The following is a 144,179-nucleotide window of genomic DNA, read 5'->3' as shown; positions in this document are numbered from 1 at the left end:
GTAGATGCCTTTAGTCCCCCTCTTGACAGCTTTAGGTAATATAACTCCTTTAATCCTAGACAATTCCAAAGGAAAGATTGATACCAACCTACTGCCACTTAAATTCACATGCATTCCTTTGTTCACATCATCCAGTATGGTAGCCCTGAGCATGGCACCTGCAACATATCCCTTTAAGGTTAATTTCCCAAGGTTCAACGGTAAGCACTATGAGGATTCTAATACTCTTATTGCTACATCCCAAACCATGTATGGAGTCAATTACTAGATGGTGGTTGACTATGTGAAGTTCAACCGATTCCTTCCCACCCTCTAGGATGTAGCCATGGATTGGTATGCTCAATATGGAGCTACTCATTTTGCCACTTTTAATGCTCTTAAGCCTCATTTATGGAATGGTTTTGAACATATAAAAATTAGATGCACATCCACTACGATCAAGTGAGTAGAAAAGAACAGAGACCATTGAGAAATATGTTGCCAAATTAGTGACAACTAACAATATGATGGATGGGGGAATTATATTTTGGAGGAGTGGTTTGTCCTCAAAATATTTTACACGCGGCTATAAGTTTTTGGTGTTATTACTACAAACGACCGCTTCACCAAATTTTAAAGACAAATTGTGTGCTCTGGCGGCGGCAGTAGCAGAAGTACCGAATGTAATCCCTCTAACAAAGGGGCTAAAATTTTCCTAGACTCCTACTGCTGTCAATTGAGCCGATTTCATCAAGATATTGAAATCTATATTTACATGCCTAGATTCTTGCCTGTGTAGATGTACTTTCCTTTTGTTGGTAGCATCAAATTGACATAAGGCTAGGGCGGAGTATAATCCCATACAGCGTGAGTGGGCACAGCGTGAGTGGGCAACCGTTTGTTTAAAAAACCCCAATTTTACTTTTTAAACCCAACTATTGTTTTGTAATTAAATACTAAAATAAAAATGCCTTTCCAACTATTAGTTCAGTCCCATTTTCATGTTTAGTTATGTAAGTCCCCTACTAATTACAAAATCTCCCTTCATACACTTAGGTGCTATATCGCATATATATCAAGTGACCACCTAAGAAAATTAAATGATTTTGGTGTTGGTTGAGAAAATACTCTTTTTTTTAATACGTAGACCATTTAATGCTCTCTTCTTTTCTATTGTATGAGGATGATTGATCCTTTATAGTCTGAAAAAAATGCAATTCATTTTTATATCTTTTTCAAGATTTCTTTAATTACTTGTGAATAGTTAGCCAAGGGAGGGTTTTAAAAGAGTTTGAATTCCATGAGCATAAATTGCTAATCACTTCTAATCAATGGATGCATGTTAAATCAGGGTCAAGACTAGGCTTTCTTGATAATGGGATGCATGTGACTTGATAGTCCAATTAGTCTTGTTTTACATTCATCATCCATTATCCAAGGTGGCCACATAGCTTCTCTTCTAATTGCTAATGAGTTGCTAATGCGAACCATAGGCACTTCAAGATTTATTGTGATGATTCTTGCCATTCTATAGCTAATGATATCGTAACACAAGTCCTCAATATTATAAGAAATCAATCCCCCCCCGATGAAGGATACGCCATAGAAAGAGGCCGAGAGGAGGTTGAAGCTTCTAAACCTCTTCCCCAAGAGGCCAATAAACATTATATCCAATGAAATATAAGAATCTTGCTTGAAAATAGGTAAATGCAAGGTTTTGTAGTAATAAAGGAAAGAAAAGACATGTTGCATGGTAAATCATAGCTTAAAAAGACATGAAGGATGACATTAATGGGATTTCGCCATGGGATAGAAGCCCCTGCATAGTCGTGGAATATTCCTAGCACCTCACAAGAACCTCTCCCTTCGGCTTCCTTTATTTTTAGAAGGTGAATTGACCAATACGTAGCTTGTATGAGGTTACATGATGTAAAAGAACAACTACTTTAGTTGTGTGAAGATCTTAAAAGATCCTCACACAACTACTACATGATGCAAAAGACAGAACAAATATTACTTTATGCAAAAAAATAACTACTACAGTCGTCTGGGGATCTTTCTTTGTGAAAGCTTTTGTATGGTAAGTTGAAGCAACTTGGATCTATTATTGCTTAGTTTTGACAATGCATGTGCCTTCTAACTGCTGCTGCAGGTTATGTCACATGTGCTCTAGTGCCTTTGACAATGCATGTGCCTTCTAACTGTAGGTTATGTCACATGTGCTCTAGTGCCTTAGAAAAGGTGAGTTGCCTTAGTCCTACAACAAATTCAATCTTGGAAAAATGTGCTTCAAGTTGAAGGGAGAAAATACTTATCACTTGATAATTACATGAAGTAAATGCTTGTTCAAAATCACCATTTTCTCCTCAATCCATGTGCTAAGTTGGATTCACATAAGGTTCACTCAAAAAAAGCTATGATTGGATAACTATAGGATGTAAATGCTTGCTCAATAGTACCATTGGCCCTTCTGCCCATGGTGACTCATTGAGAAGGTTCGCTGAAAGAAGTTTCTATATCTTGAACCTATACTGCTCTAGTGACATAAATGTTGGACAAATTGAGCTCCAAACTCTAAAGTGTAGACCCTCTAGAACTCCAATCTCCTACCCATGGTGCTCTCCGGCAATTTTCGGAGAAAACATTCTTCTCAACAAATCACAAAACTTAACTCTGGCCTCAAATTTAGAAGTTTTTTGTTGAGAGTTTGAAGTTTTTGGATCTAAAACAAAACTAAAATGTCTTCTTTTTTTTTAGATCGTAAAAATTTGAGAGAATAAAATTTACAAGAAAAAACAAGGATGTCGCAAATCTACTTTACACGTTTTCTATGAACAACACCGCTATTGTGATACAATGTAGACCTCATACAAATGCATGTACATAGGGAGTTATAATTTTTTTCATGCAGGGACAATGAGGATGACAGATGGAAAAACACAAATGACATGCTATGCAGCTCGATATTCATCCCCGGATTTTTGATCGGGGGCGAGGTTAGGTGACAACTTGGGTTAACGTGTGTTTGACGCCGGTGAAGCGTCAAGTCAGGTCACTCACGAGACACGAGTCACCACCCGTCGTGGAAGTTGAGTCTACGAAGGAATCGTGGCGACATGTTGGCAACCGGCAGAGTCTGTCACATGCGTTGACTGCTGCCGAATCTTTCTCACACAGTCTCTCACTCGCCTCGCCTGAAAGCCTGCACAGTCTAAGCTTCATCAGTCTCTCCCACTCAGCTCAAGGTCGTCTCTCTAATATAAACGTAGCTCTGCTCTAGCTTCCCACACGTCTCTCTCTCTCTCTCTCCTTCCCTCCCCCCCTCTCTGCCAGCACCCCAACCTATGGGCCGAGCCCCCTGCTGTGAAAAAAATGGCCTCAAGAGAGGCTCCTGGACCCCTGAAGAGGATGAAAAGCTCACCTCCTACATCAGTGAAAACGGCCATGGCAGCTGGCGTGCCCTTCCTAAGAAAGCTGGTATGCTAGTATTGTATACGTATTATGCTATCTTAATTGCAATTTTGTTAAATGGAACTAATCAACTTCATGTGTATGTGGCAGGCCTTCTTCGTTGTGGCAAAAGCTGTCGATTAAGGTGGACTAATTACCTTAGGCCGGATATTAAACGAGGAGAATTCTCTTCTACTGAAGAGAAAACTATCATTCAACTTCATGCCTTGCTTGGGAACAGGTGACCGACTGTCCTACGACTACATCACTAAGCTAGACAATCAATGGTGTGTATGATATGGAACAATATGCTGTGCTTACCATAATTGTGGTGTTGAGCCATATGTATGCTATTAATCATTTAGCTAATGTTTGACTTAATACCTTGCTAATCAAAGGTAATTAATTGCTTTTTGTAGATGGTCTGCTATCGCCACACACTTGCCCAAGAGGACAGATAATGAGATAAAGAACTACTGGAATACTCACTTGAAGAAGAGATTGCTCAAGATGGGCTTTGTTGACCGTGCCACACCACACAAGCCTAAGACAAACTGCACGAGCTACAACAGCAACCTTTTAAAGTTTCCAAACAACATCAATAGTATCTCTGTGGTCAGCCACATGGTCCAATGGGAGAGTGTGCGGGTTCAAGCTGAAGCCCGCCTAATAAGAGAATCAAAGATGAGAGCGGAAGGCTATGGCAACCTTCATCTTCATCTAGACTTTGGAGCTCACAGCAGCAAGCTTCCTGTCATGCACGTTCTAAGCAAGACTATGGTGATCTTATGTCTTCTAATCAAGATTATGCTTGCCTAACGACATTCCCCAAGGAACATAGTGGTGCAAGTCTCTTGGCTCCTTCTAAGAATGATAATGGCTCTTGTAATGCCATAGAGGAGATCATGTGCACACTCAAAAATTGGGAGAAAAGTTTGCAAGGTCAAGCTAGACGAATGTGGCCTAATTCATGGAGAATATTCTCTAATCTTAGTAGTAATGGGGAAGGTAAAGAGTCAAGTTGTTGCAACTCACCATCATTATGTAAACTAAATCATGGCTCACCTATTTCTAGTACTCTATGCTCTCTTGATGAACACTCATCAAACCAGGAATTGGCCTTCCATTATTCTCTATCAACCCAAGCTACAAAGCGATTTTGGCATGATAATTTATTATCTAATGCCCATAATCTTGTTGATTCCTCCAATGATGCTTTTGACCCTCTTCCCTCTACAAAGTCGTCTCCACTTAGTGCTGCTCTCCAACCTGTTTGTGACAGACTCTGCCGGTTGCCAACATGTCGCCACGATTCCTTCGTAGACTCAACTTCCACGACGGGTGGTGACTCGTGTCTCGTGAGTGACCTGACTTGACGCTTCACCGGCGTCAAACACACGTTAACCCAAGTTGTCACCTAACCTCGCCCCCGATCAAAATCCGGGGATGAATATCGAGCTGCATAGCATGTCATTTGTGTTTTTCCATCTGTCATCCTCATTGTCCCTGCATGAAAAAAATTATAACTCCCTATGTACATGCATTTGTATGAGGTCTACATTGTATCACAATAGCGGTGTTGTTCATAGAAAACGTGTAAAGTAGATTTGCGACATCCTTGTTTTTTCTTGTAAATTTTATTCTCTCAAATTTTTACGATCTAAAAAAAAAGAAGACATTTTAGTTTTGTTTTAGATCCAAAAACTTCAAACTCTCAACAAAAAACTTCTAAATTTGAGGCCAGAGTTAAGTTTTGTGATTTGTTGAGAAGAATGTTTTCTCCGAAAATTGCCGGAGAGCACCATGGGTAGGAGATTGGAGTTCTAGAGGGTCTACACTTTAGAGTTTGGAGCTCAATTTGTCCAACATTTATGTCACTAGAGCAGTATAGGTTCAAGATATAGAAACTTCTTTCAGCGAACCTTCTCAATGAGTCACCATGGGCAGAAGGGCCAATGGTACTATTGAGCAAGCATTTACATCCTATAGTTATCCAATCATAGCTTTTTTTGAGTGAACCTTATGTGAATCCAACTTAGCACATGGATTGAGGAGAAAATGGTGATTTTGAACAAGCATTTACTTCATGTAATTATCAAGTGATAAGTATTTTCTCCCATCAACTTGAAGGACATTTTTTCAAGATTTAATTTGTTGTAGGACTTAGGCAACTCACCTTTTCTAAGGCACTAGAGCACATGTGACATAACCTGCAGTTAGAAGGCACATGCATTGTCAAAGGCACTAGAGCACATGTGACATAACCTGCAGTTAGAAGGCACATGCATTGTCAAAACTAAGGAATAATACATCCAAGTTGCTTCAACTTACCATACAAGAGCTTTCACAAAGAAAGATCCCCAGACGACTGTAGTAGTTATTTTTTTGCATAAAGTAATATTTGTTCTGTCTTTCGCATCATGTAGTAGTTGTGAGGATCTTTTAAGATCTTCACACAACTGAAGTAGTTGTTCTTTTACATCATGTAACCTCATACAAGCTACGTACTGGTTAATTTACCTTCTTAAAATAAAGGAAGCCGAAGGGAGAGGTTCTAGTGAGGTGCTAGGAATATTCCACAACTATGCAAGGGCTTCTATCCCATGACGAAATCCCATTAATGTCATCCTTCATGTCTTTTTAAGCTTAAATTTACCATGCAACATGTCTTTTCTTTCATTTATTACTACAAAACCTTGCATTTACCTATTTTCAAGCAAGATTCTTATATTTCATTGGATATAATGTTTATTGGCCTCTTGGGGGGAAGAGGTTTGGAACCTTCAACCTCCTCTCAGCCTCTTTCTATGGCATATCCTTCATCGGGGGGAGGGGGGGACTGATTTCCTATAATATTGAGGACTTGTGTTACGATATCATTAGCTATAGAATGGCAAGAATCATCACAATAAATCTTGAAGTGCCTATGGTTCGCATTAGCAACTCATTAGCAATTATTAGAAGAGAAGCTATGTGGCCACCTTGGATAATGGATGATGAATGTAAAACAAGACTAATTGGACTATCAAGTCACATGCATCCCATTATCAAGAAAGCCTAGTCTTGACCCTGATTGAGCATGTATCCACTGATTAGAAGTGATTATCTAGCAATTTATGCTCATGAAATTCAGACTCTTTTAAAACCCTCCCTTGGCTAACTATTCACAAGTAATTAAAGAAATCTTGAAAAAGATATAAAAATGAATTACATTTTTTTCAGACTATAATGGATCAAGCATCCTCATACATTAGAAAAGAAGAGAGCATTAAATGGTCTACGTATTAAAAAAAAAGAATTTTCTCAACCAATACCAAAGTCATATAATTTTCTTAGGTGGTCACTTGATATATATGTGATATAGCACCTAAGTGTATGAAGGGAGATTTTGTAATTAGTAGGGGACTTACATAACTATACATGAAAATGGGACTAAACCAATAGTTGGAAAGGCATTTTTATTTAGTATTTACTTACAAAACAATAGTTGGGTTAAAAAAGTAAAATTGAGGTTTTTTAAACAAATTGTTGCCCACTCATGTTGTATGGGACAGCAGCAGTAGGAGACTAGGAAAATTTTAGCCCCTTTGTTAGAGGGATTACATTTGGTACTTTTGCTACTGCTGCCGCTAGAGCACACAATGTGTCTCAAATGACCTATTCCATAAATTTTGAGTACTAACATGACCTTGTTTTAAACGTTGTAAATTTCTCTATAGTCGCACCAAAACAAGATTGTGTTGGTACTCAAAATTTGTGAAATAGGTCATCTCAGCATACTATCATGGATGAAATTGCAAAATGAGGCCGTTTGTAAAAATCGACCTCCGATCTTTCAACTTTTTTCTCTAGATCATCTAAAACTTGATGCAAAACATCAAATTTTATAGTTAAGTTCATGTTTTGCATCAACTTTGATGTAAAACATAAAGTTTTATGAAAAAGTTGATGTTTTGCATCAGGTTGATGTGAAACATCAACTTTTACCCTAAAAGTTGACGTTTTTATCAAGTTGATGTTAATGCAAAACATCAAGTTTTGTGGAAAAGTTCATGTTTTGCATCAAGTTGATGTAAAACATTAAGTTTTGTTAAGAAGTTGATGTTTTGCATAGAAATTTGATGTTTTGCATCAAGTTGATGCAAAACATTAAGTTTTGTTAAGAAATTGATGTTTTGCATCAAGTTGATGCAAAACATCAACTTCTTAACAAAACTTAATGTTTTGCATCAAGTTCATGAAAAACATCAACTTTTAGCTACTGAAAAGTTGTTGCTCTATGTTAAGTTAGCCACAAATATTCTAGCTAAAAGATTCTTACCATGTGTAGTAACCAATAGGATTCAAACCCGAGCCATCGCCTGATATTTTACAAAAAGTATTTTGAAAAGTATAAACCTTTTTTTCTTAAAGGGAGCTTTTTCATGCTTTGTAAACTCGTTTAATAACTAAAATATCCTTTTTTAACCCCTTTTCTCACATCAAGGACACATTTTCTTTAAAAATGAGTGTGTAATTTTTTTCAAAATTAGATAACTTTTAAATCTAATCTTATTCATGATATTTTAAAATTTATTTATACATAACAAACTCTCCCAAAAAAGTATATATTATCAATTTATAAATTGTGATACTCAAGAGTTTCAAGATGGATTTTAATACTACTCTCATCAAGAGCCAAAATAGGGTTTTATAATTTAGAAAATAATTATATCAAGATAACACTTTTGTAATTATATATTCATATAAGCTGATGGTTTTTTATAGTTGCACTCTATAGCACATCCTCAATCGTGCTAACATGGTAGCACAGATCCAAGGAGTCTAAGCTTTAAGTGTACACATAGAAGAAGAAAAAATCTTTATTCTCGTATAGAAAATCCTCAAACACTTCATTGGGAAGAAAGGCATGCAAGCCTAAAATTTCATCTTAATGGATTAATTCATTGTCTTCATCTACTTTTGGTGAGTCATCCTTAAGTCGAGCTAGTTTGGCTAGGAATTTGAGTCACTTATTTAACTATAACAAATTTTCCATTTTCATCTATTGCCGTCCAAAGGTTCTCATCCTTGGCACTCATCCAAAGTTAATGTTCTTCCCCATTATTACTATCTTGTTATATAATTTCATGTCCTTTACTTAGCAAAGCTTCAAATTCTCTAGGAAGATAAATGGCTTAACTCTTTGATGCAATATTCTTGATGAGTCGATGGGATATAACCATCCATGTCCATTTTGTATGTTGCATTGTTTCCTTATGTCTAGAACACTTTAACTTTTAGTAAAACTTTCTTAAACAAATCATAGCCGACCTCAATGCAGAGGGGTGTATTTTTAGGAAGACCTACATAGCCGACCTCGATGCTTCGGGATGTACTTTTATATTGTGGAAATGAGGCAACAATGCCAAAAATCCATGGTGAACGTGTCGCAAATTGACTCTCATGATGATCCAAAGATGTCCACCATAAGCCCACAGATCATTATGAAATCATGCATGTCTAAACAAGTAGTACAAAGATAGTGCTTGAATTTAGGCATTTCATGTGAAGAAAACTTGTCTATCTAAGTATATAAATTATAGATATGTGTATCTTACATGAAAATCATGCTACCTGCAAAGTAATCTCAACTTCATCATAAGACACCATCGTTGTGCCTCGCCTAAAACACTATCCAAAGTCTCTCGAACCCAATCTAGTATGCTAGGCATGCTTGTAGATGAGTGGCGATGTAATCTCTTAGAAGGAGTCTTGTGCTCTTTTCCCTACTTGTACAAGTCAATCTATTGGCTACTTGCAACACTTGAAAGTGACATTTCATCTATGAGGTGGATTTGTATGTTAAAGAAGCCTCTAGGTAATTTCATTTCCATAAGGCATAAGATCATTATGGAATTTTCTTTATCTTTGACAAATCAACACGATCAATCTCTTTTTCTCAGGGGGTCACTCATAAATATATAAGCGTAGCACGTGGGTTGAACATAAGGGATTTTTACAATCCCATTTTTTCACCTTTTTTACATACAGAAGGCTACCATTTAAAGGGGGTATCCACAAGTTAAATAGAAAAAGGTTATGTTTTATCCATGAAAAAATCACAGATAAGGGATTTTTTAAAGAGTCCTTGAACACACGTGATACACAGAGGGTTTACTCCATAGTGAACCCCCAAGCTCTTTTTCTTGGCAAAAAATATATGTTATAAGAAAACAAATTTGTTAGAAAAAACATGATATAAGAAGGAGTATTTCTAACCACAAGCAAGTGAAGAAGGAGCATTTCTCTAATTGAGCAACTACACCTAATCAATAAATGATATTTTGTATCCCACGAATTAAGCAATAAAAAGAGGTAAGCAATGGTAGACCTGGTAGAAAATGCAGCACCAAAACAAGTGAGTGATAATTGGACTAGTAAACATAAGAACAATAAGGAATGGAGTGTTTCTCTAATCAAACAAGTGCACCTAATCAATAAATGATATTTTGTATCCGAGAAATTCAAGCAACAAGAGGTAACCAATGGTAGAAACTACTAGAAAATGCAACACCAAAACAAGTGAGTGATAAATAGACTATTAAATACAAAAATAAGGAATATAAGTGGAGTGCTTCATTGTGCTTAACCTACATAAAGTTACTCCAATCATGGAACTTTAATCTGAGACTATAAGGAATGTAAGTGGAGTTCTTCATTATGCTCAACTTGCAAGAAGTTATGCTAATGATGGGACTTTATCTTGATAATTTGTCATCCTTTGAGTTGAAAAGTTATGCAGTTGTGTTTGAAATTGCTTGACTCATCCCAAGATAACTCTATGGTCTCCATTCAAACAAATCCTTAGAGCATCCACAGTACCATCTTAGTCTTGTTGAGGTCATAGTAGCCACGCTTTAGTTTTTGGAACTTGATAAGATTTTCCATATCTATTATAGAGGGATTTTGTATTATTTTTAAAAATGTGCATATGTGAAGAATTTGCAAATCTTTTTAGTACTCTAGTCTGTAAAAGATAGACTTATGAGCTTCATTCTAATGGGTTCTTATCTTGGATTTTCTTGTCTACAAATTTTGAATGTCGTCCAAGCTACATCCCAAATGTGCAGAGTCATCATGGGAGGTGGTGATCAATTCTCCATTTTTTGATTGAAACTTTCACGAGAGTTCTAAATAGGCTGTAGTTCATATAGGTAAGACATTACATATAAATGTGGTGCAAACACTTGTTCAAGCTCACACTCCATCTCAATCTAATTGTGGTCCATAAATAGAACATGTGTGATTACCTTTTATAGCAAGACATGCCATCCGTGTTTTACTTGATTATTGAGAAGTGAAAAAAGGGACAATGATTTGAATATGTCATTTATACACTTTATACCTGAAACATAGTGAAAATCCAAGGTAGTCATAAATGGTCCATGAGTATGCCTTATAGAAAGAAGTTTCCTTTTTCCTATGAGGTACATCTAAGTTATACGTTTTGTGGTTATGAAATATATTTCACACTATATATATTGCCACATCATCCCAAGTATCATCACATTCTGTCCCATATTTTATATTTTCATGAATGGCAGATCCCTATTTCTTATGAGATTTGCAAATTGAGTAAGGATATCTAGAGATTTGCAAATTGAGTTAGGATATCTAGAGACTACCTCATGAGATTTGCAAATTGAGTCGGGATATCTAGAGACTACCTCATTTATATCATTTGGTTCCTTAAAATAAATTTAAATAAAAGGAATGAAATTCTCTCTCTCTCTCTCTCTCTCTCTCTCTCTCTCTCTCTCTCTCTCTCTCTCTCTCTCTCTCTCCCAAATGTAAATTCACCAAATACATTGATACATGCCTGAATCATAAGGTGGGTGTGAGTTACAGTACTACCATGGACACGAATGTGTGTTTGATGATGTGGAGATAAATGTTGTATGATGTTTTGGATTTTAAACCACACACACACACATCTCAACATGCACATTGTTTTAACACACACAATCATGTAAAAACAAACATACCTAAAACAATCATAATAGCATGGATGTTTTGTACACAAAAAAGCAAAAGGTTGAGAGCTAAGGTTTTATAAAACAAGGAACATACCATACAAAAGTTATAACTTAACAAGAAAAACTAAAATTAAAACAAACTACTTAGTAAAGTTTATTAGTAATGCAGTCTCCACAACAGAAATACATGATGCTATGGACAGTAATGGAGTAAGTCGAAGAGGTTACAATGCTATTAAGAAGTCACTATCTTCAGGTCTTGATGCCAAGGGAATCAAAGGGAAACTACTTCCAACTCCTATAGATGTCTAGAGATTTTGGGACAAGCTGAATGCAGAGGTATTGCAATACATCGGTAAACCCTACCACATTGAAGAGGAGTTCGATGGAGAAAGTGGCAGCATTCAATACAATCAATTGAACAACATATTCCTAGATATGGAGCTTTTGCAAAAGATAATGGTAGAGCTCTATGACATCACTTATGAGGAGACAGGGGGTGTGCTTCAATTTGTCATCAAGCTTGATGAATGTGAGATTATCAAAATGAAAAAGGTAGAAAGAGTGACAATAACACTAATGAATAGAGCACTCAATAAATTCATGAAGGATGATAATCCGTATATTTCAGCATGCAATCTGAAATAAATATATGGTGGCTAGGATCATTTGAGGTAAATCATATTGCATTTACAGACTTGTTTTTCTCTTGTTTGGGAATAAAGTTGACATTATCTATTTATTTGTACAGGTCAAGAAAGAAGATTATGAAACATTGTTTTGGGTGTTTCATCATACACCCATTCCTAAATTGATTAGCAAACAGATGAAGGGAAACAGAATTATTAGCACTCACAATAAGGGAGACTTCCAAGTTCAGTGGCATCTTGCAAGTGACCTCAAGACACTCAAGTGCTTATTCAATTGCAGCTAGGGACCTAATGCAGGGTCACCCTATTTTTATTGCATGGATTCCGCAAAAGAGCTAGACTCTAAGTGGTGGAGAAGACCACCAGACTGAAATTTGATTGATGAGAACTTTTGCCCTGTATTTGAGATTCCTCTCATCAATGTACATATTTGTACCCTTCATGCGTTGTGCTGTATCATTGAGAAATTGGTGTTTCTCTACATTGGATTTGCTTGGAAGATAAAAAAGGTGCCAGAGAGAAAAGAAGCCCTTTGCTCATTGGAAAAGGTGTTGTCTGAGATTGGGGACTACATGGAGGGAACGTTCGTATTCTAAAAGACACTAAGAAGTAAACGAATGAGAAGGATGCACCAATGAAACCATCAATTGGAGGTGTTAAAGCAAGAAGATTTCTATCAAAACCCCTCCACAGCCAGAAACACAAAAGCACCAAGATAGGAAAAGTATATAAATCAAACTACATTAGAAGAATCAAGTACGAACAATGGAAAAGTCTCCATAATGCAATGAAAGATCAAGAGAGTGAATCAAGGCATGCAAAGGCAGAGGTTTGGAGATCAATTGATGTTCTTTTCACAATATGTGACAAAGTTAACTGGACACACCAAGATAAAACGAGCTTTCAAGACAACCTGCAAACTTTCAAAAGAGTCATGAAGATAGCTTGGACAGATTCCAACATAACACACTACATGGTAAGGTTCATGATTATGTTCTTTTAGTTGACATGCAACATATTCTCTACAACCATATGCCATTTTTTATCCAAAAATATGGAAACCCTAGTACTTGGAACCTCCTTAAAGTTGTCTAAGATGCTTCAGACACTTAGAGATATAGAAAAGATAAAACAGAAAAGATCTGAAGCTTTTAAAAACTCAAGTGCTATCCAAGCACAAAACAAATGGAGAGAAACAAAGATTTATGTAAATCACCGCTTGATTAATAGAATGTAATGATACAAGAAATTTTTTAATACAATCTCAGGATTCTCTGTCCCTGAGTAATTTATTGCTAACACGGTGTGCTAGTTGCTTGAATCTAAGTAGAAAATGTTTTCCATACTCATCTAACTCCTCAGGATTCTCTATACCTAAGGATAAAGCATTGGTAGCGTATGTAAGAAAGTAAGCTCCCTAGAAGCTCTTAAGCCAAGGTAGTATCCAAAAATATCAACTGTTGGCTCATACAATTATGGTAGATCAAAATCTTTGCAGTTGAAAATCTCTTCAGGTAGAAAGATAATGCAGCATCTCTACCACGGTAGCTCCAATTATGCCTCTGTAAAAACTCATCTGGCTCCTCCATAAAGGTCTGCAAGAAATTTGAATACCACAGAAATATGAGAGAGAGAGAGAGAGAGAGAGAGAGAGAGAGAGAGATTCCAGTACCTGAGTGTGTTCATCTGCTACAAATGTGTTGTTGATCCAGAGATCAATTGAGCTCTCTTTTGCCAGCATGTGATTGTCCACCCAGCCTCGTGTAGAGTCCTCCAGCTTATCAAAACCATGATCCTCCTTGAAATGTTTTGAAAGACTGATCGTCCGGGACTAATCCATCATCCCTATACTGCCTTGCCTTATTGAAACACTTCCTTAGACAATCTTTGCCATCAAAATTCAACTCGAGGGCCTCTTCGTTTACTAGAGTCCTCTGAAACAAATCCCTCCTCTCCATCATAAAAATTGGCTATGGCAGATAGAGCGTAGTCTTCATGTATCCTAAATGTATTCTGTATTTCACTCAAAAGGAGATACACCTTCCCACCAATTTCAAACTCTGGGAGTATAGGCAGGATCAGCTGGCTATCTTCAACATTGAACTCGTGTAGATCATCTGGCATGTTCAAACCTTGACTCTTGAGAAGAACGAGGTCTAGGGTCTTCGCTTCTTCTGCCTCCCGTTCAAGTTGGACCTCATTAACAACTTCTATGTCTTTGTCATTAGGCTGGCTGGTCTCATCTGTAGGTACATCCTCATCAACAGTCTCCTCATAGAACACCTCTTCCCCTAATGAAGGGAGAATATTGTATAGACAATGAAGGAAACATAGGAATCCGATCGATTCCTCTAGCAGCCTATAGTGCCTGGGGTGTATGGAGAATGTCGCTTAGAAGGAAAATGTAGATACCTTTTTTTGGAGAAGATTCAAGTACTTGGAACTTGGAGAGCAATCCATTAAATGTACATAAGCTCTCCCACATTCTTGAGAGAAGCTTCAAAATCAGACCTCTCCTTTGATAGAAAATCTGCATGCTGCTCCAAAATCAATGAAATGTCAAGTGGCCTATTAAAAATATCAGCCAATATATGATACTGCTCACACTAGCCCTAGAAGCATAGACGAAATCAAACAATTTTTCATCAAATGATAGTGGACTGATCTTTCAAAATCCCTGTTACAACCTCCTGTTCCTTTACGAGTTCCTATAGAGAAATCAACATCCTTTTTTACTGACTTCCTTGCCATGATAGGAATCAAGGACAAGTTTGGCATATCCTTAATAGCTTCTACCACAGAATCTAAGCTGTCGGCACTACTGTCATAATCCCTGTTGGCCTTAATTTGTTCCTCGAAATCGGGATCCTCTAATTTAAAGGCACTAATCTTTGGAACAACACTAGAAGACTGTTCCACGGAACACTCACGGGAACACGGATTATGGAAGGAGGCCGGAAGCAATTAATGCGAGAGAGCGGGATTGTAGCCATGGGAACATGAAGACGCACATAATTTTTCCATATTTTTGTGCCAAAGTGCAATGTAAATCGTTTTAGGCCAATCTGGGTTCTAAATAAGAGTTTTAAGTGTATTAAGCAAGGCTCACTTATTATCGGGTTGTCCGCCCATGTGTGAAAGAGGCCTAGGGTTAGGGTTAGTGGCATCTCTACAAAAGAGATGTTAGCTAAAGGAAGTGGACGTTTTTACCATTCTCATAAGCTATTGAGTGAAGCTCTTGAGCTCTCAAGCTATGGCAACTCTCTAACTCTCTCTCTATTGTACTCTAATGAGCATTAAGCTCCAATGAATATAGCTCCACTTCATTCTCTTAATCTGTTTAGCATCATTGAAGTAGATTAATCTATGATTAGTTGAATGCTTCTTTCTTTCTCTTGTGTATGCTGCATGCTTGTAGTGTGTGTGTGTCTAGTCTCCATTGATGCAAGCTCTTGCCCACTTCATTGGCAATGAGTTATTCATGGATAGACTCTCTCTATGAGCTTGTGGGTTTGTGAATGTTACATTCTATGCTTTCTTAAGCTTGTGGGTTAGTAGATGCACGCTTATGGGTTTGCAGGCATTAGGGGAAGCTAAGATTTAATCAATGTTTGAATGGGATTAAGAGATTGCTATGCTTTGCTGGTTCTCTTGATTAGTGTAGTGGATTTAAGGGATTGAGAGATTGATTGAGGTGTTGAATGGTTGAATCATCAAGTGGTGGTTCGTGTATGTGAGCTCTCCCTCATGGGATAAGCCTTCATGCACTAATCGGGTCGAGTCCTCGGATTGACATTGTGTTTCTTAACACATTTGTTGATCGGTAGTACTCTATGAGTACTATATTGCACGGTAGAGAGAACCGCTCTACAATGGCGCCGCTGTCGGGGAACGAGTGCCTACATTAGTTGAGCCCCATACACACACTACCACTCCTTGTTAAGCTCCAATCGGTTGCAAAACTGTTGGATAGGAGAGCAGGATTTGGGACTAATTTTGGTACTTATTTAAGACTAATTTGTTGTTAAATTCTCTTTAATTGTCTTGCAATTCGAGTGCGATTGGCTAGCTACGCTTCTCCCTTGAGGTCAGGACAAGGATTCAACACACGGGAAGGATTGGAGGTAGGCGCTAAACCTGCAAATTTCAATTTGTGTGCGAAAGAGTGAGGCCTGTTTTTGCATTTCTGTCATTCTGTTTGAGGATAATTTTTACAGTTTCAATTTTCTGCATGTTCGTTTTATTTTCTATTCTTAGCTTAGTTTAGTTTTCTGCATCTTTAATTTTGTGCATTTTAGTTCTCTGTTAAACCTGCACCTATAGAGAAACTGAAATCTTTACACACACATGAAGACTGAACATTTCAAATTTGCTGCAAATCTCACAGCTGCACACGCATTTAGTTCACTGCACACACACTTAAAAAAAGAAAAAAAAGAGAAAAATAATAATAATAGAAGAAGGCGGTTGTGCGTGAACAGCACACCGCGCGGAGAGACCCACACACCGCACCATAAAGACCGGCACCGCACCGGATAAGGGGTGGCCAAAAAAAAAAGTCAGAAAAATTTTTCATTTTCTGTCGCAAAAATTTGGGAGGTTATTTAACTTTTCGAGAGGAGTTAGAAAACACCCTTCGTCGAAATTTCGGTCCTACAACCATTTTCCCATAGTGAGTCAATATGGGAAACTGGTAAATTTTAGGCGATTTTCAATCCAAAAAAATATGCTATTTTTTTGGCCTAATGTGTTCGAGGGAGTTCAAAATGGGTTCTGGCAAAGTTTGAGCCAACTTGAAAATTTTTGGATTTTTTTTTTAAAAAAAAACCTTAAAATTTGACCTTATGCACTTGCAGTCAGGACGTCATATAGACACTGCCATAGGGCCTAGGGCACCTTCTAGAGTACCTACGCAGGAAAGTGGGACCCAATCGGTAGGAAATTTGGCAGATATTGCTGAAACCTTTTCCGAATCCCAATCTGATACCTTGTCCAGGACAACTACCTCATTGTCTATGGATAATCTAGGGCCGTCAAATAGTCATCCCTTAGTCCCAAGTAGAACACCCACAAGATCTTTTAATCCATTTGAAGCCGACATCATGGGGTTACCACTCAATGTGAGACTTCAATATGTCTAACACGAATGCTCAAGGAGCTGAGATCTTTAGGGATCCACAACAACGGTATCTCGTTAAGATCGCAGACTTTTTATCAGAGCTTGATAGAGCACCTCTAGTCAATGACCAAGGTAACATGTACATGGGTGGAGATGGTGTTAGCTACGAAGTCACCTATCATCCAGAGAATGTAGACAAATTAGGGGAGCTCTCTAAAAGTGAGTTCTTAGACTTATCAAAGCCTTCCAGAGCAAGGGAGTCTAGAGATGTGATTGGCTCATTGAGCCGGACATGCCTGGACCATCCAATGCCCAGTCCTTAAAGCCATCCATGCATGATTTACTTTTTGTAGATCTAAATTTGGAAAGGGACAGGAAAGGCAAGAGCAAAATGGATCAGGGGGCTGAGAACCAATGGGAGTTTGTACGACAAATTCCAGTGACAAAGGTCTTTCAGGATGACCCACTTCAAGAGGTCTATAAGGACTCTTTAGAAGGATATTATGTCACAACTGGATTGCAATAGCTAGATCTTCTGCTAGCACTTGTGGTGGTAGTCGAGAAGCTTGTAGGATACAAGAACCGAATCGTTAATAAATGGACCAATGAATACCGAACCTTAGATTGGAAGGAAATTCGTGAGCTCACGTGGAAAGGACAACCATTATTCATGGAAATGTTCTCAACAACAAATACAACTAAACCAGGAGAGACATCCTTTCTTGGAGAAACTGTTGCTCCCCCCCTACGAGAGTTCACTAGAGAGGGACCCTCGACATCAAAGTGGACAACTGCAAGTAGCCCAACTCTAGCACCAAGATATTATCCTACACCAAAAGTGCGACCACAGATCACACCACAACAACGTTTCTCTCACTATGACAATCGGAGGGTAGGGGAGCCAACTCGGCCTCCCATAAATGCACCTCCTGAAATGCGGGTATCAAGATCTTTGGAGGGGGTTGGTGAGGCAGGTAATAGGGGACCCACACCAATTTGGGATGCATGTGGACCATCTTACCAAAGAGAGGAATAGTTCCCACTGAGAGTGAGAGGCCATAGGCCCTATGATGAGTATTCAAGACAAGTAAGGCCATCAACTCTTCAGAAACTGGTAAAGAAGTACGAAGGGTCGGGAGATCCATATGACCATGTAGCAGCATTTAGGCAAGCAGTTCGAGCTGAGCAAGTGACTGACAAGCATACGCAAATTGAAGGATTTGTGCTCACTCTTGAGGGAAAGGCCCTTGCTTGGTTTCAGGCACTAGAGGCTTCAGACAAATCTTCGTTATGAGTTTTTGAAGAGAGATTCATTGCTGCTTTTTCCTTGATGGGGATTCAGCATGATACAGTAGCAAACATCTACTCTTTCAAGCAAGGCGAGACTGAGAGTGTTAGAGACTGTGTAAATAGGATGAAGCAGTACATTAATCGTTGCCCAGAAGATGAGAAGCCCACCCAGAGTCGATTAATTTCTCTCTTCTTAAAAGGACTCAAAAATTCAACACTGCACACACATCTCTATGCAAAGAAGCATACAAATTTCAATGAGTGTTGCCATGATGCTATGGATTTCATAGATAACTTCAAATTCCAAGATGGTACTGGCCCTGAGATGCAACCTAGAGATCAGTGGGGTGATGACCAAAGTTCAGGGTCTAGCGCACTAGTAAATCCAGACCATATAGCTAACCTAGTACTAAGGAGATTGGGACAAACCTATCGACCCATGCAGCCACAACAACAGCAGCAGGAAAATGAGGAGTGTACTACCTACAGGTCCTCATCTTTGTGGAGCATGTGGCGGTAACCATAAAACCGAAGAATGTAATACCTTTTCTCCTCTAGTCAAAAACCAACCCACAAAGAAGTGGTGCCAGGCCTGTGCTTGGAATTATACCCACACTACACAGGAATGTACTCGCATTACAAGAATGAGATAGGAGCGTGAGCAGCAAAGGGGTGCAGTGGCTCCACAAATGCATCAACAGTATACTAATTTTGAACGTAAGCCACCGATGGCACAAGAGCAAGCACGACCTGTACTTGGAGCTCAACCTCCTGCTCCTGGGACTGCTTCTGTGAGGTTTGTTGACTACGACAATTCAAATATGTGTAGAGACTTGGTAAACCCAAGCTATGTGGAGGAGGAATATGCATCATATTCATCCAAGCAAAATCTCTTTGAAAGTCCCGCATATCCAAGCCAAGCATTGGAGGCTCTACCGGGGGAACAAAATTCTTTGATGTTGCTAGTAAGCGGCTACCAACCTAGGACTCCAGGCCCCTCAGGTCAATGGCAGCAAAGGAAAGTAGAAGCCAAACTAATGGGCCCCTGTGATGAGTGCGGAGAACCCCATTGGGCTCGTGATTGTCCACATCGCCCAAGGCAAGCAGCTCGATCCAATACAACAGTACCACAGTTTCCACCAATTGAAAGATATTGTCTAGGGTGTTGTGTAGAACACTTTCCAAAGGATTTTTTTGCTGAAACCACATAAGGAAGGCACCTCTCAAACAACCAAAGGTCTCACTCAACTTTGTAGAGGTAGTTCCATCACCACCTTCATCAGAGAATGAGGATGTCGTGCCACTTAGAGTCATGACTAGATCACAGACACGAAATGCCGAAATGCAGACTGATGAGACACCTCGAACTAGGGATGCAAAGGCAAATCTACTGGACAAGACCCCACATTCCAATAGAAAAAGGACCACTAGGAGGAAAAAGAACCGCAACAAGCAAACTAAGAGTGCATCCACTAGTTCTCAAGAAGTCTCTAAACAAAACATGAAGGATCAAGCTTTTACATCCCAAGAAGTGCATGAGGAGCATCAACCTCAACCTGGGCCTAGTGCTAAACAAGATGAGGCTAGTACAACCGAGGATAGTTCTGGGGGTTCTGTTTTTGTGGATAAGGTGAACGAGACTCTAGATGCCATCATTGATGCTCATAGAAGTCGCATTGCAACTTTATCTGAGCTACCCAAGAAGCTTCAAGAATACCCAAACCCTCGTGAGTGAGGAGAAGATCAATCTAGCTGTAAATCAGCAACTCATTAGGGAAGCTCAATCAATACTTAAGGGCTCACCTCCACCTATCCCTCGGGTCCCAACCTCTCTTAAGCCAACATTAGAAACCATACCAGAAGTGTCATCAAGATGGGAAATGAAAAGTGAGCTGATCTCACAAGCTCATAGCAAGAAGTCTGCACCAATTGACACCCCATTGAAAGAAGGCATTCTGCCACCACCTAGTCTTGCCTTCCCATGCAATGATCTGAAGTTATTGATGCTAACGCGGACATGGCAAATGAGATGTGGGCAGCAGTCCATGAGAAAGTTAATGAGAATATGTCCTCTATTATTTCACCTCCATTCTCTGAGGTGGATTTTACCAGGGGAACAGAAAACAACTTTAGATGCCCAAGCATCTAGGAGAAAGTTCAAACAATTGTTTCTCCTAGAAGTAAGCATACAATGAAAACCTTACCATCTTATTTGGGAGAATATGAGAACTGTTCTCAAACCTTGAGGATACCCTCCATGCATAGAACGTTAACAAAGGAGATGGATATGGGTATCGTGCAAGCTATTTTGTCAGCACCAGTGGCTTGTACCTTACCTTTGCTTGATTTGATAAAGCTTCGACCAGACTTGTGGAATGATATTGCCACATGTTTGTCAGAGCAGGTATTGCTACAAAAGGGTCACCATCAATGTACTATACACCCTGAGACAAAGCATGTTATGCCAGTTCCTATCAACAAAGTAAGAAAATTTTGTGAGGACGATCAGGGAAATGCTACCCTCCCATTAGAAGTGCGAAAAGTAGCTTCAACTACAATACTTGATAGTGGTGCAGGAGTGGGCATTGTGACAAGGTCCATTTGGGAAAAGTGGGGCAAACTAGCTATTAGAAGTACAAGGATGTGCTTGCAGCTAGCTGATTAAAGCTTAGAACATCCCATTGGGCTACTAGAGAACATATTGGTCACCACATGTGGGATTGAATATGAGCACACATTTGCAGTAGTGGATTTTTGAAAGCATCCAAACTATGAAGTGATATTGGGTAGAAAATTCATGCGACAATTTCAAATGATTCAAGATTGGGGATACAATTATTTGTACCTCCGACATGATTCTGTCATCACAAGGGTCAACCTAAAGAATCACTCATATCGTGATGTAACGCGGTCTCCAATAGATGAGTTTGATTCTGCTTCATCTTCGGGCTCAAGAGTTACATTGTCAGATGGGCGAGAAGATCTGTGGATGTGTGGAGCCTCATGTAAGGATTTCAACACTGAGAGACTTAAGGGTAATCGAAGTGTATTAGATGACGCATACATTCCACAACCCTTCCCTGAGCACTTAATTGATCCCCTAGAATGGAGTCATGTCCTTGCAACATTATCAACATGTGCTTTACCTAAGCCAATTCAATTTTGTGACTCAGATGGATATGACATTATTCCTATACAAATGGTACAACCACGTGACCTTCTAGATGATTTGTATATGGGGGATGCATCCACAACAGCACTGCATGTAGAGGAAGTCTCAGTGGAGGATTTAACACTCGAATCTGCTAATGATGCTGATAAGGAAGACGGATGGGACTTTGATTTTGATGATGATGTGATAATCCCCGAGGAAGAGTTAGGAAAGGCACGCCTAACTCTTGAGAGGAAGGGAGGTTCAAGTAGAGATCCCTCGAAGCCGACCTAAACGTAAATGATGTAAGAGCCATAAGAGAATCCGTAAACAAGATGAGAGGGAACGATGTTTGAGAATACAAAAAGAAGACGAGGAGTTTAAGAATGAACACTCTCGACCACCACCTCACTTCTCAGGAAAGAATGGATATCTATACTATGTCCAAGCACAAGATAGTATCAAAGACCAAGTAAAACGATCAGATGGATACCAACCAGGAGAAAAGCTAAAAACTGTTAGCAAAAATCGCAAAAAAACGAAGAAACCAAAACAAAAACTCAAGTCTCAAACCGAATCAAAAGAGAGTGTCGGAAGTGCAAAGATAATGGTTGAACAAAAAACTCTGATGCAAGATTGCAAAAGAGAGCTCAAAACCACATGGTCTTCAGTTAGTGATGACTCAAGTGGACAAGAACAAGGTCTCAATGTTCCCCCCAACTTCACACAGTACACTCTTCAAGATCGGAAGATTGTTCTTCAACAGCCCATGCGACAAAAGCCAAGCATGACTCAAGTGGACAAGAACAAGGTCTCAATGTTCCCCCCAACTTCACACAGTACACTCTTCAAGATCGGAAGATTGTTCTTCAACAGCCCATGCGACAAAAGCCAAGCATGCCAGGGGTTTCATATGATGGTCCAAAAGATGCAAAGAAAATTGATATCGCGGAGCCGGGAAAAGAGCCTCGCTATGTGTGGATTGCCACAGACTTGTCCTTAGATGAGGAGAAGTTATTAATTCAAACAATAAAGGAGTATCGCGATGTTTTTGCTTGGAGTTATAAAGACCTCAAAGGAGTTGATCCAAGCATATGTCAGCATACAATTCCATTGCGAGAGGATGCAAAGCCTTCCAAGCAACGTCCTTATACTTATAATGAGAATTTTGCACGAAAGATAAAAGAAGAAATAGACAAGCTCTTAGAGGAAGAATTTATCTATGAGATTGAACACACTGAATGGGTCTCCCCTATTGTAGTGGTGCCCAAGAAAAATGAAAAACTTCGAGTATGTGTAAACCTCAAGAAGGTAAATGCAACTACTGTACGTGATCATTACCCACTTCCAATCACGGATCATGTTTTGGAACGTGTTGCAGGGAAAAAGGCATATAGTTTCTTGGATGGATTCTCCGGTTACAATCAAGTGTCAATTGATCCAAAGGATCAACACAAGACAGCCTTTGCTACTGAAGATGGCATCTTTGCCTATCGTGTTATGCCATTTGGTCTTACAAATGCACCTGCAACCTTTCAGCGGTTAATGAGTCATGTATTCAAGGAGTACCTTAGGCTTTTTCTTGAGATCTTCATGGATGATTTATGTGTTCACTCACAAGAACGTGATGATCATATAGAACACCTCAGACTTGTGTTTCAAAAGTGTCAAGTTTATCGTATATGCTTAAATTCTCACAAGTGCAAATTTATGGTAAGACAAGGGAAGATTTTGGGCCATATTGTTTCTCGCAATGGTATTTCAACAGATATGGATAAAATTGATGTCATTGTCTCATTACCTCGGCCTATCAACCCTAAAGAGGTACAACTATTCATGGGACATTGTGGCTATTATCGTCGATTCATCTACATGTACACTGTCCTAGCCAGACCATTATATGCTCTTCTTGTAAAGTTTAATTGGACTGACGAGTGTGAGGAATCCTTTGAAAAGTTGAAGCAAGCATTAGTGTCTGCACCCATCTTACGGGCACCAGATTGGAACCAAATCTTTCATGTCCATATTGATGCTTCAAACTTTGCAATTGGATGTATTTTGGCTCAATCGGGATGCAATTGGATGCAATTGGATGTATTTTGGCTCAATCGGGAGAACATAATAAGGATTTCCCAATCTCATATGCTAGTCGACAGTTGAACAATGCTGAGAAGAATTATACCACAACAGAAAGAGAAGGTTTGTCCATGATATATGCAGTGAAAAAGTTTTGCCATTACCTTTTGGAAAATAAATTTATATTTTTTGTGGACCATCAAGCACTGCTATATTTGGTGAATAAGCCTTGTGCAACTGGAAGGATTGTGAGGTGGTTTTTCATCCTTCTTGAGTTTGATTTTGAAGTGGCAGTCCGAAAAGGAACAACTCATCTTAGGGCAGATCATTTGTCTCGAATCACCTCTGGAGAAGCTCCTGTAGGTGTGGATGATGATATGTTAGATTCAACACTTTTCCTTGTAGAGACAGCTCCTAAATGGTCTGAACCCATCTTAGAAATTTTGACAAGTGGGCAGATACAACTAGCAGGTCCTAATGTGGACCTATGGAGACCATTCAAGTTAATCTCAGGGAGACTATATCGTTAGGGTAATGATGGAGTGTTGCGGCTTATACCTTACTCTGACCAATATGAGGAGATCTTGGAATGGGCACATGAGGGTATTGGTGGAATCCATGCATCAACTACTACTTGTGTGCGACGTATAAGTCAGGATGGGCAATGGTGGCCTACCATGCATGCGGATGCTGAAAAATTTGTTCGTAACTATGCTTCATGTCAAATTCAACAACCAATTCATAATGTCACATTATTCCAAATTTCAACTACACCAAGTTGGAGTAAGTATATTGTGGACTATCTTCAGCATGGTCATACTGATCGAACAATTCCTAAACATCTAAAGCGTGCTATTGAAGTTGAAGCAGCCAAATATATGCTGATAGAGGGCCAACTCTACAAGAAGGGCAAGGATGGCAACTTGCGCATGTGTGTCTGTGAAGCTGACTACTTGAAAATCTTGACTGCACATGCAGGTGTTGGGGGTGGACACTTTTCGGGCAATACCACAGCTAAGTCGATTAGGTGGTCTGCGCTTTGGTGGCCAATCTTACAAATTGATGCCGAAGAATATGTGAAACGTTATGAGGATTGTCAAAGGACCAAACCTCCCATCACAAAGGACAATATGCCATTGCGGCCTATGTTAAGCACACGTGTGTTTGCCAAATGGGGTATTGATTTTGTCGGTCCCATTAAACCTCCAACTCATCACACGCATGTCAAATATATTATAGTCACAACGCAACTGACTATTTGACCAAATTGGTAGAGGCAAAAGCTACAGTCAAAAATGATGCCAGAACCACAGCCAAGTTCTTGTATGAGTACGTGTTTACACGCTATGGCTTACCTATTGAAATCATTAGTGATCAAGGTGTGCACTTTGTGAATGAGGTCATAGAGTTTTTACTTCAAGAATTTATGGTAATTCACAAGCGTTCTGCACCCTATCATCCCCAGACCAATGGTCAAGCTGAGAGTACTAAAACAAGATTCTCTGCACAGCACTCACAAAGATTGTTGAGGGACATAGGACTGATTAGGAGCAAAAGTTGCACTCAGTTCTTTGGGCATATAGAACAGCCTATAAAACATCTGTGGGCACAACCCCATTTGAGCTTGCTTTTGGGCTAGATGCAATTCTTCCCATTGAATTTCTTGTACCTACTCTACAAGTTGCTAAACAATTGGACTGGACTGGTCATGAGCTTTCTCAAAAGTTGCACTCAGTTCTTTGGGCATATAGAACAGCCTATAAAACATCTGTGGGCACAACCCCATTTGAGCTTGCTTTTGGGCTAGATGCAATTCTTTCCATTGAATTTCTTGTACTGGTCATGAGCATTCTCAATGCGTTGATGAATTGGAAAATCTTGATGAGACCCGCTTATTGGCGGTAATGGGGATGTATACCGAGAAGAGGAGACAAAAGCAATGGTATGATCGAAATGTAACAACTGGCCGATTCAAAAAAGGGGACCTTGTGCTCTTGTACACACTCAAGAAGCATAGGAAAACTACAGGTTTCTAATTTTCTTCTTTTTTGAATTAAAAGCTTCAAATTGGTTCTTTTTCTCTCTCTCCAATTCGAGCTGCTACGACGACTGAGGCAACCTATTTTCTTTTCCATTCCAATCGGCCTAGAAGAGTTGCTAAACCTCCTAAAAAGAATGAATCTCGTCTTCTTCTAGATTATCTCTAGTGTCTGTTTCTCGTTCAAGATGTATTTGTGCAAGGAGTACACCTTCATCCGATCCTAATCCAATGTGAGCCTCACCTACTTCCTCAACTATTGTGTCATCTTCTTGTTCTTCTTGTTGTTCAATAGGTGCTAGTGGTGTATGCTCAACCATCACATGATCTGGGGGGAGTTCCTTAGCATCTGGTAATTCATCAATTGCTATTTTCACCTCTTCAAATATTTGCTTACCACACGTGGATTTATTTGGATCACAAACAACCATTTATGATCTGTCAGGTCTTCCATAAAGTAATTGACTTGCTCACAGTGCTCTCGTAGCACAAATGTGTCCCTTTGGTCAGCCCATATCTTTGTGCGGTCTACTTGAAGAAATCCACACTTGTCTTTGTGTACAATTACTTGTGCCCCTTGAGTTACTAACTTGAACCATTTCACATAAAAAATGAACATAACAGACTTTATGAATCCAACCTTGATAATATCTTGGATTGTTCCACAATAATCCAACATGCCTATTTCAGTATTACCATCACTTGCACTTGAATGACTTTCTTGCATGAAATTAGCCTTCACACCACGATCAAATGTTGTTCTCTTTTTATCTATTCCTTCTACTCGAAAGTGACGTCCACGTCGTGACCAAATTGCCCCAAACTTACGATACTGCAAGCACAATAAATAAGTACTTTTATTGTATAAATTCATGAAAGCACAACATAAAAGACAATGCGTAGATATCTCAAACTCACATACATGGAAATCACAACCATATGCAAGCTCCTCCTCCTCATCACTTATTGATTCACCATTGTGTTTAGCTTGCAGTATGGTTTGCTCGAGCCATTTATTAGAAGGAAAGTCTGGAAGAAGTGCAAATTCTTTTGGGTACAGTAGTATGCGGGTTCTTCGACGACTTCTAAAACTCAAACGAGCTTGTTCCCTTTTAGCCATCACCAAGTTATATCTCTTGATCCATTTCTCCATAGCATGTGAGTTTAAGATGCAAAATTTATTGATCTTCTCATACAATGCTACATCCATTAATCTCACAAGGCCTTTCCCTTGTGGCTCTTCCCAAACTAGTCAATCATCTTCTTCTTGTGTCCATAATCTTGGCATATCGGGATCAGACGTACTGAGAAATTTAGTTATATATACAAGTGATTCTTCAACAAGTCATCCCATTGCCATACTACCTTCAGGACCAGCTCTTTGACGAACAAATCCTTTAAGTGTCTTCATAAATCTCTCCAAGAAAAACATCCTGAGCCACAGCAACTTCATCAACCACATGAACTAGCAAGTGAAATTGAATGGTTAAAATACTTGTTGGAAAGTATTTCTCAGCCATTGTAACAGCCTTGATGGAGTTTAACCGCGTTGCTTCCAATGTGTCTCTACTAATCTCTTTCCTTGATATCCAACGTGTAAGATTGCTCCATCTAGCTTTTGAGGTGTAAAGGTGTAAGAACCTCCCCTTCTATTCTTGTAATTATTTCCCTCTCTGAAATAGAAGAAAGATCTTATTGTACCCTGTTTTGGCCTAGAGAGATATTATTAAAAAAAATGAGATATTTTGGAATAATGATGCATTTTTGACACCTTGGTAGAGGGGGACTCTTGAGGTAGGCACCTAATTCACACATGTGGATGAGTTTTTAATTCAAAAAAATTGTGATATTTTGATGTAAATGGATGTGGATGTGATGAGATGTGGATGGGATGTGATGTGATATGAATGGATGTGGATGTGATATGAATGGATGTGGATGTGGATGTGGATGGGATGTGATTTGATGTAAATGGATGTGGATGTGGATGTGATTTGATGTAAATGGATGTGGATGTGAATGGATGTGATTTGATGTAAATGGATGTGGATGTGAATGTGATGAGATGAGATTGAGATGTGATGATATGTGAAAGGAAGTGATGTGATGTAAATGGATGATAATGAGATATGGACATGATGTAATGTGGATGAGATGTATGTGATGTGATGTGGATGTAATGAATGAGATGGATGTGAATGGATGCGATGAGATGTGAATGGATAACATGTGATGTGATGTAAATAGATGTGAATGGATGTGAATGTGATGTGATGTAAATACATGTGAATGTATGTCATGTGATGTGAAACGGATGTGATGTGAATCAGGATAGATGTGAATGGATGAGATGCAATGTGAATGGATGTGATATGGATATGGATAGATGTGAATGGATGAGATGTGATGTGAATGGATGTGATTTGATGTGATATGGATATGGATAGATGTGAATGGATGAGATGTGATGTGAATGGATGTTATGTGATGTGAAATGGATGTTATGTGATGTGAAATGGATGTGAATGAATGAGATGTGATGTGATGTTAATTGAGATAGATGTGAATAGATGAGATGTGATGTGAAATGGATGTGATGTGATGTGATGTGAATAGGGATAGATGTGAATGGATGAGATGTAATGTGAATGGATGTGATGTGATGTGATATGGATATGGGTAGATGTGAATGGATGAGATGTGATGAGAATAGATGTGATGAGATGTAATATGATGTGACTAGATGAGAATGGATGAAGGACGATGGGAATACATATGATTGGATGTGGATTAAGCAATGTGAATTGATGTAGAAGAATGTGGAATAACGAGAAATGATGTGGAACAATGTGGAGAGATAAGAGTTCGTTAGAAACTGTATTTATAACCTGTTTTTAAATAACTATTTTATGTCAAGAATGCTGGGGAAGCATTTTGACCATCTTGTGAATGAGGTCATGTGGAGACCTAAGTGATAAAGTTGCAACAGCTGACGGAGAGTCAACGGAGGACTTTCGCATAGCAAGGCCAACCGAGGTCTTGACCAGCCTCGGTTCGATTTAAAATGGTGAGCTTCCGGTACGGTGGATGAGGGACCAAGGAAGCGCCCTATGAGTGAAGCGCTAAGTGACCTGCGAAGGAGCCTAGAGGGTGCTGACCATACAATGTTTAAAATCTTACGAAGATCATACCTAGAGGGTGCTGGCCATCAATTACTATGAGCTAAAAGATTTGGTATGTCGAAACTCAAACAAGAAAATCTCGCTAGTACATAGTTTCCATACTTTAGCATGATTCTCACACTTGCAATCCATTGGGCATGCTATCACATATAAGAGCAAACTAGAACTAGAAAAGCAACTCAGAGAGAGAGACAGAGAGATAATAAATTAACACTTGGAACCTGTTAAGAGTAGAGAACCCGAGAATTTAATGGCAAGTGAATAATTTAATTAATTTTTAAGCTAGGATGATACCCTGTAGATTGACTCAATTATGACAAGACTACTAAGACATTTAAAAAAATGAAAAGTAAATAGACCGTCATATAGAGTTAATAAAACCGTGATATAAAGGATTAATTTACTCTACGAAATCGAGGACACTTTCAAAACAACAGTACGTTGTCATCACCCTAGAGGCCTTTTTCAAATTGTTCTTCTATTGTTGCTGATCATATGGTTTGCATCTAACAAAAAAATATCCAAATATGCAAAATAAAGACGCTTGCAAAATAAAGACGCTTGCATGCGTAATATGGTCTACCAGCCCCTACCCTGATTTGATAATCGGGACATGTGCATGATGGATTATTTCCCATATTCACCCTATATTTTTCACTACTACGAAGTAGTGATTCCTTGGTCTCAATCACAAACACTTCCATCTTCTCAAGCTTAATGATCAAATGATCAAATACCGTAGCTATATTTGAAATTGCCGAATCTATTCTCTTAGTTTCCATATCTGATATGCCAAATCTATACTTTGTTGATCGATGGGCTACTTCATATGCTTCTTAGTTTAGTCCCTTTTGCAATACAAATCCGCCAGCTATACTGCTAATGCTTGGATCTCATCTGGAGTAACGTTTGTACCTCATCCAGCCAGCCATACAACTAGGAGCCTAGCAAGTGATTGATAGATAGTATTACATACTCTCCATGTAACCACATGAACTGACAATGCTGGATCCCTGACCACTCTCTTATACCATAGAAAGATGGAGTTAGAACACCTTGTCCATAGTTCTTGATGCTCTTCTTACACTTTCCATCCTGGACATCTAACCATCCTTAATAGGTGATCTTTCTGTGTAGAGGTGTTTGGCGTTGCAAGGAGAATCTCAAGCCCATCCTAAACATGATGTATAGATATAGGAAATGTGTATATGATGGTGTGTGATCAATCCTAGGTAGCAAAGGCAGCACATGACCAAGATGATATGTGTAGGTGCACAAATGAAAAAGGAAATCACATGGGAGAACGAGTAAGCCAGGGATCACAATGTTCTAGAAGAAAACAAGGCATCGACGGACTTATGAAGGGAATTCGGGAAAGTTCTCGATAGACCCTTGACAAGAGCGTGGTGGGTGTGTCCCACCAAGAGATACTCTCTCAATGTGCAGTGTGTGACCACAAGAGGATCCAGGAGTCCTAGACTGCAGTGGTGTGTGTCTCCTACAAGTCTATTTTCATCCTGAAGCATGCAACCTAGAGTTCTTGAAGTTTTTTCCAATTTGCAGTAGTGAAGACCAATGCAATGTGAGAGGAGTTGTTTAGCTCATAGCACAAGAAGAGATAAATACCAGAGAGCCAAGAGGTGTGTCCCCTAGGGTCTCTGTGCAACACCTTTGTTAGATACTTGATTTAGACCATTTGTTCCTCAACAATAGCTGCTTTCAGTTAGCTAAGTGTTGTTTTTGTGTGAGAGACTAATCGTTCATGGGAGTGGATTCAAAGTTTGAAGTTGTGTTGCTGGGGTCTACTGGTGGTGGATCCTTGAGCTTTGTGGTTTTTTTCTTCTTATGTTTGTGCCCAGATTCTAGGGCTATTGAGACACCGTTGTGTTGTATCTATATGAAGAAATCATAGAGTTTGGTTTGTGTTTGTTATGAGTGGATTCAAAGACTTTTGTTTTGATTTTTTAGTGTGGTGAATGAGTGGATTTGACTGAGGTCATGTTATTGAACCCCTCTGGGTGTCACTCTGATGAATGGGGAGATGGTACTGCGTCAGGTGCTACTGCTAACTCACTCGGCAGTAGATGAGAGAGTACAGAGTGAGATCAGGTCAGTTGATCATTAGATATCATCAATTGAGTGTGTAGAGAACTAAATATGGCTTTTTTGGATTAGAGGAAATTGTTTTTGTATCAAATCTGACAATCTGAGTAGTCAACTATCAATAGTCAGCAAATAATCTGACAATCTGAGTAGTCAACTATCAATAGTCAGCAATAATCAGTCTTAATAGTGATCTAATGAGTGATCCAAAGTCATCTATGTGTTAATTTTTGTTAGTTGAATGGTTAAAAGGTTGGATATTGCCTAGGTTTGAGTGGTTTGAGGGTTTAGAAGTGTCTGAGGACACAAAGGAGAGGAAATCTAAGGCAGCTGGGTCAGGCGAGTCTATTTTTGACACTTGAGTAAGTTTCTAATTCAGGTCTCACAGTTGTCAGTAGTAGGTAGTCAACTGAGGGTCACCAGTGTGTTCAGTGAGGTCGTGGGGTTGTAGCCTTAAGATTAGCTAACGTCAAAGTACAATAGAGGAACCTGGAGAACTCGTTTTGGATTATAAACACTATAATTTTACACATGATTAAAGGTGTTTTTATCTTATAAACTACTATTTCTCACAATTAGTGTGCTCAACTTCATTATAAATACATCAGAAATGATCCTGAGTGGCTGGGGGAGCAGTGCCAGAACAGTGCAAATTTTGAGCCTGCACCGCCTGCGTTGTGCAGAGCCTTAATTGGCACTGTTCTGGCATAGCTTTCCCAGTCCTCTAGGAGCAATTCTGATGCATTGGATAATAAACACTATATTCTTACACATGATTAAAGGTGTTTTTATCTTATAAACTATTGTTTCTCCTAATTAGTGTGCTCAACTTCATTATAAATGCATCAAAAATGATCCTGAGTGGCTAGGGGAGAAGTGCTAGAACATTGCAAATTTTGAGCCTACATCGCCTTTGCAGAGGCCAAATTTGCACTGTTCTGGCGCGACATAGCTTCCTTAGTCCTCGAGGAGCATTTCTGATGCCTTGGGTGACAAACTGGCACATGATAGACACTCCATGTTAAACAAACATGATGACACCGAGACATTGTAAGAGAAATTTAAAATTTTAATTATCCAAAACGTTACAAATGAAAGCCAGATAGCCTTGTTACAAAGGGGGCTTTGAAACAAAAGAGTTGCTTCAAAAAAAAGGTTAACATCTAAGATCTCTAGATTGTGTCTCGATTACTTGGAATGCGCCGAGCTAGTTGCATGTCCTTGGCAGATATGGTAATCCTCTTTGCATGTATTGCAAGGAGGTTGGTGTCTTCAAAAATCCCAACAAGGTAAGCCGCGGAGGCTTCTTACAATGCTTCAAGGGACGGAACTCTGTTCTATATCGTTGGAGAATCTCCTTCATTGTGCGAGCGAAAGGGGCTCTTCTTATCAGCACCTCAGTGTTCCTCTGATAAAACTTGATTTCTTGGAGAGCCCTATGCCCTTGGCGCATCCTTCTCCTTGGAGCTCTCTGTGTTGTGTTAAAGTGTGTTGGCAAGGTTGGGACTTCCTTGGCTTGAAGAGCTTGACCTTTCTACGCTTGCGCGCACTTGCAAGAACCTCCTCTTGGTCTCTCTCATAGTCTAAATCCTCCTCCTGTTGTTGCTGTGGTACCTGTGTTGTATCAAGTTCCTCTCGGGTAGGTAGGGGACCCTATCCTAATAGTAGGGTCTTGCCACCTATGGTGCTGCGCAATGTAGGAATGTTTTAACCAACCCAGTCAAACTGCTCATCATCGGCCTCTCTGTCTTGATCTTTGGGGTGGCTACATTCTGGGGTCTTCTTCACATGCTTGCTCCCACTAGAAGGACCTGCATGTGTGTGCACTGGTGTTGCTGTGGGAGGAGGGTTGGGAGGACTCTGGTGATCCCATTGGGCGTGTGCTAGAATCCAAGGGGTCACTCTCTTCCGTGGTGTCACCAAGTATGTGGTCGTTTTGGGTGCCTTGCACTGTGTTTTGTGAAGGCATGGTAACACGTGCGGTGTTCTTGGTGCATGCCATATCCATGTACGACTATGCTAAGGTGGTGATGTGCTGGTGTCCTTACGTGGGTGTCTACGTAGATCTTGAGCTCAAGCTCTCTAAAAAAGTGAAATGAAAATGAAGTGAGAGAAGGAACTATTAATAGTTTTTTTTAAGGAAAAAAAAACCTAACTAAACTCATAACTGTTAACTAATATTGAGGGCTTACAAGACTACACTTCAACACACATCACTCAAATAATGAGTCGGCACACACACTCTATCCTCTACAGTAGTTGGTCACCCTTTTAAATTGTGCCTTTTTGATCTTGGAAATGGATCTATGGTGGTTACATTCCGTCGCCTTCAAACATGTGATACCGAGGTGGTGCTCACATCGTGCGTTATGGGTTCACCACTCCGCCTGCTACCATTGATCCTTTTGCTACCACTACACTGCTAAGGCGCAACACCCCTAGTTGCGATCCCTTTACTTTACCTTCTTGTTTGTCTATCGGTGGTATCGTAGTAAGAGGCCACCACACAACGTATAGCCCACATTGGGTCGTGTCTGTCATTCTCCACAATTTCCTACACCTCAGCTTCAATTACAAATCCCTCTACATTATGTTGACCACCTTGTGCAGCTATAGGAATAGCGGGTGGAAAGTTTAACCTCCTACCATGTTTCTTGCATGGCTAGTTTTCTGTGACATATTCTGGATGATGTGATGAGTTCTCACCCTCAAGGTTTATAATTGTGGGTGTTCTATGCCGAATAACTATAATGTTATCACCAATAGAGTTTATTTGTATATGCATTGGTATCCAATCACGGCTTTCCCCACCAATCAGCCTAGTAGCTGATGGGCTCAGAGATTTTTTCCATCTAGCCTTCTCCTATGAACTTTGTTGTTGTAGGGCCTACTCCATGATATTTACCTTACATGAATGCATGCTTCTTTATGGATTGCAAGAGGGCATTAGCGAGATCTGAAACAACATCATCATATAAACTGATGGTTTCTCTTAAACCCTCCTTCCACAACCAACTTTCATGTTTTGTTTTAGCTAGATTGGTGGTTGGCATGTGTGACAAAGTGGCATCGTCCATATCCCATAATAAGAGATTAGGTTAACTTATGAGAATCTAAGTTGTAAGCTCCAACCACAACCCATAACAAAATATAAACTTAACAATTGAGAATCCAAAGTACAAGCTATGTGTTTGAAAAACTGAGAAAGTAATACTTACCCTTACAAGGGGATCTTTTTTTGTGAGCTTCGACTTTTTGGAGTACCTCGAATTTCCCAAAGCTGTCTCTCTCTTTGTTTCTTTATACTACACGTTGGTGTAGGCTTTTTGGAACTTCGACTTGTTAGCTTTTTTAAAAAAATGTGAGATTTTTTTAGTACCTCCTAAACAGGGATTTCTTTGACGTGAACGAAAACACGTGAACATGTTATTAACATAAAAATTCTTGTGATCACAATGTATATTCACGGGCATTTTTTATGACCTGCAAAAACCTTCTCTGCCAGTAATCCCGCCGAGAAAATGTTCATTTCTCGGCGGGCCCGCCGGGATAACCCATTTTCCTGGTGGGAAAAATAAAAAAATAAAAAAAATAAAAAATAAAAAAAATAAAAAAATAAAAAAATAAAAAAATCATGTTCACAGTCATTCTTACCATTTTTGGGCCTTCTGGACTCATTTATGATGTCAAAAGTTCAAAATTATTGGCACAAAAAAAGTCTTGTATAATTTGCTGGCTTGCTGGCCTTAAGTTCAATTGACACACCAATTAAATCTAACTATACTTACATCAATTGACTCAATTGTCCATGACATCATTGCACTCAATTAAGCCCAATTAGACTCAATTACACTTGATTTACACTCAATTGATATTAATTGGGTGTCAATTGATGTCAATTGTGCCTAATTCGACGCAATTGAGCCCACAATTTACACCCAATTTGCATAAATTGGGTGTAAACTAAGTATCAATTGAGTCGAATTGGACTCAATTGACAATAATTGGATGTTAATTGATATTAATTAAGCCCAATTGAATTCAATTAGGTGTTAATTTATTACAATTAATGTCAATTAAGCTCAATTGAGCTCAGTTGACATCAATTGGGTGTCAATTGATATCAATTGAGCTCAATTGGGCTCAATTGCACTCAATTGACACTCAATTGGATGTTAATTGCATCCTATTGTGCTTAATTAAGCCCAATAGGATGCAATTAACATCAATCGGGTGTCAATTGATCACAATTGATATCAATTGGACTCAATTGGGCTCAATTGCACTCAATTGCGTGATCGATTGTGTGTCAATTGAGCCTAATATGATACAATTGAGCTCAATTCACACCCAATTGGGCCGAGTGTCAATTGAGCCGAATTAGACTCAATTGACAGCAATTGGGTGTTAATTGATATCAATTAATATCCAATTAACACAATTGAAGTCAATTAAGTCTAATTGACTTCAATTGGATAATTTGGGTGTCAATTAACATCAATTGAACCTTATTGACATCAATTGGGTGCCAATTAACATCAATTGGACTCGATTGACATCAGTTGGGTTTCAATTGAGCCAAATTGGATGCAACTGACATCAATTGGGTGTCAATTGATTACAATTGAGCTGAATTGGGCTCAATTGCACTCAATTGATATTAATTGGGTGTCAATTAAACCTAATTCCATGCAATTGACATCAATTCACATCAATTGCACTCAATTGATGTCAATTGCACTCAATTGACATCAATTCACATCAATTGCACTCAATTGATATTAATTGGGTGTCAATTGATGTCAATTGAGCCTTATTCGATGCAATTGAGCTCAATTCACATCAGTTCACATCAATTGGGTATCAATTGATGTCAATTGAGTAAAATTGAGTCTAATTGGGTGTCAATTGATATCAATTGAGCCAAATTGAGTCTAATTGAGTCTAATTAGACTTAATTAAGCTAAATTGAGTCTAATTGGGTGTCAATTGATGTCAATTGAGCCAAATTGAGTCTAATTGGGTGTCAATGGAGCCTAATTGACATCAATTGGGTGTCAATTGATGTCAATTGAGCCCAATTGAAGCTAATTGTGTATCAATTGACACACAATTGATGTCAATTGGGCTCAATTGACATCAATTGGACTCAATTGACACACAATTGATGTCACATGGGCTCAATTGACATCAATTAACACCTAATTGATGTCAATTGATATCAATTGGGTGTCAATTGATTATAATTGATGCTAAATTGAATGTACCCAATTGATATCAATTGAGTCCAATTGACATCAATTAAGTCTAATTGGGTATTAATTGATCAATTGGGCTCAATTGATATCAATTGACACCCAATTGGACTCAATTGACATCAATTGGACTCAATACGGTGTTAACTGATGTTAATTTAGCCCAATTGACATCAATTGGGTGTTGATTGAGCTCAATTGGACACAATTAACAATAATTGGGTATGAATTGAACTCAATTGACATCAATTAGGTGTCAATTGAGCCTAATTGCATCCAATTGAACTTAATTGACATCAATTGAGCAAATTGCATCCAATTCGTACATTGACAATATGGTTGACATCATGGACACAAAAAGCCATAAACATCCGTGAAAGGAACAAAACCATATTAAATGTTATAAATAGGGCAAACATCCATGAAATGTCATGAAGAGATTGGTCCTTCGTAGATGACCTAAAACCAGAATGCTACATCATTGTTGACATGTAGAGAGAGAGACAATATTTGCTCCCAACAATAGATAGATTATCATTAAACATAGGTATATATAAGTGAGCCTCAATATGATGATGTAAGCCATATATATAGTGCTAACATCGACCACTCACACTAGGGTCTCTAGCTTCAGGGGAAAAAACTCTTGGGGAGTACAAGGGAAAAACCTGAGTCCCTATACATACCCATAAAGTTTGACTACTTGTGCTATGCACTATCGTTGTCTATGCTATATGATATATACAATGATAGCCATATATCATGTGCATGTCAAACATGCGGTTGTGTGTCAGGTTCACAGTGAAGGTCTCGCAAAAGTGCATTATAGACATTTACATTGTGCTCAATGCATAGATAATGCCTCTACATTGACTTTGACATTCTACCCATCCCACCACAACCTGAAAATAAATCAATGATGCTATGACCAGGCTTTGTGATTGTAGTGATAAGCCACCTCCAAAAACAAAGTTTTTTCTTATCAAATGTCGTAAAATTGAGAGCAAGCATGCATGGGCAGATAAAGCATGAGAACAAGCATTCATGGTGGATAAAGCATAAGTCTCACTGGATAGAATAGATATATTCTCTCAGCCCCCCCACGTATATTTGCTCATGCCACCTTGGTCCTTGGAAATTAAGACGCCTACTTTTCATGAGCACAATACGAATTAGACAATCATAAAGATAGAATAATTCATAATAATACAAGTGACAACAAAGCACAATACGAATTAGACAATCATAAAGATAGAATAATTCATAATAATACAAGTGACAACAAAGCACGAGTAAACACATTTACAGAGTCTCATCAAATTAAATTTTGACATCATGTACACATTCTATTTCATATATACTCAAATTAATAGGACCATTAGCACCACAAGATATAATAAGTGAAAAATATAAATATACTAGTAGAATTTTATGGATTGAAGCCCGTTACAAAAGACATGTGCACTAAAAACGCTATAAATACATATATTCTCTATGTGGAGTTGGGGGTCACCTACGCCAACCATAAATCACTAAGCAAGTCCTCACCATCATGCAACGATCTAATAGCATTGACTACAATGTATCTAGGTACATCTCTACTCATATGCACTGGCTCATGAGACCAATGTCACACTGCATAAAGTGTAATTAGTTCTTTCATTCCTCTCTCTGCTACTGTTAATTAGCCTTGATATATTTCCTTGAGTATAAGGTCTACCATCAATATACAATCTCTACAATTTTTTATGGGCAACATTAGCACAGAGCCCATATGTGGTCATATAGAGAGCAAGTTGATGTCGTGGACCGCATGAATAGATAGATCCACAAAATGTCATAAGAGTGACCTCAATGTGAACTAGGACATGTAAATCATGTGTAATAAAAAGACCTTGAATCCCACCAAAAAAATCCAGGATGGCGCAATTACATAGAGAGCACTCCAGAAGCTGAAAACCTCTCCATCAACCGGAAGTGATGCACCCAACCAGCTGCCATAATGTTTGCAATTATATGTCTTTATGAGAGGTAGTAGGCGACTAGGTAAGGAATGATTGACAGACATCTTGGACTGAGAACTAGGAGGTAATTGGTGCGCACATGCCTCCATTTGTAACTAAAGAACAACTTGACTATGGCACGTGCAAGGAAGCATAGATCGATCAAGCTAGTAAAAGCCATCGCCATTATAAAAAAGATGTACAACTAGATTTTGCCATGATTATTATAGCTAGATGCATGTTATACATCACTTTCTCTATCAAGATCATATAGAATTTGAATGAGTCAATATAGAGTGCTTAGAAAAAGAAATATCACTTACCATAGGCTAATCTTGTCTCTCTGGTACCGGTGCATCATGAAATCTTCCAAAATCTAGCTTGTGGATATGGCATTACCATCATGTCCGTCGATGAGTACCTCAACAATTCACACACCAACATGGAACTTTCTGTTGTATGTATGTGCCTCGTTAGTTTCATGCTGCATAGATCTAGAGGACGTTGATGACACGGAAGCGGTAAAGCTATTTATGCCTTTATAAAGTGTCACACTTCCACACACGTATACAAACACACCCAGAACACCAGACCCAAGAGCATGAACAAGACTTATATTTCTGAACAGATCTTCATCTCTACAAGGTTGGATATCCAAGATATCCTCAGAACCATCCTCTTCTAGCACCCACTCACAATCAGCCCACTCCAGCTCCTGGTTGTTCCCAATCCCTTCACTCTTCTGCTTCTCTGCAGCCGCGACCCCTTCATTCTCCGCACTGTACCTCAGTTGAAGACCACTCTCTCCTACGCCACCAGCTCACTGCGAGTTCTCAAAGCAAAAACCCACTCACCCTTCTATCATTGTCACCAACCCAACAACCAGCCCAAGCCACAGCACCAAGGCGGCTCCTTCTAGCCGGAACCATCAGTCACCACAGCAGCCTCCAACTTTCTCTTTCTTTGTCTCGCCAGCAGCTGCCTTCGCCGGCACCAAGGCACTTTGCCCTCCACTCTCTTTGCTACCAGCTTCTCCCGGCTACAAGCAAAACCAAGCCATACGTTTCTGTCTTCGCCAGCCACCAGTCGGCTTCCTCTACTGCAGCTACTGCTGCATACCAGACGAGACACGCCCCCATTGCTGCCACCCCTTCAGGCTTCCTCGCACAGTCGGCCTCCTTCTTTTCTTTTACCCCCAGCCGGCTCTCCAACCAATCAACGCTCTCTCCTCTTCGTTGCCTTCTGAGGTCTTCGACACCAGCATCCCCTAGCCAATCAGCAACAGCACCAAGCGGCTCCCCTAGCTCGTCGCTAGTCACCAGCCTGTCAATGTCTCTCTATCACCGCCAGCAGCCTCTGCCAGTTCACAAGAAACCCTTCCCCAAAACTAAGGCAACACCTGTAGAGCCTCCCACGTCTCTCTCCTCAGGCGATGACCTCCCCTGAAGGTAATCGTCTCTTGCGCTTTTAGCAACTACACCTTGGACGTCTTCTAGAAGAACTCGCCAACTTGGACGAATTCATCTTCTTTCCTTCCATTAAAAATTCTTGTGCCACCTTTCCCTGCCATGTCATCACCTTCCATATTGCTTCCCCTTCCAGAACCATTTCATGCACACCTTTGAATACAACTTATGAGTGCCCACTCCATTTTGACGCGTACACATACAAAGCGACCAAAAGGCTGATACCACCTCCAGCAGACCACGCTCCAGACAAATCTTTGCTTCCAAGATCTGATCATTTTTCCTGCACATACAGTTCCATCAATGCCCTAAGTCTGATTGCCGCATCCACGATGCCCACCCTGAGTCAATGGGTGCTCCCATGACTTTACCACAACACGAACATCACTCATGTACACATGTACAAGTTGAGTTTGAGGTTCTCACAAAACTTCACACATATTTAGCAACCCCCTTTTTCTGCTGAGACATTTATGTCCAGCCAGCTGTACAAACAGAGACCACTTATCCTCCTGATCAAACAAAAACCTCGGTGCATATACTTTCCAATCCTTCAAGCATTTTCCTCTGTCAAATAACCATTGATATATCCTGTCATGGTCTTCCACTTTCAGCAACCCCTCGGGTCCTTCATATATGGCCTCATCAATAAATTCTACTGCATTTCCTTCTCCATACCAGCTCACATAGTCTTGTGATGGAAACAACCATTCCTCACCTCTACTCCCCTCTGACACATCTGAATCCCACTCATAATCATATACTGATTTAACAAACATCTGATCTTCAACTCCCACCTCGTGGTCATCCAATTTGCAACCTACATCATTGGCTTTCAACTCTCCCCCTGGACAAACTGCCAGACTCAGACTATAACCAAACCACTCATCCATATGTTGAGCATCAACATGAGGTGTGTCCATCATAAACCCATTTCCCTTCAACCCACCAACATCAAACATAGCAACTTCATGCACTGTAGACTCATCATTGCCACTTTCCTGTAGTTTCTCCAACTTCAAGACCATTGGTGATCCTTCAAGATTCTCCACATCTTGCACAGGCATCCCTACCAAGTCTAAGCTCCCTAAACTCCCAGGCAAAGCATCTTGGTCCCCCTGACCAACAAAAATAGCCTCACATGCATTCCCACTACTCACAACCGACTCATTCTCTTGGGCATGACAAGGAACACACACCTTATGATGATCAGCAACCGCACATGTAGAATCTATCACGTCATCATCCCGAATAGCATCTAACTCATCATCAGTCACACCATCACTCCTTTCCTGCACAACTAGTATGCAAGTGTCTGTTGTCTTCTTCAAGGATACCAACTCCAACAGATCATCCAATGCATTATCAAGAATACAATCCAGCTCACCATCCACACTCTCAAAGGCTGCAATATCCAACTCATCACCCAGATCATCAATATGTACTTCATCCACAGTATCTTCATTAGTAACATTTTGATCATCACACTCCACCTTGACTGGCTGAAGTACTAGCACATGCAAGTCATTACATTTCTGAATCAAAGAGATCATCCAAGTCATATCCATACTCAAACACATCAGGCTCCTCAGCATTAGCATCACTTTCACAATCCACAGCATCATCAATACTTCCATCCTCCTCCTCCTCATCTTCTGGAAACTCTTCAGGACTGATTCCAAAAACCTCACCCTTCTCCATTTCCAACAGGTTAATCTGTCCCATATCCTGCTCTGCAAATGTGACCTTACAGACTTCATGAACATTGGGGTGAATTGCATCCTTCATCTGCATACTAGGGTCCATCACCCTATCATTCATTCCCATTGACAATTGATATATACCACCATTAGCTTTGGCTGGTCTCTCACTTTGCAAACTGATATGACCCCACTCACCACAATTCCAGTATTGCCCATCACTCGGATACCCTCTCCCTCTTCCAATATCTGTTGAATTTCCTTCAGAACCAGATAATGCATCAGTCTTCCTTCCCATAACACCTATGCCTCTTCCTCTTCCTGCAGACTCTATCCAATTCAAGCTTAAAGATTTCATGAGCTCCACTGCTTCATGAACCTCTTTCTTCAATGAATCCTCCTGTTTAGGAACAACAACAGCTTCTCTTCCAAGATGCATACTCTCAATCTCTGGCATCTTCACAAACCTCTTCGGCTCTTCCTACATTCCCAACTGCCTCAGATGCTTCACCTTCCACTCTTTCTCTCACGAGCAACTCTGACAGCCTCCTCAAAGCTATCCAGGTTCTTCAGCTCCACCTTCAGACGGAGGGTTGGCTCCAGACCAGCCACAAACCGGTCTCTCTTTATCATCTGCGGGGGTACTTCAGGAATCAAAGCCTCACACCATAGACTCCACAGTCTACCAAACTCAATCAAATATTGATCCACATCCTGACTATCCTTCTGCTGAATGTTACACAACTCCTTCCACACTTCATTCGGACTCTTCACATGGACAAACTGTGCCAAAAATGCAGCTCTGACTACACGGTACTCAGGATCCTGTTGATGAACATTCCTGTGTGTAGTCACAAACATCTGTAGCCATACTTTTGCATCACCCTGCAAACAATAAGTCAAAATCTGAGAAAGGATCTCCGGGGTTGCCCTGTCTTTCATCAAGGTTGTAAACTCCATCTTCTCCAGAAACCTGATTGCACTCTCCTGTGGCAATCCCCAATACTCCGAAAAATCTGAGCCATTTCCCAAATCTTGCTTCACACAAACCTCTATTCTCTTTCACAAACTGAAGGAAATTTTCTTCCTCTGTGTGGAGGCACCAAAAAGTGATGACACGGAAGCGGTAAAGCTGTTTACGCCTTTATAGAGTGTCACACTTCCACACATGTATACAAACACACCTAGAACACCAGACCCAAGAGCATGAACAAGACTTATATTTCTGAACAGATCTTCATCTCTACAAGGTTGGATATCCAAGATATCCTCAGAACCGTCCTCTTCTAGCACAATCAGCCCACTCCAGCTCCTGGTCGTTCCTAATCCCTTCACTCTTCTGTTTCTCTGCAGCCGCGACCCCTTCGTTCTCCGCACTGTACCTCAGCTGAAGACCACTCTCTCTGAAGACCACTCTCTCAAAGCAAAAACCCAGTCACCCTTCTATCATTGTCACCAACCCAACAACCAGCCCAAGCCACAGCACCAAGGCGGCTCCTTCCAGCCAGAACCATCAGTCACCACAGTAGCCTCCAACTTTCTCTTTCTCTATCTCGCCACCCAGCAGCTACCTTTGCTGGCGCCAAGGCACTTTGCCCTCCACTCTCTTTGCTACCAGCTTCTCCCGGCTACAAGCAAAACCAAGCCATACGTTTTTGTCATCGCCAGCCACCAGCTGGCTACCTCTGCAGCTACTGCTGCGTACCAGACGACACACGCCCCCACTACTGCTGCCACCCCTTCAGGCTTCCTCACACAGTCGGCCTCCTTCTTTTCTTTTACCCCCAGGCGGCTCTCCAACTAGTCGATGCTCTCTCCTCTTCGTTGCCTTCTGAGGTCTTCGACACCAGCATCCCCTAGCCAATCAGCAAAACAGCACCAAGCAGCTCCCCCCTCAGCTCGTCGCTAGTCACTCACTAGCCTATCAACATCTCTCTATCGGTGCCAACAGCCTCTGCCAGTTCACAAGCAACCCTTCCCCAAAACTAAGGCAACACCTGTATCCATAGCCAGTCCACCACACACGTTCTCAATCTTTCCCTCCATAGGCGGCAACCCAGTCCCTGCAGGCGGTGGGATCCCCCCATGACCACTGCTCCACGGGCCTCTCCCTTCTCGACTCCTCCCTGCACAGCCGCCCACGTCTCTCTCCTTAGAGCGATGACCTCCCCTGAAGGTAATCGTCTCTTGCGCTTTTAGCAACTACGTCTTCTGGAAGAACCCGCCAACTTGGACGAATTCAGCTTCTTTCTTTTCGTTAAAAATTCTTGTGCCACCTTTCCCTGCCATGTCATCACCTTCCATATTGCTTCCCCTTCGAGAACCATTTCATGCACACCTTTGAATACAACTTACGAGTGCCCACTCCATTTTGACGTGTACACATACAAAGCGACCAAAAGGCTGATACCACCTCCAGCAGACCACGCTCTGGACAAATCTGTGCTTCCAAGATCTGATCATTTTTCCTATACATACAGTTCCATCAAAGCCCTAAGTCTGATTGCCGCATCCACGACGCCCACCCTGAGTCAATGGGTGCTCCCATGACTTTACCACAACAGGAACATCACTCATGTACACATGTACAAGTTGAGTTTGAGGTTCTCACAAAACTTCACACAACGTCAAAAGATGTCGATGGAGACGAGGACACATCTCCTTGCCCTATCATAGGATCTCATATCCATGCTAGAGGAGGCGGTGAACTAGAGGATGAGTCAGAACCTATTTGCCATTATAGCAAAATAAAAATTGCAGCAACGATTTGTTAAAGTCAATTATTATGACTTTGCAGTAAAAGTATTCATATCATGTTCAATTGTTTTGCATCATATGAATGAGTATTATGTGTAGACTCATTATGAACCTAGTGAGTATTATGTGTACTTGTAATCTATATGTAGACTCATTATGAACCTAGTGAGTATTATGTGTAGACTCATTATGAACCTAGTGAGTATTATGTGTACTTGTAATCTATATGTAGACTCATTGTTTGTTGCAACCTATGTCTACCTAATATGAAACTCGGTGATAGCTTGATGGCGTGTTTCACAGCTCACAATCGTTGATACATGAATTTATTTTTTATTCTAACTTCTTGTGCAGTGGTGGAGAATACCCGCCCCACTAGTATGCATCGTGAGTCGTGTAGGGCTTTCGGCAGGAGATGCAACTCAACACACATTGGGATCAACAAAGAAGGTATGTTAAATTTACTCTCTAGCTATGTACTAATTTATGTCTTAAATCTTAGGTCTATATACACACGCTTTTTGATTCCAGACATATGTCTATAGGATGCAGTACAAGCTAGGTTACATCACGTATTGGCAGGATTAGCAAGAAAGGCTTCACTGTCACTTTTGTGTATGTTCACATTTTGTCTTAGACGTGCATGTAGGTGTGTATCTTATGTTCTTTATATCAACCGATTTCTCATATGGTTGTGTATGTTCACATTTTGTCTTAGACGTGCATGTAGGTGTGTATGTTCACATTTTGTCTTAGACGTGCATGTAGGTGTGTATCTTATGTTCTTTATATCAACCGATTCCAAACATATGTCTATAGGACGAAGTACGAGCTAGGCATACATCACATCTTGGCAGGATCGGCAAGAAAGGCTTCATTGTCACTTTTGTATGTTCACATTTTGTCTTAGACGTGCATGTAGGTTTGTATCTTATGTTCTTTATATCCTGCGATTTCTCATATGGTTTTTGAATAATAAGTGAAGGACTATGATCCGCGAGCCCACTCCTCAAGAGATAGATGGCCACCTATCAAGGTTATAGGATTCTGAAGTCCAAGCTACCTCCACCAGCTACTTTTATAAGTAATCTAGATTATATGTCATTCGACTTCTAATTAAAGTATTTAAACATCGACTAACTACATTTTCTAAACTATAGGAGTTGTACGACTATGAGGACATTTTTTCCTTGCATGTGAAGAAGGAAACGGAAGAGGAGAAGATCTTTGTAATAAAGAAGCAAGTGCGATTTTTGGCGACAAGCAATAGCATAGCTTCGCACTCACACCCTCACATAGTCACGTGTTAGAAACCCTCGTAAGTTGTTTGTATTCAAAAATTGAAAGCATTGTAAAATTCAATCCTTGATGGTGGCCGTGAGGGCATTGTTTCTCGTGGAAGGCATTATCAGCAAGCGTGCAAAAACTTCATCAACATCAAACAAAAAGTGGCTAGATAAGATTTCTTCTCTCTCTTTTTCTCATCATAAAGAGCTACATAATTCGTCTTGGAAATCAAGCACCGTGCACGTGAAATTCAATAAATAAAGTACATTTCATGCTACATTTTGCTTCGCTTGGTTGTGTCGTGGAGTCATCTCACTCTTTTGTCATTTAGCACAAAGCTTGTTTAACATTTGTGTGCGTATACATCATCACCACTCCATCATTACAGCGTCGCATTTGTCAGAAAGATCCATAGCACACATTCCTATCTACTAGTGCCTTCTCCTTTGAGGTGTTGGGAGAGTGTAGCTCCATTCTTTGTTGGATATCTGGGGGGGTTGTCGGGTTTCTTCCTCTTTGCCTTGCTCGTCCAGATATTTCCCAGACAGTGGCACGCCCAGTGGGACATTTACTTGGTCTTGGTTCCGCGACACGAACCTACTTGGAAAGGAGACTTATGCAAAGTGCCAAAGACTGGCAAGATAGCTTGAGAGAGAGTGACCAAGCTAAGAGATACCATAAAAGGGAGAAAGTTAAGCAACACCTACTTCAATCTAGCCCCACTAGCACTTTTCCATTACAAAGTTCACCTCCTTTGCCATTATCGAGGGGGGGTTCACCTGGAATCATAATTTCTATACCAACTCCAATTATGGCTCAACCACCACTTCCTCCTCCATTCGCCATTTAATCACCTTTGGTTTTGCCACCAAATTTGGCATGCACCCCTCATCCCATTCCCCACATTTTATGGGACGCTGTTGGAGGATTCCATCGCTCATCTAAACAATTTCAAAATTGCTTGTTTGACCTCACACATCGTCGAGGAAGGGCATAAGGTGAGGCCTCAAATTGGTTTGCCAAGCAACAACCAAACTCCATCCCAAACTTTGCCGATTTTTAGCAAAAATGCTGAATTTCGCAAACCTCCAAACTTCTTCGTATTTTTTAAGCAATTACGCTCATTCAAGCAAAATCACCCGCATGAGACCCTGGAACAAGCGGCCACGAGGTACTCCTGTTTTTTACATCGACCCACTCACCCATCATGGACTCGTTTCTACGAGGCATATACCCTAGCATCCAAATTTTGGTTAGAGCTCAAGCCCCCAATGACTTAAATACGGCCATCACTTTTGCCATTAATGTGGAGAGATCTTATCGATGTGTTTACGAGCCACAACAGGCCACGGCTCCATCTCCCTCGTATTATCCATGGCTAGCACCACATACTCCCGTTTTGCCCTCCCCGCAACAACAACCTTGGCCAACCTCATCGTATGTGCCTCAACTTCAACCAACTCAACCATTCCAATTCCCACCCGTTGTAACACCTCACCTTCAAGTGACCTCACCACCTCTTTTGCCTTCTTCTAGCGTCATGGATCCCCAAGCCTCTTCACAAAATCATGTTCCTGCCCCTCATGCTCCATCACCGTATGTGACTTACCCTAATTCTACTTCTACCACTCCATTACCATCACATCACAAGGGGGGATGGGTATGAAAGCACCGCGTCTAGTATTGGGGATTTGAAAAACATGATGACAAATTACATGAACCAACTCAATGAAAATGTGAAGGCTGTTATTCTTGATGTGATTTTTCTAAAGCGCCAACAAAACTTCTTGTCTGCACGTCGCCCTGAGCCTAATCCCACCAACATGGTGTGTCGAGCTTGTCATGTATCCGGCCATCTTTCCAAAGATTGCCCCAGTGTTGTTTGCACTTATGAGAAATGTTTGGGTAGGGGGCACACAGAGGATATGTGTTACATTAAGATGCACCATTTTATGAATAGGAACACCACTTTGCCACCCCCTGGCCCCATTAATCATCGTATTGGTGCCGAGAAACCCCCGGGCCCCAGTTGGGCACTATTCTAGGAACTATCATCCTAGATTAATTAAAAGAATTTTATTATGCATGGAGATGTGGATGTTTGCATGTAGATGTAGATGTATGGATGTGAGTGTGAATGTGGAGGTGGATGTATGCATGCAGATGTGGATGTATGCATGTAGAAGTAGATGTATAGATGAGGATGTAAATGGAGATGGGGATGGATGCATGTAGATGTAGATGTATAGATGTAGATGTGAATGGAGATGTGGATGTATGCATGTAGATGTAGATGTGGATGTGGAGGTGGATGGATGCATGTAGATGTAGATGTATAGATGTAGATGTGAATGGAGATGTGGATGTATGCATGTAGATGTAGATGTATAGATGTAGATGTGGATGTGGAGGTGGATGTATGCATGTAGATGTAGATGTGGATGTAGATGTGGAGGTGGATGTATGCATGTAGATGTAGATGTATAGATGTGGATGTGAATGTGGAGGTGGATGTATGCATGTAGATGTAGATGTATGGAGGTGAATGTGAATGTGGATGTGGATGTATGCATAGAGATGTAGATGTATGCATGTAGATGTGAATGTACGCATATAGATGTGGATGTATGGATGTGAATGTGCATGTAGATGCGGATGTATGGATGTGGATGCATGAATGTGCATGTAGATGTGGATGTGAAAATAGATGTATGGATGTAGATGTGGATGTATGGATGTGAATATATGATATGTGATGTGAAGGAATCTAAAGTGATGAGATAGAAAATGATGTGATGGGATGAGTATACATATAAATGGAATATGGAATAAGTAATGTAGATTGATGAGGGATAATGTGGAAAAATGAAAGTTAAAATAGAAATTGTATTGTAAACTGTTTGTAAATGCTGTTTGTAAATGACTGTTTTATGTCAAGAATGCTGGGGGAGCATTTTGACCGTCTTGTGATTAAGGTCGTGGAGACCTAACTGAAAAAGTTACAACTGCTGACGGAGAGTCAATGAAGGACGTCTCGTGTAGCAAGGTCGACCGAGGTCTTGACCAGCCTCGGTGCGATTAAAATGGTGAGCTTCCGGTACAGTGGATGAGGGGCCAAGGAAGCGGCCTATGAGTGAAGCGCTAGGTCACCTGCGAAGGATCCTAGAGGGTGCTGACCATACGGTGCTCGGGCTCTGGGTCACCTAGGATACCCACGCGTGCGTCGAGGAAGATATTGGAACAAGAGTAGGAGTTGTTTTCTGAAATCGGGCATGGATCTAGTTGATTGACCTTGCTGGTCTTCAATGGATGAGTCCATGGCTCTTTATATGGATCTGTTGGTTGATCTTGCTGATCTTCAACGAGAGTCCATCTTGATAAGAGATTATATTGCCGAGTATTATGGGCTAGGGATTAGGAAACGGCCCCTGTGTGTGGACAGGTGGTGAGCATCCTAGTTGCCAATGATGCCATAGATACTCTGATGAAGGAATGATGGAAAAATTTAAGAATCAACCGGATAAATTGGAAGATTGTGATCAGTGATACTATGGTTTTATTAAAGGATTATTTTAAACTGGTTGAATCTGTGAAAAGGCAATTTCATATTGGGTGTGTGAGTGGTATGACGAGTTTTATTTTTGCATGAACATCCGGCTACTAGGGGGCCTTGGAACTCTTTTCCTTGGTACCCGGGACAAAACCTCACCAAATTCTTAATTGGATCCCATCAGTACAGTGGTTGGCTAACCCATGGGATTGGATGGGGTTAGGCTAGACTGATGGATCCGTAAATCGAGACTCAAACTTTTATTTTTACGATAGATAAAATAAATCCCGGATAGTAACTGTTCTATGGATAGGAATCAACGGCTGTGCCTCTTGAATGGGGAAAAAAGCGTTGATCCCAATGATCCAAGTGCAAGTTTCTCCCTTGATCTGACCAAGTAACTTATAGATGTAATTAGATCAGCTCGATCAGAAATGATCTTGACTACGTTAGAGTAAAAAGTTATCCTGGTGGAATCGCCCGTGCTTTCCGGTACAGGAAGTTTTTCCGGGTTCGGTTTTGGAACAACCGACGGATTAGTCTCTTATCCGGATATCCGTGGGTGAGGCCCCGAATGTGGGACCCCTGTCTCGCGCGAGAAGTGCTACTTTCGCTGCTAGTATCCCGAATCTGTTGCTCGGTGGGAACAGGGATCTTACAGTTAGTATCAGAGCATTTGGTTAATAAAGATCAACTGAGAAGACAAATATATAAAAAATTTATCAAGAAACACAAAAAGGTTATAATTGTGTGAGATAATTCATACAATTTGATATTCAAACTGAAATTCGTAATTTGGTAATTGGGTCTTCAGATGGAAGTGCCGCAATTATATAGAATCCCTGACTTACTTGAGGCCTAGACATGATAGTATTTACCTTATAATTCCAAGGGCCGTGACTACTCGTATATACCGAGAGTATACTGCAGCTCTTTATTACTGACAGTATATACGAGTAAATCTAAGACTTGAAATTATAAGAACTAATGCTATCCAGATGATGATTTTGAATGAAATTGATATGATTTTTAATTCTGTTTGAGAATTGATGAATTGATTTGCATTCTGATTGAAAATGCTGATTGAAAAATGTTGATTTTTAAAAATTAGTTGATATATAATGAAACCACAATGAGGGGGAATGGGACGAGTCCTTGTGATGATATTCATAACTAGAATGATGATAACGAATTCAGCAAATCACTATGAGATTAGTGGGTTGTGCTGTCAGATTGCTACTGTTAATACTTAACCGGTAGATCAAGTTAAGGGATGTCAAATTGAGAACTTGCTTGACTGAAATTTCCGTGGAGGAATGTTCCGAAGGAAACTTTTCGGTCTAATGGACCATTATCATGTTAAAGATATGAATGATATGATCTGAATGAATTGTTATTTAATGATGAGTTCTATATAAGAGATATTTATCCCAGTGTTCTGTTGGGTTGACCAGAATATAAGGAACCCCAGAATAAAATTGGATCTTAAGAAAAAGAGCTGTCCTATACCTTGCAAGATGAGGACATCTCGCACTTTTTAAGTGGGGTAGAATGTAAGATTCCTCCCCAACCTTTGAGGTATACTGGAGTAAGAATCTTCCTTTCTGATCTTATAATTATTCCCTCTCTAAAATAAAAGAAAGTTTCTGTTTAAAAAAGGAAGACCCTTTCCCTAGAATACTTCTCAGGAGTCCCACACCTGTTTTAAAGATTTAGAACAATGAGTTCAGAAGTGAGAATCGGTGTTTTGGATACCAAGGTTTTGGTTTTCATTCGAGTACGGCCCAAAAGAAGTTCTTTATCTCTTGGGGAGTATAAGAAGTTATCCCCCAGATATTGTGACCCTTATATCTGAATTCAATGAAAGTAGGTGACTTAGCCTACAAGCTTCTTTTATCTCCTCATCTCAAAATTCTTAATACCTTCTATAGAAAAATGTGTCAAACACAAATCATGGAAAGACGGTAAAACTTCAGTGGGTGGCAAGTTACCGTTGGCTTCTAGGTTACGCTAGCTCCTTCCTTTATATAAGTCGTAACTTTTACTTGTCGCTCACAGTAATCTTACTCCCATCAATCTCCTTTCTTTCTTAATCTCCTTCATGGCTTGGCAACAGGAATTAGTTTTATCCCTGATGATTTCTCACCTTCAAGACGCAAGAGAGTCTGTGAAGAAAGACTTTATAGAACAGTATGAGCGCTCACTTTTTCCTCACCTAGGAACTTCTGTAGCTCAGACCAAATGGCGGACCTATCAAAACATAACTAGGGTAACACCCTGGGGTCAGCAGCACTTTTGTAACAATGTCCGCTTGGCCATGGTTATTGAAGCTTTGGGTTTGGGTCCCCGATACTACTGCGTCATGAGATCAAGGCATCTTGAGTTTTCTGAGCGGGTCTTCTTACTGGCGTGTTTTCTTCCTCATGAGAAGATATGCCTTTATCCCGTTTTTGGCTTGCCTCTCAGAGGTCCTTTTGTTAGATCACCTCATACCACTGAGATAGGTGCGGCAATAACCAGCAGAATCATTCCCATAGATGAGTTACCCTATACTTGTGCAGCTTGTGCGTGCTGCTTTTGTGACCATATGATGGACGGGCTTATGGAAGTGTAAAGAGTTCTTCTATCTTTACTTCCGAGAATGAATAAAGTTTAAATCTTGTTCTTATCTTGCTTTCTTTAAGACTTTTCTTGGTGGTTAATCTTGATTAAAATTTTTCTCTAAGTCTCATATTTGTGCATCTTGCGAAATTATCCCAGTTTGTGAGATGAGGACATCTCTCGTTTTTTAAGTGGGGTAGAATGTAAGATTCCTCCCCCAACCCCTTTTTGATGTTTGGTATCTTCCCCTGTAATCAATCCCTCTTCAGAAATATAAAGACCTTGTTTCTAACTGTTTTAGTCTAGAGAGAGAAAATTATTCTAGAGAGAGAATATTCAGATTATGAATATTTTTGGATAGAAAAATAACTCATCTTAATAAAATAAGTTCCCCTGAATCAAAAATTCAAAAAGAATTTTCCAATGTGCAATTGGAATTAATTGGAAATAGGTATAAAGAACCTTAGTCTAACGGTCTAGATTTTCAGAAATTTTTTTGGATTATGGTCCAATTAAGGTTCCTATGGGCCAATAGCATCAATCCATGTGTAGGGAGGAGATAAATCCAAATTGTAAAAGAAGATACCCAAAAATGAGTAAATGCTCACATAAGATGAAGAGTTGAAAATGTACAAGGTTTATTAGTAAAAAACTATGAACAATAAAATTTTGACACATATGTAAGGAAGGAGAGTTCTTTAAAGAAGGTGCATATTTCACATAAGATGAAGAGTTGAAAATGTACAAGGTTTATTAGTAAAAAACTATGAGCAATAAAATTTTGACACATATGTAAGGAAGGGGAGTTCTTTAAAGAAGGTGCATATTTCACATAAGATGAAGAGTTGAAAATGTACAAGGTTTATTAGTAAAAAACTATGAACAATAAAATTTTGACACATATGTAAGGAAGGAGAGTTCTTTAAAGAAGGTGCATATTTCACATAAGATGAAGAGTTGAAAATGTACAAGGTTTATTAGTAAAAAAACTATGAGCAATAAAATTTTGACACATATGTAAGGAAGGGGAGTTCTTTAAAGAAGGTGCATATTTCACATAAGACGAAGAGTTGAAAATGTACAAGGTTTATTAGTAAAAAAAACTATGAGCAATAGAATTTTGACACATATGTAAGGAAGGGAAGTTCTTTAAAGGAGGTGCATATTTCACATGCTTGAATGAGTTTTAAACTCAAAAATAATGTGATATTTTTATCTCTCATATCTCTTGAACCAAACCAAATCAAAACGGAACCAAATCGAATCAAAAAGTAACCAAACTAGGTCCAAATCTAGTCCAAATTCAACCAAACTGACTTGGAAAATTCTAGAATCAGTTTGTTTGGTTAGGAGCTCAATTTTTCCTATAAATAGAAGCCTTCCCTTGTTGAAAAGGATATAGTGTCTTATGCATTGTTACTCTACTCTTCCTAAGCCAAGAACTGTGAATTCTTTAATAATTCACTAGTTTTTGATACTTCTCTTTCTTCAATCCCCATTGGTGGCTCCATCAACATACTAAACCAATTGATTGGTTGGGGGCCTCTACCGTGATCAAAGAATCAAGCAAATTATAAGGTAAGTATAGTGAATTTTGATCTTTTCTATAATTTCTCAATGATTCTCTCTTCTCAACCCCTCTCAAGCTTGAGAAGCTTAATTGGTATGGTTTTTGAAATGCTATTGAAGTTAATTAATTAATGATAGTAAAGAATTACATAAATTTTCATTTATGTTTAATTCTAATGGTTTTTTCTCTCTCTCACTTAAGAAATGGTCATACTCATGACCCATTCTCAATCCAAACGAAGCTTTTCATAAAGCTTTTCCTTAATCCAGGATTAAGCTATGCTTGAGGCCAAATTAATGGCTTTTTTCTATGCTTTTAGTTTATGTATATCGATGATTCAATCCATTATAGATTGATGATCCAATTAGAGACCATTCTAATTATTTCCTTAATGATAAGCCTTATCCCTTAGAAAAAATTGAGATTTATCAGTCATAGTAGTGGAGCTATGGCAAAATTTTTATAGAAATTACGCATAAAATAATTTCATTCAAAGCATAAAAAGAGGCCTTCCTACCATATTCTAGGAACTATCATCCTAGATTAATTAAAAGAATTTTATTATGCATGGAGATGTGGATGTTTGCATGTAGATGTAGATGTATGGATGTGAGTGTGAATGTGGAGGTGGATGTATGCATGTAGATGTGGATGTATGCATATAGAAGTAGATGTATAGATGAGGATGTAAATGGAGATGGGGATGGATGCATGTAGATGTAGATGTATAGATGTAGATGTGAATGGAGATGTGGATGTATGCATGTAGATGTAGATGTATAGATGTAGATGTGGATGTGGAGGTGGATGGATGCATGTAGATGTAGATGTATAGATGTAGATGTGAATGAAGATGTGGATGTATGCATGTAGATGTAGATGTATAGATGTAGATGTGGATGTGGAGGTGGATGTATGCATGTAGATGTAGATGTGGATGTAGATGTGGAGGTGGATGTATACATGTAGATGTAGATGTATAGATGTGGATGTGAATGTGGAGGTGGATGTATGCATGTAGATGTAGATGTATGGAGGTGAATGTGAATGTGGATGTGGATGTATGCATAGAGATGTAGATGTATGCATGTAGATGTGAATGTACGCATATAGATGTGGATGTATGGATGTGAATGTGCATGTAGATGCGGATGTATGGATGTGGATGCATGATCGTGCATGTAGATGTGGATGTGAAAATAGATGTATGGATGTAGATGTGGATGTATGGATGTGAATATATGATATGTGATGTGAAGGAATCTGAAGTGATGAGATGGAAAATGATGTGATGGGATGAGTATACATATAAATGGAATATGGAATAAGTAATGTAGATTGATGAGGGATAATGTGGAAAAATGACAGTTAAAATAGAAATTGTATTGTAAACTGTTTGTAAATGCTGTTTGTAAATGACTGTTTTATGTCAAGAATGCTGGGGGAGCATTTTGACCGTCTTGTGATTAAGGTCGTGGAGACCTAACTGAAAAAGTTGCAACTGCTGAGACGGAGAGTCAATGAAGGACGTCTCGCGTAGCAAGGTCGGCCGAGGTCTTGACCAGTCTCGGTGCGATTAAAATGGTGAGCTTTCGGTATGGTGGATGAGGGGCCAAGGAAGCGGCCTATGAGTGAAGCGCTAGGTCACCTGCGAAGGATCCTAGAGGGTGTTGACCATACGATGCTCGGGCTCTGGGTCACCTAGGATACCCACGCGTGCGTCGAGGAAGATATTGGAACAAGAGTAGGAGTTGTTTTCTGAAATCGGGCATGGATCTGGTTGATTGACCTTGCTGGTCTTCAATGGATGAGTCCATGGCTCTTTATATGGATCTGTTGGTTGATCTTGCTGATCTTCAACGAGAGTCCATCTTGATAAGAGATTATATTGCCGAGTATTATGGGCTAGGGATTAGGAAACGGCCCCTGTGTGTGGACAGGTAGTGAGCGTCCTAGTTGCCAATGATGCCATAGATACTCTGATGAAGGAATGATGGGAAAATTTAAGAATCAACTGGATAAATTGGAAGATTGTGATCAGTGATACTATGGTTTTATTAAAGGATTGTTTTAAATTGGTTGAATCTGTGAAAAGGCAATTTCATATTGGGTGTGTGAGTGGTGTGACTAGTTTTATTTTTGCATGAACATCCGGCTAGGGGACCTTGGAACTCTTATCTTTGGTACCCTGGACGAAACCTCACCAAATTCTTAATTGGATCCCATCACTACAGTGGTTGGGCGGTTGGCTAACCCATGGGATTGGATGGGGTTAGGCTGGACTGATGGATCCGTAAATCGAGACTCAAACTTTTATTTTTACGATAGATAAAATAAATCCCGGATAGTAACTGTTCTATGGATAGGAATCAACGGCTGTGCCTCTTGAATGGGGAAAAAAGCGTTGATCCCAATGATCCAAGTGCAAGTTTCTTCCTTGATCTGACCAAGTAACTTATAGATGTAATTGGATCAGCTCGATCAGAAATGATCTTGACTACGTTAGAGTAAAAAGTTATCCTGGTGGAATCGCTCGCGCTTTCTGGTAGAGAAAGTTTTTCCGGGTTCGGTTTTAGAACAACCAACGGATTAGTCTCTTATCCAGATATCCGTGGGTGAGGCCCCGAATGTGGGACCCCTGTCCCGTGCGAGAAGTGCTATTTCCGCTGCTAGTATCCCGAATCTGTTGCTCGGTGGGAACAGGGATCTTACAGATAAAGTAAATTCCGGATAGTAATTGTTCTATGGATAGGAATCAACGGCTGTACCTCTTGAATGGGAAAAAAAACGTTGATCCCAATGATCCAAGTGCAAGTTTCTTCCTTGATCTGACCGAGTATCTTTATAGATGCAGTCGGATCAGCTTGATCAGTAATGGTCTTGACTACGTTAGAGTAAAAAGTTATCCTGGTGGAATCGCCCGTGCTTTCTGGGTAAAGGAAGTTTTTTTCGAGTTCGGTTTTGGAACAACCGACAGATTAGTCTCTTGTCCGGATATCCATGGGCGAGGCCCCGAGTGTGGGACCCTGTCCCACGCAAGATGTGCTACTTCCGCTGATAGTACCCCGAATCCGTTGTGCGGTGGGAACAGGGATCTCACAGTTGGTATCAGAGCCAGGTTGGCTAATAAAGATTAACTGAGAAGCCAGATATGTCAAAAATTTATCAAGAAGCACAAAAAGATTGTAATTGTGTGATATAATTCATACAATTTGATATTCAAACTGAAATTCGTAATTAGGTAATTGGGTCTTCAGATGGAAGTACCACAATTATATAGAATCCTTGACTTGCTTGAGGCCTAGACATGATGGTATTTACCTTATAGTTCCAAGTATTATGACGACCCGTATATACCGAGGGTATAACTGCAGCTCTTTACCGACAGTATATACGAGTAAATCTAAGACTTGAAATTATAAGCGTTAATATTATCTAGATGATGATTTTGAATGTGGTTGATATGATTTTAATTTTGTTTGAGAACTGATGAGAATTGATTTGGATTCTGATTGAAAAATGATGATTTCTAAAATTTAGTTGAAATATAATAACCCGAGCAAAACCACAATGAGGATGAATGGGACGAGTCCCTGTGATGATAAATGATGATAATGATTTCAGCAAATCACTATGAGATTAGTGGATTGTGCTGTCAAATTGCTACTGTTAATACTTGACACGGATGATCAAATTAAGGGATGTCAAATTGAGAACTTAACTGAAATTCCCGTGGAGGAATGTTCAGAAGGAATTTTTTCGGTCTAATGGACCATTATCGTGTTAAAGATATGAATGATATGATCTGAATGAATTGTTATCTAATGATGAGTTCTATATAAGGGATATTTATCCCCGTATTCTGTTGGGTTGACCTGAATATAAGAAACCCCAGAATAAATTGGATCTTAAGAAAATGAGTTGTCCTCTACTTGCGAGATGAGGACATCTCGCACTTTTTAAGTGGGGTAGAATGTAAGATTCCTCCTCCCAGCCTTCAAGGTATGCAGGAGTAAGAATCTCCCTTTCTAATCTTATAATTATTCCCTCTCTAAAATAAAAGAAAGATTCTGTTTAAAAAAGGAAGACCCTTTCCCTAGAATACTTCTCAGGAGTCCCACCTGTTTTAAGGATTCAGAACAATGAGTTCAGAAGTGAAAATGGGTGTTTTGGATATCAAGGTTTTGGTCTTCATTCGAGTACGGCCCAAAAGAAGTTCTTTATCTCTTAGGAAGTATAAGAAATTATCCCCCAGATATTGTGGGCCTTATCTGAATTCAAAGAAAGTAGGTCACTTAGCCTACGAGCTTCTTTTATCTCCTCATCTCAAAGTTCATAATGTATCTTATGTAAGCCTTCTATAGAAATATGTGCCAAAACCAAATCATGGTGGTAAGACAGTAAAACTTCAGTGGCAAGATACCCCGTTGGCTTCTAGGTTACGCTAGTTCCTTCTTTATATAAGTCGTAACTCTTACTTGTCGCTCGCAGTAATCTTACTTCCATCGATCTCCTTTCTTTCTTAGTCTCCTTTATGGCTTGGTAGTAGGAATTGGTTTTATCCATGATGATTTCTCACCTTCAAGACGCAAGTGAGTCTGTGAAGAAGGATTTTATAGAACTGTATGAGCGCTCACTTTTCCCTCACTTGGGAACTTCTGTAGCTCAGACCAAATGGCGGACCTGTCGAGATATAACTAGGGTAACACCGTGGGGGCGACAACACTTTCGTAACAATATCTGCTTGGCTATGGTTATTGAAGCCTTGGGTTTGGGTCCCCGATACTACTGCGTGATGAGATCAAGGCATGGTGGATTTTCTGAGCGGGTCTTCTTACTAGCGTGCTTTCTTCCTCACCAGAAGATATGCCTTTATCCCGTTTTCGGCTTGCCTCTTAGAGGTCCTTTTCTTAGATCACCTCATACCACTGAGGTAGGTGCTACAATAAACGGCCAAATTATTTCCATAGATGAGTTACCTTATACGTGTGCAGCTTGTGAGTGCTGCTTTTGTGACCATATGATGGACGGGCTTATGGAAGTGTAAAAAGTTCTTCTATCTTGCTATATATGTTCCAAGAGTGAATAAAGTTGAAATCTTGTTCTTGTCTTGAGTCTTGCTCTCTTTGAGACTTTTCTTGGTGATTAATTTTAATTAAATTTTCTCTCGGCCTCATATTCGTGCATCTTGCAAAAATACCCCCACTTTGCGAGATGAGGACATCTCGCGTTTTTCAAGTGGAAGAGAATGTAAGATTCCTCCCTAGCCTCTCAAGATATCCAGTATCTTCCCCTGTAATCAATCCCCTCTTCAGAAATATGAAAGATCTTATTTTTAACTTAGAGAGAGAATATATTCTAGAGAGAGAATATTCAGATTTTGAATATTTTTAGATAGAAAAATTCCTCATATTATTAAAATGAATTTCCCTGAAACAGAAATTCAAAAAGAACTTTCCAATGTGCAATTGGAATTAATTGGAAATGGGTATAAACGACCTTAGCCTAAGAGTCTAGATTTTCAGAAATTTTTGGATTATGGTCCAATTAAGATTCCTGTGGGCCAATAGCATCAATCCATGTGTAGGGAGGAGATAAATCCAATTTGTAAAAGAAGATACCCAAAAATGAGTAAATGCTCACATAAGATAAAGAGTTGAAAATGTACAAGGTTTATTAGTAAAAAACTATGAGTAATATAAAAAATATGAGATATTTTGGGTATCCAAAAATGAGTAAATGCTCACATAAGATGAAGAGTTGAAAATGTACAAGTTTATTAGTAAAAAACTATGAGCAATATTAAAAATATGAGATATTTTGGGTATCCAAAAATGAGTAAATGCTCACATAAGATGAAGAGTTGAAAATGTACAAGGTTTATTAATAGAAAACTATGAGCAATATTAAAAATATGAGATATTTTGGGTATAATCATTCCATTTTGACACATATGTAAGGAAGACGAGTCCATTAAAGGAGGTGCATATTTCACATGCTTGAATGAGTTTTAAACTCAAAGATAATGTGATATTTTTATCTCTCCTCTCTCTTGAACCAAACCAAATCAAAAAGGAACCAAATCGAATTAAAAAAGTAACCAAACTAGGTCTAAATCTAGTCCAAATTCAACCAAACTGAATTTGGAAAATTCTAGAAATCAGTTAGCCTTGGTTAGAGCCTCCCTCTCCTATAAATAGAACATGAGTCCTTTGAAAAAAAGGAGGAGAATTTTACTATTCTAGAACTATGCTGAAATAATGCTAATATTTACTATTCTCTGAAATTCTTTCCAATTTGTAAGAAATTGGAGCTTCCCTCTTTCTACAATCTCCATTGGTGGCTCCATCAACATACTAAACCAATTGATTGGTTGGGGGCCTCTACCGTGAACAAAGAATCAAGCAATTTGTAAGGTAAATGGTGAATTTTGATCTTTTCTATAATTTCTCAATGTTTCTCTCTTCTCAACCCCTCTCAAGCTTGAGAAGCTTAATTGGAATGGTTTTTGAATGCTATTGAAGTTGGTAGTGAAGAGTTACATAATTTGATGAATGCTATTGAAGTTAATTGATTAATGATAGTTAAGAATTACATAAATTTTTATTTATGCTTAATTCGAATGGTTTTTATGTAATTTCTCTCTCTCACTCAAGAAATGGTCATACTCATGATCCATTCTCAATCCAAATGAAGCTTTTCATAAAGCTTTTTCTTAATCCAAGATTAATCTATGCTTGAGGCCAAATTAATGGCTTTTTTCTATGCTTTTAGTTTATGTATTTCATGAATAGTGATGATTCAATCCATTATGGATTAATGATCCAATTAGAGATCATTCTATTTATCTCCTTAATGATAAGCTTTATCCCTTAGAAAATTTAAGATTTATCAGTCATAGTAGCGGATTAATGATCCAATTAGGGATCGTTCTATTTATCTCCTTAATGATAAGCTTTATCTCTTAGAAAATTTGAGATTTATCAGTCATAACAGCAGAGCTATGGCAAATATTTTATAAAAATTACGCATAAAATAATTTCATTCAAAGCATGAAAAGAGGACTTCTTACCATATTCTAGGAATTATCATCCTAGATTAATTGAAAGATATTCATTGTAATCATAGAGAAATTGATTTTTATATTATGCATAATTGATCTTCATGCATAGAGGTATGCATAAAAGATTATTATTTTAACATAAAAGTGTTACTTTTATCATATTTGGATTTCATGCATAGAGGTATACATAAAAGATTATTACTTTAATGTAAAAGTGTTACTTTTATCATAATTAGATTTCATGCATAGAGGTATGCATAAAAGATTATTATTTTAATGTAAAAGTGTTACTTTTATCATAATTGGATTTCATGCATAGAGGTATGCATAAAAGATTATTATTTTAATGTAAAAGCATTACTTTTATCATAAATGGATTTCATGCATAGAGGTATGCATAAAAGATTATTATTTTATTATAAAAGTGTTACTTTTATCATATTTGAATTTCATGCATAGAGGTATGCATAAAAGTTGATTATTTTATTATAAAAGTGTTACTTTTGTCACAATTGAATTTCATGCATAGAAGTATGCATAAGAGTTGATTATTTTATTATAAAAGTGTTACTTTTATCATATTTGGATTTCATGCATAGAAGTATGCATAAAAGATATTCTTTTTATACTAAAAGTGTGATTTTCATCATAAATGGATTTTATGCATAACTTAGATGCACAAGAGAAATTCTTTTATTCTAAAAGTGTAATTCCTACTAAATTGAATTTATGCATAGGAAGATGCATAAAAGATTGATTCAAAAGTGTCATTCTCATCTAAATTGAATTTATGCATAGGAAGATGCATAAAAGATTGAATTTTAATTCAAAAGTGTCATTTTTATTTAAAATAAATTTATGCATAGGAAGATGCATAAAAGATTGATTTTTACTTTGAAAGTATTAATCTCCTTAAATGGAATTTATGCATAAATAAATGTGTAAAAAAATCTTATATCAAATATAAGAATTCTCTTGTATTCTATAAATAGATATGAGATGTGATAGGATGTGATAAGAGGTGTATAAGATGTGATAAGAGGTGATAAGATGCTTATGAAATAAGTTAGCAGGTGATAAGATGAATTAAGATGTGATAAGATGTGTATGAGATGAGGTAAGAAGTGTATGTGATAGGATAAGATGTATATGGGTCGTGATAGGGCAAGAATGGATGTGATGTAAAAGATTGGATGTGAAGGCATATGGGGATATATGAATGGAAATGTGAAAATGGATGTATGTATGTGGATGTGTGAATGTGGAGATGGGAGTGTGGATGTATGAATGTGAAAATGGATGTATGCATGAAGATGTATATGCGTAGATATGAATGTGGATGTAGATGTGGATGTATGTATGTGTGTGGATGTATAGATGTGAATGGGAATGCGGATGTGGATGTATGTATGTATGTGGATGTAGATGTGAATGGGAATGTGGATGTGGATGTATGTATGTATGTGGATGTGGATATATGAATGAGGACGTGATAATGGATGTATGCATGTAGATGTGGATATATAGATGTGAATGTGAATGTGGATGTGGATGTTGATGTGGATGCATGGATGTAGATACGGATGTGGATGTATGTATGCATGTGGATGTAGATGTGGATTTATAGATGTGAATGGGAATGTGGATGTGGATGTATGAATGTGAATGTGGATGTGGATGTGGATGTATGGATGTGGATATGGATGTGTATGTATGAATGTGGATATGGGATGTGGATGTATAAATGAGAATGTGAAAATGGATGTATGCATGTAGATGTGGATGTATGGATGTGAATGTGAATGTGTATATGAATTAATGTGTCGTCGATATGAGGAAATGGATGAGAATGAGTACACATTGAATGGAATGTGGAATAAGTAATGTGGACTAAGGAGGGATAATGTGGAAAGACGAGAGTTCGACTTAGAAACTGTATTTTGTGACTGTTTGTAAATGACTGTTTTATGTCAAGAATGCTGGGGAAGCATTTTGATCGTCTTGTGGATTAAGGTCATGAAGACCTAACTGTTAAAGTTGCAACTACTGATGGAGGACGTCTCACGTAGCAAGGTCGACCAAGGTCTTGACCAGCCTCGGTTCGATTTAAATGGTGGGCTTCCGGTACGGTGGATTAGAGACCAAGGAAGCGGCCTATGAGTGAAGCGCTAGGTCACCTGCGAAGGATCCTAGAGGGTGCTGACCATACGGTGCTCGGGCTCTGGGTCGCCGAAGATACCCACACGTGCGTCGTGGAAGATATTGGAACAAGGACTAAGAGTTGTTTTGTGAAATCGGGCATGGATCTGGTTGATTGACCTTGCTGGTCTTCAATGGATGAGTTCATGGCTCTTTATATGGATCTGTTGGTTGATCTTGCTAATCTTCAACGAGAGTCCATCTTGATTTTTATAAGTGATTATATTGCCGAGTATTATGGGCTAGGAACTATTGAAAGGACCCCTGAGTGGACAGGTGGTGAGCGTTCTGGTTGCCAATGATGCCATAGATACTCTGATGAAGGAATGATGGGAAATTAAGAATCAACCGGATAATTTGGAAGATGGTGATCATTGATACTATGGTTTTATTAAAGGATTGTTTTAAAACTGGTTGAATCTGTGAAAAAGCAATTTCATATTGGGTGTGTAAGTGGTGTGACTAGTTTTATTTTGCATGAACTTCCGGCTAGGGGGCCTTGGAACTCTTTTCCTTGGTACCCGGGACAAAACCTAACCAAATTCTTAATTGGATCCCATCACTACAGTGGTTGGGCGGTTGGCTAACCCATGGGACTGGATGGGGTTAGGCTGGACTCATGGATCCGTAAATCGAGACTCAATTTCTGTTATTATGATAGATAAAGTAAATCCCGGATAGTAATTGTTCTATGGATAGGAATCAACGGCTGTGCCTCTTGAATGGGGAAAAAAGTGTTGATCCCAATGATCCAAGTGCAAGTTTCTTCCTTGATCTGACCGAGTATCTTTATAGATGCAGTCAGATCAGCTTGATCAGTAATGGTCTTGACTACGTTAGAGTAAAAAGTTATCCTGGTGGAATCGCCCGTGCTTTCCGGGTAAAGGAAGTTTTTTTCGAGTTCGGTTTTGGAACAACCGACGGATTAGTCTCTTGTCCGGATATCCGTGGGCGAGGCCTCGAGTGTGGGACCCTGCCCTGCGCAAGATGTGCTACTTCCGCTGCTAGTACCCCGAATCCGTTGTGCGGTGGGAACAGGGATCTCACACGAAGGGAATTCTATTCTTTTGGGAGATCATTTGAGCAACAACATTGCTGAATATCAAGCACTTTTGATTGGTTTGAGAGCACTACTTCTTTTGGGAGCATCTCATGTTCATATCTATGGAGATTCACAACTCGTGGTCCACTAGTTTCATGGCCAAGCCCGCACCCTCCACCCTTTGATGCACTACTATAGTCTTTTAACTCGTGACCTCTTCACCCATTTCACCTCTTCTTCCTTGACCTTTGTAAGATTTCTCCCCCAACCCCTTTTCCCCTGTAATCAATTTCCTTTTCTGAAATATAAGAGATCTTGTTTCTGCCTGTTTTATTCTAGAGAGAGAAAATATTCTAGAGAGAGAATATTCAAATTTTGAATATTTTTGGAAAGAAAAATATCTCTTATAATTAAGATGAATTCCCTCTGAAACAGAAATTCAAAAAGAATTTTCCAATGTGCAATTGGAATTAATTGGAAATAGATATAAAGAACCTTAGTCTAAGAGTGTAGATTTTCAGAAATCTTTGGACTATGGTCCAATTAAGGTTCCTAGGGACCAATAGGATCAATCCATGTGTAGGGAGGAGATAATTCCAATTTTGTAAAAGAAGATACCTAAAAATGAGTAAATGCTCACATAAGGTGAAGAGTTGAAAATGTACAAGGTTTATTAGTAAAAAACTATGAGCAATATTAGAAATATGAGATATTTTGGGTATAATGATTTCATTTGACACATATGTAAGGAAGGGGATTTCTTTAAAAGAGGTGCATATTTCACATGCTTGAATGAGTTTTAAACTCATAAAAATTGAGATATTTCATCTCTCCTCTCTCCTCATTCAAGTCTAGTTCGAAAAAGTTAGCTTAATTGACCTAAAAATGGTCAAAAAGTGACCAAACTGACTTGGAAAATTCTAGAAAAAGTTTGTTTGGTTAGGAGCTCAATTTTTTCTATAAATAGAAGCCTCCCCTTGTTGAAAATATATAGTGTCTTATGCATTGTTACTCTACTCCACCTAAGCCAAGAACTGTGAATTCTTTAATAATTCACTAGTTTTTGACACTTTCCTCTTTCTTTAATCCCCATTGGTGGCTCCATCAACATACTAAACCAATTGATTGGTTGGGGGCCTCTACCGTGAACAAAGAATCAATCAAATTGTAAGGTAAGTATGGTGAATTTTGATCTTTTCTATAATTTCTCAATGTTTCTCTCTTCTCAACCCCTCTCAAGCTTGAGAAGCTTAATTGGTATGGTTTTTGAATGCTATTGAAGTTAATTGATTAATGATAGTAAAGAATTTCATAAATTTTCATTTATGTTTAATTCTAATGGTTTTTTCTCTCTCTCACTTAAGAAATGGTCATACTCATGACCCATTCTCAATCCAAATGAAGCTTTTCATAAAGCTTTTCCTTAATCTAAGATTAATCTATGCTTAAGAATAAATTAATGGTTTTTTTAATCTATGCTTTTAGTTTATGTATTTCATGATTATTTTTTATTCAATCCATTAAGGGTTAATGATCTAATTAGGGATCATTCTAATCATTCCCTTAAAGATAAGCCTTATCTTTTTAAATAATTGAGATTTATCAGTTATAGTAGCGGAGCTATGGCAAAATTTTATAAAAATTTACACATAAAATAATTTCATTCAAAGCATGAAAAGAGGATTTCCTACTATATTATAGGAATTATCATCCTAGATTAATTGAAAGAAATTAATTAGAATCATGAGGAAATTAAATTTTTATATTATGCATAAAGGATAAATTTTTATATCAAAAGTATTATTTTTATCACTTTTATTTTATGCATAGAAGTATGCATAATGGATAAAATTTTATATCAAAAGTGTTACTTTTAGCATAATTAAATTTCATGCATAGAGGTATGTATAAAAGATAAATATTTTATTATAAAAGTGTTACTTTTAACATAATTGAATTTCATGCATAGAGGTATGCATAAAAGATAAATATTTTATTATAAAAGTGTTACTTTTAACATAATTGAATTTCATGCATAGAGGTATGCATAAAAGATAAATATTTTATTATAAAAGTGTTACTTTTAACATAATTGAATTTCATGCATAGAGGTATGCATAAAAGATAAATATTTTATTATAAAAGTGTTACTTTTAACATAATTGAATTTTATACATAGAGGTATGCATAAAAGATGAATATTTTATTATTTTATTATAAAATTGTAAAAAAAAATGATTATTTTATTATAAAAAGTTATTTTTATCATATTGAATTTCGTGTATAGAAATGGAAAAAAAATAAATTAGTATTTTATTATAAAAATATTACAGAAAAAAATGATGATTTTATTATAAAAGTGTTACTTTTATCACAATTGAAATTCTTACATAGAGGTATGCATAAAGGATGAGTTAGGATGTGATAAGATGAGTTAAGATGTGATAAGAGGTGTATGAGATGTGATAAGATGAGATAAGATTCATATGAGATGAGTTAGGATGTGATAAGAGGAGTTAGGATGTGATAAGAGGTGTATGAGATGTGATAAGATGAGATAAGATGCACATGAGATGAGTTAGGATGTGATAAGATGAGTTAAGATTTGATAAGAAGTATATGAGATGTGATAAGATGAGATAAGATACATATGAGATGAGTTAGGATGTGATAAGAGGAGTTAGGATGTGATAAGAGGTGTTAGGATGTGATAAGAGGTGTATGAGATGTGATAAGATGAGATAAGATGCACATGAGATGAGTTAGGATGTGATAAGATGAGTTAAGATGTGATAAGAAGTATATGAGATGTGATAAGATGAGATAAGATGCATATGAGATGAGTTAGGATGTGATAAGAGGAGTTAGGATGTGATAAGAGGTGTATGAGATGTAATAAGATGAGATAAGATGCACATGAGATGAGTTAGGATGTGATAAGATGAGTTAAGATGTGATAAGAAGTGTATGAGATGTGATAAGATGAGATAAGATGTATATGAGATGAGTTAGGATGTGATAAGATGAGTTAAGATGTGATAAGATATGTATGGAATGAGATAAGAAGTGAGATAAGATGTATATGGGTTGTCATAAGGTGAAAATGGATGTGATGTAAAAGAATAGATGTGAAGGCGTATGGGGCTATATGAATGGGAAGGAAAAAATAGATGTATGTACGGATGTGAATGTGCATGTAAATGAGGATGTATGGATGAAGATGCATGAATGTGCATGTAGATGTAGATGTACGAATGAAGATGTGGATGTATACATATGGATGTGTATGTATGGATGTATGCATGCAGATGTGGATGTATGCATGTGGATGTGTATGTATGGATGTATGTATGTGGATGTGGATGTATGAGTAAGGATGTGAAAATGGATGTATGCATGGATGTGTATGAAGAATAATGAAGATAAATGTGTACGGGAAATAATGTGTTGTTGATATGAATGAATGGATGAGAATGAGTACATATGAAGGGAATGTGGAATAAGTAATGTAGATTGAGGAGGGATAATGTGGAAAAATGAGAGTTAATATAGAAACTATATTGTAAACTGTTTGTAAATGCTGTTTGTAAATGACTGTTTTATGTCAAGAATGCTGGGAAAGCATTTTGACCATCTTGTGATTAAGGTCGTGGAGACCTAACTGATAAAGTTACAACTGCTGACGGAGAGTCAATGGAGGACGTCTCGCGTAGCAAGGTCGGCCGAGGTCTTGACCAGCCTCGGTGCGATTAAAATGGTGAGCTTCCGGTACGGTGGATGAGGGGCCGAGGAAGCGGCCTATGAGTGAAGCGCTAGGTCACCTGCGAGAAGGATCCTAGAGGGTGCTGACCATACGGTGCTCGAGCTCTGGGTCGCCCAGGATACCCACGTGTGCATCGAGGAAGATATTGGAACAAGGAGTAAGAGTTGTTTTCTGAAACCGGGCATGGATCTGGTTGATTGACCTTGCTGGTCTTCGATGGATGAGTCCATGGCTCTTTATATGGATCTATTGGTTGATCTTGCTGATCTTCAACGAGAGTCTATCTTGATAAGTGATTATATTGCCGAGTATTATGGGCTAGGAACTATTGAAACGGCCCCTGAGTGGACAGGTGGTGAGCGTTCTAGTTGCCAATGATGCCATAGATACTCTGATGAAGGAATGATGGGAAATTATGAATCAACCGGATAAATTGGAAGATTGTGATCAGTGGTACTATGGTTTCATTAAAGGATTGTTTTAAAGTTAGTTGATGCTAAGAAAAAGACAATTTCATATTGGGTGTGTAAGTGGTGTGGCTAGTTTTATATTTGCATGAACTTCCGGCTAGGGGGCCTTGGAACTCTTTTCCTTGGTACCCGGGACAAAACCGAACCAAATTCCAAATTGGATCCTATCACTACAGTGGTTGGGCGGTTGGCTACTAACCCATGGGATCGGATGGAGTTAGGCTGGACTGATGGATCCGTAAATCCAGACTCAACTTTTGTTATTACGATAGATAATGTGAATCCCGGACAGTAATTGTTCTATGGATAGGAATGGCTGTGCCTCTTGAATGGGAAAAAAAGCGTTGATCCCAATGATCCAAGTGCAAGTTTCTTCCTTGATCTGATCAAGTATCTTGTAGATGCAATTGGATTAGCTTAATCAAAAATGATCTTGACTACGTTAGAGTAAAAAGTTATCCTGGTGGAATCACCCGTGCTTTCCGGTAAAGGAAGTTTTTCCGGGTTCGGTTTTGGAACAACCGATTAGTCTATTATCCAGTTATCCGTGGGTGAGGCCCCGAATGTGGGACCCCTGTTCCACGCGAGAAGTGCTACTTCCGCTGCCAGTATCCTGAATCCGTTGCTCGGTGGGAACAGGGATCTCACAGTTGGTATCAGAGCAAATTGACTAATAAAGATCAACTGAGAAGTCAAAGATGTCAAAAATTTATCAAGAAGCACAAAAAGGTTGTAATTGTGTGATATAATTCATACAATTTGATATTCAAACTGAAAATTCGTAAATTAGCAATTGGGTCTTCAATTGGAAGTACCACAATTGTATGGAATCCCGGACTTGCTTGAGGCCTAAACATGATAGTATTTACCTTATAGTTCCAAGTACCATGACTACCCGTATATACCGAGAGTATAACTGCAGCTCTTTACTGACAGTATATACGAGTAAATCTAAGACTTAAAATTATAAGCGTTAATGCTATCCAGATGATGATTTCGAACGTGGTTGATATGATTTTTAATTCTGTTTAAGAATTGATGAATTGATTTGGATGCTGATTGAAAAATGATGATTTCTGAAATTTAGTTGAAATATAATAACCTGAACGAAACCACAATGAGGATGAATGGGACGAGTTCTTGTGATGATATTCATAACAGGAATGATGATAATGATTTCAGCAAATCACTATGAGATTAGTGGATTGTGTTGTCAGATTGCTATGGTTAACACTTGATTCGGGAGATCAAGTTAAGGGATGACAAATTGAGAACTTGCTTAACTGAAATTTTCGTGGAGGAATGTTCAGAAGGGAATTTTTCGGTCTAATGGACCATTATCATGTTGAAGATATGAATGATATGATTTGAATGAATTATGAGTTCCATTTAAGGGATAATTATCCCCGTATTCTGTTGGGTTGACCAAAATATAAGGAACCCCAGAATAAATTGGATCTTAAGAAAAAGAGTTATCCTCTACTTGGCGAGATGAGGACATCTCGCACTTTTCAAGTGGGGTAGAATGTAAGATTCTTCCCCCAGCCTTCGAGGTATACAGGAGTAAGAACCTCCCTTTCTGATCTTATAATTATTTCCTCTCTAAAATAAAAGAAAGATTCTGTTTAAAAAAGGAAGAACCTTTCCCCAGAATACTTCTCAGGAGTCCCACCTGTTTTAAGGATTCAGAACAATGAGTTCAGAAGTGAGAATCGATGTTTTGGATATCAAGGTTTTGGTCTTCATTCGAGTACGGCCCAAAAGAAGTTCTTTATCTCTTGGGAAGTATAAGAAGTTATCCCTCAGATATTGTAGACCAAAGAAAGTAGGTAACTTAGCCTACGAACTTCTTTTATCTCCTCATCTCAAAGTTCTTAATGCCTTTTATAGAAAAATGTGCCAAACCCAAATCATGGAAAGACGGTAAAACTTTAGTGGCACTACAAGGGATTGGGCTCATACCCGCGCTCCTAGCCGCTAAAAATGACTTGTGAAAAAAAGTAGCGGGCCCGTGTATCAGCGCGTGTATCATCGCGGCCACAGACATGCGTGTAAAAGCGCGTGTATAGCACCTTTCAGACGCGCTTTTACACGGGTGTGTAGCCGCGTTCTTTTTACAGACGCGTTGATACATGCGGCTATACACGCTTTTTCTTATTTTAGACGCGCTTATACACGGGTGTATAGCCGCGTTCTGTTAAGTTCAGATGTCTCAGACGCGTTTATACCAGCATCTATACACGCGTTTCTTTAATTTAGATGCGCTTATACACGCGTAATTACCAGTTTTGATGCATTAATACACACGTATTTTACAGGGTATCCGCGTAGATACACGCGAGTTTTAGCAGTTTTGACGCGTTTATACACGCGAACAGAGAGCAAAAAAAAAATCCAGAGAGTGCTATTTGGTGCTTGAATACTGTTCCAGCATTCCAGCACCCAATAGCACTCTCTGGAATTTTTTTTTTGTGCATTAGACCATCCCATTAGACCATCCACGAAGAACATATGCACGAGGGAGATTAAGACAAGAACGACATGAATGCATACATTGTCAATACACGATTCAAGACAGACATGAATGTAATACTCTCGATCAATCAATTCAATATTACGATCAAAATTTCATACATGTATACAAGGGAGTCCATATCTCGAAGTAGCCCATGGCTTGAGTTTACAAAAAAAATATACAATCACATCCTCAATATGGAATGTGATACTATAAGTCTGAGTACTACTCAGACCCAGATGATGACTCGGTGCTCCCTCCATGCTCAGATGAGCTCACATCGGTCGGAATGTCCGATGAGTAGTGCTCACGTCCACCCTCTGCAGCGGCGGCCGGTGGATCATCAACAGCTTGTGCCTGTTCAAGTAATATATAGTATATAAGTATATATATATGTAATTCAATAAACCAAAACCATTCGTTTAGAATTTTCAAGTACCTATCGACCGTATGGTCTCATGGCCATCTCAAACTGCGCGTCCGTAATACGTCCCTCGGCTCTGAAGATGGCCCACGTGTCACGTCTGCTATGCCAGCGAGCATACGCAGTATCGTGGGTTGTGGGCTTCCTCCCCGTAACTCGTCGCTGTATCATAATCAACACAATTTGTAAGATTAAAACAATCATAGAATCAATGAATTAAGTAAACAATCAAATAAAGTGGCAAGATACTTACGAACTCTGCCTCCCATGACTCGACGCCGCCAGATCCGAAATGCGAAGATCCAATGGTCTCCATCTGGATCCGTCGTGCCTCCACATGCTGCCTGCTCTTCTCGTTTCTTTGCCTCCTTCCACTCGCGTTTGTGCGTAGTGACAGGTTTCTCGGCAGGATAGCCACCCGCAGCTACATTTAGCCGGTCATCGTACGCGAGTTTTTTAAGGTGAGATCTTTTATTACTTAAGATCTCCCTTATTCGCGTCCTTCCCCATACATCCGAGAATGTAGCATGTGGGGGATTGGGGTATCGACTATGTACAGCCTCTATCACCTCCCCAACTAATCGGCTATTTTGATCTTTAAATTTAATAAAACAATTTCTATATGAGTTTGATACTACCCCACGCATGTACTCCATTACCTCCCTCCCCCTCGCATCCATCACTATCCCGCCCCTATCCGTCACATCATAGCAGACCACTCTCTCCATCTCTCTCATCTCCTCCTCTTCCGAACTGTCTCCTCTAACTCTTCTCCCTCTATCTCCTCTCTCACCGCGTGCCCTACTACCTCCCCCACCTCCCCCACCTCCCCCACCAGAGCACCCGCCGCATCCTCCACTCCCACTCTTCCTACTGCTGCGGGTGGAGTCACGACTGGGGGATTGTCTACGTGACGGTGGCTGTGAGCCCTGACGTGACGGTGGCTCTGAGGGAGCACGTGATGGTGGCTGTGAGGGTGCACGTGAGTGTGTCTGGGACGAGGTATGTCTCCTCGGTGGACGTGGAAGAGGAGAAGATGCATGCCGTCTCGTCGGACTCGGAGGAATAGACGGCACTGGAGTGCCGTGGATACTCGCGGCGGCAGGGGTATAGACACCAGGCAGGGAAGGAGGGGGATGGGGATACATATACTCTGTAAGCTCAACCGGACCAGGTTGGCGCCCAAAATGATTCAGCATCTCCATTAGCCAATTGCTGTACGCAAATGGATCGGATGAAGAACCTGGAATATCCATAAAGAACCTGCAACAAACATCTTCATGTACATCATGGGCTGTCTCTTGACTCACACAAATATCATCATTCAAGTCAGTTGTGTTGCCTGCAAATCATGAATTCTGAAACGCAGTCTCTGCAGAAACGCGTGTATACACCCGTCAAAAAACGCGTGTATACACCCGTCCAGAAACACGTGTATATCCGCGTGAACAGACTCTGCAGACAGATTACACGTGCTTTTACACGCGTTTCTACACGCGACCTGCAAAATTTTTTTTCCAAAAAGACCGACCCCCTGACAAAGACAGAGTGTCCTTATAAAAGGACTATTGTCGCCCCTGTCAGGATCATTCACCCAATCGTGTGCAAATAGCATAAACAAAAGGACGGAGACAAACCTAAAGAGCAAAGAGCAAATAGCATAAACAAATCTGAGGAAAGAGACAAGGCACAGGACAAAGTGACTCACCTCTGAAAAAGTGAGTCTTCTCTGCTCCTTCTCTGCTCCCTCCTTCTCCCGTGGGTGTGCTCCTTTCTCTGCTCCCTCCTTGCTGTTGGAAGAGGCGAAAACAGGCAAAAACGCAAGCAGTGTTGATTTGTTTGTTCAAAATCTATATTTGGGGAAGGCGGACTATTTTTAGTTTAAACATACCGCCGCGTTTATATTCGCGTTTATAAACGCGTGTATATTCGCGTGTATGGATTTTGGCTGCGTTTATACACGCGTTTTGCAGAAATTACCCGCGTTAATACACGCAATTTTTAGGAAGTAGCCGCGTTAATACACGCGATTTTTAGGAAATAGCCGCGTCAATACACGCGATTTTTGTGCTTTCATTAGAAACATATTATGATTTTGTGTTTTCTAATTTGTACACAGGATGTCATCAACCTCTTCAAGTAGTTCTGGGGAAGATGAGACAATGCGTCATCGTAATCGCGATGTGTGGTTGGGACAACGGATCAAATGTATGTGTAATCGATGTCAAGGATGCATTGTACGAGCACGTCGAATTACCTTGAATCACATCTCCATGTATGGAGAATGGAATCAAACAGGTTTAGAGGTGAGTAGATGTAAATTGATGGTATTCAAATGACTCATGGTATCCAAATTAAATTAATAGAGTTGTAATATATAAACTCTAATTGAAGCAGGATGCAGTACCACACCCTAACATGGTACCCTACGCGCGACGAGAGCACGTAAAGCGTCGACGAGATGATGCTGGAGCTTCGGGATCTATTGTCACAGATGAGTGGGAAAGGGATGACAATAGCCCTGCACCCCACGAAGTTGTGGAAGAGGAGGTGCTTGATGATATGGTGCAGAATCTTTTTAAGGATGATCCCAAAGGTATGGACGACGATGATATGGAACAAGAACATCTTTATAAGGCTTTATCGACACCGGTGTTTGAAGGGTGCACATTCTCAGTTTTACGTGCTTCACTTGAACTACTTAATATACAAACAGTTTATGGATGGAGCAATGCAAGTCTTGACGCATTGTTGAAGTAAGCATTCTAACTTACAAATTTGAATTAGTGGTTTAAGGTTTAGGATTTAAGACTATTTATAATTGATGATATTGGATGCAGGCTATTATCAAACATGCTTCCAAAGGAAAATAGGCTACCCACCTCAAGAGACATAGCGAGGCGCTATGTGACATCTCTTGGAGGACTGGATTATGATAAAATACATGCATGCGTCAATGATTGCATTCTCTTTCGTGGGATGCATAAGGAGGCTCTACATTGTCCCACTTGTGGTGAAGCAAGGTACAGAACAGATATGAAGAGTTTTGATGTACCTCGTAAAGTCTTGCAACACTTTCCTATAATTCCTCGCATCAAACACATGTTCAAGTGCAAATCCATAGCAGAGCTCATGTCATGGCATTCCTCACATCGATCGGATGATGGCATGTGGAGAATTCCCGCAGACACTCCTGCTTGGAAGCATATCAAAGATGAGTGGCCCAACTTTAAAAAAGAGCCCAGAAACTTGAGACTTGGCCTGGGTATGGATGGAGTGAATCCATTTGGTTTCAAAAGCACCGCATACAGCGTGTGGCCAGTTGTGTTGGTGAATTACAACCTTCCACCATCAATGGCGAGCAAGAAGGGACATCTTATGTTATCCCTTCTAATTCCAGGGAAACATAAAGTCAAGCATATGGATGTTTATCTTGAACCACTGATTGATGAGTTGGAGGAACTATGGAGAGGTGTTGCGGTGGTGGACATTAGTAGGCCTCCCTCCTCTCGACACTTCGACTTAAAAGCAGTGTTGATGTGGACAATGCATGACTTTCCAGGATACAACGATTGTTCTGGTAAGAATTCTAATTACCTCCCTACTCTATTACTATTGGCTATATATATTAATTAGACGGTTTGACTTTATTATTCTAAATTTTATTTATATTTTAACAGGTTTGAAAACATCGGGTAAACATGCATGTCCTGTTTGTGGCCCTTCGTTAGTATATGAGTATGCTGACGGTTTGTGTAAGACTATATTCGATAATCATCATCGATTTCTCCTCTCAGATCATCCTAAATATGTTGCTAGTAAGAGTAACATTCCTCCACAAACACTTCGTGCAAAAGATTGGAAGCGTATTTGGGAGTCTACAACTATTCTTCCTCCATATGGCATGAACAGGTATAGTGATGTTTTTTCAATCTTGTTTTGTGTAGTCTCTAATTGGATTAAAGGTCACATAGAGCAATCCCTTGTGTAGGTACTCCATTTTTTTTCGGCTGCCATATTGGACCCATCTTAAGATCAACCATCTTCTTGATCCCATGCACATCTTCAAGAATGTGGGATCTGGTATTTGGGAACATATTATTGGTAAACGAGACAATGTTAGCGTATGTGAGGACCTGCGGGTCGCAGGACGTATGCGTCAAGCTTGGCCACGAGAGGTGGGTGGGCACGTTCGTCTTCCGCCTGCACCATGGATTATATCAAAGAAAGAGGAGAAGCAAGTAAAGCAGGCCATCACCACTTTGCGTACTCCCACTGGATGCATGAGATCATTGAAGGGAGCCTTTACAACCACTAAGAAAAGAGGCGTTGAGCAACTATATGGGTTGAAGTCCCACGATTGGCACAAGATGCTTCAAGTAAGTGTTCTCCAAGTCTTGTACGTACGTTGAAATTAAATTTTGTAATGCCATAAACCATAAATGTGCTCTTATGTGCGCACTTCATACTACCTACTAGCATCGACCATTGTGCAAATAAGAGTTTGAAAAAATGTATTTATAAGATGGGCGAGCTTGTGAGGTATGTAAAACCCATGCTCAGATCACCCTTCATCATACCTTGCAAAATGAACGTGCATGAGGTATAACGTACTATTTATTTATTTTTCAGATATGTTAGTTCCAAAGCAATTGATCCAGCCACATTGGATGATGCGTGTGTTATGGCAGTGGAGGTGGTTTGTTTGGTAGAGGAGACTTTTCCGCGAACCATTCTCACAAGTCAACTACATCTCATTGTGCATTTAGTGGACGAAATTGCTTTATGTGGTACTGTGCATGCACGCTGGATGTCCTTCCTAGAGCGCTTCATGAAGACCTTAAAAGACTTTGTGAGGCAAAGTGCAAGGCCTGAAGGAAGCATGGCCGAGGGTTGGTTGATACAAGAGTCTCTTGTATATATTTCAGAATTTCTTGGTCAGGTGGACAGCTCTTTGCCACGACTATGGAGCAATGAAGAGGACTTGAGGATGACCTCTATTGTGCCTCAAGGAAAAGGACAGAGTAAAGTAATTGACAGAACATTGATTGATGATCTCAATTTCACTTGTATTCTTAATAGTGATGTGATGAGCAGATGGGTTACAAGATATGAGGATGCAAAGACAAAAAGGCAAGCAGAAAGAGCTCTCTTTCGGAGGCAACATGGCTCTTGGAAGGCGTACCCTAAGCATCTAGCAACACTTCCGAGTGATATCCATGTTGATTGGTTACATGAGGAAATGGAGAGAGCAGAGAGTGACGAGGGGCTGCATATCACGGCGGAAGAATGGGAGTATGCACGAGGATGCATGTCAAAGGTACATAGAACTAATGTTTTGCATTAGTTGTAAGTGATTTGCTTTTAATATTTATTCACATTGCTTACACAAATATTGCTTCTATTTTTGTCCAGTGCACTATGTTCAATGCTATATGGTGTGAAGGCAAGCATTTTCGAACACAAAGAATTGATGAAAAGAGAAATACACAAGATTGCGGTGTCATTAGTAGCTTTGAGGGAGCTAATGGAAAAATGGATGATTATTGTGGCATAATCCAAGACATATTTAGGCTTGACTTTCGTCGCTTCTTTGTGTATGTTTTGGATGTCAAATGGCAAATGAACGTGGTGGAAAAAGGGCCTGATGCAACGATAAAACGCCATGCAAGTGGATGTGTAACTATTGACTCTACAAAGTTCTGGCAAACAAAGAAAGATAGGCTCGTATTGCCACAACAATGTGAGCAGGTATGCATTTTTTTACTAATGTGTTTCATGTACATATATATCTAAGCTCGCGTACCCCTTGACTTTTGATATGCTAATTAATTACTGTACTGTGTGTATTTGAGTAGGTTATCTATCTACCAATGGTGCATGACATCAAATGGTGGTACGTCATCCCTATTGCACCACGTTCCAAAGTGATGTATAATACATTCACTGATATGGAGCATATGGAGGATGTAACAAGCCGCAATGAAGATGATGTCGAACATGCCATTGAAGATGTTGTGATCGATGATCAAGAAATAAGAGATGATCATGATAATGAGGATGAGCATGCCATTTCTCATGATCATGAGAATGACTCTACCATTGAGGATGATGGTGATGTTGATGAGGATGATCAGGACATCGATACCATTATCAATGGAGTACAGAATATCGATAGTGGAATAAATTTAATCGTAGCCTTACCAATTGATCAAATGGATATTGATGTTGATCATTTGGCAAGGATGGATCTTATTGAAGATGAGATCGAACCCTAACCAATCCGTCACTGTATGTTCTAAATTGATGACATTTCTATCATCTCATATGCATGATTTATTTTTGAATATATTTCATTGTTGTAAATGCATGTAGTGGGATTGTGTAATGATGTATACTGTAATGTACTATGAGATGGTTTAAGGAAAATAGTTTTTAATTTTGTAAAGGAATTCAGTTTTTCTTCAGTTTTTCTCTGCCATGCGTGTATTAATCCGTGTATAGTAGCGTGTATTTATCCGTGTATAATAGCGAGTATTAATCCGTGAATATTACCGTGTATAGATACGTGTATTACTGCGTGTATATAAACGCGTTTATACACGCGTTGATAAATGCAAACATACACGCGAACTTAAATGCTAAAATACACGCGCCCGATTCTATTCAAATACAGGCGCGACCATACACGCGTTCTTAATTTATCGCGTGTATGAAACGCGTGTATGGCAGCATTGTGTTGTAGTGTGGCAAGTTACCGTTGGCTTCTAAGTTACGCTAGCTCCTTCTTTTATATAAGTAATTACTTTTACTTGTCACTCACAGTAATCTTACTCCCATCCATCTCCTTTCTTTCTTAATCTCCTTCATGGCTTGGCAACAAGAATTAGTTTTATCCATGATGATTTCTCACCTTCAAGACGCAACTGAGTCTGTGAAGAAGGATTTTCTAGAACAGTATGAGCGCTCACTTTTCCCTCACTTGGGAACTTCTGTAGCTCAGACCAAATGGCGAACCTATCAAGACATAACTAGGGTAACACCCTGGGGTCAGCAGCACTTTCGTAACAATGTTCGCTTGGCCATGGTTATTGAAGCCTTAGGTTTGGGTCCCCGATACTACTGCGTCATGAGATCAAGGCATCTTGGGTTTTCTGAGCGGGTCTTCTTACTGGCATGTTTTCTTCCTCATCAAAAGATATGCCTTTATCTCGTTTTTGGCTTGCCTCTCAGAGGTCCTTTTGTTAGATCACCTCATACCACTGAGATAGGTGCGGCAATAACCAGCAGAATTATTCCCATAGATGAGTTACCCTATACTTGTGCAGCTTGTGAGTGCTGCTTTTGTGACCATATGATGGACGGGCTTATGGAAGTGTAAAGAGTTCTTCTATCTTTACTGTATGAGTTTCGAGAATAAATAAAGTTTAAATCTTGTTCTTATTTTGAATCTTGCTCTCTTTAAGACTTTTCTTGGTGGTTAATCTTGATTTAAATTTTTCTCTAAGTCTCATATTCGTGCATCTTGCGAAATTATCCCAGTTTGCGAGATGAGGACATCTCGCGTTTTTTTAAGTGGGGTAGAATGTAAGATTCCTCCCCCAACCCCTTTTCCCCTGTAATCAATTTCCTTTTTTGAAATATAAGAGATCTTGTTTCTGCCTGTTTTAACCTAGAGAGAGAAAATATTCTAGAGAGAGAAAATATTCTAGAGAGAGAATATTCAGATTTTGAATATTTTTGGATAGAAAAATATCTCTTATAATTAAGATGAATTCCCTTGAAACAGAAATTCAAAAAGAATTTTCCAATGTACAATGGGAATTAATTGAAAATAGATATAAAGAACCTTAGTCTAAGGGTCTAGATTTTCAGAAATCTTTGGACTATGGTCCAATTAAGGTTCCTAGGGACCAATAGGATCAATCCATGTGTAGGGAGGAGATAAATCCAATTTTGTAAAAGAAGATACCTAAAAATGAGTAAATGCTCACATAAGGTGAAGAGTTGAAAATGTACAAGGTTTATTAGTAAAAAACTATGAGCAATATTAAAAATATGAGATATTTTGGGTATAATGATTCCATTTTGACACATATGTAAGGAAGGGGATTTCTTTAAAGGAGGTGCATATTTCACATGCTTGAATGAGTTTTAAACTCATAAAAATTGAGATATTTCATCTCTCCTCTCTCCTCATTCAAGTCTAGTTCCAAAAAGTTAGCTTAACTGACCTAAAAATGGTCAAAAAGTGACCAAACTAACTTGGAAAATTCAGAAGGGAGGGAGATTAAGATGCAGGAGAAAGTTTAGGGTTTTGGGCTTTGATCGTTTCATTAGGGTTGGGCAAATGAGATAGAGATGGAAGAGAAAGGGAGGAAGAGTTTAATTTCGACGTTCAAGAGGGAAAGCGGACTTGAAAATGAAATTTTAGATTACAATGAAATTTGATATCGGTTTCTGGGGGGAAATGAGAGTTTTGGGGGGATCTAAAAAATTTTAAAATTTTAAGGATTTTTTGAGCACCGAGAATGGTGGGACCATACCTACCCTAAACCCTTTACGTTTTTAAAGGAACAAGTGTAATTATTAGTACTGAAAGCCTAGTCCCCCTTCCTATAGCCTAGTCTCCCTCCCTGTATTCAAAGGAGACCAAATGGGCACAATCCTCTATTCCTATTGGTCCATTGCTAATTACTTTCATTAGTAAAAGGCCCAAAATATGTCCAAATGTCCCCTAATGCTTTTGCATCCTTATTTTGATCCCTTTGTCTTTATCAGGATTGTAGCTCTCTTGTATTGGTAGCTTCTTTGGAGATGTAGTCTTGTTTGCTAGAGCTGAATCCACTATTGTAAGGCGTATGGAATACCTTGTTGTTCACAAAAACCTTGGTTTGGCAAAAAATCCCTATTAACTAGTAGAGATTTACTAGTTTTTACAATGGATTTGCAGTAGATGAAGGGAGTGTCCTTTTGCATACTTAAGGATTTTGTTTCTTTTTGGTGTGCTATTTCATATGGTGTTTCATACTTATTGGTATTGCATCTCACTTAGCAATAGTTACAGCCTTTTACAATATATATAGCCTTAAGTCCTTGTCTACTTAACAAGTATTCATAACAGTTATCATTAAAGTAGGTTTAATTTTAATTTATCTTAAACCTTGGTTTAAAAAATTTGAATATGCCAAGACTCTATTATGATCTTGATAATTTTTTTGACTGCCACTCGAAGTGATCACTAGTGGCTTAATTTAACACTAGTTTGGTAATAGGGAAAAAAATTGGGACATATTTATGTCATGTTTACTGACCAACTTTATGGAAATATTTAGAACACATGGATAATGAAAATCAAAGGTTTCACGACTTTTTTTCATATGATCAGGTACATAGCAAAGGAAAATTGGGATTTTTTTGGATCACATTGATTTCCTCAAGGCTTGTCAATTTCATAAGAATTCAAAGGCCAAATTACAATCGTAATATAGAGTTGTTTGTACTATATTTGGATAAAAGAATTTATTTAGCTAATTTCTCATTATTTTTTAAAGTATTTGGATATGCATTGCTTCACAAACATATATATAGTGTAATACAATCCATTTAGGCTTAAAAATCAATTAGAACTCCAAAATTTGGGTCTTAATAGAAAATTTAAGGTATTTAGTTATCTAAAAAAATTTAATTTAAGGATTTTTATAGCTAATCAAATAATCATAGGCTAGGAACAAATCTTGCACACATGTTCTATACAATTTTACGCTTTTTTGGTGCGTTTTGTGAGAGCCAATTACATATACACCTATCCTTTTAGACAAAAGTTTATGAAATTTGAACCATATTTATTATTATAGAATAAGAGACTAATTCTCAAATTTTTAAACATCTTATAAGGCTTTAAGTGGAATATCAAGTCATTTTATATAATAATAAACACTATGTTGATAAGTTTCTCACTAGATGATCCAATTATAAAAACAGCGATTCATATACGCTGTTTTAATTTATTATCAATGTAGTTTGAGAAGTTGAGACCATTACCTTATCTTTCAACTAAATTATATATGTATTCTTAACCAATTAATTTGGTGGAGACATTGATTTATTAGTATAACTAAAGTAAATCACCATATAAGCTCAGACTATTATCGTATTATGGGTGTCAAAGACTCAAAAAATAAAAAAGAGATTTTAAGAAACAAAATTAATTGAATTAATTATTATCATTACAATAAACTTTTTTATGAAAATTTTATCTCTCATCTCTTAAATACTATGTAAGGTTTAGGAGAAATTTATAATGATTTGAGATCATTTTTTTCTTGTATGTAGGAATCTACTTTGTGAATTTGTTAACCTGTTTGGATTATAGTGCTAGATATTCCTTTACTTATGGTAATTTATCAATTATACTTACGATTATTTTTATCATTTTAATAAATTTCTAAGGTTTTTCATATTCATGAAGACTTGTCTTAGAAGAGAAATGCTAAAATACCACTTCAATTCACAAGATATGAATTTTTTACCAAAACACATTAAAAAATTGTTGGGTTTGGAGCTATACAATTTTATAAAGCTTGGTTAAGGACAAAAGTTGTTTGATGATCCTTGTTGTATCCTATTTTAGGATAGGCAATCGGTAACAAATAAGGTCATATATGACATAAGCATATATAGGAGGTTGCCTAAGATACATGTTTGATGATCATTCCTAACTTAGTACTTCATAAGAGGATAGCGGGTATATGGTATACCATTGTGAGGCCGTGTGCTTCTCTTTTAAATATTAAACACATTGGTTAGGTGACAACTATAACACATGGTTGGGTCCACTGACACCTGCAATGCATTATGGCTAACAAGTTGTTTGTATGTTTGCATGGATGTAGGTAACAAGACGTACCTTCTCAAAGTATGTTGGTTATTTCCAAAGCCAATGGATTTATTTGGTTCATTATAGACATTTTGAGATGCTACCATTTCATTACGTTTATAGGTCTTTTTCTTGTGGGGTGCACTACTAGAAAACTCTAGGTATCACATACATTCAAGAGGTATTTAAAAAACCCCTTAACTAAAATTCCCCCCCCCCAAAAAAACCCCTCTTTACTTAAAAACTAATGGATTTTTTTCTAAAGTTGAAATAAAAAACCCCTCCTGTTAATGTAATCCTGTTAATTTCTCTCAGTGTATCTAATTAAAAAACCCCTCCTGTTGAACTCACATGGTACACTTACATTTTTTGAGGTGAACCCCCCCGGGGTTTTTTTGTGCCCAAAGAAAATTCCCAATAGATATGTTCACCCTACCCCAAGAAAATGAAATAAATCATTGATGTATGGTTAGAAACCTTAGGAAAAGATGACTGTTACGTGGCCACTTTCCAAAAATGAAATTAGCTGTTGTCGCCGTAGTAGCCAAAAGAAGAAAAGAACACTTGTATATGTAGTAGAGGAGGGGAGATTGTTAAGAGAAGGAAAATAGTTGTGGGAAACAATGGAGAGACTCTTGGAATTGGAGATGGTTGGAAAAAGAAGTTTGTACAAAGAGAAGATTAGATTGTGTGTAAGTTGGACATCCAGAAGATAGTAGAGAAGGGAATTGAGAAGAAGGTCGAAAGGGGGCAGAGAAGAAAGTGTGTGGAGTGCGAGTAAAAAGAGGCGAAAAGAGAAGATTGGGAAAAGCAGTTCAGTGAAAGTTCATTTTGTGACTATTCTGTCTGGGAAGAAGACGATGCACGTTTTGTTTGAGTTGACTTGAGTTTTGCCTAGAGAAGAAGTTGCATCGGTGATAGAGGGTCTTGTAGTAGGAGATGGGTTCCCTGAGACCTTTGAGGCTGCAATTCTGTTGGAACTTGGACCAGCTCAAAGTCTTATTTAACAAATCTCTACAATGTTTGTTGTTGGTGGTTGTTGTCTCGCAGAGTGTAGCTATAGCTATGATGGTTGTTCTTGGATCTTTGTGAAGTTTACAATACAAGGTTTTGTTAGGATAATTGTGTGGAAGTCATTTGGTTTTGTAGGAAGTCAGTCTAATAGGTTGGGCATTGTTAATGATCTAGTTATCAATTGAAGACTGTCTGGTTAGAAGGGAATCGGCTAGGAACTGCTAGGGCCCAGTAGGGTTTAGTCGCGTGGGTCCTCAGGAGTGGTTTTGGTCTTTTTGTATTTAAGAGAAAATTTTTAAGTCAATTCTGACAGCTAGTTGTCAATAGTCTGGAAGAATTGAAGGACAAGGTATTCCTTAGTCAGAAGGCTATCAGCACAACTGTCAGCTATGAGTGTAGGGAGTTAAGTCTTGGTGGATTTTGAAGTGTTTAAGGAATTGGAAAGGTCAAAGGACACGTAAGGGAAGATTTATGCTTTAGTTGAGACAATTGAGTCGGTTGGGAGGACTGTTTTAGATAATTGGGACTATCTCAACCAAATTGAGTCAGAAAAGGGAGGCAACTGTGTGCCAACAAGGAATCCAAGAAGGTCCTAGTAGGGACATGGATATAAGGTTAGCTGATGTTGGAGGATTGTAGAGAATCATGGAGGACACATTTTAAAAGGAAGTAAGCATCAACATTCGAAAGCAGGTATATAATCAACTTTTGATCTTTCTACGTCGGGTTGAGAGTATGTCTGTTAAGTCAGCTGAGGTCGACGGGAGGGTTATAAGGTAAGATCAGGGCCATTGGAGATCTCAACTGACTTGGGAGGATGTCTGAAAGAAGTAGCTATACATTTTGAGAAGTTTGGAGTGTGCTCAAGTGTCCACTTTTGTCAGTTGGAGAGCAGGGGATGTGAGTTGAATGTAATGGTGCCTTCTTTTGGTGTTTGTGGGGGGTCGTGGTGCTAGGTGTGGTAGTTCTGTCCTCATCACGGTGGTGTATTTTGAATGATCTATAGAGACAGGTCTCCTAGACACATCATTGTTTTGGTGCCCCCACTAAGGAGGGCTTTGAATCACCTTTTAGTTAGTCTACAGGTCTGAAAGTTCCTAATAGAGTAGATGGAAGCCCCATGATGATGTACCCAGTGTTCCATGGACATGCTCGAGATGATCTAAAGGAGTTTTTGGTGGGGATGGATTGTTGAAGGCATATTTCTCTTAGGTTGAATGTTGCTAAGTCGGATATGTAGTAAGTCGGATATGTGCTAAGTCGGTTATGTGCTAAGTCGGATATGTGCTTAGTCGGATATGTGCTAAGTCAGAATTATAAGGTGGTAGGAATGTATGATGAATTTCTTGGGATCTTGGAAGTTACGATATATAACGGTTATTCAAGAATAACATTTTGAGAAAAGAATAACGTTTTTTGAGCAAGGTAGAAAAGAAGGAGAAGCAATGTAATGTGGAGAAGAGGAGAATGAAGCATATTTTTAGGGTTTTATCTCTTGTGTGACCTTGCTCTGTCAAAGTTCTGTCTGTGCATTACATTTCTGCTGCGTCTAAATTTTTTTTTTCACCTAATCAACATGTTTCTTATGGAGAAATTGTATCTGCTTAGCTGTGTAAACCATTAAACACTGGCGATTCACGGTGGTTTCAACCACAATGGTTGATTAGGATGGAGCCTACAATAGGAGCATGCAAAGTAAGTGCTGCAGATTCAGGCACTACTACAGATTCAGGAGGCAAAATCAAATTTGGAAGGTGAAATCAGATTTAGAACGCGAAATCAGATTCAGGAGGCGAAATCAGATTCAGTTTAAGCCATTCCAGAAATCAGAGTTCCACCTTTGAACCTGCTGTGCAGACTGCTCCTGTTATGCAGACTGCTCTGATCTTGCAGCAGACTACTCAGAATCTGCAGATGCAGGAGCAGAATCAGAATATGCAAGTACAAGAGAATCAAAATCTGTAGGTGCAGCAAAATCAGAATCTGCATATCCTTGGATGGGATGGTGGAATTCCTCATTCAAAGTGCTACTTCACATTGGAGGTTGATGTGTTCCAAGTAAGCCATCATTCAAATTTTGCATAATAAACACCTAAAATTTTGATTTTAGAAAAATTTTAGCAATGTTTGAAAATCTATTTGTTATGAGTGGGATGGATCTCGGTATAGCATCGTCGCTCTCCATTCCATGTATACATGTGGGCTTTATTTTGTGTGGTGCATCAAATATGAGAGCTCACATAGCTATCTAATTTCTAACTTCAAATATGGGTAAAAAGAAGAAAAAGAAGTGTTTGATTTGCATGAGTCATAACCATGCAACAAATGAATGCTCATACATGTGTGAGCCATGTTCAAAAGGAGATCAATGCATGAAATTTTGCATGGTTGGTTTGAGCACCAAACTTCGCAAAATCATTTCAAAGTTCAAATATGCATCCAAAAATGGGTCTTGTGAGAAGATGGAGAGAGCTAGAGAGAAGCTAGAAGCCTTTGAAGAGGTTCTTGTTGATGTATATGTATATTGTGAAAAGCATGAGGGTAGGAAGAAGAAAACTTGTTCAAGCCTTAAGGGGGTAGCTAGATTGCAAAAAGCATGTGAAGCATTGCATGAGAGTTATGAAGATGAGTTTGAGAGTGAATCAAGTGATGACGATGATGAGTGGGGATACCCAATGGGAGTGTCGATGATTGAGGGAAAGGGAGTACAAGTGGGAGTGAGCCAAAGATGCCACCAAGAACCCATAGATACCCCCAAGCCAACATCAGGCATTCAACCAAATGGGAAAATTCTTCACCACATGCATCCCAACCAAGATGATGATGAAATCATGTGCATGAGCAATGTTTTTGCATCACAAAACTCCAACTCTGAATTTTCAAAAATGGAATCAAATCAGATTTCAATTCAAAACTCTCAAAGAGAATACTTTGAATTTGAGAAGTCCATGTTTTTTGCAGGTTTCCTTTACCTAGTGCTACAAGGTGAAGGGCAGGTCTCAAATGATGCCCAAGATCATGAAGATGGGGCTGAAATGCATCAAATTTCAAATCAGAGAAGTAACTCTGAATGTCCCAAAAAGGCAAGATGTTAGGAGAGCAGAGAAGATGCCCAACCAGCCTATACCACAAGTTCTCAACGGCAACAGCTAGTCAATGGACCTAGATAAGGAGAAGTGAATTTTATTAGAGTTGATGAGGAAGTAGATATTTTAGCCAACAAAAGGACTAGAGGGGCTAAGGTGGAGGATGAATCAAGTCCATCTAGGAGGAAGAAGGGAAATCAAGTAGAGGATCAGCCCAAGGAAGGAAGAAAAACAGGTCAAAAAGACACATTGGCATCTTTTGGGTGTCCACGAGGAAGACTATGATTTGATCAAGGACCTTTAGTAGAAGGGTTCTAGTCTGACATGGCCCCAGTTGTTGTAGTTGTGCCCCAAACTTAGAATGAAATGGAGCAATTTGGTTAGCATGAGATGCCCCATGAAGGAGAAGAAGATCTGTCAGATTAATATAGTGCATGTGAAGGGAGACAAATATTATTTGCGAGTTGTGGATGCTTGAGTAAATAAACACAGAGTACCTAAGGTATATCTTAATGGCAGTGCACAAGTCTGTGTAATGGCCCAACAAAAAATGGAGGCTTCAAGATTGAAGGTTGGATCCCCATCAGAATTCAGGGTAAGAATGGTAAATAGTGAAAAAGTCAGGTGTTTGGGAACTGTTAATAAGAAACTGCAAGTAAATGTTTTGGGATTTGAGGTAGAATTAGATGTTTATGTGATGTCAGCAAAGTATGAGGCATAAATGTTACCTCTTTGGAAGGCCATGGTTGACTGCCATGAGACAAACAATGATTGGTGGAGGTAGAATTAGATGTTTATGTGATGTCAGCAAAGTATGAGGCATAAATGTTACCTCTTTGGAAGGCCATGGTTGACTGCCATGAGACAAACAATGATTGGTGGAGAGGATGTCTAATTTTTGGTCTCGATCAGCCAGTGAGAAGACATCTAATTTTGGGTCTGAACTAGCTAGTGAGAAGACATATGACATGGCTAATGGAAGGGAGTTAATTCTAGAGAGTAGTACATCAGAAGATGAAGAGACCATATCTAAAGAGGATTCAAAAATAGAGGAGGTCAGTTCAAAGGATGAAGGGGAAGAGGTTTAACTGGAATCTAATTTCTGACCCTATGTGTATGTATGTATAGTTATGTTCCGAGGAAGGGGAGAAGATGAAGCCTGAAGATGAAGTACAGCCAAGTGGGGAAGAAGTGCTACAAAAGATGACACCCAAGGATCTAAGTGAGGGTGAGAGAAAGGAGTATATAAGTATGTTACATGAGTTTCTAGACTTGTTCATCTCCTCTTATACATAGGTTAGGGGAGTGTCTACAATGCAGCATGAGATCCAGTTGAAGCTAGAGTCTAAGCCATGTGTAAAAAGGTTAAGAAGATTGGGGGTTGTACAACAACATGTGTCGAGAGAGAAAGTGGATCCATAAATGTCTGTGAAATATATGGACGAGCAAGGCAAAGAGGATGAAACCCGACAACCCCCCCAGATATCCAACAAAGAATGGAGCTAAACTCTCCCAACACCTCAAAGAATGGAGCTACACTCTCCCAACACCTCAAAGGAGAAGGCACTAGCAGATAGGAATGTGTGCTATGGATCTTCTCGACAAATGCGGTGCTACAATGATGGAGTGGTGATGATGTATACACACACAAATGTTAAACAAGCTTTGTGCTAAATGACAAAAGAGTGAGATGACTCCACGACACAACCAAGCGAAGCAAAATGTAGCGTGAAATGTGCTTTGTTTATTGAATTTCACGTGCACAGTGCTTGATTTACAAGTCTTTGCGCGCTTGCCGATAATGCCTTCCACAAGAAACAATGCCCTCACGGCCCTCAAGGATTGAATTTTACAATGCTTTCAATTTTTTTCTAACGTGTGACTATGTGAGTGTGTGAGTGCGAAGCTATGCTATTGCTTGTCGCCGAAAATCGCACTTGCTTCTTTATTACAAAGATCTTCTCCTCTTCCGCTTCCTTCTTCACATGTAAGGAAAAGAGATGAAGTAATTATGTTTTTTTTCCTTTTTTACTCTTTTTCCCATTGGCGGGCCAAGTGAAAGTGGCGATAGCTTTTTTTTAATGATACTTTTTTTTATAAAGAAAAGCTTCTTTTTAATGATACTTTTTTTTTCTTATAAAGAAAAGCTTTAAAAAAACGTATAATATAAAGATTGTTTCCTTGCAGTGCGACACATCGTTTCCCTGCGATGCAGCCAGGATGGATCGTTTTCCTTCTCTCTTTGCTTCTTCCGCTTCCGGTCGCCAGAATGAGGGCACTAATTTTTCTTTTTGCGCATGTTGAAGGAGTGCGCGAGTTCGCCTTCTTCCCCTTCACAGTGTCTGCACGCGATAGGCTGCAGCGACAACTAGCGAATCTTGCTTTAGTTCTTTTTGCTCGTAGCACAAAGGCCGGCCCCAAAAACGGCCGCACTATCTCTTTCTTCAAGCGATCACGTACGGTCCAACGACGCTTTGATTCAAGCATGCGCGCTGGCAGCATTTTGTTTATACTGCATGGCGGCAATTTCCAGCCACTAAGGTTTCAAGCCTTTAAAATTTCACTAAGGTTTCAAGCCTGTAAAATTTCACTAAGGTTTAAAGCTTTAAAATTCCACTAAGGTTTAGAGCTTTAAAATTCCACTAAGGTTTACAGCTTTTAATAATTTAAGTGGGTCATGCTCTTATTCAACTGCCACATTTGTACCCACAACTCTCTTCGTTGATGTATCATGTTTGATACATATTTCACATGGTTAGTCCCACACATGCTTGAGTGCGGTGCTTTGATGCTAGCTTTGCCTCCAAAAAAATGCTTGTGTGCCAAAACCAAGTGAGGGTACGAAGTGAAGGCATGACTCTTCAATATGATCATGCTACCACGCATGTGCTCATGCACCAAAACATAGTGGAAGGGCGAAAAAAATGCAACAGTGGCATTCTGCGGGGAAAGCTAGCTGGCTAGTGTGAACCCAGAATCTCTGGTTAGACTAGTTCCTTCTCCTTTGGGGGCTACAAGATCATGAGCAAATGGCTAGGATCTATAGTGAGAAAGGTAACATCTGACAAGTGAATCAATCGACGGGTCATGGATAGAATGAGAGAAGCAAAAGTGGAAGGATGGGATGACTTGAAAACCCTTAGAAGACTACCCAACTCCTCAACTCCCAAACACTTAAGGTCTTGCACTATTTCCCAAGGATCATTGTCAAAGGAATGGGTATCTACCAAGGCATGATCGAAATTTTGGGTAAAGGAACCAGAAAGGGCCATCAAAGCTAAGGAATCTGCAACACGGTTTTTATGACGAGGCAAAAAGGTTGTGAGATCCCTGTTCCCACCGAGCAACGGATTCAGGATACTGGTAGCGGAAGTAGCACTTCTCGCACGGGACAGGGGTCCCACATTCGGGGCCTCACCCACGGATATGAGGATAATAGACTAATCCATCGGTTGTTCCAAAACCGAACCCGGAAAAACTTCCTTTATCGGAAAGCACGGGTGATTCCACCAGGATAACTTTTTACTCTATGTGAGATCCCAGTCTCCACCACGCAACAGATTCGGGTACTAATAGTGGAAGTAGCACATCATGCGCGGGTAGGGGTCTCACACTCGGGGCCTCGCCCACGGATATCCGGACAAGAGACTAATCCGTCGGTTTGTCCAAAACCGAAACCGAAAAAACTTCCTTTACCCGGAAAGCATGGGCGATTCCACCAGGATAACTCTTTACTCTAACGTAGTCAAGATCATTTTACGGATCAACTGATCTGACTGCACCTTTAACGGTACTTGGTCAAATCAAGGAAGAAACTTGCACTTGGATCATTGGGATCAACGCTTTTTTCCCCATCAAGAGGCACAGCCGTTGATTCCTATCCATAGAACAATTTCTATCCGCGATTTAATTCATCTATCGTAATAATAGAAATTAAATCTCGATTTACGGATCCATCAGTCCAGCCTAACCCCATCCGATCCCATGGGTTAGCCAACCGCCCAACCACTGTAGTGATGGGATCCAATTTGGAATTTGGTTAGGTTTGTCCCGGGTACCAAGGAAAAGAGTTCCAAGGCCCCCTAGCCGGAAGTTCATGCAAACATAAAACTAGCCACACCACTTACACACCCAATATGAAATTGCCTTTTTCTTAGCATCAGCTAACTTTAAGACAATCCTTTAATGAAACCATAGAACCACTGATCACAATCTTCCAATTTATCCGGTTGATTCATAATTTCCCATCATTCCTTCATCAGAGTATCTATGGCATCATTGGCAACTAGAACGCTCACCACCTGTCCACACAGGGGCCTTTTCAATAGTTCCTAGCCCATAATACTCGACAATATAATCACTTATAAAAATCAAGATGGACTCTCATTGAAGATCAGCAAGATCAACCAACAGATACATATAAAGAGCCATGGACTCATCCATTGAAGACCAGCAAGGTCAATCAACCAGATCCATGCCCGGTTTCACAAAACAACTCTTACTCCTTGTTCCAATATCTTCCTCGACGCACGTGTGGGTATCTTTGGTGACCCAGAGCCCGAGCACCGTATGGTCAGCACCCTCTAGGATCCTTCGCAGGTGACCTAGCGCTTCACTCATAGGCCGCTTCCTTGGTCCCTCATCCACCGTACCGGAAGCTCACCATTTAAATCGAACCGAGGCTGGTCAAGACCTCGGTCGACCTTGCTATGCGAGACGTCCTCCATTGACTCTCCGTCAGCAGTTGCAACTTTAACAGGTCTTCATGACCTTAATCCACAAGACGGTCAAAATGCTTCCCCAGCATTCATGACATAAAACAGACATTTACAAACAGTCACAAAATACAGTTTCTAAATCGAACTCTCGTCTTTCCACATTATCCCTCCTTAGTCCACATTACTTATTCCACATTCCATTTAATATGTACTCATTCTCATCCATTTCCTCATATCGTTCATTTATACATCCACATCCCATATCCACATTCATACATACACATCCATATCCACATCCATACATCCACATCTACATGTTTACCTCCATTTTCACATCCTCATTTATACATCCACATCCCATATCCACATTCATACATACACATCCATTTTCACATCCATACATCCACATCCACATGCATACATCCACTATCATGTCCTCGTTCATACATTCACACACATACATCCACTATCACGTCCTCATTCATACATCCACATCCACACACATACATCTGCATCCACATTCCCATTCATATCTATACATCCACATCTACATCCACATACATACATACATCCACATTCACATTCCATATCCATATCTACATCCACATTCACATACATCCACATCCACATTCCCATTCACATCTATACATCCACATCTACGTCCACATTCACACACATCCACATACATACATCCATTTTTACATTCCCATTCATATAACCCCATATGCCTTCACATCTAATCTTTTACATCACATCCATTCTTGTCCTATCACAACCCATATACATCTTATCCTATCACATACACTTCTTACCTCATCTCATACACATCTTATCACATCTTAATTCATCTTATCACCTGCTAACTTATTTCATAAGCATCTTATCACCTGCTAACTTATTTCATAAGCATCTTATCACCTCTTATCACATCTTATACACCTCTTATCACATCCCATCACATCTCATATCTGTGTATAGAATACAAGAGAATTCTTATATTTGATATAAGATTTCTTTACACATTTATTTATGCATAAATTCCATTTAAGGAGATTAATACTTTTGAAGTAAAACTCAATCTTTTATGCATCTTCCTATACATAAATTTATGACATTTTTGAATTAGAATTCAATCTTTTATGCATCTTCCTATGCATAATTTCAATTTAGATGAAAATGACACTTTTGAATCAATCTTTTATGCATCTTCCTATGCATAAATTCAATTTAATAGGAATTACACTTTTAGAATAAAAGAATTTCTCTTATGCATCTAAGTTATGCATAAAATCCATTTATGATGAAAATCCTCATCTCTTATGCATACTTCTATGCATGAAATCCAATATATTAAAAGACATTTTTATAATAAAATAATCAACTTTTATACATACCTTTATGCATGAAATTCAAATATGATAAAAGTAACACTTTTATAATAAAATAATCACCTCTTATGCATACTTCTATGCATGAAATTCAATTGTGATAAAAGTAACACTTTTATAATAAAATAATCAACTTTTATGCATACCTCTATGTATGAAATCTAAATATGATTAAAAAAATACTATTATAATAAAATAATCAACTCTTATGCATACTTCTATGCATGAAATTCAGTTGTGATAAAAGTAACACTTTTATAATAAAATAATCAACTTTTATGCATACCTCTATGCATGAAATCCAATTATGATAAAAATAACACTTTTATAATAAAATATTTTAATCAACTTTTATGCATACCTCTATGCATGAAATCCAAATATGATTAAAAAACACTATTATAATAAAATAATCAACTCTTATGTATACTTCTATGCATGAAATTCAATTGTGATAAAAGTAACACTTTTATAATAAAATAATCAACTTTTATGCATACCTCTATGCATGAAATCCAATTATGATAAAAATAACACTTTTATAATAAAATATTTTAATCAACTTTTATGCATACCTCTATGCATGAAATCCAAATATGATTAAAAAACACTATTATAATAAAATAATCAACTCTTATGTATACTTCTATGCATGAAATTCAATTGTGATAAAAGTAACACTTTTATAATAAAATAATCAACTTTTATGCATACCTCTATGCATGAAATCCAATTATGATAAAAATAACACTTTTATAATAAAATAATCATCTCTTATGCATACTTCTATGCATGAAATCCCATATAATGAAAGACACTTTTATAATAAAATAATCAACTTTTATACATACCTTTATGCATGAAATTCAAATATGATAAAAGTAACACTTTTGATATAAAAATTTATCCATTATGCATACTTCTATGCATGAAAATAAAAATGGTAAAAGTAACACTTTTGATATAAAAATTTATCCATTATGCATACTTCTATGCATGAAAATAAAAATGGTAAAAGTAACACTTTTGATATAAAAACTTATCCTTTATGCATACTTCTATGCATGAAAATAAAATTGATAAAAATAACACTTTTGATATAAAAATTTATCCATTATGCATACTTCTATGCATGAAAATAAAAATGGTAAAAATAACACTTTTGATATAAAAATTTATCCATTATGCATACTTCTATGCATGAAAATAAAAATGGTAAAAATAACACTTTTGATATAAAAACTTATCCTTTATGCATGATATTAAAATTTAATTTCTCCATGATTATAAAGAAATTCTTTCAATTAATCTAGGATGATAATTCCTAGAATATGGTAGGAAGTCCTCTTTTTATGCTTTGAATGAAATTATTTTATGCATAATTTTTATAAAAATTTTGCCATAGCTCCGCTGCTATGACTGATAAATCTCAATTTTTCTAAGGGATAAAGCTTTTCATTAAGGAAATAATTAAAATGATCTCTAATTGGATCATTAATCCATAATGGATTGAATCATCAATATACATAAACTAAAAGCATAGAAAAAAAACCATTAATTTGGTCCCAAGCATAGCTTAATCTTGGGTTAAGGAAAAGCTTTATGAAAAGGTTGATTTGGATTGAGAATGGGTCATGAGTATGACCATTTCTTGAGTGAGAGAGAGAAATTACATAAAAACCATTATAATTTAAACATAAATGAAAATTAACTTCAATAGCATTTATTAAATTATGTAACTCTTCACTACTATTCACCAATTAACTTCAATAGCATTTAAAAAACCATACCAATTAAGCTTCTCAAGCTTGAGAGGGGTTGAGAAGAGAGAAACATTGAGAAATTATAGAAAAGATCAATATTCACTAATTACCTTACAAATTGCTTGATTCTTTGTTCACGGTAGAGGCCCCCAACCAATCAATTGGTTAAGTATGTTGATGGAGCCACTAATGGGGATTGAAGAAAGAGGGAAGCTCCAAAAACTAGTGAATTTTTAATGAATTCATAGTTCTTGGCTTAGGTGGAGTAGAGTAACGACGCGTAAACACTATATATTTTTCAACAAGGGGGAGGCTTCTATTTATAGGAAAAATTGAGCTCCTAACCAAACAAACTGATTCTAGAATTTTCTAAATCAGTTTGGTCAATTTTTGACCATTTTTAGTTGAATCAGTTAAGCTAACTTTTTGGAACTAGACTTGAATGAGGAGAGAGGAGAGATGAAATATCTCAATTTTTATGAGTTTAAAACTCATTCAAGCATGTGAATTATGCACCTCCTTTAAAGAACTCCCCTTCCTTACATATGTGTCATAATGGAATCATTTTAATATTACTCAGTTTTTTTTTTACTAATAAACCTTGTACATTTTCAACTCTTCATCTTATGTGAAATATGCACCTCCTTTAAAGAATTCCCCTTCCTTACATATGTGTCATAATGGAATCGTTTTAATATTGCTCATAGTTTTTTACTAATAAACCTTGTACATTTTCAACTCTTCATCTTATGTGAAATATGCACCTCCTTTAAAGAATTCCCCTTCCTTACATATGTGTCATAATGGAATCATTTTATTATTGCTCATAGTTTTTTACTAATAAACCTTGTACATTTTCAACTCTTCATCTTATGTAAAATATGCACCTTCTTTAAAGAATTCCCCTTCCTTACATATGTGTCATAATGGGATCATTTTAATATTGCTCATAGTTTTTTTACTAATAAACCTTGTACATTTTCAACTCTTCATCTTATGTGAGCATTTACTCATTTTTGGGTATCTTCTTTTTACAAATTGGATTTTTCTCCTCCCTACACATGGATTGATGCTATTGGTCCATAGGAACCTTAATTGGACCATAATCCAAAAATTTCTGAAAATCTAGACCCTTAGGCTAAGGTCCTTTATACCCATTTCCAATTAATTCCAATTGCACATTGGATAGTTCTTTTTGAATTTCTCTTTCAGGGAAAACTTATTTTAATAAGATGAGATAATTTTCTATCCAAAAATATTAAAAATTTGAATATTCTCTCTCTAGAATATTCTCTCTAGGTTAAAACAGTTAGAAACAAGTCTTTTATATTTCTGAAGAGGGATTGATTACAGGGGAAGATGCTGGACATTTTGAGAGGCTGGGGAGGAATCTTACATTCTCTCCCACTTGTTTGAAAAACGTGAGATGCCCTCATCTCGCAAACTGGGGGTAATTTCGCAAGATGCACAAGTATGAGACTGAGAGAATTTTTTTTTAATTAAGATTAATCACTAATTAAAAAAGTCTCAAAGAGAGTAAGGGTCAAGACAAGAACAAGATTTAAACTTTATTCATTCTTGGAACATATACAGTAAAGATAGAAGAACTCTTTACACTTCCATAAGCCCGTCCATCATATGATCACAAAAGCAGCACTCACAAGCTGCGCACGTATAAGGTAACTCATCTATGGGAATGATTCTGTTGGTTATTGCCGCGCCTATCTCAGTGGTATGAGGTGTTCTAACAAAAGGACCTCTGAGAGGCAAACCAAAAATGGGATAAAGGCATATCTTCTGATGAGGAAGAAAACACGCCACTAAGAAGACCCGCTCAGAAAGCCCAAGATGTCTTGATCTCATGACGTAGTAGTATCGGGGACCCAAACCCAAGGCTTCGATAACCATGGCCAAGCGGACATTGTTACGAAAGTGCTGCTGACCCCAAGGTGTTACCCTAGTTATGTCTTGATAGGTCCGCCATTTGGTCTGAGCTATAGAAGTTCCCAAGTGAGGGAAAAGTGAGCGCTCATACTGTTCTATAAAATCCTTCTTCACAGACTCGCTTGCGTCTTGAAGGTGAGGAATCATTATGGATAAAACTAATTCTTGTTGCCAAGCCATGAAGGAGATTAAGAAAGAAAGGAGATCGATGGGAGTAAGATTATTGTGAACGACAAGTAAAAGTTACGACTTATATAAAGAAAGGAGCTAGCGTAACTTAGAAGCCAACGGTAACTTGCCACTGAAGTTTTACCGTCTTTCCATAATTTGGGTTTGGCACATTTTTCTATAGAAGGCATTCAGAACTTTGAGATGAGGAGATAAAAGAAGTTCGTAAGCTAGATCACCTACTTTCTTTGGTCCACAATATCTGGGAGATAACTTCTTATACTTCCCAAGAGATAAAGAACTTCTTTTGGGCCGTACTCGAATGAAGACCAAAACCTTGATATCTCACTTCTGAACTCATTGTTCTGAATCCTTAAAATAGGTGGGACTCTTGAGAAGTATTCAGGGAAAAGGTTCTAAACAGAATCTTTCTTTTATTCTAGAGAGAGAATAATTATAAGATCAGAAAGGGAGATTCTTACTCCTGTATACCTTGAAGGCTGGTGGGGGAGAATCTTACATTCTACCCCACTTGAAAAGTGCGAGATGTCCTCATCTCGTAAGGTAGAGGACAACTCTTTTCTTAAGATCCAATTTATTCTGGGGTTCCTTATATTCTGGTCAACCCAACAGAATACGGGGATAATTATCCCTTATATAGAACTCATCATTAAATAACAATTCATTCAGATCATATCATTCATATCTTTAACACGATAATGGTCCATTGGACTGAAAATTTTCCTTCTGAACATTCCTCCACAGGAATTTTAGTCAAGCAAGTTCTCAATTTGTCATCCCTTAACTTGATCCACCAAGTCAAGTATTAATAGTAGCAATCTGACAGCACAATCCACTAATCTCATAGTGATTTGCTGAAATCATTATCATCATTCCAATTATGAATATCATCACAGGGACTCATCCCATTCATCCTCATTGATGTTTCGCTCAGCTTATTACATTTCAACCAAATTTCAGGGATCATCATTTTTCAATCAGAATCCAAATCAATTCATCAATTCTCAAACAGAATTAAAAATCATATCAACCACATTCGAATTCATCATCTAGATAGCATTAACGGTTATAATTTCAAGTCTTAGATTTACTCGTATATACTGTCAGTAAAGAGCTGCAGTATACTCTCGGTATATACGAGTAGTCAAGGCCCTTGGAATTATAAGGTAAATACCATCATGTCTAGGCCTCAAGCAAGTCAGGATTCTATATAATTGTGGTACTTCCATTTGAAGACCCAATTACTAATTTATGAATTTTCAGATTGAATTATATATCACAATTACAATCTTTTTGATTCTTGATAAATTTTTGATATATTTGGCTTCTCAGTTGATCCTTATTAACCAAAAAGCTCTGATACTAACTGTGAGATCCCAGTCTCCACCACGCAACAGATTCGGGTACTAACAGCGGAAGTAGCACATCATGCGCAGGTGGGGGTCTCACGGGGCCTCGCCCACGGATATCCGGACAAGAGACTAATCCGTCGGTTTGTCCAAAATCGAAACCGGAAAAACTTCCTTTACCCGGAAAGCATGGGCGATTCCACCAGGATAACTCTTTACTCTAACGTAGTCAAGATCATTTTACGGATCAACTGATCTGACTGCACCTTTAACGGTACTTGGTCAAATCAAGGAAGAAACTTGCACAAACCACCTCATTGGCACCATCTTGAACTTGGTTCTCTTCCACCATGGAAAATTGTGCTTGAGCTTTGGATGGCCTTCCACGATTTTTGATGCTAGCAAGTGGTTAGTTTAGCAATGGAAACCAAATTGGGAGTTCTTTAGTTTTCTACGTTTGTCTCTTGATGAGAGGAAAAATTCTATCACCCTGAATCACCACTTTGAGCACCCCTATACCTCTCTATTTTGACTTTTAGCTTAAAGTCAACTATGTGAGGCTCACCACCCAAAGGATAATGGAATTGGAAGCGCGTTGGCTCATTTGAAATCTCTTAGGTAGTACTCTTAAGCTATGTAAACACCTTGAATTCAGTCCATACTGTTTTGGACTGCATTAGGGTTTTTAGTTTGACCAAACTAGCCCCTTTACACCCTGAAATGGTTTCCAAATCTTTCACTTGATGGCTTGTTAGATTTGCCTTAAGATACCCTTATAAGGTTTCCCAATGCCCTTGAGAGATCTTGAGTGGTTTGGGACTGAACTACACTTTTTTATTCACTATAGAGTGCAAGAAAAGCATAAAAATTTGGCCATAATCTCCCCACAATATGGACCAAGTATCAATCATAATCCACTAGCATTTACCCAATGTCCAATCATGACATAATGTCCCAAGTAATCACCACCAAAAGCATACACTTTCCCATGCAACTCTTATGCTTTGATCATTACCAAGTGTCCAAGCCATGCTCAATCAAGTAATAGTTGGCTTCCATAGCCTCGGCATGCTTGCAATGTAGTGGAGTTGTGTGTCAAAGGAGCACTTTATGGTTGCCAATCTCCTGACCAAGCCTTCCCACCCTCGTACCTAGTCTGAATCTAGGCACAAGTTGGGGCCAAGTCTTCATATCCAATGTACCTAATCCCCCTCCTTGCCGCTTTTCCAAAAGTACTCACAACAAGCAGAGTTCATGCCATGCTCCCCCCGGGCCTCTCTCTTAAGATCCAATTTATTCTAGGGTTCCTTATATTCTGGTCAACCCAACAGAATACGGGGATAAATATCCCTTATATAGAACTCATCATTAAATAATTTCATTTCAGATCATATCATTCATATCTTTAACACGATAATGGTCCATCAGATCAAAAATTTTTCTTTCTGAACATTCCTCCACGGGAATTTCAGTCAAGCAAGTTTTCAATTTGTCATCCCTTAACTTGATATACCGAGTCAAGTGTTAACAGTAGCACTTTGACAGCACAATCCACTAATCTCATAGTGATTTGCTGAAATCATTATCATCATTTATCATTACAGGGACTCGTCCCATTCATCCTCATTGCGGTTTTGCTCAGGTTATTATATTTCAACTAAATTTCAAAAATCATCATTTTTCAATCAGAATCCCAATCAATTCATCAGTTCCCAAACAGAATTAAAAATCATATCAACCACATTCAAATTCATCATCTGGATAGCATTAACGCTTATAATTTCAAGTCTTAGATTTACTTGTATATACTGTCAGTAAAGAGCTGCAGTTATACTCTCGGTATATACGGATAGTCACGGCCCTTGGAATTATAAGGTAAATACCATCATGTCTAGGCCTCAAGCAAGTCAGGGATTGTATATAATTGCGGTCCTTCCATCTGAAGACCCAATTGCCAAATTACGAATTTCAGTTTGAATATCAAATTGTATGAATTATATCACACAATTACAACTTTTTTGTGTTTCTTGATAAATTTCTGACCTATTTATCTTCTCAGTTGATCTTTATTAACCAAATGCTCTGATACCAACTGTGAGATCCCTGTTCCCACCGTGCAACAGATTCGGGGTACTAGCAGCGGAAGTAGCACTTCATGCACGGGGCAGGGACCCACACTCGGGGCCTCGTCCACGGATATCCGGACAAGAGACTAATCCGTCGGTTTTTCCAAAACCGAACCCGAAAAAAACTTCCCTTACCCGAAAAGCATGGGCGATTCCACCAGGATAACTCTTTACTCTAACGCAGTCAAGATCATTACAGATCAACTGATCTGACTGCACCTTTAACGGTACTTGGTCAAATCAAGGAAGAAACTTGCACTTGGATCATTGGGATCAACGCTTTTTTCCCCATCAAGAGGCACAGCCGTTGATTCCTATCCATAGAACAATTTCTATCCGGGATTTACTTCATCTATCGTTATAATAGAAATTAAATCTCGATTTACGGATCCATCAGTCCAGCCTAACCCCATCCGATCCCATGGGTTAGCCAACCGCCCAACCACTGTAGTGATGGGATCCAATTTGGAATTTGGTTAGGTTTTGTCCCGGGTACCAAGGAAAAGAGTTCCAAGGCCCCCTAGCCGGAAGTTCATGCAAACATAAAACTAGCCACACCACTTACACACCCAGTATAAAAATTACCTTTTTCTTAGCATCAGCTAACTTTCAAACAATCCTTTAATGAAACCATAGTACCACTGATCACAATTTTCCAATTTATCCAATTGATTCATAATTTCCCATCATTCCTTCATCAGAGTATCTATGGCATCATTGGCAACTAGAACGCTCACCACCTGTCCACACAGGGGCCTTTTCAATAGTTCCTAGCCCATAATACTCGGCAATATAATCACTTATAAAAATCAAGATGGACTCTCGTTGAAGATCAGCAAGATCAACCAACAGATCCATATAAAGAGCCATGGACTCATCCATTGAAGACCAGCAAGGTCAATCAACCAGATCCATGCCCGGTTTCACAAAACAACTCTTACTCCTTGTTCCAATATCTTCCTCGACGCACGCGTGGGTATCCTAGGCGACCCAGAGCCCGAGCACCGTATGGTCAGCACCCTCTAGGATCCTTCGCAGGTGACCTAGCGCTTCACTCATAGGCCGCTTCCTTGGTCCCTCATCCACCGTACCGGAAGCTCACCATTTTAATCGAACCGAGGCTGGTCAAGACCTCGGCCGACCTTGCTACGCGAGACGTCCTCCATTGACTCTCCGTCAGCAGTTGCAACTTTATCAGTTAGGTCTCCACGACCTTAATCACAAGACGGTCAAAATGCTTTCCCAGCATTCTTGACATAAAACAGCCATTTACAAACAGTTTACAAATACAATTTCTATATTAACTCTAATTTTTCCACATTATCCCTCATATAATCCACATTACTTATTCCTCATTCCATTTATATGTGTACTCATCCAATCACATCATTTTCCATCTCTTCACTTCAGATTCCTTCACATCACATATCATATATTCACATCCATACATCCACATCCACATCCACATTCACATCCATACATCCACATCTACATGCTTACCTCCATTTTCACATCCTCATTTATACATCCACATCCCATATCCACATTCATACATACACATCCATATCCACATCCATACATCCACATCCACATGCATACATCCACTATCACGTCCTCATTCATACATCCACATCCACATGCATACATCCACTATCAGGTCCTCATTTATACATCCATATCCACATACATACATACATCCACATCCACATTCCCATTCACATCTATACATCCACATCTACATCCACATGCATACATCCACTATCACGTCCTCATTCATACATCCACATCCTCATGCATACATCCACTATCACGTCCTCATTCATACATCCATATCCACATACATACATACATCCACATCCACATTCCCATTCACATCTATACATCCACATCTACATCCACATACATACATACATCCACATCCACATTCCACATTCACATCTATACATCCACATCTACATCCACATACATACATACATCCACATCCACGTTCCACATTCACATCTATACAACCACATCTACATCCACATTCACATACATCCACATCTACATTCACATTCACATCTATATCCACATCTATATTTCCATTCACATCTATACATCCACATCTACATCCACATACATACATACATCCATATCCACATTCCACATTCACTTCTATACAACCACGTCTACATCCACATTCACATCTATGCATATACATCTTCATGCATACATCCATTTTCACATGCATACATCCACACTCCCATCTCCACATCCACACATCCACATACATACATCCATTTTCACATTCCCATTCATATAACCCCATATGCCTTCATATCTAATCTTTTATATCACATCCATTCTCACCCTATCACAACCCATATACATCTTATCTCATCTCATACACTTCTTATCTCATCCCATACACATCTTATCACATCTTAACTCATCTTATATGCATCTTATCATATCTTATCACTTCCCATATCTTTTATGCATACTTCTATGCATGAAATTTAATTATGCTAAAAGCAACACTTTTATAATAAAATAATCATCTCTTATGCATACCTCTATGCATGAAATTCAATTATGCTAAAAGTAACACTTTTATAATAAAATATTCATCTCTTATGCATACCTCTATGCATGAATTTTAATTATTGTAAAAGTAACACTTTTATAATAAAATATTCATCTCTTATGCATACCTCTATGCATGAATTTCAATTATTGTAAAAGTAACACTTTTATAATAAAATATTCATCTCTTACGCATACCTCTATGCATGAAATTCAATTATACTAAAAGTAACACTTTTGATATAAAAATTTATCCATTATGCATACTTCTATGCATGAAAATAAAAATGATAAAAGTAACACTTTTGATATAAAAATTTATCCATTATGCATACTTCTATGCATGTAAATAAAAATGATAAAAGTAACACTTTTGATATAAAAAATTTATCCATTATGCATACTTCTATGCATGTAAATAAAAATGATAAAAGTAACACTTTTGATATAAAAATTTATCCATTATGCATACTTCTATGCATGTAAATAAAAATGATAAAAGTAACACTTTTGATATAAAAATTTATCCATTATGCATACTTCTATGCAAGTAAATAAAATGATAAAAGTAACACTTTTGATATAAAAACTTATTCTTTATGCATAATATAGAAATTCAATTTCTCCATGATTATAATGAAATTCTTTCAATTAGTCTAGGATGATAATTCCTAGAATATGGTAGGAAGTCCTCTTTTTATGCTTTGAATGAAATTATTTTATGCATAATTTTTATAAAAATTTTGCCATAGCTCCGCTGCTATGACTGATAAATCTCAATTTTTTTACGGGATAAAGCTTATCATTAAGGAAATAATTAAAATGATCTCTAATTGGATCATTAATCCATAATGGATTGAATCATCAATATGCATAAACTAAAAGCATAGAAAAAAAAAACCATTAATTTGGCCTCAAGCATAGCTTAATCTTGGATTAAGGAAAAGCTTTATGAAAAGCTTCTTTTGGATTGAGAATGGGTCATGAGTATGACCATTTCTTGAGTGAGAGAGAGAATTTACATAAAAACCATTAGAATTTAAACATAAATGAAAATTAACTTCAATAGCATTTATTAAATTATGTAACTCTTCACTACTATTCACCAATTAACTTCAATAGCATTTAAAAAACCATACCAATTAAGCTTCTCAAGCTTGAGAGGGGTTGAGAAGAGAGAAACATTGAGAAATTATAGAAAAGAGCAATATTCACTAATTACCTTACAAGTTGCTTGATTCTTTGTTCACGGTAGAGGCCCCCAACCAATCAATTGGTTAAGTATGTTGATGGAGCCACTAATTGGGATTAAAGAAAGAGGGAAGCTCCAAAAACTAGTGAATTATTAAATGAATTCACAGTTCTTGGCTTAGGTGGAGTAGAGTAACGATGCATAAACACTATATATTTTTCAACAAGGGGGAGGCTTCTATTTATAGGAAAAATTGAGCTCCTAACCAAACAAACTGATTCTAGAATTTTCTAAATCAGTTTGGTCAATTTTTGACCATTTTTAGGTCAGTTAAGCTAACTTTTTGGAACTAGACTTGAATGAGGAGAGAGGAGAGATGAAATATCTCAATTTTTATGAGTTTAAAACTCATTCAAGCATGTGAAATATGCACCTCCTTTAAAGAACTCCCCTTCCTTACATATGTCATACTTTTAATATTGCTCATAATTTTTTACTAATAAACCTTGTACATTTTCAACTCTTCATCTTATGTGAAATATGCACCTTCTTTAAAGAACTCCCATTTCTTACATATGTCATACTTTTAATATTGCTCATAATTTTTTACTAATAAACCTTGTACATTTTCAACTCTTCATCTTATGTGAAATATGCACCTCCTTTAAAGAATTCCCCTTCCTTACATATGTGTCATAATGGAATCATTTTAATATTGCTCATAGTTTTTTACTAATAAACCTTGTACATTTTCAACTCTTCATCTTATGTGAGCATTTACTCATTTTTGGATACCCAAAATATCTCATATTTTTAATATTGCTCATAGTTTTTTACTAATAAACCTTGTACATTTTCAACTCTTCACCTTATGTGAGCATTTACTCATTTTTGGGTATCTTCTTTTTACAAATTGGATTTATCTACTCCCTACACATGGATTGATGCCATTGGCCCATAGGAACCTTAATTGGACCATAGTCTAAAGATTTCTGAAAATCTAGACCCTTAGACTAAGGTTCTTTATACCTATTTCCAATTAATTCCAATTGCACATTGGAAAATTCTTTTTGAATTTTTGTTTCAGGGGAACTCATCTGAATTATAAGAGATATTTTTCTATCCAAAAATATTCAAAATCTGAATATTCTCTCTCTAGAATATTTTCTCTCTCTAGGCTAAAATAGTTAGAAACAAGGTCTTTATATTTCTGAAGAGGGGTTGATTACAGGGGAAGATACTAGACATCAAAAAGGGGTTGGGAGAGGAATCTTACATTCTACCCCACTTAAAAAACGCGAGATGTCCTCATCTCGCAGGTGGAGTATGATTTCTTTCATCACATCTTCTTCTTCTTCAATCACATTCAACTTTACGCCTTGGAAGTGGACGGTCGATTTTTCCCTGGTATTCTGCTGGAGTATGGATGACTTGAGAACTGTCGGTTAAGTCCTTGGTTTTTCAATTGCAGTAAAGATCTGCCCTTCTTTCCTCTTCTACTTCTTCTGAAATTGTGACTGCTCTGGCTGCTACAGTCTGAGGTGGAATTCTTTCTCTTTGGTTGCCCCTGTTCTGGAAAGGAGTTCTAAGGTTATTCTGGGTAGAGACAGATGGTTGATTTGGAGTTCTTCTGGGGTTACCCTGGCTTGGGTGAGACGGACCCTGATTAGATTGGTATGAAGGAATTGGTCTCTGAATTCGGGGTCCTAGACTTCCCTGTCCCCTTGACATGGCAGGAGTTGGGCAGTCTTTTAACTGATGACCAAAACCTTGGCATCCAAAACACCGGTTCTCACTTCTGGGCTCATTGTTCTGCATCCTTAAAATAGATGGTCCTCCTGAGAAAGTATTTTGGGGGAAGGATCTTCCTTCACTTTGGAATCTTCCTGCATCTTGATTCTGAATCGGTCCTTGCTGCCTCTTTGGAGGTGGAAAGTTTGAAGTAGCTTCCTGGGCTTGGAATCTTTTAAAGTTAGAGGGTGCAGGTTTTGGCGGGACCTTTACTACAAAGGCTTTGGCAAAATCCTTTGCCATTTTTACTGCTTCAGCCATGGACACTGGTTTGGTATTTTTGACCAGTGTGTCCAAAGGTTCGTTCATTGCCCGAATGAACCTGGCCATGAGCTGTTCTTCATCTAGAGGTGGTGAGTATTTGAGTAGAAGAGCAAAGGCCTGGTGATATTCTTCAATGGTTTTGTTCTCCTGCTTTAGTTCTAAAAATTCGTTCATTTTGGTTTCCAAAAATCCAGGGGGACAGAATCTCTTTCTCAAATAGTTTTTTAGGTCATTCCAAGATTGGGTATTTCTATTTAGACGGTTGGTGTCACAGTGGTTCCTCCATGCTACCCTGGCTGTTTCCACTATTTTCAACCGGCCAAGAGCTATTTTGCTCAGCTCATTATAACCTGTGACGTCAAAATACTCTTCCATGGCTTCCACCCATTTCTCCACAGTCTCACCTAGGTTCTCCCCTTCTCCTTTGAAGGGTCCTGGTTGAGTCCTATGAAGAGCCTTGCGAACATCAGAATCAAGTTCGTTATCTTCAGTGACAGGGTCTGGCTGCTGACGGCTACGATTTCCTCGTCTCATGATTCTGTCAAAAATTTATATATTAGAGAGAGAATAGTTATAAGATTAGAGAGGAGATTCTTATTTTTGAATACCTCAAAAACTGGGGAGAATTTTTACATTCTACCCCACTTAAAAAAAGCGCGAGATGTCCTCATCTCGCCAAGTAGAGGACAACTCTTTTTCTTAAGATCCAATTTATTCTAGGGTTCCTTATATTCTGGTCAACCCAATAGAATACGGGGATAAATATCCCTTATATAGAACTCATCATTAAATAATTTCATTTCAGATCATATCATTCATATCTTTAACACGATAATGGTCCATCAGATCAAAAATTTTTCTTTCTGAACATTCCTCCACGGGAATTTCAGTCAAGCAAGTTTTCAATTTGTCATCCCTTAACTTGATATACCGAGTCAAGTGTTAACAGTAGCACTTTGACAGCACAATCCACTAATCTCATAGTGATTTGCTGAAATCATTATCATCATTTATCATTACAGGGACTCGTCCCATTCATCCTCATTGCGGTTTTGCTCAGGTTATTATATTTCAACTAAATTTCAAAAATCATCATTTTTCAATCAGAATCCCAATCAATTCATCAGTTCCCAAACAGAATTAAAAATCATATCAACCACATTCAAATTCATCATCTGGATAGCATTAACGCTTATAATTTCAAGTCTTAGATTTACTCGTATATACTGTCAGTAAAGAGCTGCAGTTATACTCTCGGTATATACGGATAGTCACGGCCCTTGGAATTATAAGGTAAATACCATCATGTCTAGGCCTCAAGCAAGTCAGGGATTCTATATAATTGCGGTCCTTCCATTTGAAGACCCAATTGCCAAATTACGAATTTCAGTTTGAATATCAAATTGTATGAATTATATCACACAATTACAACTTTTTTGTGTTTCTTGATAAATTTCTGACCTATTTATCTTCTCAGTTGATCTTTATTAACCAAATGCTCTGATACCAACTGTGAGATCCCTGTTCCCACCGTGCAACAGATTCGGGGTACTAGCAGCGGAAGTAGCACTTCATGCGCGGGGCAGGGACCCACACTCGGGGCCTCGTCCACGGATATCGAAACAAGAGACTAATCCATCGGTTTTTCCAAAACCGAACCCGAAAAAAACTTCCCTTACCCGAAAAGCATGGGCGATTCCACCAGGATAACTCTTTACTCTAACGCAGTCAAGATCATTACAGATCAACTGATCTGACTGCACCTTTAACGGTACTTGGTCAAATCAAGGAAGAAACTTGCACTTGGATCATTGGGATCAACGCTTTTTTTCCCATCAAGAGGCACAGCCGTTGATTCCTATCCATAGAACAATTTCTATCCGGGATTTACTTCATCTATCGTTATAATAGAAATTAAATCTCGATTTACGGATCCATCAGTCCAGCCTAACCCCATCCGATCCCATGGGTTAGCCAACCGCCCAACCACTGTAGTGATGGGATCCAATTTGGAATTTGGTTAGGTTTTGTCCCGGGTACCAAGGAAAAGAGTTCCAAGGCCCCCTAGCCGAAAGTTCATGCAAACATAAAACTAGCCACACCACTTACACACCCAATATAAAAATTGCCTTTTTCTTAGCATCAGCTAACTTTAAAACAATCCTTTAATGAAACCATAGTACCACTGATCACAATTTTCCAATTTATCCAATTGATTCATAATTTCCCATCATTCCTTCATCAGAGTATCTATGGCATCATTGGCAACTAGAACGCTCACCACCTGTCCACACAGGGGCCTTTTCAATAGTTCCTAGCCCATAATACTCGGCAATATAATCACTTATAAAAATCAAGATGGACTCTCGTTGAAGATCAGCAAGATCAACCAACAGATCCATATAAAGAGCCATGGACTCATCCATTGAAGACCAGCAAGGTCAATCAACCAGATCCATGCCCGGTTTCACAAAACAACTCTTACTCCTTGTTCCAATATCTTCCTCGACGCACGCGTGGGTATCCTAGGCGACCCAGAGCCCGAGCACCGTATGGTCAGCACCCTCTAGGATCCTTCGCAGGTGACCTAGCGCTTCACTCATAGGCCGCTTCCTTGGTCCCTCATCCACCGTACCGGAAGCTCACCATTTTAATCGAACCGAGGCTGGTCAAGACCTCGGCCGACCTTGCTACGCGAGACGTCCTCCATTGACTCTCCGTCAGCAGTTGCAACTTTATCAGTTAGGTCTCCACGACCTTAATCACAAGACGGTCAAAATGCTTTCCCAGCATTCTTGACATAAAACAGCCATTTACAAACAGCATTTACAAACAGTTTACAAATACAATTTCTATATTAACTCTAATTTTTCCACATTATCCCTCATATAATCCACATTACTTATTCCTCATTCCATTTATATGTGTACTCATCCAATCACATCATTTTCCATCTCTTCACTTCAGATTCCTTCACATCACATATCATATATTCACATCCATACATCCACATCCACATCCACATTCACATCCATACATCCACATCTACATGCTTACCTCCATTTTCACATCCTCATTTATACATCCACATCCCATATCCACATTCATACATACACATCCATATCCACATCCATACATCCACATCCACATGCATACATCCACTATCACGTCCTCATTCATACATCCACATCCACATGCATACATCCACTATCAGGTCCTCATTTATACATCCATATCCACATACATACATACATCCACATCCACATTCCCATTCACATCTATACATCCACATCTACATCCACATGCATACATCCACTATCACGTCCTCATTCATACATCCACATCCTCATGCATACATCCACTATCACGTCCTCATTCATACATCCATATCCACATACATACATACATCCACATCCACATTCCCATTCACATCTATACATCCACATCTACATCCACATACATACATACATCCACATCCACATTCCACATTCACATCTATACATCCACATCTACATCCACATACATACATACATCCACATCCACGTTCCACATTCACATCTATACAACCACATCTACATCCACATTCACATACATCCACATCTACATTCACATTCACATCTATATCCACATCTATATTCCCATTCACATCTATACATCCACATCTACATCCACATACATACATACATCCATATCCACATTCCACATTCACTTCTATACAACCACGTCTACATCCACATTCACATCTATGCATATACATCTTCATGCATACATCCATTTTCACATGCATACATCCACACTCCCATCTCCACATCCACACATCCACATACATACATCCATTTTCACATTCCCATTCATATAACCCCATATGCCTTCATATCTAATCTTTTATATCACATCCATTCTCACCCTATCACAACCCATATACATCTTATCTCATCTCATACACTTCTTATCTCATCCCATACACATCTTATCACATCTTAACTCATCTTATATGCATCTTATCATATCTTATCACTTCCCATATCTTTTATGCATACTTCTATGCATGAAATTTAATTATACTAAAAGTAACACTTTTATAATAAAATAATCATCTCTTATGCATACCTCTATGCATGAAATTCAATTATGCTAAAAGTAACACTTTTATAATAAAATATTCATCTCTTATGCATACCTCTATGCATGAATTTTAATTATTGTAAAAGTAACACTTTTATAATAAAATATTCATCTCTTATGCATACCTCTATGCATGAATTTCAATTATTGTAAAAGTAACACTTTTATAATAAAATATTCATCTCTTATGCATACCTCTATGCATGAAATTCAATTATGCTAAAAGTAACACTTTTGATATAAAAATTTATCCATTATGCATACTTCTATGCATGAAAATAAAAATGATAAAAGTAACACTTTTGATATAAAAATTTATCCATTATGCATACTTCTATGCATGTAAATAAAAATGATAAAAGTAACACTTTTGATATAAAAAATTTATCCATTATGCATACTTCTATGCATGTAAATAAAAATGATAAAAGTAACACTTTTGATATAAAAATTTATCCATTATGCATACTTCTATGCAAGTAAATAAAATGATAAAAGTAACACTTTTGATATAAAAACTTATTCTTTATGCATAATATAGAAATTCAATTTCTCCATGATTATAATGAAATTCTTTCAATTAGTCTAGGATGATAATTCCTAGAATATGGTAGGAAGTCCTCTTTTTATGCTTTGAATGAAATTATTTTATGCATAATTTTTATAAAAATTTTGCCATAGCTCCGCTGCTATGACTGATAAATCTCAATTTTTTTACGGGATAAAGCTTATCATTAAGGAAATAATTAAAATGATCTCTAATTGGATCATTAATCCATAATGGATTGAATCATCAATATGCATAAACTAAAAGCATAGAAAAAAAAAACCATTAATTTGGCCTCAAGCATAGCTTAATCTTGGATTAAGGAAAAGCTTTATGAAAAGCTTCTTTTGGATTGAGAATGGGTCATGAGTATGACCATTTCTTGAGTGAGAGAGAGAATTTACATAAAAACCATTAGAATTTAAACATAAATGAAAATTAACTTCAATAGCATTTATTAAATTATGTAACTCTTCACTACTATTCACCAGTTAACTTCAATAGCATTTAAAAAACCATACCAATTAAGCTTCTCAAGCTTGAGAGGGGTTGAGAAGAGAGAAACATTGAGAAATTATAGAAAAGAGCAATATTCACTAATTACCTTACAAGTTGCTTGATTCTTTGTTCACGGTAGAGGCCCCCAACCAATCAATTGGTTAAGTATGTTGATGGAGCCACTAATTGGGATTAAAGAAAGAGGGAAGCTCCAAAAACTAGTGAATTATTAAATGAATTCACAGTTCTTGGCTTAGGTGGAGTAGAGTAACGATGCATAAACACTATATATTTTTCAACAAGGGGGAGGCTTCTATTTATAGGAAAAATTGAGCTCCTAACCAAACAAACTGATTCTAGAATTTTCTAAATCAGTTTGGTCAATTTTTGACCATTTTTAGGTCAGTTAAGCTAACTTTTTGGAACTAGACTTGAATGAGGAGAGAGGAGAGATGAAATATCTCAATTTTTATGAGTTTAAAACTCATTCAAGCATGTGAAATATGCACCTCCTTTAAAGAACTCCCCTTCCTTACATATGTCATACTTTTAATATTGCTCATAATTTTTTACTAATAAACCTTGTACATTTTCAACTCTTCATCTTATGTGAAATATGCACCTTCTTTAAAGAACTCCCATTTCTTACATATGTCATACTTTTAATATTGCTCATAATTTTTTACTAATAAACCTTGTACATTTTCAACTCTTCATCTTATGTGAAATATGCACCTCCTTTAAAGAATTCCCCTTCCTTACATATGTGTCATAATGGAATCATTTTAATATTGCTCATAGTTTTTTACTAATAAACCTTGTACATTTTCAACTCTTCATCTTATGTGAGCATTTACTCATTTTTGGATACCCAAAATATCTCATATTTTTAATATTGCTCATAGTTTTTTACTAATAAACCTTGTACATTTTCAACTCTTCACCTTATGTGAGCATTTACTCATTTTTGGGTATCTTCTTTTTACAAATTGGATTTATCTACTCCCTACACATGGATTGATGCCATTGGCCCATAGGAACCTTAATTGGACCATAGTCTAAAGATTTCTGAAAATCTAGACCCTTAGACTAAGGTTCTTTATACCTATTTCCAATTAATTCCAATTGCACATTGGAAAATTCTTTTTGAATTTTTGTTTCAGGGGAACTCATCTGAATTATAAGAGATATTTTTCTATCCAAAAATATTCAAAATCTGAATATTCTCTCTCTAGAATATTTTCTCTCTCTAGGCTAAAATAGTTAGAAACAAGGTCTTTATATTTCTGAAGAGGGGTTGATTACAGGGGAAGATACTAGACATCAAAAAGGGGTTGGGAGAGGAATCTTACAAATTCGCTACCTGGGTTGCCACGTTGGTATTGATATCTCCCCCGAGCAGGAGCTCACTTTGCTTCTTCTGAGTATTTGGGAGAAGATTCTATACTAGAGCTCGGTGAGGCTATCCTTAGTAAGAAGAGTGGTGGTTGTGATCTAGGTATTTGCGATCTAGGTAGTACTGTCGCCACCATGTGGTACATCACTTTGTGTTGGGTGTTTTCTTGGGCAAGTACAACGTGTGATCTGGAACTTCTTGTGGGCCATAAGTGATGGGCGGCAGTGAGCCAGGGCCAAGATGGCATGAGGATGTTGAGATGTCAAGATCAACATGAGCTGACACTCACGAGGCGCATGCATGACCGTTCAACATTTATATCACTATGGGTTTGGTAGCTGCCACCGACATATCTTCACCATAGATTCTATAGCTGGACTACACCAACTAGTTCAAACATACCCACTCCTCATAGCGTGTTCATATTATGGACCGCTTGTATATAGTCCATTATGTGTGTTAGTCACTTTATCTTCTTTGTAGACCTCTTTTTTTGTGTGAAGAAGAAGAATTTTTAGCCTCTCGCCTTATGTGTTCTCTTCTAGGGTTTGTGTGAGTGTGTGTGTGCTTGTAAGAGCTCAAGATCTCTCCTCCCCTATATCTTTTTGTGGTATCAGAGCTTGGTTCATGCTAAGGGGTGCTGAGTGGCAACTAAGAGAAGGACATGAAGCGGTACGAGGGTAAGAGCTTTATCTACTCTGCCCCCTTTGTGTTGGATATTACACCCTTGTCCCGAGAGCTCTTTGGGAGGCACTAGAAAATGAACTCTGATTGAGGAGCTTTCTTTGCAGGAGGAGAGCTACAAGGTAACTACACTATCTGTTGGTGGAAAAAAAGTTTTTTGGGCTAAAAATGCGTTTCGAGTATGTTTGGAGCTCTGTTTTTCAGTTCGCAGGCGCTGCTAAGTTTTGATTCTCTACAGAACTGTGTTTTTAGAACTGGAGGAAGGGAGATTGGTTGCGCAGACACTGTGTGTGCTAAAAAGAGATCTCAAAGTTTCCATTGGGTGTATATATGAAATTTGAGGTCACTAGTTGTGATAGTTTGGGTGCAGTATAGTACCACTGCTCTGCAGAGAATACATCAATTTTTGCAGGTCAAATGAGAGTGCTATTTTTGGTAAATTTGTGTTGCAGAAGAGATGTCAAAGAATGGAATAAACCAGATTGTTGCAGAGAAGCTTTACAAGAACAAATTCCATGCTTGGATGTTTGAATTGATAAATTTTCTAATGGGAAAAGGTTATTGGGACTACATGGAAGGTGAACATGAGGAGGCACCCGAGATTAATCCAACTGTTGTAGATGTAAAAAAGTTGAAGGATTGGAATATGGGATCAAGAAAAGTCATGCATTGGCTTTTTATTAGTATACAGGACACTATGATTGGGCATATACATGATGCCAAGTCACCTAAGGAGGCATGGGACACCTTGGTGAAGCTGTATGAAACTAACACCAAGGCACAAAAGATTCAGTTGAAGAATGAGCTTCATACTGTGGAGAAGAAGACTATGTATGTGAATCATTATGCCATGAAGAATGAGCTTCATACTGTGGAGAAGAAGACTATGTATGTGAATGATTATGCCTTGAAGATTAAGGGCATTATGGAATCCCTTGCATCAATTGTGGTGTTTCTGTTTGATGACGAGCGATGATAAGGTGGAAGTGTGTCGATGTGGTCTCGGGCCACAATACAAGGCGTTCAAGACATCTATTCCGACTCGGGAGAGCATTCCCAACTTCATAGATTTGGTGTCAATGCTGATCATTGAAGAGAAGAACTTGGGCGAAGATCAACAGTCTTCTCACAAAAGAAAAATAGTTCAAAGCAGCAAGTCTTCTACACAAGTGTAGGTAGAGGTCGTGGACGTGGCCAAGGTGGTGGCTGACCAGGTAATCAGAATTATGGCCAATATAGCAAGAATAGTCCCAGGATTCACAATAGCAAGACACAAGTGGAAGAGGCCAGTTTAGAGGCAGGGGGAGTCAAAGAGGTCATGGTAATTGGCAAAGGTAGCATAATGATACACGAGTTATTTTTACTGTGGTAAGCGTGGACATGTGCAAGCAGATTGCTATAAGAAGCAAAGTGACATGTAAAATGAAAAAGTGAATCTAAACAACTATGCATCCTCTAGCAGAAATAATGAGGATAATGAGAGGTTGTTTGTTATGCAACATGTGGTTAATGTGTGTTTGGAAATGATGTAGCAGCATGTAAAGTTGATGTATGATATGTTGATTCAGGTGCTTTAAGCCACATGACAAGTCATGGTGACTAGTTCAAGGAAATGAAGAGTCTTGAAAGACCAAGTTTTGTTGAAACACGGGATGACACTGCTCATCCGATTGCCCATGTAGGAGATGTGCCATTGTCTATGTAGGATGGTAAGGTGAAGCACCTTGTAGATGTACTTCATGTTCCAAACATTACAAAGAATCTGGTTTCTATTGGCCAGATGATTGAGATGGGTTTGCAAGTCCGGTTTTACCACCATGATGGCCGCTATGTAGAAGACTTTAAAGATAAGTGCAACTTGGGAAAATGGCAAGTGAGTGAGCAAAATGTTCACATTGAATTTAAATAAGGCTAAAGTGAGTGTTCAATGTTTGCAGATGGTTCAAGAGTTGTTGCATATATAGACATTTGGCATAAGAGAATTGGGCATGTAAATGTGCAAATAATGAAGTCTATGTAGACTATAGAAATTACAGGGCTACCTAAGTTTAAAGTTGAAGGTATGCATAAAGTTTATGAAGCATGTCAATTTGGAAAGCAAACAAAACATGTATTTCCACATGACATAAATTTGAGCAAGAATGTAGTAGATGTCGTGCATTCAGATGTATGGGGTCATATATGAAGAATATGTCTATGGGTGGATGTAGGTACTACGTAACATTCATTGATGACCACACGAGAAAAGTATGGGTGTGTTTCATGATTCATGAGAAGAGTGAAGTGTTCTCTCATTTTTAGAATTTCAGAGTGAGGATGAAAAACAGATAGGAAAGCATGTAAAGTGTGTAAGGTCAAATGGAGGGGGAGAATACTTCTCCAATGAGTTCTCTGAATTCTTGCGAAAGAATGGCATTGAGAGACAATTTACATGTAGATACACTCTGCAGAGCAAAATGGAGTTGCTAAGCGAGAAAACATGCACATTGCAGAGATAGCACGAGCATTGATGGTATGCCGCATAACTATTGGACTGAGGCTATTTCTATAGAAGTTTATATCATGAATAGGACTCCTAATGCAGCCATACATGATGTAATGCAAGAGGAGAAGTTTACTGGCAAGAAACCTGATTTCTGTCACTTAAAAGTTTTTGGATGTGTTACATATGTGCATGTGCCAGATGCGTTTCATACTAAGCTCATCCAAAACTAGAAAAATGTGTGTTTATTGGGTATTCGCTTGAGCAAAAGAGATATAGATGTTATAATCCTACTACACATGAATTGAGGGTAAGCAAGGATGTTGTATTTGAGGAGATGAGTAGCTGGTATGCTAATGAAAAAGATATTATTGGGGCTGATTTAAGTGCAAATGTGGTTACACAGAATGCAAGTCAGCAATCAGAGTCATTGAGTGGACCAAGAGAGTCCTCATCCAGCGGTTCTACTGATATACCATGGAGTGGCAGGCTGCATCACATAAAGGCTAAGAGAAAGTGGTTGAGCCCCTTGGTATGCCTAATATTTTTGTAGGACATTCTCTTGTTGATGGAGATTCTAATGGTACGGGGATAAGCTTGATGAGGACACCTGGTGTGAAGAAGGCTATGGAAGCCATGAATGCAAAGTAACAAAGATTTGGAAGAGTCAAAAACCTTGTGTAGAGGTTGACTTATGATGGTTATGTGGTACATCAATATGCTTATATGGCAAAAGTTGCAGGTTGTAGAACCCACATGTTTTGATGAGGCTATTGGGAGAATGCTATTTTTTATCGCTAGATATGGTGGAAGATTATAGTTAAGTAGACAAACAGGCCATGTACTCCATGATGAACTTTGTAGACAAATGGATTCACTCCATCCATCGCTAGTCCGAGTCGAATATGGCGAGCCTCCTCATGAAAGGCTACCCACTTCTCTTCAATGCAGGGGAATCTACGGGCACACACATAAAACCATCCGTGGACCTAGTGTTACGGTGCCAAGTCATCAATCCTGCAATGGATTTGCACTTGAACATTGTTTTAATCCAAGGAATGATGGGAAAGTGTCGTAAAACTTTTGCTGGTACCCTTTGTCCTTGCACATCTTGTCTATATCGTGATGTACCACAATGTGGACATTGTACTGCATTGTTAACTTCTTATCGATAAAGAATACAATCATTTGGACAAGCATGGTGTGTGTTGTAGTCCATGCCAATCGAGTGCAACATTGTTTTTGCTCGTTCGACTACGGTCCACTGGAATCTCATTATCTTATGGCAATATTTAATGTTTCAATAAGCTGTTACACAAAATAGACCGGCTAAGAAAATGCATATAAAGGTACATAACTCACTAATTGCATATGATATCATCACTTACGCAAAAAGTTTTTATACGCTCATATCAGACCATCCAAAAATCGATTGCAAGTTTAATATGGATAGACAAGCACGTAAAACAGGCACATGTGCTCCAGGATATAGTGGTAGACGAGCAAGCCTGTGTAGCTCTTTCTCTTCTTGGGAAGCATATTCCACATGTCGTGTGATTTCTTCTACCCTTTCGTGTTCCAAACCACGATCTTCTGTTCCATCATATAAGGTATTTATCATGTCATCCATGCATGTTCTAGTATTTGCTCCGAATCCACCTCAAGTTCCTCGGGTTATTGGATCACCTCGTTTGTGGCTACTTTTGTTGGTCTCCATCGCTCAGGCTAGATATCCACTGGTTTGTCATTGTTGAAGCACGCATTGCCACTAATTAGATGTTCCAATTGCTCTACCGAAAATATTTCCCAATTTTTTTGTATGATTGCGAATTGGTCGACACGAGCCACTTGGTATTTGCCAGCGAGTACATGGGCAAAGTGTCGTCTCCTCTAAATCAAGAAATTTGAGGGTGTTGCATCGTCCATGGTTTCCATATTGATTTGCAATGGGAACAAATGCTTATTTTTAGAGGGGGATCCTCCCTTAAGTATTTGTGGAGGGTGAAAGTCGGTGATATGGAATTTGAAATGTCGAGGGCGTGCAAGATCTGGAAAGATTTTGAATTTGAATGAAAAGTAGTGATCGTTGAAATAAGCCTCAAAAAAGGTCGTGGAAACAATTGTGGAAAAGGACATCAAAATATTGTCAAAAAGGACGCCAAAACTGTGGTGGAAATCAGCGTGGGTAAAAAAATGACGCTTGTTTCCATGTTATTTTTTGACGCTTTTTTCAACCCTGATTTTGATGCTACTTTTTTCGACGTTATTTTGATCCTGATTTTGATGCTTTTTTCGACGTTATTTTGATGGTGTAGGTTTTTATAGTAAAAAATAGTCTCGCTTTTTTTGTGTTTTTGTGCATGCGCATGCGTTTTCCTCCCTCAAGCATCAGGTTCGCCTCCTTTTCCCTCACTCCCCTCTCCTCTTGGTTGCATGTGTTGTAACATGTGTGTGTGTGTGGTGATTAAGGATAATTTTCTTGTTTTTTGCTTTTTTCTTTGTTTTGCAAGTTCTCTCTCTCTCCCAAGCTCTTCTCCACTTCCTTACCACTCAAGCAGGTTCACCTCCTTCTTTGCCATCACTCCCCTCTCCTCTTGGTTGTGAGATATGTGTGTGTGTGTGATTAGGGATGAATGAATGTTTCTATTTTTTGCTTTGTTCTTTGTTTTACAGGTTCTCTCTCTCCCCTAAGCTCTTCTCCACTTCCTTACCACTCAAGTAGGTTCACCTCTTTCTTTGCCCTCCCTCCCCTGTCCTCTTGGTTGTGAAATGTGTGTGTGTGTGTTTAGGGATAATGAATGTTTCTGTTTTTTGCTTTGTTCTTTGTTTTGCAGGTTCTCTCTCTCTCCCAAGCTCTTCTCCACTTCCTTACCACCACTCAAGCAAGTTTGCCTCCTTCTTTTCCCTCCCTCCCCTCTTCTCTTGGTTGCATGTGCATATGTTGTTGTGTTGGGAGATATGTGCTCTTATTCAAGTGCCCATGTGGGCTTTGTTATGTGTGTGTAGAGACATGTCCCGCACTCCAGATGAAACATCGGCTTACTCTCCATCCCTCTCTCCATATGCCATGTCGCTTGACCAATTTATGGGTTTTTTGGCACAATCCACGCTCGAGCAAAGAGCGATGGCACAACAATATTTTGGGAGAGGAGCGGGCACTTTGGTCGCACCATCAGAGGCACCACCACCACTAACCCTAGTTCACCAATAGAAACCCCACAAAGAGCCGCCAGAACCCCTTCCTCAGGTCGCTCGTCCAACGCTCGCAGAGGACAACGCTCAAGTGGTGGAGGTGGAAAAAGTTGATGTCCAAGTGGGGGCACGGATGGTTCTACGCCCCCACGTGAGCATCCTTCCCCATGTAGCGCCAGAAGCACTCCACGCTCGCGATCATCTTGACGTTTCGACACACACCCCACACCTGATTGGAAAAAATATTATACAATTGTCAATGGCAATGTGGTTTTGGATGATGTCGGGCAAGAGATGAAGAGGTGCATCCACGAGCTTTGCCACATTGTCTTTATTAATGACTTTATGACTTTATGGCCAAAGTTAGATAAAGCTAAGGAAGAATGAGTCATTAACCAAATCAAGGATGAGTACAAGCCGGTTGTTTGGTATAGTGATGTCGTTCTCATAAGATGGATAAAGGACCACATGGTGGACGTCATGAGACATTCGCGGGGAGATGTGACTAGGAGTGAAGGCAGGGGGTGAGAAGCCTTGGTACATCAGCATCATCGAGGATTGGAATGAGGAGAATCAAAAGTATGCAAGAAATCCCCAATGCTACAAGCAACAAGAGGATGCGGCAAAAGCTTGAATGGAGAGCGTAGGAAGCTCTCACCTTGGAAGCGACGGTTGGGATGCATTCCATGTCTACTTTGTATCAATTCTCATCTTGTATGTTTCATTTGATGTTATGTTATGTTTATTGTTTTTATGTTATGGTACTTTTAGAATCAAGTGGTTGGTCGACTTGCAAAACGAGAGAAGAGGAGAACATTGCTCGCTGCCCCCATAACACGTACTTTTGTTTGGAGAAGCTTGAGCAAGAAGGCGTCAACCTCAATTGGGGGAGTGTTGCAGATATGGTAAATGTGGCAAGCCTTAACCTTATGATTTGTATACTTGCTTTGCCATTGCATGTTAGATCATTGTTTTGTATACCAAAAAAAGCATCTTGTATGGTTTTTGTAGAGACCAATACCTAACCCTGAGTGAGGGCTCCACATAGAGTGGCCTTTCCCATGTCTTTCCTCTTGTACATACATATTTTGGTCAGCTCACATCTTTGTTTGAGCTTGTATGGCTTGTATGCAACTACTTTATGCAATTTTGGTCATCGAATATGAAAACCATTTTGGCTTTCCATACCATACTATGGTCTTTTGTCCGCTCATCTCGTCAGAGCTTGTAATATGGTCTTTGATATGTAAATTTCACATCTTGTGTAATATAATTTGGCCATTGTTTGCACTTGTGTACAATGTACATACTTTGTAATGTCAAAAACATTCTGGCACTCCAACTTTTCCAACAAATTTGCTTCGTTCTTTATATCAGAGTACTGTTGACTTTGGTACTCTATAAGTTAGGCATAACGGTGCATCCAGCTACAAGCATAGCTGGATGCACCATTATGCCAAAAAAAAATTATATCTGCACGCGTCAAAAGTTTCTACATTCACCGAACCGTCAAAAAATTCTTGCATTCATCCAAATAAGCATCTAAATGTTCTGCATCCGTGAAATAATCGTCGTAATACGAGTCAAAATAATCATCGAAATAGCAGTCAAAATATGTGTCGAAAATGCCGTCGACATAAGAGTGGAAAAATATGTTTATTTCGATGCGTATTTCGATGCGTATTTCGATGCATATTTTGACGTTTCCATTTCAACGCTTATTTCCACGAGTATTTTGATGTTTTGGGATTTTTTAGCTTAGTTCTAAAGCATCGAAAAAGGCATGGATAATGGCCCCACGTCTTTTAGTGTCTCTTTTTAGCTTCCTTTTTTGGGGTCTTTTTAGCTTCCTTTTTTGGGGTCTTTTTATTTTCGGCTTTCCCATTTTTCATGTGATGTGACCTTGGATTTAATGGTACTAAGGCATTTTTTCCATCTTCCCGCCTTACCGTTGTGGCAAGTGGGGTTTTAAAGATGTTGTGACACTTGTCCTTCATACAGTTGCTTACATGGCCTTTTGCATTGTTGATGTGGCTCGGGCTGGCGCATACTTGGTCACTTACTTTTTTGTCATCCGAGCTTTGATTTATTGCGACAATCAGGGCTTTTGCGGTCTAGCCATCCTTGTGGACTCGGGACCTTTCCCCAGCTTGGTTATTTTTTGAATCTTCCGTATCGACCTCTACTAGTGAGATCATGCAATAGCATATGCTCTAGAACCGGCTCCTGGTCTTCTACTTCTTCTTTATCTGGTAGGATTTCCACTAGTTGGCCTTTGTATTTCCTCATCCTAAAGCCATTGAGTATTTTTAAAAAAGGTGTACCATCCAAGTTTTCTAGGGTAAAAGTAATTTGGGAATGGTCCTATCCACCAAATCTTGAATTTTCCAAGATGAGGTCCCAACTTGTTGGCATGCAATAAGTGGGTGTATAAGGTGAAACATAACAGTGATGGTAGCATAAGCAGGTACAAGGCTAGATTGGTATAGCCAAAGGATATGCGCAGACACATGGGATTGATTATGAGGAGACATTTGTCCTAGTTGCAAAAATGGCAACTGTGAGAGTTGTGATTGCAGTGGTTGAAGCTAAAGACTGATATTTACATCAAATGGATGTCAAAAATGCGTTCTTGCATGGTGACTTGCAAGAAGAGGTGTATATGGATCAACCACCATGTTTTGAGGATAGAGGTCACCCAGAGTACGTATGTAGGCTTCATAAGGCCTTGTATGGGCCGAAACAAGCTCCATGAGCATGACATGACAAGATTGCTAAGTATCTTGTCACTATTGGTTTTCATATGACAAATGCAAATGGCTCTTTGTATATGCACAAGAGTGATAAGGGTATTTTCATCACCATTTATGTAGATGATCTTATTGTTGGGGATGACAACTTGAATGAGATTGAGCATGTGAAAAGTCTTCTAAAAGGAAGTTTGAGATGAAGGATTTGGGAGATCTGCGCTACGTTTTGGGAATTGAGGTCATTCGCACACTTGAGGATATTTGGCTATCACCACACAGAGATAGTATGTACTAGACATGTTTTCCAAGTATGGGATGGCTGATTGTAAGCCAATCTCAGTGCCATTACATCAAAATGGCAAGCTTAGTGTGGATGCAGGTTATTTGTGGAGGATCCCACTATGTACAGAAAGATTGTGGGGAGTTTGATCTATGTCATGATCAGTAAGCCAGATTTGAGTTACATTGTTGGATTAGAAAGCCAGTTTATGCAGGCTCCATGCAAACCACATCTTAATAGTGTGGGACGCACACTTTGGTATTTGAGGACCACTGTTGATATGAATTGTTTTATGCAACAAGTGTACCATTGGAGCTATATGGGTACACAGATGCAGATTGGGTAGGTAGCATCTCAAACAGGAGATCTACCAGTGGATTTATATTTTGGGGAGTGCTGTTATGACATGGAGTAGTAAGAAGCATCCCATAGTTGCCTTGTTGAGTACAGAGGAAGAGTATAGAGGAGCTGCGGTGGCAGCATGTGAGGTAACTTGGTTATGCAAGCTACTTGTTGCTAATTTTGGGTTGCATGTGGAGAGAAAGGTTATTATATATTGTGACAATCTTAGTAGTATATAGTTGGCAGGAACCCAATTTTCCATGCATGGACGAAACACATTACCACTTCATCAAGGAGAGAGTCTTGGCAGGCGACATCGACTTGTCCTATGTCAGCACACAGGATTAGCTCATTGACATCTTCACGAAGGCCTTGGGAGCTGAGAAGCTTTATAAATTTTGAGATATGCTTGGATTTCATGAGCTGGAGTTGAGCTTGAGGGGGAGTGTTGAGATGTTAACCTCAACATGATATGACACTCACGAGGCGCCTACACGACCGTTCGACATTTATATCACTGGCAAATTTGGTAGCTAGCACCGACATATCTTTGCTAGAGATTCTATAGCTGGACTACACCGACTAACTAGTCCACATCTACCCACTCCTCTTAGCATGTTCACATTACGGACCGCTTGTATATACTCTATTCTGTGTGTTAGTCACTTTATCTTCTTTGTAGACCTCTTTTGTTATGTGAAGAAGAAGAATTTTCAGCCTCTCACCTTGTTTGTTCTCATCTAGGGTTTGTGTGAGTGTGTGTGTGCTTGAAAGAGCTCAAGCTATCTCCTCCCCTGCATCTTTTCAGAAGAGAGTTCATTCAGCCACCACAGAGCATAGGGAGGCATGGCCTCATCGATCCTGCTAACAGAGTCGTGCCCTACTAGGCAAGTTGATTGGTAGAGGACTCCTACACAGTGGGGTGAGCCCTGGGAAGGAATTCCTCTTGGCCTGGATTTCAACCCGCACTCCAAGCCTTGGGGGGCTGTGGCCACATAGTACTAGATGGATCTTCACAGAGATGCAAGCCCATGATTTTAGTCCAACCTCTGAGGATAGATTCAGAGCTAGTCTACTTCGTGTTTGGGATCATCTTAGGCTAGCCCTCAAAGATAGTGTGTTCTAGTTGCCTTAGAGGAGCATCCTTCGACAGCCCTTGGTTTGGAACCCCCTAATTTGTTTACCCATGGCCACATGCTAGGGGCCCAACCGCATATATCCTTGGGAACCTTGATCATGGGACCAGACAGGTCTCTTAGAGATTGGATTGTACACAGGAAGTTACCTTCTAGGAGGAATAAGAGAGAGGCCTGACAGGGATCTGAGGTAGAGACAAGCTGAGCATCGACATAGACTCAGCTATTCGTCAAGAGTGGTTGACTCCTATTCCAGACCCAACCCCCCCTGATGTGGTTAGGCATGTTTACCATACAGGATATTCTTGTGGCGGTCCATGGAGCATATGAGGACAGTGGTTTGCTCACTTTCTCTATTAGATCCCATGGCAGACTCGAGAGATCAAAGCACCCCTTGGAGGATCTCAGACGCTACACCTTGCAGAGGGTGAGGGTGATTGGTTTTCAAGCACCAAAATGGCATAGAGATCCAGCACCCGTCCAAGGTGGACAGGGAGACTGAAGAGCTGTTCTCTCTACCGTGCAAAATAGTTCTCATAGAGTACTACTGATCAACAAATGAGTTGAGAAACACAATGTCAATCTGAGGACTCGACCCGATTAGTGCATGAAGGCTTATCCCTTGTGGGAGAGCTCACATACACGAACCACCACTTGACGATTCAACCATTCAACACCTCAATCAATCTCTCAATCCCTTAAACCCACTACACTAATCAAGAGAACAAGCAATGCATGGAAATCTCTTAATCCCATTCAAACATTGATTAAATCTTAGCTTTCCCTAATGCCAGCAAACCCATAAGCGTGTATCTACTAACCCACAAGCTTAAGCAAGCATAGAATGTAACATTCACAAACCCACAAGCTCATGGAGAGAGTCTATCCATGAATAACTCATTGCCAATGAAGTGGGCAAGAGCTTGCATCAATGGAGACTACACACACACACACTACAAGCATGCATACACAAGAGAAAGAAAGAAGCATTCAACTAATCATAGATTAATATACTTCAATGATGCTAAAACAGATTAAGAGAAAGAAGTGGAGCTATACTCATTGGAGCTTGATGCTCATTAGAGTACAATAGAGAGAGTTAGAGAGTTGCCATAGCTTGAGAGCTCTTGAAAGAGCTTCACTCTCAATAGCTTATGAGAATGGCCAAAAACGTCCCCTTTCTTTAGTTAACATCTCTTTTATAGAGATGTCACTAACCCTAGACCTCTTTCACACATGGGCGGACAACCCCATCAGTGAGCCTTGCTTAATACACTTAGAACTCTCATTTAGAACCCACATTGGCGTAAAACGATTTACATTGCACTGCCACATAAAAATATGGAAAAATTATGTGCGTCTTTATGTTCCCATGGCTACAATCCCGCTCTCTCGCATTAATTGCTTCCGGCCTCCTTCCATAATCCGTGTTCCCGTGAGTGAACATTCCACCCTTACTAAATCGCGCACGTCCTCGGGCGCGGTAGAAACAAAAGCTACAAAAAACAATGGAAGATAAGTAAAGTCTTTTATTGAAAAAAAACTAGCAATGACTATCTCACACGTGAGCATGCAAGTGAAAGGCCGATTAGAGTTTTAAAGAGTGCTAAAAGAAGCGAGTAAAGACTAGTCAAAGTGAGACTAAGTGGTAGATAGTGCTATGCAAAGGCAAGTGTGCTTGTACACCATAGGTTATGACCGCAGTCCCAATGTCCTACAAGTGTTTAAGTTATTCCTAAGTGGCAAACCTACTTCTAAATATAAGCCATGGTGGTTGGACCTTTCTATCTCAAGGGCGACAGACCCTTTTCTTTCTTTTTGACATAAGGAGTACCCCATGAAGATGAGGGCATCGGTCTCGAGGGCCCATAATGTACCCCAGAGTCCTATCAGTATCTATCAAGGCGATAGAGTCCTTGCAGGTCTTCTTCTTAATCTTTTAGACATCAATGTTCACCCCATGGAAACCAAGGCATCGACCCCAAGGTGTTAAAACAACCCAAGGTCTTACCAAGCATTCCACATGGCCGTAGACACGTCATGTCTCAAGTCAATTCTATATATTTTTTAGGGCATGTGTTTCGTAAAGTTTTTATTAATCATAGCACCTAGCCCATACCTAAGAGGTAGCTACCATTAGGGATAACTAATATACTTCAAGAGCATAAGAATTTGGCATACTCCGTTGGCATATATCTTACACCGGCTTCAAATAGAAATACCTTCTACTAAGTCCTCTAAGAATCTAGAAATCACTCACCACTAATTTAAAACTTAAACTAGCCAACTGTGTGTGAACATGCAAACAATATATGCAAAAGAGAAAAGCACATAAAGAACAAAAGATTATGATTTGAATACACCTGTTGTAGTGCTCGTTGATGTTGTGCGTTTGTCCTGATGTGCAGATTGCTTCTCTTTGCTCTTTGTAGGCATTGCATGTCTCCCCCCTTCCTAATTTGTGTGCATGGTAGATGGACTATTGGGACATGTTTGTATGCTCTTGTTTAGCTGAGATCTCTACAAAATGTTTTATTAACAAACAAGAAAAGAAAAGAATAAAATTTGTTATTGGTGCCAATCACCGAATATTACCGAGGGGAAAAACCCAATTGGAGAAAAGTGCCATGGCTTGTTGATCTTATTGTGGAGTTGATGAGCTTACCCTTGCACTAGCGGTGGATCCGTGTCCACTTCTGCTGGAAAGATGGTATCAATCACTTCAGGATGCAAGGACAACCCTATACAAAAGCCGGCCTCTGGAGAAGGTGGTAGAGGAAGGAGTGCTTCCTCGCTAAAATATGGCATTGGTTCTATGGGAAGGTTAAGCAGACAATTTAGATTTTGGAATCGCTCAATATAGGTGCTCATAGTGATCCAAAATTGACATGTTGAGGCTGGGGAAAGAAGGGCTTGCAAGATAGGTGGTTGCAAGTCGTTTATGCATGTATCCCTCCATTGTTGTGCTTGAACCTCCTCAGGTAATCTACGTTGATTTGGTCCTCGGTCTGGTACTCTCACATCAAGAAGGTTATGGCGTTGGGGTGTAATTCCCACAATTTGTTTCATTAAGCCCGTGCCATATCATCGAAAGTAAGAGCGGCATAGCCAACAAATCTGTAAAGCTTCCCCTAATACGAGTCGTGCACATTCTTAACAATGTGGAAATGGATGATGCTGTTGATAGAATAAAGTGACAAAGTGATGCCCACAACAAATTTCACCTAAGGGAGCATAAAAGTACCTAGAATGAGTTTGAAAAGGAGGAGCACTATAACCCTCGTGATGTTTAGGTTGAGTACTATCAGGGTCAATGCATGGTGGACATGTATCTTGCCAAGTATCCATCAGGAGGTATCTGGGCATAGAACAATGAAATTTAGAAACTTCAAACTTTATACACTCATATCCATCATTACAGTCCCTATCAAAAACAATGTAATTAAGACCATCTCAAAAAGAACACAATCCTGTAAAGGCAGAAGGAACCACATTAGTAAAAGTGAGACTATTCAAACACTGATCTACCAAAGAGCTTCAATTGTAGTATTAATGCCTTACCTTTGGTTTTGGGTATGTCCTTCTTAAGAGGTGGGAAGGATAGCAATTGTCAAGGAATTTGAGCAAGATAAGAGGATTCAGGAAGTGAAGTGCTAGAATCTATGCTCAAAGGAGACTCATGTAAAGTTGGATTTGTCTTAGGTACACAAGTTGATGGTGGAAGTGTGTAACAAGGAGAAGTTGGGACAACAGGTGATTCAATACATGTTTGGGGAAGGTCAACACAAGGAGATTTGTAGGTGCTATCGTAACCACCTATCCTATCTTGAAGAGGTTGTGTTGATTTCCTTTGCACCTACTGATATGAAAAACCAAGAGTGGCTTTTGGAATCTTATTGATACACTCTTCTGGCTCTAGCAAACCATGGCATTTGGGAAGCCAAAGTGCTGTTGCACCCTCATAATAGCCTTGTGGTTTAAGAACATGCTTTGGGACCCAATGAGTAACAATCTGAGGTTTAGGCTTGGAAAAGATATGCTTTTTAGGAGGTTTAGCAACTAGGCTAGATGGTACAAGTTTGTACGCATCTTTGGGTAGCCAAATTGACAATTCCTTCTTGCCTGGTCTTCTTTGAGGAGTGACTAGAGTAGTTGGAACATGCCAGCCATGGCCCTCATTTGAGGACTCATCGATTATCCACATCATTTGTCTTGGATCTTGAAGAGCAGATGTTGAAAGTGGGTTGTGTAAGGTAGAACTACCACCCTTTTAACATGATAAAACTTGTGGAGCAGCAGATCCCAAGATGCAATCAGAATCAATTTGCAATTTGTATTGTCTATTCTTCCAATCTAATGAACAATTGGTAGCACTTAACCATGATCAACCAAGAACAACCTCTACCACTGCCTTGGACTTTCTAGCCACATAAAAGGGAACTGACATCTGGTGATCCTGAATGGACATCATAATGACACATTTTTTCTCTATAGGGTTATCTTCACCTGAGAAGCTTCGTAAGTCAATAGGAATGTGCACAAGTGTTGGTTGTCCCAAGGCTACCCATGTGTCAAATGAGAGAATATTATAATCTGCACCAGAGTCAATTAAGGCAGAGACAAAGTAGGTAGTCTCATGAAGATGAAGACACACGTGAATACTGAAAGGATCGACATATTGTTCATCAGTAGCCAACTGTAAGGTCAACAACAGAAGCCTTGCGATGCTCCTTAGCTTTTGCAACTCTAGGTTTAGCTTCTTCTTGAGCCTGACGTTTAAGTAGGTCATGTGCTTCTTTCCATGTGTGGGCAGCATGCATTTGTTGAAGCATGGCTTGAGCTAATGGTTCATTGTATTTCTATAGACGACTTCCATTAATGAAGTTAGGCATTTGCTCACCTTCTAGTGTCTCTAAACGCACTGCACCACTAGGAGTAAGCTCATTAATCACAAACGGTCCTAGGCCACGTTTGTTGAGCTTTCACTTATGCTTCTTGAGTGTGTACAAGAGCACACAAGGTCCCCTTTTTTGAATCGGCCAGTTGTTACATTTCGATCATACCATTGCTTTTGTCTTCTCTTCTCGGCATACATCCCCATTACCGCCAATACGTGGGTCTCATCAAGCTTTTCCAATTCATCAATGCGTTGAGAAATCTCATGACCATTCCAGTCCAATTGTTTAGCAACTCGTAGGGTAGGTACAAGAAATTCAATGGAAAGAATTACATCTAGCCCAAAAGCAAGCTCAAATGGGGTTGCACCCATAGATGTTTTATAGGCTGTTCTATATGCCCAAAGAACTAAGTGCAACTTTTGCTCCCAATCAGTCCTATGTCCCTCAACAATCTTTGTGAGTGCTGTGTAGAGAATCTTGTTAGTACTCTTAGCTTGACCATTGGTCTGGGATGATAGGGTGCAGAATGCTTGTGAATTACCATACATTCTTGAAGTAAAAACTCTATGACCTCATTCACAAAGTGCACACCTTGATCACTAACTATTTCAATAGGTAAGCCATAGCGTGTAAACACGTACTCATACAAGAACTTGGCTGTGGTTTTGGCATCATTTTTGACTGTAGCCTTTGCCTCTACCCATTTGGTCAAATAGTCAGTTACGACTATAATATATTCGGCATGCGTGTGATGAGCTGGAGGTTTAATGGGACCAACAAAATCAATACCCCATTTGGCAAAAGCACGTGTGCTTAACATAGGCCGCAATGGCATATTGTCCTTTGTGATGGGAGGTTTGGCCCTTTGACAATCGTCACAACGTTTTACATATTCTTCGGCATCCATTTGTAAGGTTGGCCACCAAAGCCCAGACCACCTAATCAACTTAGCTATGGTATTTCCCGAGAAGTGTCCACCCCCAACACCTGCATGTGATGAGTCAAGATTTTTAAGTAGTCAGCTTCACATACACACATGCGCAAGTTGCCATCCTTGCCCCTCTTGTTGAGTTGGCCCTCTATCAGCATATAGTTGGCCGCTTCAACTTCAATAGCATGCTTTGGATATTTAGGAATTGTTCGATCAGTATTACCATGCTGAAGATAGTCCACAATATACTTACTCCAACTTGGTGTAGTTGAAATTTGGAATAATGTGACATTTGAATTGGTTGTGGAATATGACATGAAGCACAGTTATGAACAAATTTTTCAGCATTTGCATGCATGGTAGGCCACCATTTCCCATCCTGAGATATACGTCGCACACAAGTAGTAGCTGATGCATGGATTCCACCAATACCCTCATGTGCCCATTCCAAGATCTCCTCATATTGGTCAGGGTTAGGTATAAGCCGCAACACTCCATCATTACCCTGACGATATAATCTCCCTGAGATTAACTTGAATGGTCGCCATAGGTCCACATTAGGACCTCCTAGTTGTCTCTGCCCACTTGTCAAAATTTCTAAGATGGGTTCAGACCATTTAGGAGCTGTCTCTACAAGGAAAAGTGCTGAATCTAACATATCATCATCCACACCCACAGGAGCTTCTCCAGAAGTGATTCGAGACAAATGATCTGCCCTAAGATGAGTTGTTCCTTTTTGGACTGCCACTTCAAAATCAAACTCAAGAAGGATGACAAACCACCTCACAATCCTTCCAGTTGCACAAGGCTTATTCACCAAATATAGCAGTGCTTGATGGTCCACAAAAAATATAAATTTGTTTGCCAAAAGGTAATGGTGAAACTTTTTCACAGCATATATCATGGACAAACCTTCTCTTTCTGTTGTGGTATAATTCTGCTCAGCATTGTTCAACTGTCGACTAGCATATGAGATTGGGAAATCCTTATTATGTTCTCCCGTGTAAGATTCCTCCCCCAACCCCCTTTTTGATGTCTAGTATATTCCCCTGTAATCAATTCCTTTTCTAAAATATAAGAGATCTTGTTTGTGGCTGTTTTAACCTAGAGAGAGAAAATATTCTAGAGAGAGGATATTCAGATTTTGAATATTTTTGGATAGAAAAATATCTCTTATAATTCAGATGAGTTCCCCTGAAACAGAAATTTAAAAAGAATTTTCCAATGTGCAATTGGAATTAATTGGAAATTGGTATAAAGAACCTTAGCCTAAGGGTCTAGATTTTCATAAATCTTTAGACTATGGTCCAATTAAGGTTCCTATGGGCCAATAGCATCAATCCATGTGTAGGGAGGAGATAAATCCAATTTGTAAAAGAAGATACCCAAAAATGAGTAAATGTTCACATAAGATGAAGAGTTGAAAATGTACAAGGTTTATTAGTAAAAAACTATGAGCAATAAAATTTTGACACATATGTAAGGAAGGGGAATTCTTTAAAGGAGGTGCATATTTCACATGCTTGAATGAGTTTTAAACTCAAAAATAATGTGATATTTTTATCTCTCATCTCTCTTGAACCAAACCAAATCAAAATGGAACCAAACCGAATCAAAAAGTAACCAAACTAGGTCCAAATCTAGTCCAAATTCAACCAAACTGACTTGGAAAATTCTAGAATCAGTTTGTTTGGTTAGGAGCTCAAATTTTCCTATAAATAGAAGCCTCCCCTTGTTGAAAAAAATATAATGTCTTATGCATTGTTACTCTACTCCACCTAAGCCAAAATATAGTCTCTTATGCTTTGTTACTCTACTCCACCTAAGCCAAAATATATAGTCTCTATGCTTGTTACTCTACTCCACCTAAGCCAAATTAGATAGAGTCTTATGCTTTGTTACTCTACTCCACCTAAGCTAAAATATATAGAGTCTTATGCCTTGTTACTCTACTCCACCTAAGCCAAAATATATAATGTCTTATGCATTGTTACTCTACTCCACCTAAGCCAAAATATAGTCTCTTATGCTTTGTTACTCTACTCCACCTAAGCCAAAATATATAGTCTCTATGCTTGTTACTCTACTCCACCTAAGCCAAATTAGATAGAGTCTTATGCTTTGTTACTCTACTCCACCTAAGCTAAAATATATAGTGTCTTATGCCTTGTTACTCTACTCTACCTAAGCCAAGAACTGTGAATTCTTTAATATTTCACTAGTTTTTGATACTTCCCTCTTTCTTCAATCCCCATTGGTGGCTCCATCAACATACTAAACCAATTGATTGGTTGGGGGCCTCTACCGTGAATAAAGAATCAAGGAAATCATAAGGTAAGTATATTGAATTTTGATCTTTTCTATGATTTCTCAATGATTCTCTCTTCTCAACCCCTCTCAAGCTTGAGAAGTTTAATTGGTATGGTTTTTTTTAAATGCTATTGAAGTTAATTGGTGAATAGTAGTGAAGAGTTACATAATTTAATAAATGCTATAGAAGTTAATTTCCACCTATATTTAAATTCTAATGGTTTTTATAATTTCTCTCTCTCACTCAAGAAATGGTCATACTCATGACCCATTCTCAATCCAAATGAAGCTTTTCATAAAGCTTTTCCTTAATCCAAGATTAAGCTATGCTTGAGGCCAAATTAATGGCTTTTGCTATGCTTTTAGTTTATGCACATTGATGATTCAATCCATTATGGATTGATGACCCAATTAGAGACCATTCTAATTGTTTTCTTAATGATCCAATTAGAGACCATTATGGATTGATGATCCAATTAGAGACCATTCTAATTGTTTTCTTAATGATCCAATTAGAGACCATTATGGATTGATGATCCAATTAGAGACCATTCTAATTGTTTTCTTAATGATCCAATTAGAGACCATTATGGATTGATGATCCAATTAGAGACCATTCTAATTGTTTTCTTAATGATCCAATTAGAGACCATTATGGATTGATGATCCAATTAGAGACCATTCTAATTGTTTTCTTAATGATCCAATTAGAGACCATTATGGATTGATGATCCAATTAGAGACCATTCTAATTATTTCTTTAATAATGAGCTTTATCCCTTAGAAAAAAATTGAGATTTATCAGTCATAGTAGCGGAGCTATGGCAAAATTTTTATAGAAATTACGCATAAAATAAATTCATTCAAAGCATAAAAAGAGGACTTCCTACCATATTCTAGGAACTATCATCCTAGATTAATTAAAAGAATTTTATTATGCATGGAGATGTGGATGGATGCATGTAGATGTAGATGTATAGATGTAGATGTGAATAGAGATGTGGATGTATGCATGTAGATGTAGATGTATAGATGTAGATGTGGATATGGAGGTGGATGTATGCATGTAGATGTAGATGTATAGATGTGGATGTGGATGTATACATGTAGATGTAGATGTATAGATGTAGATGTGAATGGAGATGAGGATGTATGCATGTAGATGTAGATGTATAGATGTGGATGTGGATGTATACATGTAGATGTAGATGTATAGATACGGATGTGGATGTGGAGGTGGATGTATACATGTAGATGTACATGTATAGATGTAGATGTGGATGTGGAGGTAGATGGATGCATGTAGATGTAGATGTATAGATGTAGATGGGAATAGAGATGTGGATGTATGCATGTAGATGTAGATGTATAGATGTAGATGTGGATGTGGAGGTGGATGGATGCATGTAGATGTAGATGTATAGATGTAGATGTGAATGGAGATGTGGATGTATGCATGTAGATGTAGATGTATGGAGGTGAATGTGAATGTGGATGTGAATGTATGCATAGAGATGTAGATGTATGCATGTAGATGTGAATGTACACATATAGATGTGGATGTATGGATGTGAATATACGATATGCGATGTGAGGGAATCTGAAGTGATGAGATAGAAATGATGTGATGGGATGAGTATACATATAAATGGAATATGGAATAAGTAATGTAGATTGATGAAGGATGATGTGGAAAAATGAAAGTTAAAATAGAAATTGTGTTGTAAACTGTTTGTAAATACTGTTTGTAAATGCTGTTTGTAAATGATTGTTTTATGTCAAGAATGCTGGGGGGAGCATTTTGACCGTCTTGTGATTAAAGTCGTGATGGTAAAGTTGCAACTGCTGACGGGGAGTCAATGAAGGACGTCTCGCGTAGCAAGGTCGGCCGAGGTCTTGACCAGCCTCGGTGCGATTAAAATGGTGAGCTTCCGGTACGGTGGATGAGGGGCCAAGGAAGCGGCCTATGCGTGAAGCGCTAGGTTACCTGCGAAGGATCCTAGAGGGTGCTGACCATACGGTGCTCGGGCTCTGGGTTGCCTAGGATACCCACGCGTGCGTCGAGGAAGATATTGGAACAGAGTTGGAGTTGTTTTCTGAAATCGAGCATGGATCTGGTTGATTGACCTTGCTGGTCTTCAATGGATGAGTCCATGGCTCCTTATATGGATCTGTTGGTTGATCTTGCTGATCTTCAACGAGAGTCCATCTTGTTAAGTGATTATATTGCCAAGTATTATGGGCTAGGAACTATCGAAACGGCTCCTGAGCGTTCTAGTTGCCAATGATGCCATAGATACTCTGATGAAGGAATGATGGGAAATTAAGAATCAATTGGATAAATTGGAAGATGGTGATAATATGGTTTTATTAAAGGATTGTTTTAAACTGGTTGAATCTGGTTGGAAAAAGGCAATTTCATATTGGGTGTGTGAGTGGTGTGACTAGTTTTATTTTGCATGAACATCCGGCTAGGGGGCCTTGGAACTCTTTTCCTTGGTACCCGGGACAAAACCTAACCAAATTTTTAATTGGATCCCATCACTACAGTGGTTGGGCGGTTGGCTAACCCATGGGATTGGATGGGGTTAGGCTGGACTGATGGATCCGTAAATCGAGACTCAAACTTTTGTTTTTACGATAGAAAAAAATAAAAATAAATCCCGGACAGAAACTGTTCTATGGATAGGAATCAACGGCTGTGCCTCTTGAATGGGGAAAAAAGCGTTGATCCCAATGATCCAAGTGCAAGTTTCTTCCTTGAACTGACTAAGTATCTTATAGATGTAATCGGATCATCTCGATCAGAAATGACCTTGACTACGTTAGAGTAAAAAGTTATCCTGGTGGAATCGCCCGTGCTTTCCGGTAAAGGAAGTTTTTCCGGGTTCGGTTTTGGAACAACCGACGGATTAGTCTCTTATCCGGATATCCGTGGGCGAGGCCCCGAGTGTGGGACCCCTGTCCCGCGCGAGAAGTGCTACTTCCGCTGCCAGTACCCCGAATCCATTGCTCGGTGGGAACAGGGATCTTACAGTTGGTATCAGAGCATTTGGTTAATAAAGATCAACTGAGAAGACAAATATGTCAAAAATTTATCAAGAAGCACAAAAAGGTTATAATTGTGTGATATAACTCATACAATTTGATATTCAAACTGAAATTCATAATTTGGTAATTGGTTCTTCAGATGGAAGTACCGCAATTATATAGAAACCCCGACTTGCTTGAGGCCTAGACATGATAGTATTTACCTTATAATTCCAAGGGCCGTGACTACCCGTATATACTGAGAGTATACTGCAGCTCTTTACTGACAGTATATACGAGTAAATCTAAGACTTGAAATTATAAGCGTTAATGCTATCCAGATGATGATTTTGCATGTGATTGATATGATTTTTAATTCTGTTTGAGAATGGATGAATTGATTTGGATTCTGATTGAAAATGCTGATTGAAAATGCTGATTGAAAAATGTTGATTTTTAAAAAATTAGTTGAAATATAATGAAACCACAATGAGGGGGAATGGGACGAATCCCTGTAATGATATTCATAACTAGAATGATGATAATGAATTCAGCAAATCACTATGAGGTTAATGGGTGTGCTGTTAGATTGCTACTGTTAATATTTGACCGGTAGATCAAGTTAAGGGATGTCAAATTGAGAACTTGCTTGACTGAAATTTCCGTGGAGGAATGTTTCGAAGGAAACTTTTCGGTCTAATGGACCATTATCATGTTAAAGATATGAATGATATGATCTGAATGAATTGTTATTTAATAATGAGTTCTATATAAGGGATATTTATCCCAGTGTTCTGTTGGGTTGACCAGAATATAAGGAACCCCAGAATAAATTGGATCTTAAGAAAAAGAGTTGTCCTCTACTTGGCGAGATGAGGACATCTCGCATTTTTTTAAGTGGGGTAGAATGTAAGATTCCTCCCCAGCCTTCGAGGTATACTGGAGTAAGAATCTTCCTTTCTGATCTTATAATTGTTCCCTCTCTAAAATAAAAGAAAATTTCTGTTTAAAAAAGGAAGACCCTTTTCCTAGAATACTTCTCAGGAGTCACGCCTGTTTTAAGGATTTAGAACAATGAGTTTAGAAGTGAGAATCGGTGTTTTGGATACCAAGGTTTTGGTTTTCATTCGAGTACAGCCCAAAAGAAGTTCTTTATCTCTTGGGAAGTATAAGAAGTTATCCCCCAGATATTGTGAGCCTTATATCTGAATTCAATGAAAGTAGGTGACTTAGCCTACAAGCTTCTTTTATCTCCTCATCTCAAAATTCTTAATGCTTTCTATAGAAAAATGTGTCAAACCCCAAATCATGGAAAGACGGTAAAACTTCAGTGGCAAGTTACCGTTGGCTTCTAAGTTACGCTAGCTCCTTCCTTTATATAAGTCGTAACTTTTACTTGTCGCTCACAGTAATCTTACTCCCATCAATCTCCTTTATTTCTTAATCTCCTTCATGGCTTGGCAACAGGAATTAGTTTTATCCCTGATGATTTCTCACCTTCAAGACGCAAGAGAGTCGGTGAAGAAAGACTTTATAGAACAGTATGAGCGCTCACTTTTTCCTCACCTAGGAACTTCTGTAGCGCAGACCAAATGGCGGACCTATCAAAACATAACTAGGGTAACACCCTGGGGTCAGCAACACTTTCGTAACAATGTCCGCTTGGCCATGGTTATTGAAGCTTTGGGTTGGGTCCCCGATACTACTGCGTCATGAGATCAAGGCATCTTGGGTTTTCTGAGCGGGTCTTCTTACTGACGTGTTTTCTTCCTCATGAGAAGATATGCCTTTACCCCGTTTTTGGCTTGCCTCTCAGAGGTCCTTTTGTTAGATCACCTCATACCACTGAGATAGGTGCGGCAATAACCAGCAGAATCATTCCCATAGATGAGTTACCCTATACTTGTGCAGCTTGTGAGGACTGCTTTTGTGACCATATGATGGACGGGCTTATGGAAGTGTAAAGAGTTCTTCTATCTTCACTATATAAGTCCCGTGAATGAATAAAGTTTAAATCTTGTTCTTATTTTGAATCTTGCTCTCTTTAAGACTTTTCTTGGTGGTTAATCATGATTAAAATTTTTCTCTAAGTCTCATATTCGTGCATCTTGCGAAATTATTCCAAGTTGCGAGATGAGGACATCTCGCGTTTTTTAAGTGGGGTAGAATGTAAGATTCCTCCCCCAACCCCCTTTTTGATGTCTAGTATATTCCCCTGTAATCAATTCCTTTTCTAAAATATAAGAGATCTTGTTTGTGGCTGTTTTAACCTAGAGAGAGAAAATATTCTAGAGAGAGGATATTCAGATTTTGAATATTTTTGGATAGAAAAATATCTCTTATAATTCAGATGAGTTCCCCTGAAACAGAAATTTAAAAAGAATTTTCCAATGTGCAATTGGAATTAATTGGAAATTGGTATAAAGAACCTTAGCCTAAGGGTCTAGATTTTCATAAATCTTTAGACTATGGTCCAATTAAGGTTCCTATGGGCCAATAGCATCAATCCATGTGTAGGGAGGAGATAAATCCAATTTGTAAAAGAAGATACCCAAAAATGAGTAAATGTTCACATAAGATGAAGAGTTGAAAATGTACAAGGTTTATTAGTAAAAAACTATGAGCAATAAAATTTTGACACATATGTAAGGAAGGGGAATTCTTTAAAGGAGGTGCATATTTCACATGCTTGAATGAGTTTTAAACTCAAAAATAATGTGATATTTTTATCTCTCATCTCTCTTGAACCAAACCAAATCAAAATGGAACCAAACCGAATCAAAAAGTAACCAAACTAGGTCCAAATCTAGTCCAAATTCAACCAAACTGACTTGGAAAATTCTAGAATCAGTTTGTTTGGTTAGGAGCTCAAATTTTCCTATAAATAGAAGCCTCCCCTTGTTGAAAAAAATATAATGTCTTATGCATTGTTACTCTACTCCACCTAAGCCAAAATATAGTCTCTTATGCTTTGTTACTCTACTCCACCTAAGCCAAAATATATAGTCTCTATGCTTGTTACTCTACTCCACCTAAGCCAAATTAGATAGAGTCTTATGCTTTGTTACTCTACTCCACCTAAGCTAAAATATATAGAGTCTTATGCCTTGTTACTCTACTCCACCTAAGCCAAAATATATAATGTCTTATGCATTGTTACTCTACTCCACCTAAGCCAAAATATAGTCTCTTATGCTTTGTTACTCTACTCCACCTAAGCCAAAATATATAGTCTCTATGCTTGTTACTCTACTCCACCTAAGCCAAATTAGATAGAGTCTTATGCTTTGTTACTCTACTCCACCTAAGCTAAAATATATAGTGTCTTATGCCTTGTTACTCTACTCTACCTAAGCCAAGAACTGTGAATTCTTTAATATTTCACTAGTTTTTGATACTTCCCTCTTTCTTCAATCCCCATTGGTGGCTCCATCAACATACTAAACCAATTGATTGGTTGGGGGCCTCTACCGTGAATAAAGAATCAAGCAAATCATAAGGTAAGTATATTGAATTTTGATCTTTTCTATGATTTCTCAATGATTCTCTCTTCTCAACCCCTCTCAAGCTTGAGAAGTTTAATTGGTATGGTTTTTTTTAAATGCTATTGAAGTTAATTGGTGAATAGTAGTGAAGAGTTACATAATTTAATAAATGCTATAGAAGTTAATTTCCACCTATATTTAAATTTTAATGGTTTTTATAATTTCTCTCTCTCACTCAAGAAATGGTCATACTCATGACCCATTCTCAATCCAAATGAAGCTTTTCATAAAGCTTTTCCTTAATCCAAGATTAAGCTATGCTTGAGGCCAAATTAATGGCTTTTGCTATGCTTTTAGTTTATGCACATTGATGATTCAATCCATTATGGATTGATGACCCAATTAGAGACCATTCTAATTGTTTTCTTAATGATCCAATTAGAGACCATTATGGATTGATGATCCAATTAGAGACCATTCTAATTGTTTTCTTAATGATCCAATTAGAGACCATTATGGATTGATGATCCAATTAGAGACCATTCTAATTGTTTTCTTAATGATCCAATTAGAGACCATTATGGATTGATGATCCAATTAGAGACCATTCTAATTGTTTTCTTAATGATCCAATTAGAGACCATTATGGATTGATGATCCAATTAGAGACCATTCTAATTATTTCTTTAATAATGAGCTTTATCCCTTAGAAAAAAATTGAGATTTATCAGTCATAGTAGCGGAGCTATGGCAAAATTTTTATAGAAATTACGCATAAAATAAATTCATTCAAAGCATAAAAAGAGGACTTCCTACCATATTCTAGGAACTATCATCCTAGATTAATTAAAAGAATTTTATTATGCATGGAGATGTGGATGGATGCATGTAGATGTAGATGTATAGATGTAGATGTGAATAGAGATGTGGATGTATGCATGTAGATGTAGATGTATAGATGTAGATGTGGATATGGAGGTGGATGTATGCATGTAGATGTAGATGTATAGATGTGGATGTGGATGTATACATGTAGATGTAGATGTATAGATGTAGATGTGAATGGAGATGAGGATGTATGCATGTAGATGTAGATGTATAGATGTGGATGTGGATGTATACATGTAGATGTAGATGTATAGATACGGATGTGGATGTGGAGGTGGATGTATACATGTAGATGTAGATGTATAGATGTAGATGTGGATGTGGAGGTAGATGGATGCATGTAGATGTAGATGTATAGATGTAGATGGGAATAGAGATGTGGATGTATGCATGTAGATGTAGATGTATAGATGTAGATGTGGATGTGGAGGTGGATGGATGCATGTAGATGTAGATGTATAGATGTAGATGTGAATGGAGATGTGGATGTATGCATGTAGATGTAGATGTATGGAGGTGAATGTGAATGTGGATGTGAATGTATGCATAGAGATGTAGATGTATGCATGTAGATGTGAATGTACACATATAGATGTGGATGTATGGATGTGAATATACGATATGCGATGTGAGGGAATCTGAAGTGATGAGATAGAAATGATGTGATGGGATGAGTATACATATAAATGGAATATGGAATAAGTAATGTAGATTGATGAAGGATGATGTGGAAAAATGAAAGTTAAAATAGAAATTGTGTTGTAAACTGTTTGTAAATACTGTTTGTAAATGCTGTTTGTAAATGATTGTTTTATGTCAAGAATGCTGGGGGGAGCATTTTGACCGTCTTGTGATTAAAGTCGTGATGGTAAAGTTGCAACTGCTGACGGGGAGTCAATGAAGGACGTCTCGCGTAGCAAGGTCGGCCGAGGTCTTGACCAGCCTCGGTGCGATTAAAATGGTGAGCTTCCGGTACGGTGGATGAGGGGCCAAGGAAGCGGCCTATGCGTGAAGCGCTAGGTTACCTGCGAAGGATCCTAGAGGGTGCTGACCATACGGTGCTCGGGCTCTGGGTTGCCTAGGATACCCACGCGTGCGTCGAGGAAGATATTGGAACAGAGTTGGAGTTGTTTTCTGAAATCGAGCATGGATCTGGTTGATTGACCTTGCTGGTCTTCAATGGATGAGTCCATGGCTCCTTATATGGATCTGTTGGTTGATCTTGCTGATCTTCAACGAGAGTCCATCTTGTTAAGTGATTATATTGCCAAGTATTATGGGCTAGGAACTATCGAAACGGCTCCTGAGCGTTCTAGTTGCCAATGATGCCATAGATACTCTGATGAAGGAATGATGGGAAATTAAGAATCAATTGGATAAATTGGAAGATGGTGATAATATGGTTTTATTAAAGGATTGTTTTAAACTGGTTGAATCTGGTTGGAAAAAGGCAATTTCATATTGGGTGTGTGAGTGGTGTGACTAGTTTTATTTTGCATGAACATCCGGCTAGGGGGCCTTGGAACTCTTTTCCTTGGTACCCGGGACAAAACCTAACCAAATTTTTAATTGGATCCCATCACTACAGTGGTTGGGCGGTTGGCTAACCCATGGGATTGGATGGGGTTAGGCTGGACTGATGGATCCGTAAATCGAGACTCAAACTTTTGTTTTTACGATAGAAAAAAATAAAAATAAATCCCGGACAGAAACTGTTCTATGGATAGGAATCAACGGCTGTGCCTCTTGAATGGGAAAAAAAGCGTTGATCCCAATGATCCAAGTGCAAGTTTCTTCCTTGAACTGACTAAGTATCTTATAGATGTAATCGGATCATCTCGATCAGAAATGACCTTGACTACGTTAGAGTAAAAAGTTATCCTGGTGGAATCGCCCGTGCTTTCCGGTAAAGGAAGTTTTTCCGGGTTCGGTTTTGGAACAACCGACGGATTAGTCTCTTATCCGGATATCCGTGGGCGAGGCCCCGAGTGTGGGACCCCTGTCCCGCGCGAGAAGTGCTACTTCCGCTGCCAGTACCCCGAATCCATTGCTCGGTGGGAACAGGGATCTTACATCCCGATTGAGCCAAAATACATCCAATTGCAAAGTTTGAAGCATCAATATGGACATGAAAGATTTGGTTCCAATCTGGTGCCCGTAAGATGGGTGCAGACACTAATGCTTGCTTCAACTTTTCAAAGGATTCCTCACACTCGTCAGTCCAATTAAACTTTACAAGAAGAGCATATAATGGTCTGGCTAGGACAGCGTACATGTAGATGAATCGACGATAATAGCCACAATGTCCCATGAATATTTGTACCCCTTTAGGGTTGATAGGCCAACGTAATGAGACAATGACATCAATTTTATCCATATCTGTTGAAATACCATTGCGAGAAACAATATGGCCCAAAATCTTCCCTTGTCTTACCATGAATTTTCACTTTTCAGGATTCAAGCATATACGATAAACTTGACACTTTTGAAACACAAGTTTGAGGTGTTCTATATGATCATCACGCTCTTGTGAGTGAACACATAAATCATCCATGAAGATCTCAAGAAATAGCCTAAGGTACTGCTTGAATACATGACTCATTAACTGCTGAAAGGTTGCAGGTGCATTTGTTAGACCAAATGGCATAACACGATAGGCAAAGATGCCATCTTCAGTAGCAAAGGCTGTCTTGTGTTGATCCTTCGGATCAATTGACACTTGATTGTAACCGGAGAATCCATCCAAGAAACTATATGCCTTTTTCCCTACAACATGTTCCAAAACATGATCCGTGTGATTGGAAGTGGGTAATGATCACGTATAGTAGCTGCATTTACCTTCTTGAGGTTTACACATACTCAAAGTTTTCCATTTTTCTTGGGCACCACTACAATAGGGGAGACCCATTCAGTGTGTTCAATCTCATAGATAAATTTTTCCTCTAAAAGCTTGTCTATTTCTTCTTTTATCTTTCGTGCAAAATTCTCATTATAAGTATAAGGACGTTGCTTGGAAGGCTTTGCATCCTCTCGCAATGGAATTGTATGCTGACATATGCTTGGATCAACTCCTTTGAGGTCTTTATAACTCCAAGCAAAAACATCGCGATACTCCTTTATTGTTTGAATTAATAACTTCTCCTCATCTAAGGACAAGTATGTGGCAATCCACACATAGCGAGGCTCTTTTCCTGGCTCAACGATATCAAATTTTTTTGCATCTTTTGGACCATCATATGAAACCCCCGGCATGCTTGGCTTTTATCGCATGGGCTGTTGAAGAACAATCTTCCGATCTTGAAGAGTGTACTGTGTGAAGTTGGGGGGAACATTGAGACCTTGTTCTTGTCCACTTGAGTCATCACTAATTGAAGACCATGCGGTTTTGAGCTCCCTTTTGCAATCTTGCATCAGAGTTTTTCGTTCAATCTTTATCTTTGCAGTTCCGACACTCTCTTTTAAATCTGTTTGAGACTTGAGTTTTTGTTTTGGTCTCTTTGTTTTTTTACGATTTTTGCTAACAGTTTTTAGCTTTTCTCCTAGTTGGAATCCATCTGATCGTTTTACTTGGTCTTTGATACTATCTTGTGCTTGGACATAGTATAGATATCCATTCTTTCCTGAGAAGTGAGGTGGTGGTCTCGAGAGTGTTCGTTCTTAAACTCCTCGTCTTCTTTTTGTATTCTCTCACGTCGTTCCCTCTCATCTTGTTTACGGATTCTCTTATGGCTCTTACAGCATTTACGTTTAGGTTGGATCTCTACTTGAACCTCCCTTCCTCTCAAGAGTAGGCGTGTCTTTCCTAACTCTTCCTCGGGGATTATCACATCATCATCAAAATCAGAGTCCCATCCATCTTTCTTATTAGCATCATTAGCAGATCGAGTGTAAAATCCTCCACTGAGACTTCCTCTACATGCAGTGCTGTTGTGGATGCATCCCCATAGTACAAATCATCTAGAAGGTCACGTGGTTTTACCATTCGTATAGGAATAATGTCATATCCATCTGAGTCACAAAATTGAATTGGCTTAGGTAAAGCACATGTCGATAATGTTGCAAGGACATGACTCCATTCTAGGGGATCAATTAAGTGCTCAGGGAAGGGTTGTGGAATGTATGCCTCATCTGATACACTTTGATTACCCTTAAGTCTCTCAATGTTGAAATCCTTACATGAGGCTCCACACATCCACAGATCTTCTCGCCCATCTGACAATGTAACTTTTGAGCCTTTAGATGAAGCCGAATCAAACTCATCTATTGGAGACCGCGTTACATCACGATATGAGTGATTCTTTAGGTTGACCCTTGTGATGACAGAATCATGTCGAAGGTACAAATAATTATATCCCCAATCTTGAATCATTTGAAATTGTGGCATAAATGGTCTACCCAATATCACTTCATAGTTTGGATGCTTTCCAAAATCCACTACTGCAAATGTGTGCTCATATTCAATCCCACATGTGGTGACCAATATGTTCTCTAGCAGCCCAATGGAATGTTCTAGGCTTCCATTTGCTAGCTGCTGCAAGCGCATCCTTGTACTCCTAATAGTAGCTGGTTTGCCCCACTTTTCACCTTGTCACAATGCCCACTCCTGCACCACTATCAAGTATTGTAGTTGAAGCTACTTTTTGCACTTCTAATGGGAGGGTAGCATTTCCCTGATCGTCCTCACAAAATTTTCCTACTTTGTTGATAGAAACTGGCATAACATGCTTTGTCTCAAGGTGTATAGTACATTGATGGTGACCCTTTTGTAGCAATACCTGCTTTGACAAACATGTGGCAATATCATTCCACGACTTTGGTCGAAGCTTTATCAAATCAAGCAAATGTAAGGTACAAGCCACTGGTGCTGACAAAATAGCTTGCACGATACCCATATCCATCTCCTTTGTCAACCTTCTATGCATGGAGGTTTGAGAACAATTCTCATATTCTCCCAAATAAGATGGTAAGGTTTTCATTGTATGCTTACTTCTAGGAGAAACAATTGTTTGAACTTCCTCCTGGGTGCTTCGGCGTGTAAAGTTGTTTTCTGTGTCCCTGGTAAAATCCACTTCAAAGAATGGAGGTGAAATAATAGAGGACATATTCTCATTAACTTTCTCATGAACTGCTGCCCACATCTCATTTGCCATGTCCTAGTTAGCATCAATAACTTCATCATTTCATGGGAAGGCAAGACTAGGTGGTGGCAGAATGCCTTCTTTCAATGGGTGTCAATTGGTACAGACTTCTCGCTATGAGCTTGTGAGATCAGCTCACTTTTCATTTCCCAACTTGATGACACTTCTGGTATGGTTTCTAATGTTGGCTTAAGAGAGGTGGGGCCCCGAGGGATAGGTGGAGGTGGGCCCTCAAGTATTGATTGAGCTGTCCTAATGAGTTGTTGATGTACAGCTAGACTGATCTTCTCCTCACGAGGGTTTGGGTATTCTTGAAGCTTCTTGGGTAGCTCAGATCTGAGCTATCCTCGGTTGTAATAGCCTCATCTTGTTTAGCACTAGGCCCAGGTTGAGGTTGATGCTCCTCATGCACTTCTTGGGATGTAAAAGCTTGATCCCTCATTTTTTGTTTAGAGACTTCTTGAGAACTAGTGGATGCACTCTTAGTTTTCTTGTTGCGGTTCCTTTTCCTCCTAGTGGTCCTTTTTCTATTGGAATGTAGGGTCTTGTCCACTAGATTTGCCTTTGCATCCCTAGTTCGAGGTGTCTCATCAGTCTGCATTTCGGCATTTCTTGTCTGTGATCTAGTCATGACTCTAAGTGGCATGACATCTTCATTCTCTGATGAAGGTGGTGATGGAACTGCCTCTACAAAGTTGAGTGAGACCTTTGGTTTGAGAGGTGCCTTCCTCATGTGGTTTCAGTAAACAATCCTTTGGAAAGTGTTCTACACAACGCCCTAGACAATATCTTTCAATTGGTGGAAACTGTGGTACTATTGTATTGGATCGAGCTCCTTGCCTTTGGCGATGTGGACAATCCCGAGCCCAATGGGCTTCTTTGCAGCCATAACAGGGGCCCATTAGTTTGGCTTCTACTTTCCTTTGCTGCCATTGACCTAAGGGCCCTGGAGTCCTAGGTTGGTAGCCGCCTAGCAACATCAAAGAATTTTGTTCCCCCGATTGAGGCTCCAGTGCTTGGCTTGGATATGTGGGACTTTCAAAGAGATTTTCCTTGGATGAATATGATGCATATTCCT

General features: G+C 38.8%; 2 pseudogenes across 1 annotated transcript; both read left to right on the top strand.

The window, feature by feature from the left end:
- Positions 1–3,194, top strand: part of LOC147621200 (transcription factor MYB16-like) — a 6,202-nt pseudogene extending 3,008 nt beyond the window's left edge.
- A 129-nt stretch (positions 3,195–3,323) lies between these two features.
- Positions 3,324–4,752, top strand: LOC147621199 (transcription factor MYB16-like; annotated as a pseudogene). The gene is made up of 4 exons (XR_015269760.1): positions 3,324–3,456; positions 3,541–3,670; positions 3,849–4,437; positions 4,712–4,752. The product of XR_015269760.1 is annotated as a transcription factor MYB16-like (transcript).
- Positions 4,753–144,179: the final 139,427 nt, after the last annotated feature.

This window comes from Cibotium barometz, chromosome 30, assembly GCF_041138505.1.
Source record: "Cibotium barometz isolate CiBa-2024 chromosome 30, ASM4113850v1, whole genome shotgun sequence".
Taxonomy (NCBI): domain Eukaryota; kingdom Viridiplantae; phylum Streptophyta; class Polypodiopsida; order Cyatheales; family Cibotiaceae; genus Cibotium; species Cibotium barometz.
The sequence above is the reverse complement of the archived record's forward strand: the minus strand, read 5'-3'. Positions and strand labels throughout refer to the sequence as shown.